We start from the raw sequence: 144,179 nt of genomic DNA, 5'->3' as shown, positions 1-144,179 counted from the left end.
ATATAAATATCTACAACTGCAGACAATTGCAGAATAATGCATTTACAGACTCAAAGTTCTGGGTTCAAAACCCGACAGGGTTACATTTGCGTATTGTTAGTGTTTGAGCATTCCTATTTTCTTTTGTCCATGTTTTCTTTCCCCGCACACATTTCACAGAGTAATCTGGCCGAAGTATCACTTGCACAAGAAGTGTGTACCCACTTCAAACATTACCTGCACCACATCCAGGTTTCCTCCTGTCGGTCATCCAAGAAAAGGCCTATACAATAGACATACTCCGTATCTTTGTCATCCTCATTTTTGTTTCTCCACTCGCCTTTTCCTTTGAGGGGGTAGTGGTATTCTTTGATTTCTGCAGTATGAGCTGACCTTTGTGCGATGAACTTGTAATATCACAAGATGATCCTGCTCAGGACGAACTTGTGACTCCCAGTGTGCTCGGTTGCTCATTCCACGTTGGTATTTAAATATAAATAAAATGTCAAAATATTAGTATTATTCAGCTAGTAGTCAGTTATTTTACACAATGAATAAATGGAAATCATTCTAATAACATTCATACCAAAAGAAATAACGCAAGTTTCCTAATGTGGGGTACCCGATAATATGACCTCTTCACTACTCAATAATAGCAAACTTGCCATGTTGGGTTACTCAGGCTTTCAGCTAAAGTATTAGGCCAAGATCTAAAGTAGCAACTGATACTTTCTTGTTCTTACTGTCATTCAAAAAGAAGTTTGTCGCAAACAAAAATTACCGTTCTATGGGTGTGGGCATAGATGTCAGTATCAACAAATTATCTCTAGAAGTGAATTTCTTTCTACAATTCACTATACTGGTCTCTCAAGCAAGAATGTGGGAATGTACTGGCAGGATGCGTTTTAGCATGTGCTTTTGTAGTTTAAGTCTCAACGCGATTTCAGTACCTCTTGGCTGAGATATTAAAGTACCCTATTATAAGAACCACCTTATATGACACTTTCCTCTATTGCATTTCTGTTAATATGGTTATCTTAGCCAATGGGAGCAAAGTCAGGTCAAATCCAAGAATCTTACATCAAAACAATACCTTACTTTTACCCCGGGTTATTTGTAGGAGTTTTGTATAGCGTGGCTGCCAAATATTGAACAAAGAGTTTTGGAGCAAGCACGCGCCCCTGTTTCTGTCCTCGAATTGGCGGGATGCTGTTTTAATAAAGAACTTCCCCAGACAAGCCATTGTGGAGAGCATGTACTACACCATAGGTGGGCAATGAAAGAGCCCCCCCTCCTTGAGCTAACGGCACGATTGAGGGAAGAGCCGGAAGCAGCTGACTTCTAATAATTTGTGCTGTAAAGACTTAATGGCGATATGCAGAGTCAAGGCCCATGCAAAGCCACAGCAGTGTACCTTGTTGAGTATATTATGTTTATGCAATACAAATGTACAGTTTGTTTGTCATTCATTATTCATGCTCTAATCCTAAACAAGCTTTTATGTTGGCCTACAGTATCTCTCTGAGTACAGGTAGTAGTCAAAGGAGTATTTAGTTATCACATATAGAAATAATAAATTTTGTTTCCTAAGCATAACATAATGTCGAATTCCACCGCTGGCAGCTCTGAAAGTGGTTTTCCATGTCTTTCAGTTTTCACACCAGGCAAATGCTGGGGCTGTATCATAAATATAATCAAGGCCATGGCCGCTACCTTTCCTATCGTAGCCTTTTGCCCATCCTTGTATTGCCAGAACCTTCGATGTGTTAGTGCGACGTTAAGCCACTAGCAAAAGGAAAAAGCCTAAGCTAATGAAAGGAATATTATTAAACTACTTATTTACTTATCACAAAATATCTTATTTCGTTTCCATACAGTTGGCGATTGCGGAATAAGCTTAAGTGGCCACGACTTTATCCGTGGTCCGACAGTTCTGCATTCCGACCGAGCAGAGGACAGGTGATCACAGCTCTACTGTGGCTCTGCATCTCTGCATTCAGGAGACGAAGAGGGGATGGTCCCCACCGTCGGCTGTCCTGAGAATGGTTTTATGTTGTTTTCCATTCTCCTGCACAAAGGTACATGTCGGGACAGTCCCTAGTATAGGCCACAGCCGCTGTCTCCATCACTTCTCCACACATCTCTGTCACCACCACAAATCTCCTGGCCTGAGAGATAGCATGACTGTCTAAGAGGCCCGCCTCGCCCTTGGGAGGAATGAAGACAATTTAGTAGTGGTACTTTCCTTACCATAATCTAACGCACTGAATATATGAAACATAAGCCACAATAAAACTGTTAATATGTGCCACTTCACTAGTTGTAACTGAGAGTTGTGCAAGCAGCTGCTAGGCTGTACCTTCCATCAGAATGCATACTCTGCTCCTTTATATGCCTGAGCTGGAACGCTGCTTATTGAGCCAAACTGTGCCTGCCTCTGTACTACATCAACAAAATCCTGAGGAGAGCTGAAGTGTTTCATCACCACCCATATTCCCTGGTCTTGGAACTAAATCAAATGCTTTTGCCAGGTCTAGAAAACAGAAGGGTGGTGTCTTTTGTTTGCATTTTTCCTGAAGTTGTCTTGCACAAAGTATCATGTCAGCTGTACTTCAGGAGACTTGAAAACCTCCCTAGGATTCAAAAAATCATCTTCTATCACTTTTCCCTACACCTGTGGGGTCGAAGATGCAAACTGTGTCACACGTGGGTTTGGCCGTGTTCTATGGCCACATGTCTTCCTGATGCCAACCCCTATGGAGGGATGTAATCACTAGTGTGTATTTGTGGTTGTTGGTTGTGTAGTGTCGTACAAACCTCCAGTCCCCAAGCCAGAACAATTAATCAAATGTGATTAAAATCTCCCACCCGACCAGGAATCGAATCTGAGACTCTCTGAACCGAAGGCCTCAATGCTGACCATTCAGCTAAGGATTTGAACACTAGGACTCAGAAAATATCCTCTTGGAAATTACATGTTGGCAATTGAGTGAAATTTTCGCAAGAATTGTACCTGCATTGGAATACTAATTACTACAAACAGCATGTACATGTCGCACGGGTTCATCGTAATATTCCAGCTATTTGATCCCTGCTATGAGGTGCTGATAGGAAAGGGAAGTGTGTACACTTAAAGGAAAACAGCAGGGCAGTGTTCAATGCTGTCTGTAGCCAGGTCAATCTTTCTCTGAGACTTGGCATTGTTAGAACTCCAGCGCAGTACTGTTTGTGAGAGGTGAGAAACTCTGTCATTTTTCATTTTGTTGAGCCTTTCATATGTTAGCATTGCTTTTAACCATGACACTCCAGTTGGTTAATATTGTATTCTGACAAGAACACTGACATCATTGTAATGACCTATGTCAAGTTCAGTTTAATATTTATCTGTGTTACAGCATCGTGGGAAAATGGTTTTAAGAAAACTTCGTGTTTCAGTTGAGAATAAGATCGAGTAGGATCTTTGCTATAAGTTGTCCAAAAATTTCACCAGAAGGGGCCTAAAGCATACAAATTGTATCTCTCTTATGGTTGGTTTTACACAAAAATAGCTCATGGCAAATTTTTGCTTTATTTTTCTATTTTTACAGCCTATACTGATGCTTTGGTCTTAATGGCAGATTGTGCTGAAAGCCTGCAGCCTAATATCTTGGAATTTGAAAATGGTGCAACGAGTATAGTATGAAAATTAGTTTTTCCAAGACTAAATTGATGTCAGTAGGTAAGAAATCAAAGAAAATTGAATGTCAGATTGGGGATACAAAGCTGGAACAGGTAGCAAATTTTCAGTATTTAGGATGTTTGTTCTCCTAGGTTGGTAGTATAGTAAGATTGAATCAAGGTGCTTCAAAGCTAATACAGTGAGATTGCAGTTGTGATCAACAGTATTCTGTAAGAAGTTGTACACTTAAACCAGCTTCGGTGATGGGGTCATGTGAGGTGAATGGAGAAGGATAGGTTACCTAGAAGAATAATGGACTCTGTTGTGGGAGGTGAGAGAAATAGAGAGAGACCAACACAACGATGGTTAGATTCAGTTTCTAACGATTTAAAGATAGGAGGTATAAAACTAAACGAGGCCACAGAACTAGTGGCAGTGGTTAGTAAATTCACAGAGGCTTGCAGACTGAATGCTGAAAGGCATAAGAGTCTATGATGAAGATGTGCTGTATGTAGTGAAAAACAAGAGAAATATCAGTGGGAATCATGTGAAAGTTTAAGTGCAAAAGCCCGTAACTAGCTCTATAGACCAGTGGTTTTCAAACTGTGGTATGCGTTCCCCTAGGGCAGAGGTGCTCAGCTGGGCGCCCGTTGAGGCTAGCCTAGTGCGGTCGGGCTGGTGTGACGTAAATGCGGGAAGCTTACATAGCAAGCATACGTCACAGTGAAGTGAGAGAGCGAACACGCTTTGTAGGGAAGTGAGGGAGCACTGACATTCGATTGTGATTATGAAGCTCTCCTCCACTACTCAGCGAAGTGTTGATTGATATACATTATTTGAAATAAAACTCCATAATCGCAACCAAAAACTGACCATTTCAAGACATTCTGGTTTGATTTATACTGTGCTCGATATAAACAGTCAGTTTTATTTTCTTATGTTTATTCATTCAAAGAAAACTGACATGTTATCATTTTTGTGTTACAACCCACAGAGGTACAGGTTTAAGCGTATAAGCTACAATTTACAATTCCTTGGATGGGAATGACAGTATTTCCATTTTACAAAAAAGTAAAATTCCTTGTTATTCATTAAACAAAAAGTAATATAATTACATAATGCAACAGTGATTTTGCACAGTGTTGTAGTGTTGTGTGACTTTCCCTGTTCACTGAATTTCTGAAAATAGTATTTAAAATTAAACAGGCACCTAGTGATCATAGCTAGCCTCTAAATGGTGAGAGGGAGTTTCATCACGAGTGAGGACATAGATTTTTACTATACTGAGATACTATACAACAACAGTGTATATATATCTACCAGATAGATGTACAGTATGTTTTCAAATAAATAAGTTCACTGATTTTATTCCCTGTAAGCATGATTGAACGCTTTGTGAGTTTATCAGATAATTTAAACCAAAACAACCACAAGCTGTAGTTTATCCACTTTAACTCTGTATTATATTAGAACTATTTCTAAAGCACCTGTTAAAAAGTAATAGTGAAAACATTATAAAAACATGAGACTCTTTATTGTATCCAGTCAAAATACATAAACTGTAGTGAACGTAAATAACTTATTTTACAACGTAAATTGAAAATGATGTGGATTTCTGGCTTCTTTCCTACATTATTTTCTGCCTCCATTTTAAACTTGGGTATTGCAGCAATGATCGAGAGTGAGTGGGAGAACTTTGCTCAACTTTCACGGCCTGTGACGTAGCCACATCATTGTGGTTCAATAGCATATGCTCATCGCCTGCCAGCTTGCCCACTTACAGTGACCAAGGATATCCACACTGTGCAGATTATAGAAGAAATTGAAAAACAACTTGCAATGTGGGATGTGTCCTTGGAAGCATTTAAGTTAGTGCTGGAAATATAAAGAGAAGACAATGGGAGGAAGTTGTTGAATTGTTTGGAGGCAACAACACTGCAGACAGTAAAGAAAAACAAAGAGTGTGTATGGCTAATTTTATTTATTTCTTATGCTATATCTCCGGTCAAGAAACCCAAGAATGCGATGTAAAGCAAAGTAATATTCTTTAAATCACTGGAACAATGATTTACTGTTGAACAGCATCCTCCTGATTCAATAACTTATGGTTAGTTTAAAGAACTTAAATTTCATATCCTCCTGATTCAATACAACAATCATTGTTACAATGATTTAAAGAATATCAGTTTAGCTGGCAGTACAGAAATATGAAATTTATATTTTGTGGTAAAGCAAATGGAAAAAAACAACAAGAATAACGGCCGGGAGGATTTAGCCCAACCATGCATCACCTCATAATCTGCAGGCCTTCGGGCTGAGCAGTGATCGCTTGGTAGGCCAAGTTCCGACAGGGCTGTAGTGCCGTGGGGTTTGGTTACGCTATTTCTGACGCATTTATTTTGCCACAGAACACCACTATCACACAGAAAGAAACAGCAAAGTAATCTCCAACAGCAGATGCATTTCTGACTGGTCGTATTCTGAAATTTTGTACGTTAAGATAATCAGTTATTGAATTGGAACTGTTGTGAATCTTCTCAAAAACATCATGTTCCCGTGCATAATTATGTAGAATGGAGCATGCTTTTATCATATTTATACAAAAATCTAAATGAACATTCAAAGTTCTGTTTAAAGTTCTACATTTGTTTGACAATATTCCAAATGTGCATTCAGTGATGTGTACAGCTCAAGACCGTAAGTAACTGAGAGTTTGTTTTCTCTAGCATCCAAACGATTTTCTCCAAAAGGGAAAATTATTTTAGGTGCCTAACAAAAAATCTGCTACAAACTTATTGGGAATAGGTCTAATAATAATAATGTTAATGGTTTCAGCCAGGCTGAGTGGCTCAGATGGTTGAGGCGCTGGCCTTCTGACCGCCAACTTGGCTGGTTTGATCCTAGCTCAGTCCAGTAGTATTTGAAGATGCTCAAATACGTCAGCCTTGTGTCGCTAGATTTACTGGCACGTAAAAGAACTCCTGTGGGACTAAATTCTGGCACCTCAGAGTCTCTGAAAACTGTAGCAGTAGTTAGTGGGATATAAAACCAATAACATTATTATTATTTATATATTATAAGATTATGGATTTTTTTTTTTTTTTGAATCGTTGTGCCCAGCTGTGGAGCGCGTTTGAACTTATTTTGCACAATGTTTCTTCTTCTTTTCTTCCCAATATCTCTTCATTTTTTCACTGTGTTCCTTTCTGCGTGTTTCTGTCCAGCCTGTATTTTTTCTTGTTGGTTTCTCTGCAAATTTATGTTTGTTTACTAAGCTTCTAAATTTCATTCTATCTTGAATGGTTTCGTCTTCAATACCCATTTCTTGTAGACCTTCATGAATTTCTGCTAACCAATTGTTGCGGATTTTCAGGGTTAGAGCTAGATTTAGAATTTTCTTTGTCAGCCTGTTGTTATCCATTCTGTGTAGGTGTCCGTAGAATTTTAGTCGTCTCTTTCTGATGGTATCTGTGATTTTTTCTGTGAATTGAAAAATTTCGTGTGGTTTCTTTTTCATCCAAATTCCATTTTCGAACTTTGGTCCTAGGATTTTTCTGAGAATTTTCCTCTCTTGTTTCTCAATGCTTTTCATTTGTGACCTGCTGCCAATGATCAGTGTTTCAGATGCATAAAGTGCCTCTGGTTTGATGACTGTATTGTAGTGTCGTAATTTTGCATTTTTTGATATACATCTTTTGTTGTATCTGTTCCATGTGATTTTGTAAGCCCTTTGCAGTTTAGCAGTTCTTTCTTTGTTAGCTTCCTGATTTAACCCTGCCGGCTGAATAATTTCACCTAGATACTTGAATTTGTCTACTTGGGAAATTATTCCACAATTGGTGATTAATGGTTGATTGTCGAATCTTGATTTAGTTCCTTCTTTTGAAATGAAATTTGAAGTCCGGTTTTTGCGGCTATTTCATTCAATTTTTCTATGGATTGGATTGCTTCTTGTCTGTTGTTCGAAAGGATCGCAAGGTCATCTGCGAAAGCTAAGCAGTCAAGGTGAATTTTGTCTTTAAGAAGTCTGCCAATGTTTATACCTTTAGTTTCTTTTCTCCATTCACGAATCACTTTTTCCAAAACTAAATTGAATAGTAGTGGGGATAGTCCATCTCCCTGTCGGACGCCAGTTCTGATTTCGAACGGTTCAGAAATTTCTCCCAAGAACTTAACTTTTGATATTGTGTTGGTCAGAGTTTGTTTAATCAATTCCCTCGTTTTCCTGTCGACTTGAAATTCCTCTAGTATGTTGAACAGGGTCTGCCGATCTATGGAATCATACTAGCCTAACTACTTTTACAGTTTTTGGAGACGTCGAGGTGCTGGAATTTAGGCCCACAGGAGATCTTTTACATGCCATTAAATCTACCGACATGAGGTTGATGTATTTGAGCACTTTCAGATATCACCGGACTGAGCCTGGATCACGTTAGACCCCTTTAAACAACAAGCATCATCATGAGCCAGGATTGAACCTGCTAAGTTGGGGTCAGAAGGCCAGCGCCTCAACTATCTGAATCACTCAGCTTGGCAAGGAATAGGTATGTTATCATTGTTGGAAAATGGCTTATCTTCTGACATAACTCAGTACAGTATTTAGAAGTTTGGTGCATAATAATGTTTGAAAACAGAAGAACCAGAATATTTCCCATATTCTTCAACATCAATAAATGTAATTTTATAATCGGAACTAGAAGGGGCTATTAAAACAAAGGAGAGATAGTTCTTATAATTATATTAACAGTTTCATAGTGTGTATATGGTTACATCCAAGATGGCGACTACTGTGTGCGAGTCTGTGATATCCGTAGTAGATAATGGTGTAAGATGCAGTGAAAAATGTGGCAAATGCAGAAGAGTAGTTAAAAATGGGATTCTGTGTCGTAAGTGTGATGAATGGTACCATTTTCGTTGCGCAAATATTGTAAATAAGACTGATATTGAAGAAAGTGAGTGCCTGTGTCCTGAGTGTAAACAAACTGATAGTGAGGCAGAACAACAAGAAAGAGAGACTTCCACGAACCTGCTACGCAGGCGTAGCAGGGGGAGAGGTGATACTTCCACGTGGCGCGTCCCAGGTGGCGGATAGGGGGGTCCTAACCGGCTTGCCGGCGGACTTGAGGGAAATAAAATACCTCTCGCGGACCAAACACACACCCCCTGTGGGTGGGGGAGGCTGACGAATAATACACCCACGGTATCCCCTGCCTGTCGTGCGAGGCGACTAAAAGGGGCGACCAAGGGATGAATGAATTAGAACCATGAAACGACTCTTGATTCGTACCATCATGCGGGGAACACCATGGGTTGCATGTACTTGCGAGTAGTATCACCAACATGGTACGAAGTATGTTTGTGATTCGTTGCAGTAAATAGCCTGGCCTGGTGGATTCCAGTACCCGTGCGTTGTACCCATGTGGGCAACACCGCGGGTCTGGGCGTAGCCTGTGAGTTGTACCACTATATGAGCGACATCGTGGGTCTGCGTTGCCTGTGATTAGTACTCACTATGTGCGGAACACCACGGGGCCCTTGGGACCGGCACCCGTGACTAGTACCCTAGGTGAGGAAACTCATCGGTTTGCGTTGGCTGTGGGTGGCGCCATTGTGTGCGAAACACCATAGGTTTGCGTTACCTGTACGAAGTACAATACTTGTGAGTAGTACCATCTTTTGTGGAACACCGTGAGTCCTCGCTACTTCTGATTAATACCCCAACGTGACACATACCATGGTTCTATTTTACTCGCGACATGTGCCATTCTGCGGGGCCTTAGACGTGGATTTTGCACCCCCTTTAGACACCAAGCATCATTGTGCTTTATGAGTGGTTCCTGGGTCGGTAATAATGTTATTTTCGTTCTCTGTTGAATCCGATCCACTGGTGTTTGTTTTTGTTTGTTTGTTTTGTGTTTTGTTGGGTTCCTGTCCATCCATTCATTCTTCATGACATTTTTTATTTTTATTTTGGTCAGTGGATGCCTTTGTACTTTTTGTTCTTTCATTTCGTACCATTAGGGGCCGATGACCTTCGATGTTAGGCCCCTTAAAACAACAAGCATCATCATCATCATCAAAGAGAGACTTACGAAACTATAATTAAGATATTAGAAGTGCTACAAGAAGACTTATATGCTCTGAAACATGAAAATGAAAGCTTAAAGGACAGAATAAAGAAACTGGAAGATAAAGAAGACATTGGAGAAGAAAGATCGCCGTGGACGGAAGTGACGCATAGCCATTTTAGGCCTAATGTTAAACATATGGGAGAAACTACATACAACTTAAAACCGGGAAAAAACTCTTTGCAGTGCCAAAATAGATTTCAGTTATTGCAGCAAGTTCCAGAAGAAGACACACCAAGTTTTCCAAATAATTTTAAATCCAGTGGAGGTAAGCTACAGAAGAAGAAAACCAACCGAAAGTCAAGATCGCCAAAGATTCATCTCTACGCAGACAGTCAAGGGCGGGGTATGGCAGAAGGCATCAAGGATGAGCTGCAGAATCCAGAGACTGAGGTTTTAGGACTAATAAAACGAGGTGCCAAAACTGAAGACGTCCTTTCAAGTTGTGATCCTGTGTTAGAGAAGGACAATTATGTGGTGATTGTGAGTGGTACAAATGACATTGCTGCTAATGAAGGTGAAGAACTAATTACGACTCTCAGAGGTAAGATTTCCAAACTACCTGACTCAAAAGTAATTGTAGTTAATGTGCCACCCAGGTATGACCTTTTAGAGGACTCATGTGTGAACAAAGCTGTACATGATGTAAATATAAAAATCAAGAGATTATGTAAGAGTTTTAGAAATGTCTATGTAGTAGATACTTTAGGTCTTGGGAGGCAAATGTTCACTAGACATGGGTTACATCTAAATGGTAATGGAAAAGCAACTCTCTGTAGACAAATTGCTACAATTATCAACAGAGATTTGCAAACTAATCTGTACTTAAAAAAACCCATACCACTAAACTGGCACATACAGGGAAACTTGCCAGAAAACCCAGACCCTTAAATCAAGATTTATGTACAAGGATCTGGGCTCCAGGGAAGTTCTCAACTTATGAGTCAAACGTTACCCAATTGCAACAGTCAAGTTTTAGGGAGGAAGGAGGTCTGAGATTGCTCTTGGTAAACTGTCAGAGTGTAGTAAATAAACAATTAAAATTCGGTACATTGATGGAATCTTATGAGACGGATGTGGTGATAGGAGTGGAATCGTGGTTGAGAGAAGGGGTGGGTAATACAGAAGTATTTCCAAAAGGGTATACAGTCTATCGTAGAGACCGAGGAGATAAAAAGGGAGGAGGGGTATTTATTCTGGTGAAGGAAACTTATTGCTCGCATGAATGGTTTACTGATGAAAGGGATGAAATATTAGGGATAAAATTAGTTTGTGATAATATGAAGGAGGTGGGAATTATAGGAACATATAGGCCTGGAAGAGAGGAAAGAGACATGGAAATATTTGAGAAAATAATAGATTATACTCATAAAAACAATAATGATACAGTAATAATTGGGGGAGATCTAAACTTGCCTGAAGTTGAATGGAATGGAGCTGCAAGTGAAGCCCATGAACAGAAACTGGCAAATAAGTTAATTTGGGAGGGAGGATTTACACAAGTAGTACAAGAACCAACTCGTCTCACATGGGCGCCCGCAGGATCTTTTCCAAGGGGGGGCACATTAACAATTTTCTTGAATATAAATACCAATATAACGTCAGCAACATCAAATTGTTTACAGAGATTTGCGAATATAACAGATGCTAGATGACTGTCAGTAAGTTCAGTTTATGAAATAATCTGGTATGATATTAAACAATTGAACATCAACTTTTTTAGAATTCCAGGGGGGGGCAAGCGCCCCCCCTTGCGGGCGCCCATGCGTCTCAATAACTTGCTAGATGTATTCTTGGTTAAACCATGGGAAATTGTTGATAAAACTGAGGTAATTGAAGGAATAAGGCTGTAATAATGGATGTAGGACTCGTACCAAAAATGCTTAATAAGAGGGTCACAAAAGACAAGAAATTATACAGAAAAACTAAAGTTGATGAATTTGGGACTTGCCTTAAATCACAATTCAGTTGTTGGATAAGTGAAGGGAATAAAGTGGATACACTTTGGGCTAAATTTAAAGGAATCATTTGGGAAGGAGAGAAGATATTTGTACCTGTTAAGAAGGGTAAAATGACCTCAGACCCTGTTTATTACACAAGGGAAATAAGAAAATTAAAAAGAAAATGTAGAATAGTAAACAGACAAATCAAAGAAGGTAGGGAGAATAGAGAAACTAGAAAACAGCAAATGAGGGAACTGAATAGAGTGAAAAAGGAAGCAAAAGAGAATTATATGAATGTTATACTTCAAGAGGGTAAGGACCACAAAGGGAAATGGGAAAAGCTGTATTCATATATCGAGAATCAAAAAGGAAAAGGAATCCAAATTCCTACAGTGGTGGGAGAAGGGGGTGAACACTATTTAACAGATACTGGAATAGTAAGGAATTCAGAGATTCAGTAGAAGATTGTCAGGACTTGGAAATCGTAACAGAAGATGGAGAGGGAGAGACACACAGAGATAAAAGAAGCTTCTCATTCACAAATGAAGATATGTTCAGAGAAATCCAACTGCTTCAGCAAGGAAAAGCAGCAGGAAGTGATCAAATTACTGGGGAGGTATTAAAGACAATGGGGTGGTATATAGTGCCTTATTTAAAATTTCTCTTTGACTATGTCATAAATAATAGTGTAATACCAAAGGAATGGAAGGAATCTATAATAATACCAATTTATAAAGGAAAGGGTGATAAAAGGAAACCAGAGAACTACAGACCAATCAGCCTGACCAGTATAGTTTGTAAAATACTGGAGAGTTTAATAGCAAAGTACATCAGAGGGATATGTGATGATAAAAATTGGTTCATAAGGAGCCAGTATGGATTTAGAAAGAAATTTTCTTGCGAGGCACAACTGGTGGGATTTCAGCAGGACATATCAGATAAGTTAGATTCAGGAGGCCAGTTAGATTGCATAACCATAGATCTTTCCAAAGCCTTTGATAGAGTGGAACATGGAATATTATTAAAGAAATTGGAGGGAATAGGATTGGACGTAAGGGTTATACGTTGGATAAGAACATTTCTAAATTCAAGGGTTCAGAAAGTCAAAGTAGGAAATAATATATCACAGGAAGAGAAAGTTTGGAAGGGAATTGCACAGGGTAGTATAATCGGTCCGTTACTTTTCTTAATGTACGCAAATGATTTAGGGAACAATATAACATCGAAAATAAGATTGTATGCAGCTGACATAATTGTTTATAGGGAAATAAATAACATTGAGGATTATTCAGAATTACAAAGGGACCTTGAGAGTATCCAAGAATGGGTTGAAGAAAATAATATGAAGATTAATGGAGGCAAATCAACTGTTACAACATTTACAAACAGGAGCTTTAAAACTGAATTTGAATATACTTTGGATGAGGTAGTTATCCCAAAAGATGGCAAGTGCAAATACTTAGGTGTGAGATTTGAAAGTAATTTGCACTGGAAGGGTCATGTTGATGACATTGTTGGGAAAGCATATAGATCATTACATTTCATAATGAGGCTACTTAAAGGATGCAACAAAGAATTAAAAGAAAAAAGTTACTTAAGTATGGTTCGTCCATTATTGGAATATGCAAACAGTGTTTGGGATTCTCACCAAGAATACCTAATAAAAGAACTAGATGGTGTGCAGAGGAAAGCAGCAAGGTTTGTAACAGGGGATTTCAGGAGAAAGAGTAGTGTATCAGAAATATTAAAGGAACTTGGGTGGGAAACTTTAAGTAAGAGAAGGGAGAAAACTAGACTTATAGGATTATATAGAGCCAATACAGGAGAAGAAGCATGGAGAGATATCCATGAGAGGCTTCAGTTGGAAAATAATTATATTGGTAGAACTGACCACAAGTACAAAATTAGAAGGAATTTTAGCAGAAGCGATTGGGGTAAATTTTCTTTCATTGGGAAGGACGTGAAGGAGTGGAACAGTTTACCAGGGGTAGTGTTTGATCCTTTTCCAAAATCTGTACAGATATTCAAGAAGAGAATAAACAACAACAGAGATAATAAATTAAATGTTAGAGGGCATTCGACCAGTGCAGGATATTGTAAATAAAAATGTGTGTGATTAAATTAATTCCATCCCCTGGTCTAAGGAGTTGGATAGCCAAAGTAGGGGACTGCCTGTAGGGGTGAAGTACAGTGGGGACTTCGAGGGCCCTGGGACCGCTACGGTAGCTTTGAAGGCCCTTCAGGAACTCTGAAAAGTGGTGGCAAAAGGGGCTCTGGTTAAGACGCAGCAGGTCGTTATGCTACTTAGGTTCCAAAATGGGTAAAATATAAATATGTAAATAAATTCAATGTTAATTTTAATCTTATACCAGTTGTATAATATTATTAGAAGTAATTTCACATACCGTACTGTATATGAGATGACTATGTTTGTAAAATATTATAAGTAGAATTTTGTAAACAATATAAATTTATTAAGGATGATGTGTGTGTTTAATAGAAAAAATTATTTGCGTAAATTGTATAATATTGTATTCTAGGAAAATTTTCTTCATCTCGTGTTAATTTAAAATTTAGTGCTTGACAATAATGTATTTTAGTGTACCATTTGCCACCGAGGTAGACACCTCATTTGCAAATAAAGAGATTTTGATACGTTTTCCATCAAGAGCCCAGATTTAGATAGGATAATTGGTGGTTGTGTCAAAATGCTCAGCTATTTCTAAGCACTGCTCTTGTAGGTTTAGGTAAAGAAGTTGCTTTGAAATTTCTCCAGTAATATGGTTCTAGCTTTAACTGGTAATTAATGTTGTATTTAACTTCACTTACCATAAGGTCACCAATAGTTTTTCTTCCATGTTAATTCATTGTCTCATCTTGTATCAATGCTGGTTATGAGAGGTTTTACTATTCCAGGAGCTCATCAAAGGACTTCACTGATATTCTAGTAAAATTGAAAAACATTTCTTCACAACTCCTTAGTTCAGAAAAAAATGTAACAAAACATTCCTTTAAATGGTCTAGAGTTTTACGAATAGATGCACCCGATATCTTCTCTTGTATTTGCAGTTTCTTTGGTAAAGCTGTGATCACTTTAACCTCCATTTCAAGAATAATGTCTGCCGTCGTCCTGGCCGTTGTGTTGGCCTTTCCATTCAACGTACAAAGCCATGACTCTGACCACTGTCATGGTCACCTAGTGTGTAATTAGCCTAAGTCAGGCACACACACATACACACTCTCTCTCTCTCTCTCCAAGATATTTTAAATGTTTTCATGTGAAACATCTTCCAAATTGCGGTTGGAGGTCATCATCATTGAACCCTTCCAGCATGCTGGGTAGGGTGGTTATAAACAAGCATTCTCAGTTGGTCTATCTGTCTTTTTATCTTCCAACTGGTCTGCATGTTACTCCTCTTTTCATATAAGCACATGGTATTCTTTTGCTATTCATGTTTTTAACATGCCCAAACAGTTTAAGTCTGGATGATCTTACTTTTTCCTCCATAGCTTCAATTAATCCTGAGTTTGTTTGGATCTCTTAGTTCTTTATATGATCAAGGTGAGTCTTTTGAAAGACCGTTCTAAGAAGTTTATTTTCACGAGCTTGAAGTTTGCTTATGTTCTTTCATGTTAGTGTGCATGTTTGCTAGTCATATATGTAAGAAAGGGAATTAGTTATGACTTGTGAAGGGTGATTTTTCATTCTTTGAGGAACCTCCTTGTCCCATAGTAAGTTTTGCACATGTCTGTAGATTATATAAAATTAATTTAATTTTATTGGTTTGTATTGATGATTGACTAAAAATGAAACAAGTCTGTAGAAATTAGACAGTTTGGTTACTCTGTTCAGTACTTCTCTGTCTCCGCCGTGACATTACTGGCCATCATCGTACGTACATATCTGAATTGTTTCCTATTTCAACCTATCTGACAAGCAGTTGCAGGTTGCTTTCAGAATTCTCCCTGTTAATTTCCATTGCCACAGTTTCTGTTGTGCTGACTTTCAAAGAGTGATAACAAATGATGAAGAGCTGCAATAGTAGTCCCAGTGTACAAGGGAAAGGGTGATAAAGCGGATAATGACAGGCCAGTCAGCTTGACTTGTGTTGTTTGTAAGCTCTGGGAAAGCATTCTTTCTGATTATATTAGACAAATTTACAAAATTACTAACTGGTTTGATCAAAGGCAGTTTAGGAAAAGTTATTCCACTGAAGCTCAACTTGTAAGATTCCAGCAAGATATCACAGATATTTTAGATTCAGGAGGTCAAATGGACTGTATCACTATTGGCCTATCCAAGGCTTTTGATAGTGTAGATCATGGGAGATTAGTGATGAAAATGAGGGCTAGACAAAAGACTGGTTACATTTCTGATGATGCTTGTTGTTTTAAGGGGCCTAACATCGCAGGTCATCGGCTCCAGGTTACATTTCTAGAAAAAAAATGCAGTAAATTAGAGTAGGTGAAGCGTTATCTGATCCTATTATGATTAAGAGGGGGGGTCTCGCAGGGCACTATTATTGGACCTTTATGTTTTCTTGAGTAAAGAACTGATAGGTAGCAGGTAGGGACCCTCTTCAGAGGCAGCCCTGCCCAGGGAGTGGCGCCCCTGCCTTTGTGAGTCCCAGAGCACACTGACCCGGTGTGTAGCATCTGGTAAGGGTCCCAGCTCAGGGTTACGAGTGAAGACCTCAACGGAATCTACAGTGGAGAAGATGGATTTTGGAATGGTGGAGATTGAGGAAGAGGCAGCCCAATTCTTGGGGAATAGTATGAGTACACCATTCTTCAGCATCTGACTCGTTAGCTGAATGGTCAGCATTCTGGCCTTCAGTTCATAGGGTCCCGGGTTTGATTCCCGGCCGGGTCGAGGATTTTAACCTTAATTGGTTAATTCCAGTGGCCTGGGGGCTGGGTGTTTGTGCTCTCACCAACATCCCTGTAACTCACACACCCTCATCGGAGGGTCTGCCTTACAAGGGTTGCACTCGGCTAGAAATAGTCACACGAAATTGAAAATTAAACCACTCATAAGCAGTGTTTGTTTTCCATGTTAGGGGCGGCTGGACGGGTGTTTGTTCCCCATGTAAGGGGCAGTCTGAATGATTGCTGGCAGCAGATCTAAAATGCGTTTGGGAGTGGCGACACATCGTAACTGTTACCGTGTTCTTCTGGATCCCAGAGGTGAAAGAAGGTGCGGGCATGAATGGGTCTATCTACGACAATCAAAAGATCAATTAATTGCTTTAAAATCAAGGTTTTATTTCTTCTGGCTATTTTTTTTTTCTGTTACGGAGATATCCATGGTAGTTAGAGGTGAAAGAAGGTGCAGGCAGGAATAGGTCTCAACTACAAAATTAAAGTTAATTTAAAACTTTAAGAAAGGTTATATTTTCAAAGCTTAACAATGATGACATAGAATTTGTAAACTTAACAAGTCAACAACAAGCCAAAGTCCGTTACAAAGAAATCACAAGATTTAGGGGGTTATTACAAGATCTGGGCTTCGAGCCCCAAATATAATTTCTGAGCTCTTAGCTCACAATAACAAGGTACCAAAGGGCAGAACACCCTTAATTACATGGAGCATTAGCTCCCAACTTTACATCTCAAGCCTCTCTAAAGCACTTTTACCACAACACTATAAAGAGCTGTCCCGCTCTCGATCTTTCAAGCCTATAAAGGCAATAACGGACTCTTACACAACCTGCCATCAAGGCATAATAAAGAAACAGGGGTATATCGTACCCAATCTACTGGGCCTTCGCAGGAAGGAAAACAAATGGGTTAAGTAAATGGCCCAAAATACAAAATTGTATGGAGGTGATAACTTGCACTCCTACACCAAGTTTTTGTCTACAACCTATGTGGTGCTAGGCCGATCACACAGGGGCTAATCCCAAGCTAGGGAGGTGACACGTATGAGAAAACTTTACCACATTAAAGAAGAGAAGACGGTTATGAAAACGTAGTCGCCTCCTTTTTCAAAAATGAAGGGGAGTTCGAGAGGCTGAAGCACACTCTATCCCCACTTTAAAGATTTGTAATTTATAGATAGACAGAAAAGAATTTACATTTTAAAAAGGTAGGTTACATGCTAAAGGTTTCGAACCCTCCCCGAGAGTTAAACTGCTGAGCTAGCAAGATATTAAGATGTTAACAGGCCATTACCTTGTAGATAAACTGCTGCTTGAAGAAAGAGGCGCTTCCCGCCCCCTGCTACATATTCACACGCTAAGAGAGATGTTACTGAAGTGGCACCGAGACAAGAAAATCAGCAGTTTATATACCCTCGTGGAACATTCGAGACCTTTCAAGAATGAGTAGACACACCCCCTCACCTTTATTGGATAACTTGGAGCAACATATCTATGTCGGAGAAGACATACATGATTGGTTGGAAATAAATTAAAGAAATTTGGGATTGGCTAAATTGAAAACAGGCGGACAGAAAGGAATTATATTGCCAACCCACAAACCACAGAACAAAATATAGTAAAAACAAAACTTATGAATTCGAAATTTCTTCAAGAAAGTTCATTCCTTCGCACCAGAGTGCGTAATTATAGTTTTTAGTAGTGACATCTGGTAGAGAACGTCCACACTTCTTGATCAGTTACCCACCAAACACATCAAAATTCACACAGAGCCATCTTCGGAGAAACTGTTGAGTTAATACAGTTTGTTATAAAGTTCAGGCTTTCTCCTGTAGAGAAGTTTCAACTGGCACAATATTTGAATTCGCGGCGTGGAGGTGTACCTCCCGGTACAGCCCTCCCCCCCCCAAAAAAAAAGTCCTTCCAAGGGGTGACACAGAAGAAAACAAAACATTTGTTTTTTTAAAAAAATGGTCCAAGTTTTGCTGATGAGTTGAAGAATTTAGAAGAGAAAAATATAACTTTGCAATAGTCGAAGGTCTCAGAAGTTGTTTGATATAAGTGGGATTAAATAAAATCCAGTGAAGTCTCCATGTAGCTGAAGAAGAACCTCAGCTGTTGATTAAATTTGACGGCCAGACCAGCCGCCGCTGCTAGTGTCCAGAGGAGGCCGCTCGGACCCCTCAAGTACTCTGAGATACACCTCTCCCGCTACTATGAGAGGGGTAGTGGTGGTGAAGCACGCCGCACACGCGACGATTGTTTACAGACCGCGGCTAGTTTGCAGGAAGTGCGCCGCACATCAGCCTTGGCAGGAAGGAGGACTCCGGCTCGCCGTACACTGGTTGACCTCACTGGAGTGGAGTGGGCCCGTACCCCACCTCAGTGGCGGTACGGCGCCGCACGGCTGCGGGGGCACTGAAACATTAAGATCTCGGCGGCAGAATTTTGTTGGACCATAATGGTTTTAGGGTACAGTCTTTGTGGTGAGGTTGAGGGGCCAGCGGCGTGGAAGTTTTTATTTCATTTTAATTAGCCACTGGTGTGGTTTAGCAGGAGACGGGAGCGTGGTAATGGCCGTATGGAGAGGACAGCAGAGTAACCTCAAGGAAGGTTTCACAATACTTATACAAGCAGATTCAACCACATGTAAAAATATAAGGGGCAGAAGGCCTTAAAAAGAAATTAAAAATATAACCTCCAGGATTCTTCCAAAATTATAAAGACCAAGTTAGCACGGAAATTACACAGGTTTCACCTGCGACAGGTGAACCCTAAATATCCTCTCGGTGGCTGGATTGCTTAGTAACAACGTCACCGGAGTAAGGAAATCTAAAATGATGCACGGCCCATGAAATCTGGGGGCAAGCTTGCTCGCGGGAACAAAATTCTTGACCATAACCTGGTCGCCTACCTTCAAATTGGTGGTCTCCGTCCACGATCATATCTTTCTCTAACCTTTTCATGAGAAACCTTAAAGTTGGCCTTAGCCTTCTTCCAAAGATCTCTAATATTATCTGGATCTATTGCCTCTGGTAGAATATCACTAAGAGACCACAGGTTAGCGAGCGGCGTGTTGGGAACGAACTTGAAAATCAAAGAAGCTGGAGTAAACTTATGAGATTCATGAACCGCCGAATGCAAGGCAAAAGCTAACCAACGCAGGGACGTGTCCCACCTAGAATCATCTTCATGATAGGCAATAAGAGCCGACCTCAGATTACGATTGACCCGTTCAGCTAGAGATGGTTGAGGATAGTAAGCAGAAGTAGTCACATGAGATATGGACAGATCAAAACAGAATTTACGAAAGAGATTGGATGTGAAAGCTTTAGCATTATCTGAAACAATATATTGACACGGACCAAAAGAAGCAAAAATAGAATTTAAACAAGAAATAGTAGACTGAGCGGTAGCCAGCTTAGTCGGAAATAACCAAGAAAATCTAGTGAAGCTATCTACACACACAAGGATGAATATGTTGGCATTCCCCTTTGACTGGGGGAAGGGTCCTACGTAGTCGATGTAAAGACGTTCCATGGGGCGCGACGCTTGATGAGAAGACAAAATCCCTTGCTTAGTGGACATGGTGGGTTTACTAAGCCAACAAGATTTACAAGATTTTACCAATTCACGGATTTCTCCGTCCATACCCTTCCAGATGAACATCTCCCGGATCTTTTCACGGGTTTTGAAGATACCTAAATGCCCCCCTAATGGGGTCTCATGATAGTACTTGAAGATCATGTGCACAAGAACGGCTGGGACCACCATTTTCATCTTATTATCATGCCTCGACGGGCAACATAAAACACTATTCCTCAGTACATAAGGGACGACGTGTTCCCCAGAAGAAAGGGTTTCCATTATCGGAGCCAGCGTCGGATCTTCACGTTGATATTTTTCAATATCCCTAAAAAGCATGGGAGCATCTGTTAGAATGGCATTGACCTCAGGTAGTATGGACTCGGGAGGTGAAGAACTATGAACCAGTTCATGGGTCTCTACATCATTGGAAAACATACGGCTTAGTCCGTCTGCCACAACATTTTCAGTACCTCTGATATGCCTAACATCAAACTGGAAGGCAGAAATCCTGATGGCCCAGCGGGCTATACGACCCGTACGACGCGGTCTAGCTAAGACCCAACTTAAGGCTTGGTTATCTGTCTCCAAGTCGAATTTGACATGTTCTAGATAGAGACGGAACTTTTCTAAAGCAAATAAGACTGCCAAACCTTCAAGCTCATAGATGGAATACTTGGCTTCTTGGGCCGATAGAGTCCTAGATGCATAGGCAATGGGACGCCTCCCTAGTTCAGTCTCTTGAAGAAGGACTGCGGCCACAGCCGACGACGACGCGTCGGTTTGGACGATGAATTTCTTAGAGAAATCAGGCATAGCAAGAACAGGGGCATTACAGAGAGCTAATTTAAGATCTTCAAAAGCGGCTTGTTGAGAAGGTCCCCACTCAAATTTGATGCCTTTCCTACGAAGTCAGTTCAAGGGCGCCGCTCTATTGGCGAAATTTGGAATAAATTTCCTGAAGAAATTCACCATACCAATGAACCTAGCAATACCGTTGATGTCCTTGGGAGGCTTGAAATCACGGATGGCCTGTGTTCTAGAGTGATCGACTGCAACACCATCGGGCGACACAATATGCCCTAGGAATGACATGGAAGGTTTAGCGAAAGCTACTTTGGACAGCTTAACTGTTAACCCTGCCTTCCGAAGGCGATTAAGGACCTCTTTTAGATGATCAAGGTGTTCCTCAAAGGTCTCAGAAAATACGACGACATCATCCAGATAATGATGCAAGTACTCAAATTTGATGTCGGAGAAGACCCTATCTAGCAGTCTTGTAAGCACAGCTGCTCCCGTGGGGAGCCCGAAAGGCACGCGGTTGTATTCGTACAAGTTCCATTCTGTGGCAAAAGCTGTCAGGTGTTTGGATTCCTCTGCTAGCGGTATATGGTTGTAAGCCTGATTGAGGTCCAAGATGGTGAAGAACTTAGCTTTACGAAACCAGGAAAAGCAAGAATGAAGGTCGGGAAGGGGCACAGATTGTAACACCACCTTCCGACTGAGAGCCCTATAATCAATCACAGGCCTTAAGCCACCTTGGGGTTTCGGGACTAGAAAAATAGGCGAAGAATACGCCGACTTAGAGGGCCTAATAATACCATCCTTCAATATCTGATAAATGATTTCCTTCAAAGCTTTCATTTTAGGTGGAGATAGCCTCTAAGGTGGAAAACGAACGGGAATTGAATCCGTAACCTCAATCTTGTATTCGATAAGGTCAGTAACACCAAGAGTCTCAGAGAAAACCTCTGGAAACGACTGACACAACTTACGAATACTCTCTGCCTGCTCCTCAGGGAGATGTCTAAGGTCTAACAACATCTCATCCTGGGTAGGCGAAACAGATGAACACGACACAGAATTACATTTTAATAAGAGAATTTTACAACTTGAAGCAAATTTGAACGTGCACGACTTGCTCAGAAGATCGAACACTAGACCAGTATGGGACATGAAGTCTGCTCCCAATATAATGGGGCAACACAAGTGCTTTGCCACAAACAGTTTAACCTTCCAAGTAAATTTAGAAATACGAATTTTGGCATATAAAGAACCTAAAATTTCTAATGGAGAAGAATTAGCCGAAACATATTGAACCGAAGACGAACAAAACTCAGGAAGTTTACAAACAGATTTCAATTTGGAATACCATACAGCCGAAATAATTGAACAAACACTGCCTGAATCTAAAAGAGCAGTTACGGGCTCATTATTCAATTCAATTTTGAGGAATTCAACAGGTGCGGGGGTATCCTCCGCGATCCTAAGACATTCTTTGGGACATTCAAAAGATAATGTAGAACATTTCAGATTTTTCTCAGAATTTTCATCGGATTTAACCTGGGCTGAGCCTTGAAAAGATGAATCTGCCTACTCAGCCGGAGCCACTAGTCACTTATGGTTGTTGGTGGAATTTGCACCCGAAGTTGAGCAGGAGGGGGTGCTATTAGCATCAGGGCAGTTCTTGGCGATATGTGAGAAAGTGCCACATTTAAAACAGCCTTGTGATGACCCTGCTCCATTCCTGGTCCCACTAGATTTAATTAATGGACACTTGTTTCGAAGATGGTCAGGCGACCCACAAGCATAACATTTACGGGCAGTGACGGGTCGGCGAGATGGAGGCCGAAAACTACTAGAGGATGGAGGGGGTTCTTTCGCGACACGCAAGGTATCGGCATATCTAACTCCTTCGGCTGAGACAGCCATAGCCTCTAACTCTGTAAAAGTTTGCGGACGCGACGCAAAACACAAGTATGATCGGTATGGTGGAGAAATACCTTCCACAATGGCCTGTACAATCTGATCTTCAGGGAATTGAAGGGCAAACACCCTGGTATAGAATTTAATATCTTGGATGAAATCAGCAAGATTTTCATCCAGACGCTGTACACGGTAGTAGTACTTTTGTATTAATGATGACCTTGCCCTAGCCGGTATGAAATTTGCCAATAAATGGGCGTGGAAGTCTTCTATCGATGATTGTTCAGCAATGGCTCTTACTGTTTTGTCTGAGAGGACACCAATGGAATAAGGGTAAATTATCTGAAGGATTTGACACGGAGAAAGAGAAAAAACGAGGGCATGATCTTGGAATTCGACTAAAATCCTTAAGAAAGCAATGACATCAGTTGTGGAGTTAACAGAAAACTTGGAAATACCTCTATGTAACATAGCTAATGGATGGGACAAACTGCTGAAACCAGGTGACATAGTAGGAAGGGGCCTAAGTGGCAGAGAAGCAGATTCCGAAGGTGCATAATTCAACACAAAGGGTGGAATGGATGTGCGACGAACGGACTCAGCTCCTAATGGAACAGAAGTTTGTTGGACTTCTACAGATTTCCTATTTTCTTCTCCTTTAGAAGAGTCTTCCTCGTTAACTACGTTTACCGTAGCTGGTTGGTCAGTTTTGGGAGGGACTGCCCCGGTTAACAAAAGGCTAACCTTACTGGACAAATCAGAAAGATTATCGAGAACAACACTAGCTACCTTCCCTTGAATGTCATTCAACTTTAGAGACAACAGATCGTTAACTCTATTAGAAAAATGAAACAATCGAGCTTGCACCCGTTTAAGTTGATTAGGTGATGGATCATTTTCTTCAAAAAACTAACTACAGATGCTAGCTCAGTAGTATTGTCAGTGATCGTGGAGAGAGAGTCGCCAATCTCTTTTTCACCCAGAGTGGGGATGGAAATAGGCAAAGTCAGGGAATCTTTAAGCTTGTTGGTGTCTGCTGCAACCGTGCCTCCAGATTGCACATTTTTAATTGTTAATTCATAAATCAATTCCTCCTTGCGCAAATAGCCGGGATGGAGGACATCGCGAGGGCCGGGCATGATGACGGAACTTTACAAATTTGGAAAAAATCAAAAGAAAAACCAGCGACTGAGAAAATTGTTAGAGTTCAAAACAAAGTAAGTTTTAGCCGTCAAAAAGGCTAAATTGAAACCCATTCAACCACGCTCTGCTACCACTTGTTACGGAGATATCCGTGGTAGTTAGAGGTGAAAGAAGGTGCGGGCAGGAATAGGTCTCAACTACAAAATTAAAGTTAATTTAAAACTTTAACAAAGGTTATATTTTCAAACCTTAACAATGATGACATAGAATTTGTAAACTTACCAAGTAAACAAGAAGCCAAAATCCGTTACAAAGAAATCACAAGATTTAGGGGGTTATTACAAGATCTGGGCTTCGAGCCCCAAATATAATTTCTGAGCTCTCAGCTCACAATAACAGGGTACCAAAGGGCAGAACACCCTTAATTACATGGAGCATTAGCTCCCAACTTTACATCTCAAGCCTCTCTAAGGCACTTTTACCACAACACTATAAAGAGCTGTCCCGCTCTCGATCTTTCAAGCCTATAAAGGCAATAACGGACTCTTACACAACCTGCCATCAAGGCATAATAAAGAAACAGGGGTATATCGTACCCAATCTACTGGGCCTTCGCAGGAAGGAAAACAAACGGGTTAAGTAAATGGCCCAAAATACAAAATTGAATGGAGGCGATAACTTGCACTCCTACACCAAGTTTTTGTCTAAAACCTATGTGGCGCTAGGCCGATCATACAGGGGCTAATCCCAAGCTAGGGAGGTGACATGTATGAGAAAACTTTACCACATTAAAGAAGAGAAGACGGTCATGAAAACGTAGTCACCTCCTTTTTCAAAAATGAAGGGGAGTTCGAGAGGGTGAAGCACTCTCTATCCCCACTTTACAGATTTGTATTTTATAGATAGACAGAAAAGAATTTACATTTTAAAAAGGTAGGTTACATGCTAAAGGTTTCTAACCCTCCCCGAGAGTTAAACTGCTGAGCTAACAAGAAATGAAGATGTTAACAGGCCATTATCTTGTAGATAAACTGCTGCTTGAAGAAAGAGGCGCTTCCCGCCCCCTGCTGCATATTCACACGCTAAGAGAGATGTTACTGAAGTGGCACCGAGACAAGAAAATCAGCAGTTTATATACCCTCGTGGAACATTCGAGACCTTTCAAGAATGAGTAGACACACCCCTCACCTTTATTGGATAACTTAGAGCAACATATCTATGTCGGAGAAGACATACATGATTGGTTGGAAATAAATTAAAGAAATTTGGGATTGGCTAAATTGAAAACAGGCGGAATGAAAGGATTTATATTGCCAACCCACAAACCACAGAACAAAATATAGTAAAAACAAAACTTATAAATTCGAAATTTCTTCAAGAAAGTTCATTCCTTCGCACCAGAGTGCGTAATCATAGTTTTTAGTAGAGACATCTGGTAGAGAACGTCCACACTTCTTGATCCGTTACCCACCAAACACATCAAAATTCACACAGAGCCATCTTCGGAGAAACTGTTGAGTTAATACAGTTTGTTAAAGTTCAGGCTTTCTCCTGTAGCCCCAGGGGCTCTGAACTTTGGAGCGTGGGTTGGCGACCACGGGGCCCTCAGCTGAGTCTTGGCATTGCTTCCACTTACTTGTGCCAGGCTCCTCACTTTCATCTATCCTATCCGACCTCCCTTGGTCAACTCTTGTTCTTTTCCGACCCCGACGCTATTAGGTTTGCGAGGGCTAGGGAGTCTTTCATTTTCACGCCCTTCGTGGCCCTTGTCTTCCTTTGGCCGATATCTTCATTTTTCGAAGTATTGGATCCCTTCTATTTTTCCCTCTGATTAGTGTTATATAGAGGATGGTTGCCTAGTTGTACTTCCTCTTAAAACAATAATCACCACCACCACCTTTCTCCTGTAGAGAAGTTTCAACTGGCGCAATATTTGAATTCGCGGCGTGGAGGTGTACCGCCCGGTACATTTTCAAATGCCAAATTTTAACAAAACACGTCGCTCAGCGACAGAACAAGATTTCAAGTACAAACTAGCTTGTTAGCGTAGATACAAAGTAGGAGAATTTAGAAAATCAACAAAATTGCCAATTAACAATACGAGCTTAAAGCTCCCATTTTACAAACGTTACTTGGGCTCTATGGCTCCATCCACTCAATAGTCAAGGAGACAGGTCGCCCAGTTTCATTTGCAGAGTATGTACAGACACATCTACGAAAATAGAAAGAGCATCTATGCTCTATGTATTTATCTAGTAGACTGCGCTTCGAACCTTATATCCTACTGTCTTCTCAAGGCAACCCTCAACTTTTACATTTACAACCAGAGCGCCTTTGCTGACTAAAATTTACACTTTCCAGGCCTCTCGAGGCAAAACCTATATTTTACAATGCAAACAGTATTCACTGTCTTAAACGCTGAACAGTCTAACGTATTAACATTGTTGTTTTTGAGAGAGCGTATGGGCTTTGTTATTTCACCCAGTCACCGAGCTCGATAGCTGCAGTCGCTTAAGTGCGGCCAGTATCCAGTATTCGGGAGATAGTAGGTTCGAACCCCACTGTCGGCAGCCCTGAAGATGGTTTTCCGTGGTTTCCCATTTTCACACCAGGCAAATGCTGGGGCTGTACCTTAATTAAGGCCACGGACGCTTCCTTCGCACTCCTAGCCCTTTCCTATCCCATCGTCGCCATAAGACCTATCTGTGTCGGTGCGACGTAAAACAACTAGAAAAAAAAATCACCCAGTCACAAGTTTTGAAATAGTGAGAATACACTGATCATGACATAACCAGCTCAAATATCTTCACTGATAAGTGCACGAGTACAGAATGGAACAACAACGAGAGGCACAAAACTTAAATAATCAGTAGAAAAACAAATGAAGTGCGGAGAAACACAGTGGAAGCAGGAGCGTTTGACCTTCGATAGATCAGAGTTACGGAAGTTTACAAAACAATCTGGGCATCATCCAAATACTGATTGATCACGTGTATTACAGCAGGTGACGGACTAGAAAGCAAACAGGAGACATTGGTTGGAAAGGTGGTGACGGAGACTTACGAGTCGAGAAAGAAAAATCAGGCGAGGAGAGTCGTACACCGGACATTGAAATAATAGATGATTCGCATCAGCGTTCGGTGTTCCACATATACACGCGGAATGGGTGGTGAAGCGAAATATATGTTTATACAGAAGCGTTAGCGCATGATTGAAACGAAGGCGCCACGAACCTGCTTCGCAGGCGTAGCAGGGGGAGAGGTGATACTCCCACGTGGCGCGTCCCAGGTGGCGGATAGGGAGGTACCGGCTTGCCGGCGAACTTGAGGGAAATAAAATACCTCTCGCGGACCAAACACACACCCCCTGTGGGTGGGGGAGGCAGACGAATAATACACCCACGGTATCCCCTGCCTGTCGTGAGAGGCGACTAAAAGGGGCGACCAAGGGATGCTTGGATTAGAACCATGAAACTCCTTTTGATTAGTACCATCACGCGTGGAACACCATCGGTCGCTTTTACTTGCGAGTAGTACCACTCTGTTAGGTACTCCATCTTTTTGTGATTCGTAGCACTTGAGGGGGGTTCAGTGTGGGTTTGCAGTGCCCGTGTGTGCAACACCACAGGTCTGGGCGTTGCCTGTGAGTTGTACCCGTGTGAGCGACACCGCGCGTCTGGGCGTAGCCTGTGAGTTGTACCACTATATGACCGACACCGTGGGTCTGCGTTGCCAGTGATTAGTACCCACTATGTCAGGAACACCACGGGAATGCCGGCGCCCGTGCTTAGTACACCTAGGTGAGGAACCTCATCGGTTTGCGTTGGCTCTGAGTGGCGCCATTGTGTGAGAAACAGCATAGGTCTGCGTTACCTTTACGACGTACAATACTTGTGAGTAGTACCTTAATGCTTGGAACACCGTGAGTTTACGCTACCTTTGATTAGTACCGCAGCTCGAGAAATATCATGGTTCTACTGTACTCGCGACTTGTACCATACTGCGGGGCCGTAGACCTGGTTTTTGGACCCCTTTAGACATCAAGCATAATCGATTCAGGACTCTGCTTTATAAGTGGTCCCTTGGTCAGTAATACTATTATTTATGACCGTTTTTGAGTCGGATCCACTGTTCTTTTGTTTGTTTGTTTGTTTCTTGTTTGTTTTTGTTACTTGTTGGGTTCATGTCCATCCATTCATTTTTCATGACATTTTTATTTATTTTGGTCAGTGGATTTTTTGAATTTTTTGTTGTCATTTCTTTTCGTACCATTAGGGGCCGATGACCTCGATGTTAGGCCCCTTTAAACAACAAGCATCATCATCACGAAACGAAGGCGAATAATGTTAGTAATATGACGGCGAGAATAATTACCCTTCGTATACCAGGGGTCGAATAGCATGCTGGATATTGTAGTAGAATTGTCCTTTATAGAAAGCAGAATGATTCCAATCTTCTTGCCACTGACGAAAGGCTGTATTTATTAGAAGAGGATAAAAATCAGGCAATGGAACAGGGAATTTCCGTCGCAAGCGGCTTGTGTGGCAAAAAAATCAGCTTGTTCATTTCCATAGAACCCTTGTGACTAGGGAACCAGACAAGCATGAGAAAGACACCAGATTGGTGCAGGGTTCGTATTAGGCTTTTGAAATTATATAAATACCAATTGAGAGAGAATTAAAGGACATTTAACGATTGCAACACCACTATATTAGGTACCAAATAGGTTTGTGATTAGTAGAACACAGGAGCACCGTGCGGTCGGCTTTTGCACTACCTGTGATTAGTACCACCATATGAGTGGGACCATGGGATGATAGCTACTATGGTTCTGCCTTGCCTATAATAATAATAATAATTTCGTGTGGCTATTTCTAGCCGGGTGCAGCCCTTGTAAGGCAGACCCTCCGTTGAGAGTGGGCGGCATCAGCCATGTGTATTTAACTGCGTGTTATTGTGGTGGAGGATAGTGTTATGTGTGGTGTGTGAGTTGCAGGGATGTTAGGGACAGCACAAACACCCAGCCCCCGGGCCATTGGAATTAACCAATGAAGGTTAAAATCCCCGACCCGGCCGGGAATCGAACCCGGGCCCCTCTGAACCGAAGGCCAGTACGCTGACCATTCAGCCAACACCACGGGATAGGGGAAGGTCCCTGTGGTTTGTACTCTTATGTGCCGAATACTATAGGGTTGCGTTGCCTGTAAATGGTGCCGCAATGTGAGAAAAACCATAGGTCTGTAATATATGTCGAATTTCATAACCTGTGAGTAGTACCATTAATGTGTGGAATACCGCGAGTCTCTGTTACTTTTGATTAGTACCGCAGCATGACAAATACCATGGTTCTACATTCCTAGCGATAAGTACCGTTATGAGGGGCCGATAACTTGGATTTTGGATCCCCTTTAGACTGCAAGCATCATCGATTCGGTGTTATGCTGTAACAGCAGTCCCTTGGTCAGTAATCATATTGTTTTACGTCTGAATCTGTGAATGTAAGGCATTGCGGGTCGCATCCACTGAATGTTTTAAATTCATCTCCATCTATTCATTCTTTGTCCTCACGTTTTGAGTTCTGGTCAGTGGAGAAATTTGGACTTTTAATTTGTCATTCCATTTCGTCTCATTTCGTACCGATGACCTCGATGTTAGGCTCTTTTATACAGCAAGCATCATCAATCATATCCTGTCACTGATGTACTTTACCATATTCACATACTCTTCCAGCTGTTTTGAAATTATCAGGCCCACTCCAGTTTTTGCCTCTCTGCCACCACTCCAGTGTAGTGTATATACTTTCCTCATTTTCTTTTCTTTCCCATTCCATTTAACTTTGCTCAACCCCATCATTCCTAAACTCTCTTTCCCTATAAAATCCACCACTTCTTCTGCCTTTTCTGTCAGGGTCATAAGGTTGATTATGCCCACCTTCATGATGTTGGTTACTGATCGTCCATTTTTCACAGTTCCCTCAGCGCCCAAGGAACTGCGCGTCGCTTGCAGCAGGGTGTACCCTAACATTTTCCATGGGAAGTTCAGAAGTACCTTATCATATATAGGCTATTATTACGGTAGGGTCGCCACTCCCAAAGACACTATTATCTCTAATATGATACCCTGGAACTTTAAAATGACTTTTTCCACATACTATTTATTTCAATTAGTGACTTAGTGCATTTGAAATAATTTACCGTTTAGTTTACAAATTAATTGTTTCTTAAAATTATCATTGGGGAAAGTAGGTACATATTTCATTTGCTGCAAAGACGTTCTACGAGGGTCCTTAAAAGGAATATCTGTGTTTAATGTTAAGAACATCCGCAATATGACTCCTTGGCTGAATGGTCAGTGTTGAGGCATTCGGTTCTGAGGGTGCCAGGTTTGATTCCCCACCCAGTAAATGGTTTGCAAATGCAGATTCTATCCTATTCTTTAGTAGACTTACTCGTCTGTGTATTTTGTTTTGAAATTCCAACCAGTTTGTACGATGTAGAATTTGGAGCATTCACTGTAGCTGAGTTTGTAAACATCTGAGTAAAGTTACAGCTGTCAGTGTAATGGATATTTTCCTGTGTTGAATTCTCTTTATTGTTCTGAATACTGCATTGTCACTTTATTTTCTGAATTTCTTTTGCAAGTTTTTGAGCATGTTATGATTCTTGGTCTTTATTTTGTGAAGTGTCTGGTATAATCATTGACAACAGCCTGAATTTTAATTCTGTGTAGTTCTTCCATAACGAATAGACTACCTAGTGTGATCACTCCGCTCTCTTAACATTGTCGTTGGTGGCCCCCTCCGGAGTGTGGCGCTGCAGTCGCAACGAACCAGCTGCAACAACACGTGCGCCAAATTGTCGACGATGGTAATAGCGTGAGTGCGTGAAGAATTTTAACGCCTTTAGAGGGAATTTGTTGGTTTTGATATTTTCCGAAAGTTTGTATTAATCAACTAGTTTTCCATTATTTCGAGAAAATATCGTACGGTTTCGTTACTGGTTGTAAATCGTGTATCGGAAGGAAGCCTGATGGCAGATGACTTTTTATACCGCCAAAGAAAATAATATGTTTGTTCAAAGTGGACAATAGTTATTCCCACGGAAAGGTAAGCGATAATTATAGTCAGCAGAATATGTGACCTGCATTTTAGGGCAGATTTAATTTGTAAAGGTGGACAATTTCGTTGTGAACGGTAACGTGGGGTGGAAATTAAAACCAGGAGCGGTGCTTCATGTTTTTCCAAATTTACCGAAATACCTATCCACTGAGGTAAAATCGCGAAAGGTACCCAGCAGGAAAAGGAATGAAGACAGTATCAGGAGGATAAGGAACAAGAATCACGATGTGAGTGAAGCAATGATGACAACAGTGAGCGGTAAGGTTCAAGGTCAGCCTAGTTGCAGGCAAATTTACGGCCAGTCTAGTTCTTTTACCGATGCCCAAAAGCCAATAGTGTCTATCAAAAGGCGATAAAGAACGTAACTTTTAATTTCATGAGAGTTAAATGTATCTTTCCTCGGTCAAAGCTAGGATTAATTTGCTACAGGGGCAGATTAAGAACAAGGAATGTTTTATGTGCGCTGTTTAAAAAGTTGTTTTAAAGTAAGTAAAACACAATATTGCTTTTGTTTTTCGTAATGTTCCATTTTATTTTGTGAGTACTCTTATTAAAGTCCAATGATATTCCTTCGTGGTGACTGAAAATATTATTTACAAATCCCTGACAGTATTATTCATAAGTGTAAACAAATGGGCGCTGTTTTTGGTTATTTGGATATCAGTGTAACCTCCAGTAAAACAGCTGACCATGTAGCTTTGGTGCTTGGCTCCACTAGCGCCGCTCTGCGGGAGCGCGCTTTAACTCGGTGAGTGATCTGATCTCACTAGGTATTCTATTCGTCATGGTTCTTCATTGTAATCTTCAGTAGATAGTGTAACATGATTTGCATTACGGAGTGCTTATATTATGTTGGGTTGTTTTAAGTGTTGTGAATCAAGGCCTGAGTCATACCGGGGCTTGTAGGGTGTTCTTATTCTCTACTTTGTACAGAAGGCTATCAACGAGTGAACAGTTGTAATAAGCAACTGTCAGATTTCTTATGTATGTACTTCTTAATTGATATCTATGAAGAGTGTCTTATTGTGTAGAATTTTTATAATTACAATACTTTCCTCAGTTTGAGGTTGCCACAGTGAACAAAGCATAACAAAACAATTAAATGTGTAACTTCAGCTTACAATGGTAATTTTGTTGATTACATTATTCGTACAATGTCCTTAAATTACAAGAGTTACAGCATTAGCAATGATTTCTGAGCAAGGAAATGGAACCTCATAAAATTAATAAAGAAATAGTTTGCAGTTCTAGAATGTCTAAATTAAACTGCTTCCAAAAATTCATGATGAATTGAGGAATAGTCCCTCAAGCTCCTACCATTAACCTTATCACTTTAATGTCCTTCAATCCAAATTTATCTTTGTAATAAGTTATGGTAGGTTCATAGATCAGCTTCTTTTCCCTATCGACGTCTTCTGGCTGGTCTTTGGAGATTTTGAAATGAACTATGGGGTCTATTATAAATCCCATACCCTATATCGTAATAGGCTATTATATCAATTCTCCTACTGTTGCCATTATCGGCCATTACCTCTTTGGCGACCTTATAACTTTCCTTTCTGAGAGAATTTGCAAACAAAGACCGAATATTGTTATGTCTGGTGTTCTGCAGCATCTCTCCATGAGGGCAAGATCCCAAAACATGAGGAAGGTTTTCTTTCTCTCTTCAGCAATGCTGACAGAGGTTTCCGTCCACGAACCTACTACATTGGCGTAGCAGGGGGAGAAGTGATACCTTTGGCGCGTCCCAGGTGGCGGATAGGGGGGGGGAGGGGTCCTAACCGTCTTGCCGGCGGACGTGAGGGAAATAAAATACCTCTCGCGGACCAAACGTACTACCCCCTGCGGGTGGGGAACGCACATGTAGAATACACCCGGGTAACCCCTGCCTGTCGTAAGAGGCGACTAAAAGGGGCACAAGGGGCTCTCAACTCGGGAGTGTGGATTGGCGACCACGGGGCCCTTAGCCGAGTCTTGGCATTACTTCCACTTACTTGTGCCAGGCTCCTCACTTTCGTCTATTATGTCCGACCTCCCTTGGTCAACTATTGTTCTTTTCCGACCCCGACGGTATTAAGAGCATTCGAGGACTACGGAGTCTTTCATTTTCACGCCCTTCGTGGCCCTTGCCTTTCTTCGTCCGTTACTTCATTTTTCGAAGTGACGGATCCCTTCTTTTTCTCCTTTTTTATCTCTCTCTACCCACTGTGTGTGGGGGACGCAGACGAAAAATAAACCTACGGTATCCCCTGCCTGTCGTGAGAGGCGACTAAAAGGGGCTTCAAAGGGATGATTGTCTTAGAACCATGAAACTACTTTTGATTGGTACCATCACGCGGGGAACACCATGGGTCGCCTTTACTTGCGAGTAGTATCACTATATTAGATACACAATAGGTTTGTGCTTAGTAGCAACAGAGAGGGGTTCACTGTGGGTTTCCAGTACCCATGAGTCGTACCCATGTGAGCAACACCATGTGTCTGGGCGTTGCCTGTGATTAGTACCACTATATGAGCGACACCTTGGGTGTGCGTTGCCTGCGATTAGTATTCACTATGTGAGGAACCTCATCGGTTTGCGTTGGCTATGATTGGCGCCATTGTGTGAGAAACACCATAGGTCTGCGTTACCTGTACGGCGTACAATAGTTGTGAGTAGTACCTTAATGTTTGGAACACCGTGAGTTTACGCTACCTTTAAATTAGTGCCCCAACATGACACTTACCATGGTTATACTTTACTAGCGATAAGTAGCATTCCGAGGGGCCTTTGATCTGGATTTTAGACCCCTTTAGACATCAAGCATCCTCGATTCAGGATTGTGTTTTAGAAGTGGTCCCTTGGTCATTAATACTATTCTTTATGTTAGTTTTTTTGAGTCGGATCCACTGATTGTTTTAAATTCATGTCCATCCATTCGTTCTTCATGACTTTGGTCAGCAGATGATTTTGAACTTCTAATTTGTCATTTCATTTCGTACCCTTTAAACAACAAGCATCATCATCATCATCAGAGGTTTCTGTTCCGGGATCTGCCATGAATAGATGGAACAACGCACACATTACTCACTCCATTCACTGGCTGATAAACCAGTATGATTTCTAACTCGGTTATTTGCAGGTTTATATTTTGCTGTAAGAATAAATTGACAAGAGGGTCCACCTTTTCAATATAGTATATCATGTAAATTATATTACAAAGACTTATGTTAATTTATTCTTATAATTGCACTTCAATACGGACCAAAAATGAAATTTATAGCTTATAGCACCTTTTCTTATGTGAGATGTAAAGTGTCCGTGTTGTGTTGGGAATTTAGAGGTTTTTTGTATCTGGTGTGGAGCTGCAGTTTACAAACTAACGGAAGAAATATAAGAACTCTTCTTCTTCAGGTAGTCTGAAAACAAGTTTTACAAGAAAATTCTAAATTCGGAAGATTTTATCTCAAGCATACACTGCCACTTGATATTTAACTGCAATGCTTGCAGTGCCTCTTCTAACCTCATAGAGTTTTCTTTTCACATTCATTTATTTCAATAACCAATAACAACAGAAATCAGCGAACTGCTAAATAATATAAATCTCCTCTTGCCTAACTTATATCAAAATACAGTATGAAGATAATCGCAATTTATTTATGATAACGTGTGCAGTGATGAGAGTTGTTGGTTAACGGCTTGGATAGGGCAAAAGAGGTAATATTATGATTAAGTGGCTAAGGGAAACCTGTTAGGCATGTTAAATGCAAATCAATTTTAGAGAGGCGATATAGTATTTTATTCCTTAGCGAATTCTCCCCTGAAAACTTTTCTAACGAAGTCTATTTTCAATATTATGGTATCGTACTGGACATTCTGATGTTTCTATGACAAGAATGAAATTGTTCGTGAGAAGTAGTTTTTCGATTTACTTGAATCTAATTATCGGCTGGAGAATTGTATTAGCAGTTCACAATATTGTAATATTAGTACTATAAACCTAAATTATTGCAGCTGGATGAAATAGCGCGCGATGATGTCACTTGTTACACAGCAATTAAAACAACCAGAGCTTAGATCACACAGCCAATTCTGCCAAGTAGTGACCATTTCAATTGACAGACGAATACCCTTTGACCTGCCCGCGACTATATTCCACTACTGCGACGAAGTGACGGTCGAGCCCGTCCATGTCGACTGTGACGGATGAAGGCGCGTTAATTTCGTTTGCATTAATTCTCGGAGGATAAAAATTCAGTATTCAACTAATAATGAAAGGAGAAAGTATAAATTTAGCCAACATTAATGACTTTACTCAGTAATGTTCTTAGATAAATGTAATGTATACAGTAGTGAAATTGACTCGGGAATATGTGGCGTCATGCATCTTTCTAATGGCGGAAGGTATGATGTAATCGCTAAGACGTCATCATATGATGACGCAACCACCAATGGCGCGGCAATGGAATAATGTTCCTCGTGATTAAAGGATACGTGCTGTGTATATTTTGAGTGGCTGTTGAGCAGAAATGCGGATGAGGGTATTACGTAATAAAACAGCGATTTGTGGCTTTGCATGACGTAAACGTGTCCCGTGATTCTAGTTTTTCAACGAATCACGTGCCGCCTTACTCTTTTCTTGGCTTGGCATAGCTTGCCGCCTTTTTGGCAACCGTCGATTCTATTATGAGACCCATCCGTCTTAGCATTGAAAACTGTCTGGAAGATGAAACAGAAGTGATCTGTGTGAGTAGTCCGGTGATGACTGACTCAGAGACAAATGATTAGTCTACAGTATATGCATCAATAACTGAGACGTGTTAAGATACAGAAAGTTGAGCGTCTCTGTTACTCCAGAGTATGTCTATTGTTTCTTCTTACTACAGTCTGCCATTTTATTGATTTATCGTACGACTTTTAGTGGCGGTATTGTGCGAGGACATGATCACCGGGCGAGTTGGCCGTGCGGTTAGGGGGGCGCAGCTGTGAGCTTGCATTCGGGAGATAGTGGGTTCGAATCTCACTGTCGGCAGCCGTGGAGATGGTTTTCCGTAGTTTCCCATTTTCACACCAGGCACATGTTGGGGCTGTACCTTAATTAAGGCCACGGTCGCTTCCTTCCAACTCCTAGGCCTTTCCTATCCCATCGTCGCCATAAGACCTATCTGTGTCGGTGCGACGTAAAAGCCACTAGCAAACTAGAGGACATGATCTGATCGCAGCTGCAGGTCTTTTTGTTTGACGTCCATGAGCAATCTGCGCGTCTGAATGAGGGACGATGGTGATGATGAGGTAAGGAGAGGCTGAAACCCGGTGTCGGCACATAGCCTACTCTTGTCGAATAACACCAAGGGGTCTGCCCAAAGCTGAACATCTCCATCCGACGGAGGAATCACCACCAATAGCGCCATATGCCCTCACTCCGCATGGAAAATGCAGAGAGGTTTGGAATTTAATTCAGACTTTTGGCACCAAATCAAGTGATTAGAAATAAATTGTGTACCTACCCTGCCGGCCAACATTGTGATGTTTTATTTTTCACCAACAAGACTCGAACCGGCTAATCACGATGTCAGACCAATTTGAAAAGATAAATATAAAATGCAAGAGAAAAGCAATACTGATTGAGAACTAATAATTAAACTGTAAGAGTGCTTAAAATGTGGAGGTCAGCTTCTACAAATAGTAATAATTTTGGGCTATACACAACCATTAAAACTATAAACTTTGGAAAATTAAATGTATTCATTCTTTCACCGAACGCGTTGACCGTGCGTTTAGAGTCGCGCAGCCGTGAGCTTGCATTCGAGAAATGGTGGATTCGAATCCCATCGTCGGCAGCCCTGAAGATGGTTTTCCGGCCTGAGCGCCCTTGTTAACAAAACGACATCGGGCACAGCGTCTCACCTGGGTGCGTGAATTGGCGACTTGCAGCTAGCTTAGTCCGATGAGTCACTATTCCAGTTGTTTCGAGCTGATGGTAAGGTTCGAATATGGCGCAGGCCGCATCATGAAGCCATGGACCCCAGTTATCAACAAGGTACCATACAGGCTGGTGGTAGCTGCAAAATAGTGTGGACTGTGTTCACATGGCATGGGCTGAATCCACTGATCCACCTGGATAGGTCGGAGACCAGTGGCTGCTAGATTGAACTGCTTGGTGACCACTTGCCGCCCTCCACGGACTTCACGTACCTCTACAAGGATGATACAGTACATTCCAGCAGGATAATGCACCGTGTCATCAGGTGCAAGTTGTGCAGAATTGGTTCGAGGGGCGTTCTGGAGTAGCCACCTCGTTCTCCTGATATGAACACTGTCGAGCATGTATGGGGCGTGGTGGTGAGGTCCATTCATACCTAAGACCCTATACCTACAAACAGCTGTAGGTAGCTATCCAAATGGCATGGATCAGAAATGCTCCACAGGTGTTTCTTCCACTTGTGGACTCGATGACAATGCTATGACGAGTTGCTGCACCTGGGAAAGCTAGAGGAGGACCTACACGATACTAGACCCTTATCCTAATATTCTTGGCATGTCGACGTATTTGTTATGTTGTATATTATTCCTTTTTAAGTAATAGGTAATCAGTACAATTGGGTATGATTCAGACATCTTCCAATCACATAAGGTTAAAGGAGGGCACATGGGAAGCCCCGTGGTTTCCCATTTTCACACCAGGCAAATAAGTTAAGCTCGAATGTTCTTCCTTCCCAGTCCTAGCCTTTTCTCACTCCATCGTCACGATCTCTCCGAGTCGGTTCGACGTAAAACACGCAGAAAGTGTTTTAGCGGAATTCGGTTATGCCAGTGAATGTTGTACTTTTAAATTGTAATCCCATTTCGTCTCATTTCGTACCATAGGGGCCGATGACCTAGATGTTAGGCCCCTCTAAACAACAAGCATCATCATCATCATCATCGGTTATGTCAATCCCCTAGTGTAGGGTTAGCGTGCCTGTCTTTTACCCGGAGGCTCGAGTTCTTTTCCTGACCAGGTCAGTTTTTTTACCTTGATCTGAGGACTGTTTCGAGGTTCACTCAACTTACGTAATTACAATAGGAGAGCTATCGACGGTGAGATATCGGCCCTCATCTACAATCCCCCTGTGGATGGGGGCGGTAGAATAACACCCACGGTATCCCCTGTCTGTCGTAAGAGGCGACTAAAAGAGCCCGAGGGGCTCTGAAGTTTGGAGCTTGGGTTGTCCACCACGGGGTCCTTAGCTGAGTCCTGGCATTGCTTCCACTTACTTGTGCCAGGCTCCTCACTTTCATCTATCCTATCCGACCTCTCTTGGTCAACTCTTGTTCTTTTCCGACCCCGACGCTATTAGGTTTGTGAGAGCTAGGGAGTCTTTCATTTTCACGCCCTTCGTGGCCTTTGTCTTCTTTTTGCCGATATCTTCATTTTTCGAAGTGTCGGACCCCTTCCATTCTTTCTCTCTGATTAGTGTTATATAGAGGATGGTTGCCCAGTTGTATTTCCTCTTAAAACAATAATCACCACCACCACCACCTCATCTACAAAGCCAAGAATAACGGCTGAGAGGATTTTCCGTACTGACCACACGACACCTCGTAATCTGCAGGTCGGACTGAGCAGTGGCCGCTTGGTAGACCAAGGCCCTTCGGGGCTGTTGCGTCATGGGATTTGGTTTGGTTTTGCAAGGGATTGTTATAATCGGAGCTTATAGTGGTTTTATTAGTTTCCAAGCCCATAGCGGTCCACTTTAACCACCGAACTAGTTGGGTTTCGAGGTATGAGTTAATCATTTTATGTACATCACCGCATCTGGGATTCATTGTGGCGGCGGTTTGATGCGTGTAGCAGTGCTAACGGAGGGTATTTTGAACATTTCGTGTACAAAAGTGTAGGGCTCTCTAAAGACAGAACCTTAAAAAGTGTTTTGTGTGGTGTGTGATACACGCATGCACAGAAATGATACGCCGATATAAACAGAGCATGGCATCTCCCCACCTCCTCGCACTGCTGCAGGTAGACAACCCGCTACAAGACGACTTGTAATTGAAATAGGCACAGTGGTGGATGTATTGCAATACACACACTGTGCCGTCAATACTACCCGTTCACTACCTTCCCCTCCTTTTCGGCACTGGAGTGGCCTTCAACAAAACCCCTTCACTCCCTCCACTCCTTCCACTCCTTTTCAGTGCTGGAGTGGCCTTCAACACTGCCCCTTCACTCCTATTCTTCCTTTCCAGTACTGGAGTGGGATAGTGTTGATTGTTCATGTCGGGACACCATTTCTGTTCATACGTGTGAGGTCTGTTTCTGCTTGTTTCCGATGATTCATGCACCACGTAGATTTGTAGAAAACGAGTTCTAACATGGAAATAAAGCGTTTCCGGACCCATCTCCATATAACATACTTTTTTCTTCGACTTGTGAGGAATGTGCCCTGAAAATTTAGGCGTACCTTTATTTTTACACAGATAACTCATTTCTTCGTATTAGATTAGAAATATCAATGGTAAAAGAAACATTCGTTAAATAATAATATAGAGCAAGAAAGTCTGTCCGTGTATAGATGGGTACATGATTTTTCACACTTAACTGAGGAGAGTTAGGATTTGCCACTACATTATTTTGAACGGAACATACCTATTTTCTGTGTTTCAAGTGTACTACGTAAAATATGGAATACATCTACGTTGGTTATCATTAATGCTTTACAATATTTTCTTGGGTAAGCTTATACAGTACTTTTGCTGTTGGTACTGCTACTCCTCCGCGTGCATCTAACTGCTGAAGTTCCACGGCAAATAAAGCGTTATTTTATTTAGCTTCGTCAATTAAGAGTTAAGTAAAGCGTATTAGACAACACCATACAGACATAAACATAGCCCACACACACGTATATAATATGATCTGCACGTAGTGTACCGAGGCGGCGCGGCGCCAAGGGCAGAATGAACGTTATGAGGCCGCAGTACCCTCGTGGTACGTATGTCACTGTTCACAACAGTAGCGGCATCGGCGAAACGAATCTTCACACAGTGAAATCCCATACACCATTAATGACAGCCAATTCATTCTAACGCAGAGGTACTCCATATTTCACGCAGACACAGTCGCACAGTGGGGCAGATGACCTCAAAACTTGACATTAATTATTAGATAGATAAATTAATCGGATGTCCGCCTTTGTTGTGTAGTGGTTAGTGTGATTAGCTGCCAGCCCCCTCCCCGGAGGCCCGGGTTCGATTCCCGGCTTTGCCATTAAATTTGAAAAGTCGTACGTGGGCTGGAACGGGGTCCACTCGGCTTCGGGAGGTCAACTGACTAGAGGCCGGTTCAATTGCCTCCTCAGCTATCCTATAATTGGTTTTCTGTGGTTTCCCACTTATCCTCAAGGGAAATGTCGGGAAGGTACCTAACTTACGGCCACGGCCGCTTTCTTCCCTCTTCCGCTTATTTCCCTTCCAATCATCCCATTCCCCTAGAAGGGCACTGTTCAGCATAGCAGGTGAGGCAGCCCGAGCGATGTACCGGTCCTCCTCCCCAGTTGTATCCCCCGACCCAAACTCTCTCGCTCCAGGACGCTGCTCTTGAGGCGGTAGAGGTGGGATCCCTCGCTGAGTCCGAGGGAAAAAACAACCTAGGACGGCAAACAGATTAAGAAAGTAGGAATAAATAAAATTAATCGGATTTGAACTAAAATATATTACTTTAGGAATAAATAGGTGGGCCTACAGATGAATGAGATAGATATGTAAAGTTTAATAGCGAACACATTTATTACATTAAATCATCCTAAATAAATAAGTACAATAGTTGTGGCAGAAAACAGAAACAAAATATAATGTATGGTACACAGGAAATCAATGTATGCTTCCCATTATTTTGAAATAGAAGTAGGAAAGCACCGGGCGAGTTGACCGTGCGATTAGGGGCGGGCAGCTGTGAGCTTGCATCCGGGAGATAGTGGGTTCGAATCCCACTGTCGGCAGCCCTGAAGATGGTTTTCTGTATTTTCCTATTTTCACACCAGGCAAATGCTGCGGTTGTACCTTAATTAAGGCCACGGCCACTTCCTTCACACGTTTAGCCCTTACCTATCTCATCGTCGCCATAAGACCTGCCTGTGCCGGTGCGACGTAAATCCACTAGCAAGAAAAAAAGTACGAAAATATTGAAATCAATAATATGTAAAATATTTTTTTCCAACTGTAATAGTGCTCACAGAGTCCGACTGCTTGGCTGAATGGTCAGCGCTGAGGCCTTCGGTTCACAGAGTTCGGTTTCGATTCCGGGCTGGGTCGGGTATTTTAATCGCGTGTGATTAATTCTTCTGGCTCAAGTACAGGTTCTTTGTGTTTGTCCCAACACTCTCCTCTTCATATTCACTCAACACACCACATTACCAACCACAACAGGAATACGCAATAGTAATTACATCCTACACATAGGGTTACCGTCAGGAAGAGCATCCAGTCGTAAAACAGCGTCAAATCCACATGTGCGACACAGTTCGCACCCGCACATGCTTTTCGGTGTGCATTTTAAAATATCACCCGCTTTAAAAAAAATTCACCCCCTTAAGTGGATTTTCCAGAAAAAATGCGTTCATTAATTTTTAAAAGATTTCAAGTACGGCGTACCAATTTTAACGCTGTAACATCTTCCGTTTCTGAGATATATGTATCCTCATATAAATAATTAAACTCCTTCCTCACTTCTTTTCAACCCTCACCCCTTAAGTGGATTTTCTGAAAACAAAAATTTGTGTTCTTTTATTTTAAAGGAGATTCCAAATACCAAATTTTATGTCTGTAACATGTTAGGTTTCTGTGATATAGGCCTATTGTAGATAATCTCGCTGCTGTAAGCATACTGGGGCTGATGTTGCCATGGTTAAGGCAGTTCATTTCTTTATCCGATTCCTAGAGCAGGGGTAGTGTGGTGCCAATATCTTAATAACGGTTGGTTTTAGGGCCTTAAAACATGCTTTCCGGGTCCCTAGGGCTTACCGAGTTTTGTTCTTTGCGTCAAGGGGATTACCATGAGCTTTGTCTCGTACTTGTACGACAAATTCGATATTTCGCCTATATTAGCCTAGTATTTCTATATCTCCCCACGTCGCCCCCCAACTCGAATTGTTTTGAAAATAAAATATAGCCTATAGCACTCAGGGATAATGTTTCTTTCTATTTGTGAAATAATTTTTAGAATCGGTCCAGTAGTTCCTGAGATTAGCCATTACATAAAACAAACTTTACCCCTTTATATATTAGTATAGATTAAGATTGCATACATTTATATAATTACAAAATATTTCAACTATCATTTTTCTAAAGCTTCGCTCCAGCTTGCAAGTCTAAGGTGTAAGATAAAAGACTTCGTCCAGTGGAGCGTTATCAGGAAACGTGCCCATAACGCTGGCAGCATTTCCTCGCTGGATAGCAATTCCTATCCGCTGCCTCAGGAATTCTGTTGAAGAGTAGTCTCCAGTGATTGCTGATAGTTGTTTGTCAATATCTGAAATCAGACTTTTAGCCTCTTGACACGTTTCGACTGCGAATACCACGAAGATGTAGTTGTCCGTTATTGCTCTGTATTTCGCCCTCTTATTGCGCACGGCCAATTCTGCAGCAGTGTGAGGAAAATGAGATGGTGCTAATCTATCCACACACGTGGCATTCTACAGGAGAGATCTGCCTTTGTTCCATGGGACTAAAGTCAGACCATCAGGGCGTTTTCCGTCTGTGCGACTAATTCCACTCGGTTCTAGGACAGAAGGGACATCGATAGATGTAAAAGCTCTTCTGATAATGTCATTAATTGAACAGTGTCTTGAAAACCGACCAGCACTCTTAGGGCAACTTAAAGCATGGCGGCCATAAACGTCGACTTCCGCTCCACATATGCGACTGGCATTTTTGCAACCAAGACGTAAGCCGACTGCGATTTTAAACGACATGTTATCCAAATATGTGCCCACATTGCATAACGGAAAAGCCTTAAGCCATGAGCCTGCTTCCTTTTCCTGAAGAGCAAGATGCCGTGCTCGATCAGTTTCTGTTGGACATGACAAAATCAAAGAATCGAAAATTCGACGAGTGTTTATCATATCCCAACTTCTTTGTGAATCCAGGGATGCTGGACGGCTGAAGTTATTGGTCATGATATTCCAGTGATATCTTGGGTCAGCCAGATGGCATATCTCAACATTATCACCGTAATCAGAGAACAGAGACTTGATAAAGTCAGATTCTCCATGAGCGGAAGCAAGAAAATCGGAAATGGAAATATTACTTAATCTACGAATTCCAAGGCCTCCAAATCTTATTGGTAAACACGCCAGGATCCAGTTATTTTCCTCAACCGGTATATTTAGTAGAGACTCGAGACAACTTTTTATCAAATCATCAGCCTGCGCAAGGAACGGAGGAAATAACCATAGAGGTGTGGTGCGCAGAAAGTAATTAAATTTTGAAATAAGAATACAGTTCTTCAGTAAGAAGTATGCCGTGTGAGAATTGATCACTCAGAGACCATCATACAACCTCATTAATTCTGTTAGCTTTTGCTTCGCAATTTCCTCCACGGCCTCAACTGTAAGTGGCGTTCCAAACAAAGGATAGACGGGAATTTGTTGTAACGTGAATACCGGGAACATTGCCTTGAAATGCAGAAACTGTTGTCTCATCTCTCGCGGAGCAGAAGTAGATTTCACACTTATGCGGATTAACTTCAAAACCGATGTTTTTACACCCAGTTATAATTTTCTTTTGATTCATAAGAACCGTATCTGGATCACCGCCGAAGGTTCCATCATCCAAATAAAATAAGTTAAGAGGACTGCTCAAGTCTGCGATGACAGGCTGGAGTGCAAGAATAAAAAGTAATGGTCCTGTTGGATCACCTTGCTGTGCCCCAGACTGTGACGAAATAATATGAGACCCAAAATACAAGTTAGAAGGGTGTCTATACGCTTGCCACAGGAAAGCATAAAGTTCAGGAATTCTATCTTGTACTGCATCTAACATGGAATCTCTATCAATGGTGTTAAATGCGTTTCTGAAGTCAATTTTTACTAAGATTTTATTCGATGTAGCATTTAAATGTAGGAAAGTTCGTGCAGAATGGATAATGGTTTCACATCCCTTTGGAATACCAAAGCCAAGTTGGTGAGGATAGAAGTACTGGCTAATGGTCCCTTTTACTGCCATGCAAGATAATTTAGCAACCAGCCTTCGAAAGGTGTTCCCAATAGCAATAGGTCGAACGCCTCCGTCAGGTTTCTGAAGAGCAATTAATACGGCTCCATACAAGTTTGGGCACACTTCCAGAACTGAGTTGACCTCTTAAAATGAAATTGCATAATTTTGTGATGGATTGGAGAAGTCTTCTCCCGGTATCTCCAGCTGATTTAGAGGTAAGATCTTTGAGATGTTGAGGACGGATACCGTCAATTCCCGAAGCAGAACCGTTAGGGAACGTCTTCATTCCTTCAAGCACCAATTCCGGTGTCACGCTGAGATAATTATCACTAAGATCAGGGGGATCGGGAAACGACAATGGGCGTGACGGCGGAGAGTGTTTATCTACCAAAGATTCGAAGGTGGTACGAGTGCGTTCTGCTATTCCACTTTATTGTGAAAGAATCCTAACTGCTCCTCGAATATCTCCATCTGCTACTTTGTTTGCTATACAACGAACTTCAGAAGGCGCGGTGATCTTTTTAGCCACAGGTTGTGGTAGTTGGAATTGTCGTATATTTTCCTTTATTTTAGAAACTAGTGAAGTAGCCTTTCCATTAGATTTCTCGGAGACACGAAGAGCAATGTATGCAAAAAGCATTAGATCCTGCCAATATTCCAAAGAGTTCCGAGAAATACATCTATCAATCAACTGTGATAGTCTATCTGCAGTTATAACTCTAACCCCTTTTGGAACGAGTCTTAAAATTCTTATACTGTCTTTACAATTTGATAGTATAGCCTGTAATGACTTATTTGTAGATTCAGCATGAATTGGATCAATAACCTGTATATTAGGTGTTGAGGTAGATTGATCTGGGTGAAGCGAAACATCACGCTGGTGCTTTTGGTGACGGCTCGCATGATGGACATTTGGATGAGCTCTACTAATATGTATGTTGACACCATGTGCGGACTGACAGATATTTTTTTTCATAATGGGCCAGGAACCTACTACGCTGGCGTAGCAGGGGGAGAGGTGATACTCCCACGTGGCGCGTCCCAGGTGGCGGATAGCGGGGTCCTAACCGACTTGCCGGCGTACTTGAGAGAAATAAAATACCTCTCGCGGACCAAACACACTACCCCCTGCGGGTGGGGGACGCACATGTAGAATACACCCGCGGTATCCCCTGCCTGTCGAAAGAGGCGACTACAAGGGGCCCAAGGGGCTCTCAACTTGGGAGTGTGAATTGGCGACCATGGGGCCCTTAGCCGAGTATTGGCATTGCTTCCAATTACTTGTGCCAGGCTCCTCACTTTCGTGCATTCTGTCCGACCACCCTTGGTCAACTCTTGTTCTTTTCCGACCCCGACGGTATTAGAGCGTTCGAGGCCTAGGAAGTCTTTCATTTTCACGCCCTTCGTGGCCCTTGCCTTTCTTCGTCCGTTACTTCATCTTTCGAAGTGACGGATGCCTTCTTTCTTCTTCTTTCTTCTCTCTCTTTACCCCCTGTGTGTGGGGGACGCAGACGAATAATACACCCACGGTATCCCCTGCCTGTAGTGAGAGGCGACTGAAAGGGGCGACCAAGGGATGATTGAATTAGAACCATGAAACTACTTTTGATTCGTACCATCACGCGGGGAACACCATAGATTGCCTGTACTTGCGAGTAGTACCACTATATTAGGTACGAACTAGGTTTGTGATTAGTAGCAGCAAAGAGTAGGATCACCTGTGGGTTTCCAGTACCCGTGCGTCGTACCCATGTGAACAACACCGCGGGTCTGGGCGTTGCGTGTGAGTTGTACCCTTTATGAGCGACACCGTGGGTGTGCGTTGCCTGTGATTAGTACCCACTATGTGAGGAACACCACGGGATTACCGGCACCCATGACTAGTACACCTAGGTGAGGAACCTCATCGGTTTGCGTTGGCTATGAGTGGTGCCATTGTGTGAGAAACACCATAGGTCTGCGTTACCTGTACGAAGTACAATACTTGTAAGTAGTACCATCTTGTGTGGAACACCGTGAGTCTTCGCTACTTTTGATTAGTATCCCAACATGACAAATACCATGGTTCTATTTTACTCGCGAGATGTAACATTCTGAGGGGCCTGAGACCTGGATTTTGGACCCCTTTAGATATCAAGCATCCTCGATTCAGGATTATGCTTTATAAGTGGTCCCTTGGTCAGTAATACTATTATTTAAGATCTTTTTTGAGTCGGATCCATTGTTTTTTTGTTTGTTTGTTTTTGTTTTGTTTTTTGGGTTCATGTCCATCCATTCATTCTTCATGACATTTTTTTTAATTTGGTCAGTGGATGATTTTGAATTTTTTGTTGCCATTTCATTTCGTACCATTAGGGGCCGATGACCTCAATGTTAGGCCCCTTTAAACAACAAGCATCAGTATCATCTTTTCACAATGGGGACATTTAGGATTGGGCATCACAGTATCTGGTTCTTCACCCTGTTTAGGTGTTTGGGACCACGTTGCATGAATTCTGGTCAAATGTATGTTAATACCATTTCTAGTAAAGGTCTTCCCACAGAGTTTACAATCAACCTGGTCAGCTGTCTCACCAGATGACGTAGATGGTTTCTCATTTTACGGACTCATTAACACCAACAGCATTAGGCCTACATATATATTATAGGTTAGGACAAGGATAGGTTGCCGTGGAGATGTAAATTTAATTAGAGTGACCTAATTCTCATGCATAACCAAACTGCCATGGCAATATAAAATAATGTGTATTGAACTTTGCATAGATATATGCGCGATGAAGGCGATCAAGTTGCTAAATAAAATGACTCTAAGGGATGGGTGAGTGGTTTCTATACTCGAATATATCACTTTTAAATCTATGTCACTCCAGCAAATTATTCGATAATGAATACTAGTTAACACACTTCCTATATTTGAGGTCGACACTCGATATTTAGTTCATAACTTTCATTAATTATGAGTAGGCCTAGACGTTATGAAATCAATGTTGCTTGTAATGCACTCAATTCTTGAATTAAATTAAAGGAATTAAAAGAGTGGAGGTTTACGATGTTATAGCATTTCATATCATCAATCAATCAATCAATCAATCAATCAATCAATCAATCAATCAATCAATCAATCAATCAATCAATCAATCAATCAATCAATCAATCAATCAATCAATCAATCAATCCGGCATTTACATTTTTAATAGAATATACATCACTCCGAAACTTACATTATTGTAACGGCGGTTACACTGCATAGATGTTACATAGTGATGTTCAAATGTCAATAGAATCGAACTTGCGATCACTCATAGAAAGTTGCCACTTCACTTATTTACAGATAGAGATAAAGATTTTATTCACGAGAGTGATCATTGCTGGGTGTCACTAAAGAATACAACTTTACATTACACGGAACTGGTGGAATATTGTGTCCTGCTACCATCGAGTGGGGTTACTTGGGACAGTTTTAAAATTCAAATTGTTATAGAACGCTAAACTATAATCATACAAACTTTAATTAATTACAGGGAACAGGTTTGTGACGGCTGTCAATAAACCCTGCGAAAATATTATTTAAAATGCTTTAATTTAATTAAAAACAAAGTGTCCCAAGTTTCCCTATAGGAGGGGATACTTGGGACAGTAATACAAATTACACAGAAACATCATGTTAACCATGATGAATCAAACTTTGGACACCCATGAAGGGGTTTCTCCTTGATTTTAATTATATAGACATCAACATAATCGAATTTAAGTTCAACGTCATAGATTTTATTTTCAAATTGCTATAATTTTCATGTTTTGGTTACACTGCTATTTTGTGGTTTATTATACTAAAACAAATATATTTATTTATTGTTTGCAATGATTACATTCTGATTTTAAACATAAACTTTCCCAAATGTAATATTAAAGTGTCAGTTTATCCATATTAGTCATGATACCAAACATTAATTTGAAATTCTTAAAGCGTGGTTCCTTAACACCAGTTTGGTCCAAAAAGGCTTTCACCAGGCAGCGAATATCAAAAACTGTGAAAGGGAAACCCCACTTACTAGCTACAATAAATCCATCAGTCAGTGATTTCTCATCTTCTGAAGACAATGCACGAGGGAGACCATAACTCATACAATTTTTGTTTGCCCCCTTCCTCTGTAGAGTAGATTTCGGTATACTAAACAACTCTGTCGCCTCCCTGAATGACATACCTCCAAATTTTACACATTTTATGACTTTTTCCGAAGTCTCATGGGTAAAATCATGGTATTTCCTGCTCCCACTCCCTCGTTTCTTCTTTCTAGGCATGGTGATAAATATCTGGAAAATAATTCAAGGTGTCCCAAGTTACCCCACATCTTACATTTGTTCATGAAATCTCACTTATATACTATAGACTATCAGATATCAACTCAATACATTGTTGTTACATTTAATAAATTCTAGGTTATGTGGGACACTAATAAACTGATTTTAGTGATAGTTTAGCTCTCCCACGAACCTGCTACGAAGGCGTAGCAGGGGGAGAGGTGATACTCCCACGTGGCGCGTCCCAGGTGGCGGATAGGGGGGTCCTAACCGGCTTGCCGGCGGACTTGAGGGAAATAAAATACCTCTCGCGGACCAAACACACTACCCCCTGCGGGTGGGGGACGCACATGTAGAATACACCCGCGGTACCCCCTGCCTGTCGTATGAGTCGACTAAAAGGGGTGACCTAGGCGCGGACATGGATTGCGGTTTGGTATAACGTGTTGGACCTCCTGTGGATGGGAGGGGTCGAGTACATTCACAGGTAATCCCTGCCTGTCGTAGAAGGCGACTTAAAGGGTCATGTGGCCATGGTCCCCTCTTTATTTTATTATTATTTTTCCGAGGGTCAGATGTAGACCATTCTAAATTTTGATGTGCGTGCTGCCCGGAGATGGGCCTCTTACGTGTGCGATTACGCCCAAAAGCCCGCAACTGTCCACCCAGGACCATTGCGTGGTGGGAGCGCCATGTACCTTGGCAGTGGTATCCGCCTGACAACACAGGTCCCCGCACAGCCGAATGCCAGAAGGACATATTATTATTAATTATTTTTATTTTTTTTCTCTATATTTAGTGCTCTGTAAACGCTATGGGGTACATGCTATTGCGGGTGACTGGAGGAAGGGAGTCTTAGTGCTCATTGCCTCAGTCATGCCGTATTAGGCATCGTTCAACATCGGACCCCGGGCAGTACCTGCTATGACCAGGTGGGTATTGCCTTGGCTGCTTGGTTCGGCTACAGAGACCCCTGATCGGAGTGGGTGGCATTCGGGGAGGATGCTATCGGGCATGGCTTCCAAACGAAGTCTGCTCTCTCAAGGTGGTCCCCCACCTAAGTCTTTAACTTTTGCTTCCCTGAGAGGTTCAACTCCCTGGGAACATGCGCAGCGTGAAGGAATGGGATCCAGCTTCCCTAGGTTTCTGGTCGCTACCAGAACCGATGGGCACGATTTTAAGCTGGTGAAGTCGATCCTTTTTAGTCGGCACATCGAAGGCGTCTATGGCGAACTGGAGGAACTTAAGAAAATGCGCAATGGTAGTTTGCTTATGAAGACTCGTACAGCACTGCAAGCTGATCAGTTGCTTAAGTGCGAGCACTTTGGCGAAATCCCCGTCAAAGTGGAGGAGCATAAGTCCTTGAACCTGGTTCGCGGAGTCATCTTTCACCGCGACCTTATTTTGAACACTGACGACGAGTTGATGGAAGACATGAAGAACCGTGGCGTGACACACGTCCGGCGCATTACGCGCAAGGTCAACGGTGAAGACGTTGCCACTGGTGCCTTCATTGTCTCTTTCAAGTTGTCAGTGTTACCAGAGAAAGTCAAGGTAACAACTTATCGTTGCGATGTGAGGCCGTACATCCCGCCTCCTATGCGATGCTATCAATGCCAGCGATTCGGACATATGGTATCTCGCTGTTCGAATCAGGCTGTATGTGGTACATGTGGACGAGTAGCTCACGGCGCGGAGGAGTGTACACCTCCATACAAGTGCACTAACTGCTCCGGTTATCATTCTCCTCGGGATCGGAATTGTCCGACATACCTGAGTGAGAAAAAGATCCAGGAGATCAAGACCCTGGATGGTCTTTCCTACCAGGAAGCGCGCCGTAAGTTTCATTCTACGAATACACCTGCCCGTACACTCGACTATAGCATGATAGCTCAGAGTCTTCCAGGTTCGTCATTTACGACCAAGACACCTGTCCAGACCGCTGCGCCCAAGGCGACTGTTGCTGCTCCCAGCAACGTCGCCAATAGTCAAAGCTCGAAGGGGGGGACCACCCCACCTTCGACCAACCAGAAGTCTGTGCAGGCTGGCAGTTGCCAGCCGGCACAGCAAGGGGGGAAGACCAAGTCTCCCCCCCTAGGAGGTCGACGAAAGTCGTGCCCCAGCCGGCGGAGGCGGCATCGTCGACCAGGGCTGGGAAACCATCTCCCAGCCCGTCTAAACCTGAAAAAAAGAAGGGGAAGAAGAGCGCCCGTTCTGAGCGCTCTCGGACTTCCCCTGCGAAGGAGAAATCATGCCCCCCATCTGGGGGGTATGAGTCTGCGCCGGGAGGCACTCCTGCTCCCAAACCTGCGCGCTCTCCTCGTAGGGGACCCCCTCGCGCCCGAAAAGTGTCGAAGTTCTGGGCGGCACCCCTGCCATCTTTTGATGACGGGATGGATGTCGCACTGTCCTCTACATCTACGGATGTAGAATTAGATAGTGTTTAGGCTAACGAGCATTTTTTTGCTCATAACCTAACACTCCTTTTATAGTCCACTCTATGGCACTGTTACAGTGGAATTGTAATGGTTATGACAGGCATCTTGCTGAGTTACGTCAGCTCATTAGTGAGTACGCAGCGAGTATAGTCTGTATAACAGGAGACCAACTTCAGACCTGGTCATCATACGGTCTTGAGAAATTCCAGACTATACTCGACAGAACGGTACTATGCTCACCGGGCGTCCGGTGGTGTTGAGATTTTTGTACGTACTGATACCTACAGCGAAGAGGTTCCATTAAGAACTCCCCTCGAGGCTGTAGCTGTTCGCGTTCCGTTGCCTGTCATAACAACAGTGTGTAATGTTTATTTTCCACCAGGTCACGCTCTTAACATAACTGATGTCACTGATCTTATAGATCAGCTTCCACCTCCCTTCCTCTTGTTGGGCGATTTTAACGCCCATCACCCTATCTGGGGCTCTGAGACGCCTTGCCCCAGGGGGAGAGAGCTGGAAGCATTAGTTACCGAGCTGGATTTATGTATTTTGAACACGGGGGAACCAACTCACTTTAGTGTGCGTTACGGCACATATTCTCGCATAGACGTAAGTCTATGCAGCCGAACGTTGGTTCCACTGTTTCGGTGGCATACACACGATGATCTCTGTGACAGTGACCATTTTCCCATCATTCTTACTTTGATGAACCAAAAATCCGTCGAGGCTCCCCCTCGATGGATTTTGAAACATGCTGATTGGCCAAAGTACACATCATTAGCTGCCTTTAACGATGATATCAGGCAGACCGTCGGCGAGGAAATAACTTATATCACCCGAGTTATTCTTGCTGCTGCTGCGGAGTCCATTCCGTTCTATTCGGGGACTCCTCGCCGAAAGCTCGTTCCTTGGTGGAACGAAGAAATAGCAGCAGCTATCAAAGAACGCCGTCGCACTCACAAACGTTACCGTCGACAGCCTACTGCGGCCAACTTGATTACATTCAAGAAACTCCGCGCTAAGGCGCGAGTTCTTATTCGTCAAAGTAAGAAGGCTTCATGGGAGAGATATGTGTCGTCTATGACGTCACATACTCCATCATCTCAAGTGTGGACTAAGCTTCGACGTATTTCGGGTATCCATGGATCATCTTCTGTACTGGGAATTTCCATTGCAGGCAATATTGTCACTGAATCTCTCCTGATTGCTGACCATCTAGCCAGTCATTTCGCGGATGTCTCTGGCTCCGGGAATTACCATCCTGATTTCCTCGCTCTGAAGCGAGAGGCAGAACGGCATCACCTTAATTTTGCCTCTCAAGCTTCAGAGGACTACAACGTGCCCTTTACGGAGTGGGAACTCCGCAGCGCCCTAGCGCTTTGCAAGGACACGTCTCCTGGACCGGACAACATCCACAACCAGATGTTGAAACACCTTAGTGATGATAGTCTCCTATATATCCTTCGTGTGTTCAACCGAATCTGGACAGAGGGTGATTTTCCATCTCAGTGGCGAGAGGGCATAGTAATTCCTGTCCTCAAGCCTGACAAAGATCCTAAGTATGCAGGAAGTTACAGACCGATTTGTCTTACAAATTCCCTGTGTAAGCTATTTGAGAGGATGGTAAATTGCAGACTCGTGTGGTGTCTGGAGAAACAAGGACTCTTGTCCGAGTACCAATGTGGATTCCGAGCCGCTCGATCCACCACAGACCACTTGGAACGCCTGGAGAGCTCTATCCAGGATGCGTTTCTCCGCAAACAGCACTTGGTAGCTGTCTTCTTTGACTTGGAGAAGGCCTACGACACCACCTGGCGATATGGCATCCTTTCAGTCCTGCATCAATGGAGATTCCGAGGTAACTTGCCGGTATTTATTGCGAATTTTTTGTCCCTCCGTCTATTCCGTGTCCGAGTAGGGAGGACATATTCGCAATACCGCGTTCAAGAAAATGGAGTCCCACAGGGATCGGTTCTTAGTGTCACTCTGTTCGCGATTGCCATAAACGGTATTGTCGCTGCTGCTGGTCCAGCCGTAATACCGTCCCTATATGTGGATGACTTTGCTCTGCACTATAGCTCGTGCAGTATGGCAGTCGCAGAGCGACAGTTACAGCAAGCTATTAGGAGGGTGGAGAAGTGGACCTTAGAACATGGCTTTCGGTTTTCTGCCGCAAAGACGTCCGTTGTCCACTTTTGTCGTCAACGTACTCTTCACCCTCATCCTGAGCTTTGTCTAAGAAATGTCCTTCTTCCAGTTGTTGACACCTACCGATTTCTTGGGCTCCTTTTTGACAGTAAATTATCGTGGGAGCCACACGTGCGGGAGCTAAAAGTGCAATGCACCAAGAGGCTTAACCTCTTGAAGTTTCTTAGCAGCACTAATTGGGGAGCTGACCGCGTGGTGCTCCTGCGATTCTAACGGGCACACATTTTATCCCGGTTAGACTACGGCAGTGCAGCATATGGCTCCGCAAGACCAAGCGTTCTTGCGAAGCTGAACAGTATCCACCACAGCGGAGTTAGGTTGGCGACGGGAGCTTTTCGTACTAGCCCCATCGCTAGCCTGCTCGCTGAGTCTGGTGTGCCGCCTTTACACCTGAGGCGCCAGCAAATGCTTCTTTTGTATGCTGCAAATTTGCGACAGATGCCACTTCATCCGAGCTATCCCTGTGTGTTCAACAATGGCAACCGTTTGTTGTACGCTGCTCATCCTCGTGCGACGCGGCCGGTTGGGATACGTTTGGACAGCAGTTATGAATTGTTTGACGTACCTTCGATTCCTTGCCTTGTCAGACAACCAAGTGGGGTACCTCCGTGGGTTGTACGACGACCTGAAATCATCCTGGATTTACACACTGGTCCGAAAGGAGACACGGACCCTTCGATTTATCGGAGGCTCTACCTGTCCGTTGTTGGCCGCTATCCAGGTTCAGTCGTCGTTTACACGGATGGTTCAAGGACAGATACGAAGGTGGGCTGTGCGTTCGTTGTCGGAAATGATCGGTTTCTTTTTGCTCTCCCGGAAACCTGTAGTGTGTACACAGCGGAGCTTTATGCTATCTGTGGAGCTCTGCGATACGCACTGTACAATGAACGCCGACACTTTCTCGTGTGTACTGACTCCTTGAGCTCGCTCCAGTCTATTGATACCTGTTTCCCTCGGCACCCTCTGGTGCAGCGGATCCAGGACCTGCTGGCCGGGTGTTCGGATGCCGGCACCAGAATTACGTTTGTGTGGCTCCCCAGCCACATGGGCATAGAGGGAAACGAGTTAGCAGATCAGGCTGCCAAGGAGGCAGTCACACTGCCCCCGTTGCCTTTCAAGGTTCCAGCAAGTGATATTCGCTCTCAGCTGAGACATCTGGTTATGTCTCATTGGGAGATGGAGTGGCAGGCCATCCCACTTCCCAATAAGCTGAGAGCAATAAAAGGAACAACGAAGGTATGGAGGACTTCCCTTCGGGCTTCGCGGAGGGAAGCCGTGGTATTATGTCGCCTTCGGATCGGCCACGGTATCTTGACGCACTCCCATCTACTGAAAGGAGAACCCCCTCCGGTGTGTACCTGCGGCGACCATCTTACCGTGGTACACATCCTTACGGAGTGCGTGGACCTGATCGATCTGCGCCGTAGTCTTAACCTTCCGAGTACAATCTCCCTTATCTTGCGCGATGACGAGCAGTCAGCAGACCTCGTCATCCGCTTTATGAGGGATAGCGGTCTGTTTTATCGTGTGTGATGATGTCCTTTTTCCTAGTGTTGTTTATGTCAGTTGCGCTTTTATCTCATTGACTTCATTTTAGTTTGTGTTGCGCATTTTGATGTGTTATTTTAACCTCTAACGTAAATTCTGTGTTAATATCTGTACTACTGGGCAATGCCTTATTCCTTCGATTTCCTGTACTTCCTCTTCTTTTAAGAGAACATAAGGCATTGCGTATTAGATCCACTGATTGTTTTAATCTCACCCTCATTTTTCTTCATCACCACTCTTTTTTAACTCTAGTCAGTGGATACGTTTTAAAATTTTCACTTCATGTCTCATGTCATTCATTTCGTTCCATTAGGGGCCGATGACCTTCGATGTTAGGCCCCTTAAAACAACAAGCATCATCATCATCAGTTTAGCTCTCCTTGGTATACGAAGTTTTTGAAGGTTACTAAAGCAAACAGAAATAATAATAAAACTAAATCACAAATATTATGTACATATCTCAACTTATGAAGCTTGAATAAGGTTAGACAGTGTGCCTGAAACATTCACTTCAGCTGAGAATAACAAAAACACTATTAGCATTATATGCAGGGTAGGTAATTTTAACCAACATAAGTATACCCAAAATTGTCGCAAATTTCCCTCCAGTCCCAAGTATCCTCACTCGACGGTACACATCGGCACTTAAAATCGAGCATCGAAAAGAATAATAATAATAAAAAGTTCAGTCGATACTATATACAGTCTACAGAACCTTCACTCGTGGTGACGGGAAGCTAATGTGTATTCCCTCACAATTATTTTTTCAAGAACCGAGGTAACTTTCACCAGCAATAACAGTAGCACTTTCAAATCACTACATTTATCTTCGAAATCAGCAACACTAAGTCTAATAACAAGGACGTTGCATTCTAATCGTTACTAATACATATCACCGTCAGTTTCCAAAAAAATGCGTTATCAGTCTACAAAAGGTTCATATACAGTACATAACTAATTGCCGCACATGGGGCTTACTCTTCTCGCTCATCGGGCGAATAAGACAAATTTTGTTCGTGTGTACACGATTAAAATATCTCTATTTCTTGTCCCGTTGGCGCTAATAAAATGTAGTTTTCTGTCGAACTGTGTGATGGGCTGAAGTTCTTGTCCAACTTCCGTAATTGAATTCTAGCTCGACTTGGTTGTGCATATTTAGGTTGAGTAGTTATTCGCTACGAAACATCGATTCTCAACTCAACTTCACATCTGTATATATGATGTGTAATCCAAAGTGATATTGTGCAACACACCGTAATATCCATAACAACTCTATGTACGACGAGAACTGTGTATAACCTTCCTTACATTGTAACTATGCTATTGGGCACTCTAGAATTTACGAGAAGTTTTGAAATTAATTCCAGTTAGAATAAATTTCTAACATAACTTTTATTATTCTTTTTGAATAGAGGCAAATGATCGAAAAACATATGTCTCAGTGCTTTGAAAGTGATATTTAATGCGTAGTTATATCGGTAAACGTAAACTGAATGGTGGAGTCAAAAATGACCCATGCTGTTGATACTACACTCTCTCAATTATTTTTGAAATTCCTCTTTATTTGTAATAAATTATCCTTAAATGAATGAGTAGTAACAAGAAAACATGTATTTTGTAATTATTTCTAACCTAGGACTATGGGATTTTTAATTATATGTGAAAATGGAATCACAAACAGCAATGATTATACTGTATGTAAATCATCCGGTTTGTTTCAGTATTATTGAGATGATAATTAAATGTTAATTCGTTCGTTATTTCAAGAAAAGCAGTCATCTCCGTACAGACGTTGCCTACGCTGTAATAGAAGGCCTGGACAAGCCGACACATTTCTGGGCGAACAAAGTAGTTCAGGCAATGGCCGCTTGGATCGCGTTTATGTTCTGTTTTTCTCATATTCTGTCTATATTCTTATATTGAAGATACGTAAAATAACGCGAAATAATACATTTTTATTATCAATATGCCCGGTGTGAATCAGATACAAATATATAAAACAACTAAGAACACACTACACTTCATAGATTTCTTTAATTTTGCACTTGTTTATCACACAAGAACAAAGAATAGGGAAATATGCCTACATAGAAGTACTCACCCGATTTTCCCCTACTTCTATAATTTCAACACTTTTCTGCTCAGAGGCTGGCTCTTGAATTTGTTTAATAAATCACCGTCATTAGTCACTTTCTTTGCATTGTTATCAAGAACAGGCCTGAAAAATGTTGTAAGTATAACGTATGTGATGTGCGCTTGATCACAGTCGCGGCATGGGAACGTCTCTTTAAACTTCGGAGCGGTAAGGAATTTCAGCTTTCAGGCAAGGTTACTTTTTCCGAGATATCCTAACGCCCGCGTTGTAAATATTAATACATTTTTAAGAAGAAGACGGATTTGCGTAGGCACTTTGTCGGGGAGCAGAATTCCCCTTACAGTACTGATTCGACAAAGTGCAAGTTACATATTCTGGAGTTATTATTAGGAGCCCAGAGAGATCCTTTTCTGCTGCCCTCTCGAGAAATAGCAAGCCTCCATTTCTCCCTTAAACTCGGATCTTTAGGAAAAAGATGAAAATTTATATTTATGTATATTTCTTCGCTGTGTCAGATGAGCAGTTGGGCACGCAACAATAAACCATCTTAACCTACAGAATGGAAAGAGAAACTTGACGGTAATTGGCGCCAGGGGCTCTGTTGGTTGGCGACTACGGGGCCCTTAGCTGAGTCCTGACATTTCTTCCACTTAGTTGTGCCAGGCTCCTCACTTTCATCTATCCTATCCAACCTTTCTTGGTCAACTCTAGCCCTTTTCCGATCCAGACGCAATTAGGTTTCCAAGGGCTAGGAAGTCTTTCGTTTTCACGCCCTTCGTGGCCCTTGTCTTCCTTTGGCCAATACTTTCATTTTCCGAAGTGTCGGGTCCCTTCCAGTTTCTCTTTCTGATTAGTGTTATATAGAGGATGGTTGCCTAGTTGTACTTCCTCTTAAAACAATAATCACCACCACCACCTTGACGGTAATTTGGAAGCACATAACAAATGTTAAATGCATCTCAGCAACCATCCATATATTGCAAATCGTGAGACGAAATAAATTAAAAGACTACAAAACTCTTCATATTTCATGTTAAATAAGGCCTTACCTTATAAAATGTTTAATATGTTATTTCTTCTCATAAAACACGTTGCAGTTACACACGTAATCATAGAATTCGCGCCAAACAACAGAACATAAACGCGAACCTAGCGGTGGAAAAGAGAAAAACTATTACCCCTTTTTTGTTGCAAGAAATTGACTTTCTGTCCAGGCCTTCTAGTATCTAGTAGGCTTTGGTACAGGCAATGAAGGTCCGTGAAGGAGCAGAAAGTAAAGGCTTCCACTGCTCATAACCTCCTCGGTACTTAGTGAGGTAGAATGGTTAGCTCTACGCCCGGCTGCTTTTGCTCCCAGTAATTAACCTGGTACTCAGTTATAATGTAGGATGAGTAAACCTCAGGGCCCTGTACATCCATCAATAAACATCAACAGGCAGAAGAAATGATTATACATTTTGTATTATATCTCTTATTTTTAAATAATTAGACCATGTGTGGGTGGGAGACGCAGACGAAGAATACACCTACCGTATATCCTGCCCGTCGTAATAAGCGACTAAAAGGGGCCCCAGAGGCTCTACACTTGGGAGTGTGGGTTGGTGACCACGGGCCCCTAAGCTGAGTTCTGGCATTGCTTCCAATTACTTGTGCCAGGCTCCTCACTTTCAGCTCTTCTGTCCGACCTCCCTTGGCCAACTCCTGTTCTCGCGTCCACTTACTTGTGCCAGGATCCTCACTTACAGCTATTCTTTCCGACCTCCCTTGGTCAACTCTTGTTCTTTTCCGTCCCCGATGGTATTAGAGCAATTGAGACCTAGGGAGTCTTTCATTTTCACGCCCTTCGTGGCTCTTGACTTTCTTTGTCCGGTACTCCATTTTTCGAGGTGTCGGATCCCTCCTTTATCCTCTCTCTGACCCTCTGTGGGTTGGGGACGCATATGAAAAATACACCCACGGTATCCCCTGCCTGCCGTAAGAGGCAATTAAAAGGGGCGACCAAGGGATGATTGAATTAGAACCATGAGAGTACTTGTGATTAGTACCATCACGCGAGAAGGTCGACTTTACTTGCGAGTAGTACCATTATGTGAGGTACACAATAGGTTTGTGATTAGTGGCAACGTGGGTGGATCTCTGTGGGTTTACAGTTCCCGTGACTAGTAACACTGTATTCGGAACACCATGGGCTTACGTTGCCTATGACTAGTACCATTATGTGAGAAACACTACGGGTCTGAGCGTTGCCTGTGATTAGTACCACTATATGTGCGACGCCGTGGGTCTGCGTTGTCTGTGATTAGTCTGCACTATGTGAAGAACACCACGAGTCTCTGTGATTAGTACCACTGTCTGAGGAACAACATGGGGTTGCATTGCCTATGGACGGCGCCATTATGTGAGAAACATCATAGGTCTGCGTTACCTGTGCGTAGTTCATTATTTGTGGGTAGTACCGCAATGTGTGGAACAATGTGTGGAACACCGTGAGTCTACGTTACTTGTGATTAGTACCGCTACATGAGAAATACCATGGTTCTACTTTACTAGCGATTCAGGATTGTGCTTTGGAAGCAGCCTCTTGGTCAGTATATACCACTGTTTTAAGTTAGTTTCAGGGAAGATGGGGCATTGGGGGTCGGATCCACTGATTGTTTTAAGTTAATAATCGTTGTTCATCGCCGTCTTTTTGAATTCTAGTCACTGGATTGATTTTGGAATTATTTATAACTTTCAGTATTGTGAGTTGGATCCGCTGATTATTTTAAATTAATATTCGTCCATTTATTCTTCATCATCAAGTTTTGAATTATGGTCAGTGGATGAATTTAGGAATTTTAAATTGTCATTACATTTCGCCTCATTTCGTATCATTAAGGCCGATGACCTAGATTTTAAGCCCCTTTAAACAAGAAGCATCATCGTCATCATCAAATCATTAGAAATTGAGTCTAATCATCGTCGTCCGTCGTCCTGGTCTCCCTCTACTTCTCTTACCCTCCATGACCGATTCCAGTATTCTCCTAGGTAAAGTGTCTTCCTCTATTCGCCTCTCACGACTACACCACTGAAGCCGGTTTATGCGCACAGCTTCATCAATCGAGTTCATTCCTAATTCAGATTTTATCTCCTCATTCCGAGTACCCTGTTGCCATTGTTCCCACCTGTTTGTGTCTTGGCTTGGTCTTAATTGTGATTGCTTTCTTATTGTATGTGCTCTTCGTAAGGTGGAATGCAAGATCCATTTTCCTGGCTCTCTCACGGTTTGCATCTTTATGGAGTCCGTTGGAAGGTACTTGATTTTAGGAACTTTACTGTATTCTTTCTTTCTTTAGATGTTTATTAGTATTAGTTATTTTTGGTTTTATGAATAACCCACAAGCCAGATAATCCGCACACGAATATTTGTAATTTGACAGTATAAATTGACTAATTTGCTTGCTAGATTTGTAGGGACCCAAAATATTTTTTTGGTCAAATGTAGGTCGAGGTTCAGAGAGTCTGATACATTCTTGTACTAAGTTACTTTAAAGTTGTTCGGTGGATAATTCTTAACGTTTTCTTGATTCTCACACCATGCCAGGTGATGTGTCCACATTCATCACTTTTAATGTTGAGCTAACGTATTATTTTCAAATTGAAACAAAGCCCCATGAAACTTGTGACCATATGGTTTGGCGATCATGTTACGTTCCATTATAGCCTACTGTACCTCTTGTACATATTCAGTGCCTTGCTCGCTTCCATTAACAAACTACGGCTCCTGTTTCTACTGCTCATAAATCATATGTTCCTTTTGACCTGAACGTCTGGGTTCAATGACGCACTGCCATTAGTTTCATCTCATGGTCTTGCATTCAAGATATTTTCTTATGTTATATGCGGAAGAAGTTTTTTCTAGAGGTTTTCGGGACTTCCATTCCATCTTCATTCCAATAATAATAATAATAATAATAATAATAATAATAATAATAATAATAATAATAATAATAATAATAATAATAATAATAATAATAATAATAATAATAATAATAATAATTGTTATTTCATTTTGGGTTGTAGACCTTGTGGTCACCAATCCTATGCAGTCGTCATGTGTATGATATACGGCTAATATCTTACATTATTATGTTTGTTTCTATGGGTATATACAGGATTTGTGTAGTTTTTAAATACTAATTTATGCATATGCCCAATCCGTATCCCGTTTCTCTACGGGATCAGGTACGAAGTGAGATGAATCTTTGTACCGAGTTTGTATAACCGGATGTCCTTCGTAACGTCAGCCTCATTAGTCAGAGGAGTTAATGAGATGAAATGAATAATGTTATGATAGTAGGAAGGGAGAGGGTGAAACCTGGTGCAGGCACATAGCCTACTCCTGTCGAATAGCACCAAGGGATCCGCTCAAAGCTTTACGTCCCCATCCGACGGACGAATCACCATAAACAGTGTCATATGCCCCGCTCTATATGAGCACTGAGGAGAAGTTTGGAACTGAATCCAGACTTTTGGCACGTAATCTACTGATTAGAAATTGTGTAGCAACATTTTTCCTAACATGCCGGCCAACATTCTGATGGTAAATTTTTTCGACCAACGAGACTCGAACCGGCTAACCATGGTGTCAGACCATAGAGACTCGACGCCCAAGCGATCAAGGCCGAGCAAGTGCCTGTGTGGTTTGGGTCACGTAGCTATCAGCTTGCATTCGGGAGATACTGGGTTCGAATTCCAATGTCAGCCGCTCTGAACATGGCTTTCCATGGTTTCCCATTTTAATCCCAGGCAAATGCTGGGTCTGTACCTTAAATAAAGCCACTAACGTATATTTCCCATTTCTAGCCCTTTCCTATCCCATCGTCGCCATAAGACCTATCTGTGTCGGTGCGACGTAAAGCAGATTGTTGTCAAACGACCATGGCCGCCAGGCGGGCTAGTTTTTAAATTATTATTATTATTATTATTATTATTATTATTATTATTATTAATGTTACTGGATTCACGTCCCACCTACTCTTTTTACTGTTTTCGGAGACGCCGCGGTGCTGGAATTTTGTCCTCTAAGAGTTATTTTACCTACCGGTAAATCTACTGCCACGAGGCTGACGTATTAAATTACCTTCAAGTCCCACCGGACTGAGCTAGGATCGAATCCACCAACGTGGACCTCTTGAATAATAATAATAATAATAATAATAATAATAATAATAATAATAATAAAAATAATAATAATAATAATAATAATAATAATAATAATAATAATAATAATAATAATAATATCTGGTCTTCCACCTGAGCTACTCAGTTTGGCACAACAACCTATTAAGGCCTTGACTTGCCAAGACGACGCCTCTCCATAAAGATGGCCTGTAGGTGGTGGAGTCCCATGTGGTCAGCGTGACAAGGTCCTCAAACTATTGCCTGACTTTCGTGACCAGGTCACTTTATCTCGTATCAAACAGCCGTGTAGTTAGTCTCACGAGGCTGAGTGTAGTCCAGTCCAGATTAAAATTCTTAAAATGGTTGGGAATCGAATCAGGTATCTCAATAATAATAATAATAATAATAATAATAATAATAATAATAATAATAATAATAATAATAATAATAATAATAATAATAATAATAATTTAAAAAAAATTCTGTTGCTTTATTCACTGAGCCAGAAGCTGGTATTACGTATCATTGTGTCATGCTCATTGAAATGAACACGCCAACTGCCTCTGTTAGATATACTTTTACAATATTCATGATAGGGACTAGCTGCATAGCTTTCAGGACCTTTATAAAATGCTTTCAATTCAGTTCAGTTTTTTTCATGAGGCACTTATGCGACAATTAAGCCATTAAGTCTGATGCACTCAGAGCAGGCATCCATTGCTGCAGATTTCAAGCTAATATTGAAGGATGTAACAAACACCTTTCAAAACAAATCATATTTAACCGACAGATTAAAGATTTGACAGAGATAAGTCGATGATTGTAACAAAATTGTTCGAACCAATACCAGGAGACACAGTGCACAGTAGATCTGCATCTCACAGAGACTGATCTGCAAATACTTTATAGAAAGAAAAGATTATGTAAGGAACAGATTTAGTGACAAAGAAATGCGCATATTTGTGCAAAATCACAGATTAATAACAGTCAGTTTGCAAATTAATTTGCTATAGCCAACAAGTGGCTTGGTTCTCCTCAGGCAGTAAAGTAAATGGTATCTGTTGCACTTTTGGCCACATAGTGAATGGTGAATGGGTGAATGGTATGACTTTGTTGCACAAATCCTGTGGTGAAATCCATGGACTGCGGACCGCGTTACCACGTGCCTAAGGTCGTAGTTAACCTTTGTACATTTTCTCTTCATAATTGCCTCTGTGCAGTAACCTTCTTCTCTCTGTCAGGTTTATGCTTCTCCGAAGGAGTGGTAGCCGGAAGCTGAGTAGTACTTTGAGATTTTCTATGAAGAAAGTTTTTTTCGCCAGTTCGTTAACTAGCCTTGCTGGTAATACTTCGCTACTTGCCGTTCAGGCAACTCGCTTTTACCGGCTCGATGTCTGCAGACTTGAGGTGGTGCCATATTAAGTGAATTCCGTATGCAACAATGGGAAATATTTTGCAGCGGAACAAGAATACATTTTTCACTTTATTTTTTGCTAGTGACTTAATCGTTCCCTCGAGGAAACTTGCTTTTACCAGCTCCAGGACTTCTTTGTCTGCATATTTGGGGTGGTGCCATATTAAGTAATTTCTGTATGCAACAAAGGGGGCTATTTTGCAGCGGAACAAGTGATTGCTAGTGGTTTAACGCCACTCTAACACATCAAACGTTTTCGGTGACGCAGTGCGGGAAAGGGCTAGGATTGGTAAGGTAGCGTCTATGGCCTTAATTAGGGTACAGCCCCAACATTTGCCTGATGTGAAAATGGGAACCCACTTGAAACCATCTTCATGGCTACCGACGATGGAGTTCAGAACCCACCATCTCCAGAATCCAAGCTCACAGCTACGCAGCTACACAGGGGTGGTTCAGGGTTCAGTTATAGGAACTTTCCTCTTCCTTATGTATATAAATGATATTGTTCATAATTTACCCTGTAGGTCAGTGCTCTATGCAGATGATATTACTATCATAACAAGAAATAGAGACTTAAAATATGTTGAGGTGGAAAGGATAGAAATGCTACACAAATCATCCTCTTGGTTGCAGGCAAATAAACTTATCCTAAATAATAACAAGACAGAAGTGATCTACTTCCATTTAATTAACTCAGGTCTAGACAATAATGATCAAAATTCTGTCAAATTTTTGGGATTGTATCTGGATTGTAAATTAACCTGGAACACACACACGGAAAAGTTATGTACAAAACTGGCTAGAGTGATATTTTTGCTTCGCAGACTTGAAGGATCAGTTAGTAGTAGTCATATAATGCGTGCATACTATGCCTTCTTTCATTCACACTTATCATATGGTACCATGTTATGGGGTAACTCAACAGGGGCTCAAGATGTGTTTAAGTGGCAAAAGAAGGCAATGAGATGTATTAAAGGTAAGGCCACAATGGAGTCTTGTAGACCTATGTTCCAATATCTTGCAATTATGAATCTTCTCTCATTATTCATTTATCATAGTATACTCAATACGAAAGAAAATCTCATCGACCTAACAATTCGCAGAAATGTACACTCATACGGCACAAGATATGGGAACGATTTAGATTTACCGCATGTTAGGCTGAGGAAAACACAAGAGAACTATAGGTACAATGGCATTAAATTACTCAACAAACTACCTGCTCAAGTAAAGGATATACCCCTATGTAACTTCAAAAGAACCCTTAACAATTGGTTGACATCCAATAGCTTCTACTTAGTATCTGAATTTGAAGAAAAAATAACACTGTTTCAAGGGGGGTAATAAAGGCCAACGCCATCCTAACACGTTGGTAAACTAGTAGTTATTTATTACTCTCTTGGACGAATAGTGTTATGTTTATATTAAATTTTGTGTACATAGTTGTATTTATTTTCTGGGCTTAATGCGATACTTGTAATATTTTGTAACTATGCACCTATGACTCTGTCCATTGCAATTGGCAGTTCCCTAACGACAATAGAAATATTCTGTTCTACGCGACACTAATCGCATGGCCAACTCGCTCGGTGAAACAAGAAGAGAGCTGCTGAAGATTAAGAAGTTCTGTCTGTGGATGTTTTGACATTCTCGTATGGCTGCTATTGCTTTCTTTCGGATGTGAATTTTGAAGGAAGTTGTGGTGGTCTGTAATCGTATTCTGAGATAGTTGAAATAGTTAATTACGGAGAGTTTCTCTTTTCCACACACTACTGAATCCCTTTTCTCAACTCTGTTTTAAGGAGTAGATTTATTTGAACTTAGAGGTTAGATTCCAACCTTCGTGTTTGAATTCAATTCTAATTGATACTTCGCCTACAAATGTAATTTAAGACATTTCGCGTATGTGATTATAATAAACGAGTTTAAATGGACTGTGCCCCTGCAATGTATGCAACCGTTCCAACAGAATCAGAGTGCGGGTAACGGAGCCCCTAAAGCTTGTTGAAGACAGGAATCTACCCCATTAGTGTCCGAATAACCACTCCCTACTATTGACCTGCAATATTTTTGTGGACATCATTGGATTTTGAAAGGTATTCGATTAAGAAGATCTAAATTATATTGAAATAAGAGACATTACAAATTGCTGAATTGCGAGGTTTTCTTTAAATTCCTAGATTAACACTATCGTCTTCTGGAAGATTATGGAATTATTCTCCCACCGCACCCTTCCTAAATACTCTTAACTTTGTGAGATCTAAAGAATACTTCATTTGCACGCCTTTAATGGCTTTTCGCTCCATTACGAATTAAAGGTGACGTGGACTAAAGAACATAGGCCTGTGTATTATTTTGAGTAAATATTTTCCTTTCTATTTCAGTTTTAAGTCTTTTTTAAAATTTTTACTCTCATTTTAGAGGAACTTCTTTTGGCATTTATTAGGTTATCAAAATTTTGACCCTACCTGTAGTTATAAGGCATGCGTTTCAGTGATGTGCTATTAACATTGATATTGTGCAGATTTTTTACTTTGTAAAATATAATTTGCAGTTGACTATAAAAAAAGCAAAGTCACCTCCGTACAGGCCACGAAAGCCCTTGGAGGAGTGGAAGGTAAAGGCTTCCACCATTGTTAACTTCGGCACGTGATGGGGTAGAGGGTTAGCTCTACGCCCGGCCGCCTTTGCCCCCAAGAATTAACCTGGTACTCATTTTTGGTGTAGGATGAGTGAACCTCAGGGCCATATGCACCTCCGGAAGTGGAAATCTCGTTTCTTAAATTTTACGACTTCCTGACGGGGATTCGAACCCACGTCCTTCCGGGCGAACCGAGTACACCTTTACCGCCTCGGCCAGGCAGCCCCTAGTTGACTATAAAATAACGAAACATTAATTAAAGACAGAAGCTGAACCAAATCATTATTAAAAACAAAATGACAATTTTGTATTCACTCAAGTGGATATCTTCAGGTTTCTGAAATAACATAAAAATAAAACAGAATCACCTGAATCCCTTTTGAAATATACTTGTACGTACTGTATGCAGATGCGTTTACGAATTGTAACTAGCAGAACATGGCGACGAGTTCACAGTTCATCTTTCTGTACAATAATGCTCTAACAAGAAGGAAGTCTGATGATGTAAGACGACAGTTATTCACTCCTACCACTCAACATGGACTGACTGTTGAATATGATCATTGCCTTGTTTTCAAATTAAATCCCCTCTTCTCTGGGCAGATGGAGCTGTTTCTTTACTGGCGGGAACTTCGGAGACGGTCCCCAACCCCGTCCGCCTGCGCCCCACTGTTCCCGTCGCCCTCCATATCCAATTGGTTGCGCAGTGGCCGTGACGTCACAATGCGGTGGTGATGTCCAGAACCGGATTGACGTCATAGCTAGGTTTGACGTCATATATGCGGTTCTACATCCGTGACGTCACCGCTTCCTCTGCAGGAAGTTATATCTCTCCTTTCCTATTGGATGTGGGAGTGGCACGGTTCAGGTCAGACCCTTCCTGACCTTGACACTGAAATAACAAGTATGGTACGCTGTCTGGATAAGTACTGTACCCACTCAGGGGATCGATAAATGTGCTACACTTGAACGATAAAACATACTTGACCTCCCTTGGGCTTTGATCACCGAAGTCACCCCTCGAGAAACTTGGACGCCTATAGAGGCCAGTATAGGAATATTGATGACTAGAGCGGAATTTTTAAGCAGTAATAGGTAGATTGCAAAGTTACTGAAGTAACAAGTATTGTCTAGACCAGGGATGGCGAACCTATGGCACGTGTGCCCTTTGGCGACACGCGAACACGACTTTTGTTGCACGCCAAACAACATACTAACATATTTTAGTATTTTTAACACGTAATAAATAGGTTAAAAATCTAGCAACAGAACATATTATAACATTACTATTAATGTTATGGCCATATTTTTACAAATTTTATTAAGTTAAAGCAAAAATATATCTTGTTCTTAAAACTGACCTGTTTATGAATGTAATTTTCAGTGATGTTTGCAAAATAAAAGCATGAAACAATCGAATGGATTTATATGTAATACAATCAAATGAGGGGTGGGGTTCATGATGATTTTTAAAGGAAAATAACCGATGGAACACTAGAGAGAGAAACCTTTATTGACCGGAAAAGGTTTGCCATCCCTGCTCTAGACTGCACACCGGCTGTGCTATGAGTTTTGCATAAACAATAGGCGTAAGGCCTATCCCAACCGCTAGAATTTGTTACTCTCGTTACTTTCGGATGCCACTTCCTAATAACGAAATTAATTTGCATTCTAACGTATCCTCTCCAGACCCGACTGTGACTGTGAGATCAGAAAAAATAACTCTTTTGTTTTTTATGTCCCTAGGCTCATTTCAAACAGAAATTCATAAATAAAAAATTCTACGTGAGCGATGACCTTGGAATGAATTGTCACATATATGGACCTCAGGACTGATTTGTGATGAAAGGGGTAAATATTGCCATTAGTGAAAATGTTAATAATCTTTCGTTTTCCAAGCACAAATGCAGTGACTATGAAGAATAGACCTACTTACATCCCATGAAACATTTTGAAACAGTTATTGTGTCACACACGGAAGTTCAGCTCACATTTGCTACAGCAAATACTAGCAAAAATGCAGTGACTGAACAATAGGCCTACTTACTTCTCAGTAAACATTTTGAAACAGTTATTGTTTGACACACAGAAATACAATTCACATTTGCTACAGCAAATCCTACTTTTAGATTTGCAGCCTAAGGTACGACTTTTAGAAGCATTCTTGGCTTCTTTGTACTCGGGAAAATTGTCCATACTGATCGTGACGAACTTCGGGTATGGGCAAAGGCACTGGTTTTCTTGCTTTATTGTTTGGGGGCATATCAGCAGAGTTAATGTCCACTGGCTGAGATGTATGACGCCTTCTGCCTCTCATGTCCTGGGAGATAACTCTGTACTGCACCAAGGCTTTACCCAGATGCATTCTAAAGTAAAGTAGTCCCATGACACGTTTCACTGGCTCATTTTTGAGTTTGCAGCGACGTTGATACATTATCCAACAGTTGGAAATCACAAAATCTACGACATGAATAGGCGCACAGGCAACTTCTTTGAACGAATGAAGCAGCGGTAGAATGAAATGAACCTATCCAAGAGATCTACACCACCCGTTTTTTCATTGTATAGTTTAACGATCTGTGGTTGCGGTATGTAATTTATTTTCTTCTCCTCCTTGGACCACCTTCTGCAGGAGGTGACTGGCTCACTCCCAACGCAAGAGGACAGTAGTAGAACACTTTTATTATCTTTCCACTTAACAACTGAAGAATTATCATCTACTCTCACCTTTCCATCCCATTCACCCCTTTGCAATTCATAGTCACTTTTTAGTTTCTTAGCTACTGGACCTATCCTGTTTACCATAACTGTTCCTGTCTGAAATATCGATTTGCTCAACAGATAGTCAAGACTTTTCATGCTAGTGAAAAATCTGTCAGTGTACACACAGTACATGTTATCTTGAGGAATTGCTTCAGTCAGACGTTTCACAATAGATGCACCAAGACCTAAAAGCTTCATATCAACATATGGAACAGTACCCTTTCCAGTATAGAATTTGAAATCTAATGCTATTCCATCTGGAGCAGCTAATACCAAACATTTCAGTCCCAGTGGATTAGGTTTAGATGGCGAATACTGTCTAAACCCACATTGTCCGGAAACATGGCACCATCAAGGGACACATGTGATGGTCTGGGAAGGCTCCGACATTTCTGTCTCACACAATCAGGAATGGCCTAACCTTCCATAATTTATCACCGCCACCCTGCCTATCTGCTTCATTGTAAAATGCATATGTGCCCACAATTCAAAGAAAGGATCCCTGTTCATACAGTATGAAATTAGAGGAACTTCTAGATCATCTTGCCAATACATTCGAGCTTGTGGATAACCTAAGCAACCCATGATTACATGAGTTCCAGCTAGGTGAATAATCTTTTCAGGTGTGGTGTGGACAGATCGTAATCCTCGGCGTTCAGTGATCATGTCGACATTTGTGCCTGAAAAAGAACATTTGCGGCACGCATTGCTTTTCTTATTTAATCAAAAGGAAAAGGCTGTGGAAAGTTATTGTTTGCTGATAGAAACATATTATTATTGTTATTTGTTTCCATATTTGGTCATCTATGGGTCGCTTAGAACGTAATGCTTCTTAGCCTTTCTCCTTTTCTATTCCTAGAACATCTTTATTCTTTCGCTTCTCATCTTTCTTCCCTCTTCGGAAATGATCCTTTTGAGTATCCTTCTTAGTGATTTCTCTTGAAACGGTTTTCGACTGTTGATTCTTCTTCTGTTGTGGATCACCTCTAGTGTAATTCTAGTGTAATTATAACCCACTTGGAGGTATCTGAGGATCTTTTGGTCAGTCGTTTTTCATGCAGCCTTTTAATCGTGTTTACAAGAGAAGGAATGGCAATCAGTGGATTCAATGTATAAAGAGAGATATGGCAGAGATGAGAATAACGGCAGATATAATTCAGGACAGAACAACTTTTAGGAAATTGAAACAAAATTTCAAGGCTTTCCAGGAGAAATAAAAGAACGAACAGAAGAGAGGAGGAAAACGCAGTGGAATAATGAAGAACTAATGGAAAGCAAGAAATGAAGCAGGAAATAAATCTTCTAAGATAGCTAAAATCGAGAAAACACAGCCATCGTTTTTTCACTGTGTCCGTGATCATTTCAGTGTACTCATTTATCCTTTTCTTTCACGTCTTATCAGTAGTGTCTTGCAGTCCCAGAATTTTCCACAGAATCTTCCTTTCCTTCTTCTTGAGTTCTTGCATCTCCCTTTTTTAAATTTGAAATAAGGCACTCTGAAGCGTACAATCTTTCCGGTTTTAGGTTACTGAGTTATAATGTCGGATTTTGGCTTTGTAGGATATTGCCCGTTTGTTGTACCTGTTCTGTGTTAGCTTGTAGGCCAGATCTAATTTTCTGGCTCCTGACTTGGTTTGCTTCTTATGAAATGAAATGTCGTATGGCTTTTAGTGCCGGGATATCCCAGGACGGGTTCGGCTCGCCAGGTGCAGGTTTTTCATTTGACACCCCTAGGCGACCTGCGCGTCGTGATGAGGATGAAATGATGATGAAGACAACACATACACCCAGTCCCTGTGCCGTAGGAATTAACCAATTAAGGTTAAAATCCCCGACTCGGCCGGGAATCGAACCCGGGACCCTCTGAACCGAAGGCCAGTACGCTGAGCGTTCAGCCAACGAGTCGGACGCCTCTTAATTTTTATTAATGTCTCGTTTTGACCAGCTAAGGACCGCGTCATATCATCTGCTTTCGTCTTCTTTAATATTTGCCCAGTACGTGTTCGATGTTGTTTTCTCTCTTCATTGCACGCCTTTCTTGTCTTTAATTTCGGGTTTTTCTTGGGAACCCCTAAGTGTTGAAATTTCCCCTTAAGAGGGTCCCGCTTCTGAATATTTGTGCGTGATTCCCACTTCTTGCAGGTTTCCCTCTGCCTCGGTGATCCAGGTTATCTTATCTATGCGAAACCCGGTTGGTCTCTCTCCGTGAGCACATCCAGCTCATGTGATTATAAAAGGCAATTCTCCTTTTCCCAATTGAGTCAGTTATCTTTTCCACGTACGTGTATAGTTTGTGGTTTTGTATCTTTCTGAATTCTCTCTTTTCTTTGATGGGACCAAGTACTTATTTTCCTCAAGAACTTTCGTTCCATTGTTGTTATTATTATATTTTTTTCACGACTTCGTGCCCAACTAAGGAGCGCGATTGAACTTATTTATCAGATAAATTTGCTTTCTTCTCTTCTTAACAACTTTTCATCCTCTCGCTGTGGTCTTTCTTCCGTTCTTCCGGCCATGCAGTGTTGGTTCTCATCTTGAATTTTTCAGCAAAATTATGTTTGTTCACCAACGTTCTAAAACTAGGCTGTCACGAATAATTTCACCTGTTATGCTGATGTCTTGAAGGTCTTTTCCATTTTGATCATCCAGTTATTCTTGACTTTTATTGAGGAGTTAAATATCTTTTTAGTAAATAGCCATAAAAAATCAGTCGTCCTTTTCTAATAGTGCTTGATATTTTTTCAGAATGCTGGTGTAAATCATGTGACCTCCTTTTCGTCCACACTCCGTATATGCATACTGGACCAAATAAATTTTCCTTTCTTGTTTTTCTGAAGTTTTAGTTAGTGATCTGCCTCCAACGATGAAGGTTTATAATGCGTATAATGCTTCAGGCTTGGTTACAGTGATTTAATTTAGCATTCCGAGATATTTATTCTTGTTGTACCCGTTATTATTATTATTATTATTATTATTATTATTATTATTATTATTATTATTATTATTATTATTATTTCTTTTCTTGGTTTTGGCTATTTTAGAGCAGCGTAAAATAACCCACTGCATTCATTTCCGTTAGTTTCCTGCTTCATTTCTTAGTTTTTAATAGTTCTATACCAAGTGCCAGCAGTCTCCCTGAGTGGGTGAGCAAGTGTGCATTAGGATGCAGAAGGTAACGGGAAACCACGGCATTCAAGATCCTCAAGGATATCCCTATAAATTTATGTAGTAATGGCTCAGTACGATGCAAAGGTCAGAGCTGGGTACGTGGACCTTCAACCTCCGTTCTTCATTATTTTACTGTGTTTCTTCGTCCTCTCCACGAACCTGCTACGCAAGCGTAGCAGGGGGAGAGGTGATACTCCCACGTGGCGCGTCCCAGGTGGCGGATAGGGGGGTCCTAACCGGCTTGCCGGCGGACTTGAGGGAAATAAAATACCTCTCGCGGACCGAACACCCACCCCCTGTGGGTGGGGGAGGCAGACGAATAATACACCCACGGTATCCCCTGCCTGTCGTGAGAGGCGACTAAAAGGGGCGACCAAGGGATGCTTGGATTAGAACCATGAAACTACTTTTGATTCGTGCCATCACGCGCTTAACACCATCGGTCGCTTTTACTTGCGATTAGTACCACTCTGTTAGTTACTCCATATTTTTGTGATTCGTAGCACTCGAGGGGGGTTCAGTGTGGGTTTCCAGTACCCGTGAGTCGTGGCCGTGTGTGCAGCACCACAGGTCTGGGCGTTGCCTGTGAGTTGTACCCGTGTGAGCGACACCACGCGTCTGGGCGTAGCCTGTGAGTTGTACCACTATACGAGCGACACCGTGGGTCTGCGTTGCCAGTGATTAGTACCCACTATGTGAGGAACACCACGGGAATGCCGGCGCCCGTGCTTAGTACACCTAGGTGAGGAACCTCATCGGTTTGCGTTGGCTCTGAGTGGCGCCATTGTGTGAGAAACACCATAGGTCTGCGTTACCTTTACGACGTACAATACTTGTGAGTAGTTCCTTACTGCTTGGAACACCGTGAGTTTACGCTACCTTTGATTAGTACCGCAGCTCGAGAAATATCATTGTTCTACTTCTCGCGACTTGTACCATACTGAGGGGCCGTAGACCTGGTTTTTGGACCCCTTCAGACATCAAGCATAATCGATTCAGGACTATGCTTTATAAGTGGTCCCTTGGTCAGTAATACTATTATTTATGACCGTTTTTGAGTCGGATCCACTGTTTTTTGTTTGTTTCTTGTTTGTTTTTTTGTTATTTTTTGGGTTCATGTCCATCCATTCATTTTTCATGACATTTTTATTTATTTTGGACAGTGGATTTTTTGAACTTTTTGTTATTTCATTTCCTACCATTAGGGGCCGATGACCTCGATGTTAGGCCCCTTAAAACAACAAGCATCATCATCATCATCTTCGTCCTCTCTTTTGTCCAGATATAGGCCTAATATCGTTCCTTCTTTTATTTCTCCTGAAAAGCCTTTACATTTAGTGTCAATCTCCTGAAAGTTATTCTGTCTTGAATTATATCTGCCATCTCTCTCTTTATACTTTGCATCCACTGATTGTCGTTCTTACTCCTGTAAACATGATTAAAATGTTTTGTGAGTTGGCATTATACATCCATTCTTCTTCTTCGTATTATTATTATTATTATTATTATTATTATTATTATATTTGCGAATAAGCCCATTAGGACTACGCAGAGTACTTTGAGGCGTGCGTTTGTCTTTCTTTGTGCGCACATTTCTTTCATTCTTTTACTGTGGGCTTCATTTCTGTTTTCAGACCAGGTTCTTCCTGATCTTCTTCTTTGGTCTTTCCTCTTGATCAGCTTGCCATTTGAGAATTTTGGATATGAAGATTACTCGGGTTTTTGGACATCTGCTGGTGTAATTCGTGCCTATTGCAGATCAGTTTTGATTTCGTCAATCCATTTCATTGCGTCTATTTTGGCTTTACTCCTGTTCTCATAGAATTCGATTACTTGTTTTGTAAGTCTCTCTGGGTTCAGTCTTTTAATGTGTCCATAGAATCTTAACCTGCGTTTACTAATGTCGCTATGCATATCTGTGTATTGTTTGATTTCCTGTCTGTCTCAGAATCGTGTTTTTCCGTCGGCGAGTTTTGGGCCTAGATTTTTTCTTATGATTTTTCGTTCCTTTTTCTCAAAGTTTTCAGTGTCTGCTTTCCTGTTTAAAAGGAGCGTTTTTGATCCATAAAGTCATTCTAGTTTAATGACTGTATTGTAATGTCTTAGTTTTGTGTGCTTAGAGATACATTTTTGTTGTAGATATTTTGGGTTAGTCGATATGCAGTTTCCATCTTTTGGCATGTAATAAATAATAATAATAATAATAATAATAATAATAATAATAATAATAATAATAATAATAATAATAATAATAATAATAATAATAATAATAATAATTTGGCCCTGGACAAGAGTAACGTGAGGTGATATCATTTTTGCCATAACCTGTCTGTATATGGATAAGGGGAAATTGTGTTGATAACATTTACAAATCCACTTATCTTGATCAGGATCGAACCCACGATCTTAGCGGCTAAGAAGCTAACTATCACCAGCTACTGATGAAGCAACTAGTAATTAAAACAGACTCCTTTTACTGATGTGTGCGGACACCTTGGGAACCATCAGTCTACAGGTCTCCATCAGGTAGCTTCCTGTAAATCCCATCTTCCTGCTGCTGGTCTAGTAGGGCATGTCGCGCCGTAAACACTGGTGTGATCAATATCTGCAACGGTCGGGTCATAGCCGGTCAAGGCCCGTCACGAGGACAGACGAGCCTAGCCGATTGATCGTACTCGCCGTCGCTACAAGAGATTCATTTGCCCGCGCATATCTCCACGTTTTTACCACAGCAGCCAACAGAGTGCTCTGATGAAGTTGAAGGAGGCGCCAAATATATTTCATATCACGTGTTTTCTTCCTGCGTTTACTGAAAATGAAAACCTACAACCTGCTTTCCAGTCATTGACCGGGTCAGGGATGGAATGAATGAACCAGATATAGGCTGTTATTACAATGGGATCGCCACTCCCAAGGTGATATTAATGACTGATAAATGCTATGAAATGATAATGGAGAGTGTTGCTGGAATGAAATATGATAGGGAAAACCGGAGTACCGGGAGAAAAACCTGTCCCGCCTCCGCTTTGTCCCGCACAAATCTCACATGGAGGGACCGGGATTTGAACCACGATATCCAGCGGTGAGAGGCCGACGCGCTGCCGTCTGAGCCACGGAGGCTCCTCCTGCGTTTACTATCCATTGATAAATAAATAAATAAATAAATAAATAAATAAATAAATAAATAAATAAATAAATAAATTCTTAATGGCAGACTGCGCTGAAGGCTCGCAATCTAATATCTTGGAACTTAGAAATAATTACAGTGAATATATGAAAATTATTATTTTCAAGACTTAAGTGATGCCAGTAAGGAAGAATCCTAAGTGGACTGAATGCCAGATCGAGAATACAAAACTGGAACTGGTAGATCATTTCGAGTACCTATTTAATACGTGGATTTTCTCTTTTCTTTCTTTCTTTCTTTTTTTTACATTTGGCTTTACGTCGTACTGACACAGATAGGTCTTATGGCGACGATGGGATAGGAAAGGGCTAGCAGGGAGAAGGAAGCGGCCGTGGCCTTAATTACGTACAGCCCCAGCATTTGCCCGATGTGAAAATCGGAAACCGCGGGAAAACCATCTTCAAGGCTGCCGACAGTGGAGTTTGAACCCTCTGTCTCCCGAATGCAAGCGCACAGCTGCGCGCTATGTGTATTCTCTCAAGATGGTAGTATACAGGGGCGCCGACTGCAGGGATGCTACGGTGCTCGAGCACCCACCAGCATTTTTGTAGGGGTGTTCATCACCCCTACAAACAGGGAGAAGAAAACTAAAGAGATAATAACAACAGATAATGAAAGAAAGAAAACAGGGGAAATCGTTATTTTCCGTTGTTCTTAACACTAGCAATACTAAAGTATTTTTGTCTCGTACTTTACCAGCGGTGGGTCTGAGTAGTACACTAAGAAATGTTTGTTTCCTTTATTCTCAATCACAAGTGAGGTATATGGATATTTTCTTTTATTAATTGGATCTGATTCATCCAGTACTTCATCAAGGTTGATTGATTCCAGATATAGTTAAGTTGCTAAAGATGCTTTAAATATCCCCATGTTCACATGTGAATCAGAACGTTCGTTTCCTTTATCTGCTCTGAGAATATGAAAACTTACCTACGCAAGGGAAATTGACCAACAATACTTTTATGCATGCCCTTCATCAAGAAATCTATATATATATAAAAGCAAGTCGGTGTGGAGCGATCTATATGTAAAGGTATAAAAATGAAAATAAACGTGAATTAATGAGACACTTCCACGCATCTCCGGAAACTTACAACTTGGTACCAGAGAAGCTGATGACCTCAGGATCCCTAGAAAAATTCTCAAAATTCCCTGAGGGGGGCGGGGGCACGGTGAATGGCTTCAAATTTTGGGCTCAACATAAGATTGCAGTCGTGTATATTTATCCAAAGCGATAACCTATAGGTTTCGTGGGGTTAAGGACATTCAGGAAATTCCTCATTTTTACTCCCCTTTCCCCTAAATCAAGATGGCGGCACGATCTGTCAAACGAGCTAGAAATTTGAAATTTGGCGAAATTATAGCTTTTAGCCTGTAACCGACGGGAAAATCCCAAGATGTTCAAATTTTTCATTTTTTACCCTCCCCCAATATCGAAATATGGAGGTAACTTTATTGACGGTGCAGACCATCCTTTCGAAGTAGGTATTTGGTTAGAGCAACCCCACTGATTTTCAAAACCTGGCGCTCCTGGTAGTATAGTAAGTGATACTGAATCAAGGTGTAGAAAAGTTTATGCAGTGAGTTTGCAGTTGCGATCAGCAGTACTCTGTGAGAAAGAAGTTAGTTCCCGGACGGAATTATCTTTGTTGTACGGGAGTGCAAGCTGAGTGGACTCAGGCTATTTTATTCATAAGTTATAAGTAACAGACATGAAAGTAGCGAGAATGATGGCAGCAGGATACTCGGAATGAGGAGATCAAGGCCAAGTTACGAACGAACACGATGGATGACGCTGTACGGATAAACCGGCTTCAGTGGTGGGATCATGTGAGACAAATGGAGGAGAATAATGGAAGTTGCCATAGGGTTTAAGATAAGTAGAGAGAGACCAAGACGATGATGGTTAGACCCACTTTCTAATGATTTAAGGGGTATGGAACTTATCAAGGTCACAGAACTAGTCACATATAGACGGTTGGGGAGGCGTTTAGCAAATTCAGAGAAGCTTGCGGACTGAACGCTGAAAGGCGTAACAGTCTATAATGAATATGTATGCAAATAAATAAATAAATAAATAAATAAATAAATAAATAAATAAATAAATAAATAAATACAGCTTCAGTATAGGCTATCATACCTTCCTGCATTCAGTCTTCAAGCTTCTGTCAATGAACTAAACGGCTCAACAACTCTCTATTTGCTTTGGCCAGGATTCAACTACGGCCGGATAATGACCACCTTAAAATATCCTAGGCACGGCCGGGATATACCACCAGCAAAATAATAATAATAATAATAATAATAATAATAATAATAATAATAATAATAATAATAATCCGACTCCTTGGCTGAATGGTCAGCATCGATGCCTTCGGTTTAGAGGGTCCCGGTTTCGATTCTTGGCCGGGTCGGGGATTTTGATCCCGTCTGATTAATTCTTCTGGCTCGGGGACTGGGTGCTTGTGTTTATCCCAACACTTCCCTCTTCATATTCAGACATCACAGCACACTACCAATCACCACTAGTGATTACATCCCTCCACATAAGGTTGGCGTCAGGAAGGGCATCCCGCCGTAAAACAGGGCTAAATCTACATGTGAGAGACAGTTCGCACCCGCGAACCTACAGTTGTTGGAAAAGCGATATAATAATAACCGAACAAGTGGACGCAGGATTTGGGTCACGTAGTTATCAGCTTGCATTGGGGAAATAGTGGGTTCGAACCCCACTGTCGGAAGCCTTGAAGACGGTTTTGCGTGGTTTCCTATTTTCACTACAGGCAAATAATTAATTAATAATTTAGTTAAGGCCACGGTCACTTCCTTTCCACTCCTAACCCTTTCCTATCCCATCGTCGCCATAAGACCTATCTATTTTGGCGGGACTAAAGCAAATTTAATAATAATAATAATAATAATAATAATAATAATAATAATAATAATAATAATATAGCTACAGTACTCAAATTCAGATTCAGATTAACATATCCAATATTATGGCATGAATGTCTGATGCAGAAAGTAGATTTGTTACCAAATCTGAATAACTCTTTAGTGCTGTATTCCATATAAGCTATTGAATCCATAATCAAACCAGGTCATATTTAACGCCTCTTCCTTTGATGTCACTGAGCAGTGGCTGGTGTGCTATGAAAATACTGCATTTCGAGTGGAAAATGCACCATCATAAGGTCAGTTGCATCCGAAGGGGAACATATGGAAGGTGGCCCGTGAAAGCAGCAACGTATTTTAACTTCAGTGACCACCTTTTGATGTTTTATTAGGTATTTCCTTCAACTGCTATTGAACTCTTTGTGAAAGGTTCACTGACTAACATTTAATGTTCATCGCCCATTATAATGAAATAAACGGGGCCTGCAATGTTGTGGGAGTAAAGCCCCACTCTCCTGTGGCTATGGGGTGGGATACACCCACGATTGCTCCCTTCTCATCACAAGAGGAGAACTACGCAGACGATGTCAACACGATGCGTCCTGCTAACGCTGTGTGTAATAATTAGGGTCCTTTTATGTAATATCAAATTGCATAATATGTACAAAAATGTGGTAAATATCTCTGAAATATGTAATATTCATAAAATATGTAGTAGTATTAATGCATTTAATTTACAAAAATGCTTGTGTATATTTTTTATTGTGAGTTACGGTTAAGATATGAGACAAACATTGTTTTAAATACCCCCATATTTTACGACAGAGTTATTGTTCTTGCTTTAAATAATTTACCAGTACATAGTCTGCTGTTCTCTAATTTTGACAGTAAGTATAGTTACTTATTAAATAATCAATTTTAAAACATGATCAAAATAGGGCCCACTTCAAAAATTTAAAAAGAATGCCATGCATTGTAAATCCTGGAATATATGTTCAACCCTTGCTCCGTTTCTGTACGGGAATGCTCTTCCTGACGTCAACCTCATTAGATGAACGAATGAGATGAAATGAATTACGTGATGAATGTTAGTAGAAAGGGAAAGGGTGAAACCCGGTACGGGCGGATAACCTAATTCTATCGAATAGCACCAAGGGGCCTGGTCAACACTTAACGTCGCCATCCGACGGCCGAATCAGCATCAACAGCGTCATATGCCCTCACTCCATATCAACACTGTGGTGATGTTTGGAATTGAATCCAGGCTTCTGAACGCATTCTAATGATCACAAGGGTCTAAAAAAAAAAAAAGGAATTTTTGGTCAGCTGTTTCGGTTTAGTTGACTGATTCTTACGTTTTGTGGTGCACTGAATCGAGGAATGATAACCGTTTTGTCCTGGAACGTCAGGTTTTCGAACAAACGGGTGGACCGTCATTTCACCATAACCCACACATTTTCGATTGGCGACAAGTCCGATGATCGGGCGAGCCAAGGCAACAGTCTGACATCCTGGGATAACAAGAAGTCGCGCATTGTTCTGCTGAAATATGGCGTCTGGGGTGTCGTGCAAAAAGGGTTTGGCCACGGGTCATATTATATCATTAACGCAGGTCAAACTGGTCACAGTGCCCTGGACACGCACCAACTGTGATATGTGGTTTTACCCAGTAGCACCCCCCATCATGAGGCCTTGAGTTGGCACTGTATGTCTTGTGCGAATGCAGTCAATGTGATGCCTCTCCCCCTGTCGGCGGCGAACCAAAATGCGGCCATCATTTTCAAACAAACAGAACATGGATTCTTACGAAAACACTATTTGCTGCCATTCCTGGCCCCAGTGACGTTGTTCCATACATCATTGCAGTCTAGCATGTTTATGCACATTAGTCAAAGGTAGGCGGAGAAGTGGACGACGCGCAGTTAACTCTGACCGTAATAAACGGCGACGGACTGTCACTCCTAATAGTGTATGATGTGTTACACTATTCCACTGTTGCGCCAGAGCCGAGGAGGACGCAGATCTATCCTGCAGTGCCATTCGGATGAGGTGTCGATCTTCTCGGGGGGTGGTCTGGGTGGTGCGATCAGACCCATCTCGTCGTGTTTTACGGCCTTCTATGAACCATTCTGTGTACACCCGATGCACTGCCGACACACTTCATCCCACATGAGTAGCAATTCCCCGAATGGATGCATTACCTTCTCTCATGAAAAATGATGCGCTCTCTTTTCGAACTCACTCATTTGGCGGTACGGTTCTTGCAAACGTCTGCGAGGCATCCTGCACCTGTACTCAAGTCACACTGATCCATTACCTTCTATTTATAGCGACAACGAGAGCCGCAGGCACATTTTAACAGTCGGTGGTGGTGTCCAGAGATATCGATGTGGATCTTGAACCTGAGGACCAACATGGTTCAAATGATAACATACTGTGTACTAGTGCACATGTCCTGTGAAAATGAACTTATCTCTGGTCATTCAAGGTGTTCTGGTTTTTATGAAAATTAGTGTACTTGAAGCATTCGCTATCTTTGGGAAGTGCCTTAACAAATTGTTTCATTAATCCTAATTTTAAATGTAGAGGTGGTAATAAAATCTTCTCAGGGGATACCAATGTTTCTCTGAGGACATTCTTTTCACCAACAACTAGACATCTTGGTGGCCAGTTATTCTTTTTATGTTTTTGTTTTTTGCTTCCAGTGATTTTCTCGGTCTCTACTGTCCCATAAACGTATAAAACAAGGGCATTTGGTGTAGCCAGCCTGTTGTCCTAGCACCATACACCATACTTTTAAATCCCCACATACCATCCAGTTGTGGTTTTGGTAACCCACGTTCTTGAGTACTAACTCCAAGTTCTCGTAAGACTCCTTCAAGTACGCCGAATAAGCAACAGGAATGGACGCATAACGGCAACCATTGTGTAGTAAAACTGTTTTTATTCTTCTTTTGGAAGAGTCAATGAAAAGCCTCCATTCAGAAGAATCATACTGAATATGGAACTGAGCCAACCGAATAAATTCGACTGCTTAAAATAACGATAATAATAATAATAATAATAATAATAATAATAATAATAATAATAATAATAATAATAATAATAATAATAATAATAATAATATTTATTAATGACACACAAAATGATTAGGGTTTTTTAAGAACAGAGAACTTTGGACAAATTGAACTTATTTTCGCTTTTAATCATGACGTTTAACACAACAACGAGCATATGGTCTCTCCTCAGGTGCTGGGGTTTCGAAACTGTAGGCTGAGAGCATTCATTAAACAATGAGTGAGTGGGTGAATGAATGAATGAATGAATGAATGAATGAATCATCAATCATTCAATAAATCAATGCTGTCTTCCCGGTTGGTGGTCATCCGTGGCCGGTAAGGAAGAGTTTTTTTTATTCATTCATAACGTCTATTGTAATTGGAGGGTAACTGTACAGCCTTGTGTCATAAATAAATAAATAAATAAATAAAATAAATAAATAAATAAATAAATAAATAAATAAATAAATAAAGTTACTTTATATTTTGAGTGCTCCCCTTTGAGCGAAGCCATTAAAAATTAAAAATTAACTATTATACCCAAAACAATTGAATTTTGAAGAAGAGCACTAAACAATGTCAGTTTATTTGAATTATTTACCCCCCTGTGGGGGACTCAGATGAAGAATACACCCACGGTATCCCCTGCCTGTTGTAAGAGGCGACTAAAAGGGGCCCAGGGGCTCTGAGGTTGGGAGAGTCGGTTGGCAACCAGAGGGCCCTTAGCTGAGTCCTGGCATTACTTCCACTTACTTGTGCCAGGCTCCTCACTTTCGTCTATCCTGTCCGACCTTCCTTGGTCAACTCTTGTTCTTTTGCGACCCCAATGGTATTAGACCACGAACCTGCTACGCAGGCGTATCAGGGGGAGAGGTGATACTCCCACGTGGCGCGTCCCAGGTGGCGGATAGGGGGGTCCTAACCGGCTTGCCGGCGGACTTGAGGGAAATAAAATACCTCTCGCGGACCAAACACACACCCCCTGTGGGTGGGGGAGGCTGACGAATAATACACCCACGCTATCCCCTGCCTGTCGTGCGAGGCGACTAAAAGGGGCGACCAAGGGATGAATGAATTAGAACCATGAAACGACTCTTGATTCGTACCATCATGCGGGGAACACCATGGGTTGCATGTACTTGCGAGTAGTATCACCAACATGGTACGAAGTATGTTTGTGATTCGTTGCAGTAAAAAGCCTGGCCTGGTGGATTCCAGTACCTGTGCGTTGTACCCATGTGGGCAACACCGCGGGTCTGGGCGTAGCCTGTGAGTTGTACCACTATATGAGCGACATCGTGGGTCTGCGTTGCCTGTGATTAGTACTCACTATGTGCGGAACACCACGGGGCCCTTGGGACCGGCACCCGTGACTAGTACCCTAGGTGAGGAAACTCATCGGTTTGCGTTGGCTGTGGGTGGCGCCATTGTGTGCGAAACACCATAGGTCTGCGTTACCTGTACGAAGTACAATACTTGTGAGTAGTACCATCTTTTGTGGAACACCGTGAGTCCTCGCTACTTCTGATTAATACCCCAACGTGACCCATACCATGGTTCTATTTTACTCGCGACATGTACCATTCTGTGGGGCCTTAGACGTGGATTTTGCACCCCCTTTAGACACCAAGCATCATTGTGCTTTATGAGTGGTTCCTTGGTCGGTAAAAATGTTATTTTCGATCTCTGTTGAATCCGATCCACTGGTTTTTGTTTTTGTTTGTTTGTTTTGTGTTTTGTTGGGTTCCTGTCCATCCATTCATTCTTCATGACATTTTTTATTTTTATTTTGGTCAGTGGATGCCTTTGTAATTTTTGTTCTTTCATTTCGTACCATTAGGGGCCGATGACCTTCGCTGTTAGGCCCCTTAAAACAACAAGCATCATCATCATCATCACGCTATCCCCTGCCTGTCGTGAGAGGCGACTAAAAGGGGCGACCAAGGGATGATTGAATTAGAACCATGAAACTACTTTTGATTCGTACCATCACGCGGGGAACACCATTGGTTGCCTGTACTTGCGAGTTGTACCACTATGTTCGGAACGAAATGGGTTTGTGTTTAGTAGTAGTCATGAGCTTGGCCTGGGGGTTTCCAGTACCCGTGCGTCGTACCCATGTGAGCACCACCGCGGGTCTGGGCGTAGCCTGTGAGTTGTACCACTATATGAGCGACACCGTGGGTCTGCGTTGCCTTTGATTAGTATCCACTCTGTGAGGAACACCACGGAGCCCGTGGGACCGGCATCCGTGCCTAGTACACCTAGGTGAGGAAACTCATTGGTTTGCGTTGGCTATGAGTGGCGCCATTGTGTGAGAAACACCATAGGTCTGCGTTACCTGTACGAAGTACAATACTTGTGAGTAGTACCGTCTTGTGTGGAACACCGTGAGTTTCGCTACTTTTGATTAGTACCCCAACATGACATATACCATGGTTCTACTTTATTCGTGACATGTACCATTCTGTGGGCCCTTAGACATGGATTTTCCACCCCTTTCGACATCAAGCACCATCGTGCTTTATGAGTGGTCCCTTGGTAAGTAATACTATTATTTACGATCATTTATTGAGTCTAATCCACTGTTTTTGTTTGTTTGTTTTTTGTTGGGTTCATGTCCATTTCATTCTTCATGACATTTTTAATTTTATTTTGGTCAGTGGATGAATTTGGAACTTTTTGTTATTTCATTTCGTACCATTAGGGGGCGATGACCTCGATGTTAGGCCCCTTTAAACAACAAGCATCATCATCATTATCACAATGGTATTAGAGCATTCAAGGCCTAGGGAGTCTTTCTTTTTCACGCCCTTCGTGGCCCTTGCCTTTCTTTGTCTGGTACTTCATTTTTCGAAGTCACGCATCCCTTATTTTTCTCTCTCTGTTTACCACACTATGGGTGGGGGACGCAGATGAAGAATACACCTACGGTATCCCGTGCCTGTCGTAAGATGCTACTAAAAAGGGGCGACTAAGGGATGATTGAATTAGAATCATGAGACTACTTGTGATTAGTACCATCACGCGGAGAACACCTTTACTTGCTACTAGTACCACTATCTTAGGTACACAATAGGATTGTGATTAGTAGCAGCAGTGAATGGTTCGTTATGGGTTTACAGTACCCGTGATTATTACCACGATATGCGGAACACAACAGGCTTACGTTACCTGTGATTAGTACCATTATATGAGAAACACCACGGTCTGGGGGTTGCCTGTGATTAGTACCAATTATGTGAAGAACACCACGGGATAGTTGGGGTCCCTGTGATTAGTACAAGTACGTGAGAAATACCATGGATTTGCGTTGCCTATGAGTGGCGCCATTATGTGAGAAACACCATAAGTCTGTGCGACGTACCCCTTACTTGTGAGTAGTACCATAATGTGTGGGACACCGTGAGTCTACGTTACTTTTGATTAGTACCGCTACGCGAGAAATACCACGGTTCTAATTTATTAGCGGTAAGTACCATTATGAGGGGCCTTTTGGACCCCTTTAGACAACAAGCATCATCTATTCAGGCCACGAACCTGCTGCGCAGGCGTAGCAGGGGGAGAGGTGATACTCCCACGTGGCGCGTCCCAGGTGGCGGATAGGGGGGTCCTAACCGGCTTGCCGGCGGACTTGAGGGAAATAAAATACCTCTCGCGGACCAAACACACACCCCCTGTGGGTGGGGGAGGCTGACGAATAATACACCCACGGTATCCCCTGCCTGTCGTGCGAGGCGACTAAAAGGGGCGACCAAGGGATGAATGAATTAGAACCATGAAACGACTCTTGATTCGTACCATCATGCGGGGAACACCATGGGTTGCATGTACTTGCGAGTAGTCTCACTAACATGGTACGAAGTATGTTTGTGATTCGTTGCAGTAAAAAGCCTGGCCTGGTGGATTCCAGTACCCGTGCGTTGTACCCATGTGGGCAACACCGCGGGTCTGGGCGTAGCCTGTGAGTTGTACCACTATATGAGCGACACCGTGGGTCTGCGTTGTCTGTGATTAGTACTCACTATGTGCGGAACACCCCGGGGCCCTTGGGACCGGCACCCGTGACTAGTACCCTAGGTGAGGAAACTCATCGGTTTGCGTTGGCTGTAAGTGGCGCCATTGTGTGCGAAACACCATAGGTCTGCGTTACCTGTACGAAGTACAGTACTTGTGAGTAGTACCATCTTTTGTGGAACACCGTGAGTCTTCGCTACTTCTGATTAATACCCCAACATGACACATACCATGGTTCTATTTTACTCGCGACATGTACCATTCTGTGGGGCCTTAGACGTGGATTTTGCACCCCCTTTAGACACCAAGCATCATTGTGCTTTATGAGTGGTTCCTTGGTCGGTAATAATGTTATTTTCGTTCTCTATTGAATCCGATCCACTGGTTTTTGATTTTGTTTGTTTGTTTTGTGTTTTGTTGGGTTCCTGTCCATCCATTCATTCTTCATGACATTTATTTTTATTTTTATTTTGGTCAGTGGATGCCTTTGTAATTTTTGTTCTTTCATTTCGTACCATTAGGGGCCGATGACCTTCGATGTTAGGCCCCTTAAAACAACAAGCATCATCATCATCATCATCATCTATTCAGGATTTTCCTTTGGAAGCAGCCCCTTGGTCAGTCTATAATATTGTTTAAAGATAGTTTCTGGGAAGGTGAGTCATTGCTTATCTCATCCACTGATTGTTTTAAGTTGAAAACCATGGTTTATTGTCGTCTTTTTGAATTCTAGTCGGTGGATTGATTTTGGAATTAGTTTTCATCATCATCGTCATCATCTGTTTACCCTCCAGGGTCGGCTTTTCCCTCGGACACAGCGAGGGATCCCACCTCTACCGCCTCAAGGGCAGTGTCCTGGAGCTTCAGACTCTTGGTCGGGGATACAACTGGGGAGAATGACCAGTACCTCGCCCAGGCGGCTTCACCTGCTATGCTGAACAGGGGCCTTGTGGAGGGATGGGAAGATTGGAAAGGATAGGCAAGCAAGAGGGAAGGAAGCGGCCGTGGCCTTATGTTAGGTACCATCCCGGCATTCGCCTGGAGGAGAAGTGGGAAACCACGGAAAACCACTTTCAGGATGGCTGAGGTGGGAATCGAACCCACCTCTACTCAGTTGACATCCCGAGGCTGAGTGGACCCCGTTCCAGCCCTCATACCACTTTTCAAATTTCGTGGCAGAGCCGGAAATCGAACCCGGGCCTCCGGGGGTGGCAGCTGATCACGCTAACCACTACACCACAGAGGCGGAAGGAATTATTTTTAACTTTCAGTATTGTGAGTTGGATCCGCTGATTATTTTAAATTCATATTCATCCATTCATTCATCATCACATATAATTTCTGCGCAGTGGATGCATTTTGGTCTTTTAAATTGTCAATATATTTCGTCTCATTTCGTAGCATTAGAGCCGATGATTTAGATGTTAGGCCCCTTTAAACAACAAACATTTTCATTATTTGAATTAAAGTTTGAAAAATGGCAAAAAGAAAAAAACCTACAAACAAACTGAAATTAATGATGTAGTGAAATCAATCAAAGAAGGAGGATTTAATGGTAGTCCTGTGGTCGATTAGGGGCTGCCTGGCCGAGGCGGTAAAGGCGTGCTCGGTTTGCCCGGAAGGACGTGGGTTCGAATCCCCGTCAGGAAGTCGTAAAATTTAAGATACGAGATTTCCACTTCCGATGGTGCATATGGTCCTGAGGTTCACTCAGCCTACCAAAAAAATGAGTACCTGGGGGCAAAGGCGGCCGGGCGTAGAGCTAACCACTCTACCCCATCACGTGCCGAGGTTACGAATGGTGGAAGCCTTTACCTTCCACCCCTACAAGGGCCTTCATGGCCTGTACGAAGATGACTTTGCTTTGCCTGTGGTCGATTAGCCGCACCTACCAATGAACGAATGTCTAGCTCCAGTTCTGTTGTTGCTGATCTCACAAGGTGGAGCAATGAAGAATCTGCAAGTCAGCTTCTGTGCTGATTTATATTGAATTTTCATATATTATACAACTGTCATATATGTGCGAGCTCCCAAATACTCAACCGGGTGAGTTGGCCGTGCAGTTAGGAGCGCGCAGCTGTGAGCTCGCATCCGGGAGATAGTGGGTTCGAACCCCACTGTCGGCAGCCCTGAAGATTGTTTTCCGTGATTTCCCATTTTAACACCAGGCAAATGCTGGGGTTGTACCTTAATTAAGGCCACGGCCGCTTCCTTCCCGTTCCTTGGCTTTCCTGTCGCATCGTCGCCATAAGACCTATCTATGTCGGTGCGACGTAAAACAAATAGCAAATACTCAAGTCATTTTAAGTCTAAGTTTAAGTCGCTGGATAACACTTTTAAAAATGCGATCCTTTCTTCTTTGGTCCAGATATTCAGCTTAAGAGCCTAAAATCCCAGTAATATACTTCCAAGAGTATTCCCTGAAAATTTCTTCGGAAGTGCAGCTTTGTGTACTAGCCAGTACTACCAACAGGAGAAGAACTGTAACCACCTCTTACACCAACGTAAATGAACGGTTTTTTAATTTATTGAATGCTAATTTTCATAAAATTTCTATGGCTGAGGTTGGCACGGAGTTCAAGATTTGGAATGGATACCATAGTCATTTTTATCATGGTTAAGACCTAACACTGACGTTTGAAGAGTTCATTTTCCATTACACTTTGTATTTCAATTTAAAAATCAACCACATATACTCTGTATAGATGAAGTGATTACATAAAAACAGGAGGTGATATAAAAGAATGAATTAGTTCCCACTCGGGCCTGTAATGGGTATGAAAAGTAACACATTTTGACACAAATATGTCTCACTAGCAAATGTACCCGTGCTTCGCTACGGTATTCTACATTGTATACGATATCGAAGTAAATACTGTGCGTGCAGTAAATGAAATTGTTTTAAAGTTGCATGTCTCTTAGCCTTATCCGAGAAATAGCATGGGGAGGTCCCCATACGTTGTTTCCAATGTAAAGTGTGGGTTGCGGAGTTGTGATGATAACGGCAGACTCACTTGCCTACTGCCATTCACAATCGAGTTGGCAAGTTTACATTATAATTGCAGGCCCCATTGCCTACTGCGCGGTCGCCCCAGGGGCTCTGAACTTTGGAGCGTAAGTTGGCGACCACGGGGCCCTCAGCTGAGTCCTGGCATTGCTTCCACTTACTTGTGCCAGGCTCCTCACTTTCATCTATCCTATCCGACCTCTCTTGGTCAACTCTTGTTCTTTTTCGACCTCGACGCTATTAGGTTTGCGAGGGCTAGGGAGTCTTTCATTTTCACGCCCTTCGTGGCCCTTGTCTTTCTTTGACCGATATCTTCATTTTCGAAGTGTTGGATCCCTTCCATTTTTCCCTCTGATTAGTGTTATATAGAGGATGGTTGCCTAGTTGTACTTCCTCTTAAAACAATAATCACCACCACCACCACCACCACCTACTGCGCGGTCACAATCGATTTGGGGAGTTTTAGTTACAATGGCAGGTCTCTTTCCTATTTATTTTAATGATGGTGTAGACCTTCGTTTCGAGGTATTTCGTGGGATAAACGGGAAGTCCTATTACATAACGGATGGCACAATCTTCGTTGAATTAGGAGTGATCTTCAACTTTGGTCTTATGACTTTTTGTCGTATCTGTATCGCTTATACGTTAGATTCGTATCTATTTCTCGATTTTAAGTAAATTTGGACTTTTTACCTGCATAATTCATACCTTCAGTCACTTACAGGAAATATAGTATCATCAAACTCTACAGTCTACACGAACATTGGTCCACCCAGTACCCATATGTGAGCCAAATGCTATGTCAAATAATTATCCGGAAAGTAATGCAATGTAAGATAATCTTACTCAAATTTCAACCTATTCAACGTTTCTGACTCAATCTGACCCATGAATAGATGAGATGCGAGCAAATATCATAGGATCAGCCATTTACATCGCTAAATTATGCGCCTTACGGTACAATCCTTTGTCGATATGACGTACCGTTTAGCAGCAGTTAATCAGTAAATGAAGGTCTGCAATATTGTAAACATGCATATACAACGCAACAACGTGTTTCCTCAAAATGTTAAATGTACAGTAATTTCCTTGCATGGAAATTTGATAGTAACATTTTCACGTTCAGTAATGATGATGATAATAATAATAATAATAATAATAATAATAATAATAATAATAATAATAATAATAATATTTCAACAATAGTCCCTGGGAAAACTTCATGCAGTTGCAACTAAAGGTGAATTCCTAATCTCAGATGAGAAAACCCGATACATGGAAGGATTTCCTAGATACTTAGACAAACAACCTCTGGTAACTCATTTTGGCAAAATCCCTCGGATAAATAATTTCGAATACATTGGGGAAATCATCCAACCATTCATACTAAATCGTGAAGCAAACAGAGAATTTCTAAACTAAAAAATGCCTATGGAATCATATGAAAATGGTACAACAAAAAAGAAATATCTCGGAATGCTTAAAACACTGAAAATGAAAATGAAAACCTACAACCTGTTTTCCAGTCATTGACCGGGTCAGGGATGGAATGAATGAAGCAGATATAGGCTATTAGTACGATGGGGTCGCCACTCCCAAAGTGATTTATTAATGATTGATAGATGCCATGAAATGGAGAGTGTTGCTGGAATGAAAGATGACAAGGAAAACCGGGGTACCTGGAGAAAAACCTGTCCCACCTCCGCTTTGTCCAGCACAAATATTACATGGAGTGACCGGGATTTGAACCACGCTATCCGGCGGTGAGGGGCCGACGCGCTGCCGTCTGAGCCACGGAGGCTCGCTTTAAACACTATAACAGTGTCATTAAGCTTGAAGCATTATAAAATCCTTAGGAAAATCTTCGGCCTAGTATGCATATAAGAAGTTTGGATGAAAAGCAGGTCTCCTGAATTATACCAGCATTCTAATAAAATATCAGACCAAGTGATTTGGGCGTGTGGTTAGGGGCGTGCACCTGTGAGCTTGCATTCGGGAGACAGTGGGTTCCACGAACCTGCTACGCAGGCGTAGCAGGGGGAGAGGTGATACTCCCACGTGGCGCGTCCCAGGTGGCGGATAGGGGGGTCCTAACCGGCTTGCCGGCGGACTTGAGGGAAATAAAATACCTCTCGCGGACCAAACACACTACCCCCTGTGGGTGGGGGAGGCTGACGAATAATACACCCACGGTATCCCCTGCCTGTCGTGCGAGGCGACTAAAAGGGGCGACCAAGGGATGAATGAATTAGAACCATGCAACTACTTTTGATTCGTACCATCATGCGGGGAACATCATGGGTTGCATGTACTTGCGAGTAGTATCACTAATATGGTACTAAATATGTTTGTGATTCGTTGCAGTAAAAAGCCTGGCCTGGTGGATTCCAGTACCCGTGCGTTGTACCCATGTGGGCAACACCGCGGGTCTGGGCGTAGCCTGTGAGTTGTACCACTATATGAGCGACACCGTGGGTCTGCGTTGCCTGTGATTAGTACTCACTATGTGCGGAACACCACGGGGCCCTTGGGACCGGCACCCGTGACTACTACCCTAGGTGAGGAAACTCATCGGTTTGCGTTGGCTGTAAGTGACGCCATTTTGTGCGAAACACCATAGGTCTGCGTTACCTGTACGAAGTGCAATACTTGTGAGTAGTACTATCTTTTGTGGAACACCGTGAGTCTTCGCTACTTCTGATTAATACCCCAACATGACACATACCATGGTTCTATTTTACTCGCGACATGTACCATTCTGTGGGGCCTTAGACGTGGATTTTGCACCCCGTTTAGACACCAAGCATCATTGTGCTTTATAAGTGGTACCTTGGCCGGTAATACTGTTATTTTCGTTCTCTATTGAATCCGATCCACTGGTTTTTATTTTTGTTTGTTTTGTGTTTTGTTGGGTTCCTGTCCATCCATTCATTCTTCATGACATTTTTTATTTTTATTTTGGTCAGTGGATACCTTTGTAATTTTTGTTCTTTCATTTCGTACCATTAGGGGCCGATGACGTTCGCTGTTAGGCCTCTTAAAACAACAAGCATCATCATCATCATCGAGACAGTGGGTTCGAAGCCCACTGTCGGCAGCCCCGAAGATGGTTTTCCATGGCTTCCCATTTTCACACCAGACTGGGACTGTACCTTGATCAAGGCGACGGCCGCTTCCTTTCCACTTCTAGCCCTTTGCTATTCCATCGTCGCCATAAGACCTGTCTGTGTCGGTGCGTCGTAAAGCAATTTATAGAAAAAGGAAAGAAGGAGAAAAAGAAAAAAAAGACTGAAATTTTATGGCCATATTTAAAGAATGGACAATGAAAGATATATTTAATTATGCCTCCTCACTGAAAGTCAAGAATAACTGGAAAATCGAAATTGAAAAAGACTTTCAAGAAACCAGCATAACAGACGAAATTATATGAGACTGGCCTTCCTTTAGAATGCTGGTAAACAAACAATTTTCCTTAAATCATGTATCCTTAGCTACCGAGTTATGGACCTTGCGAATTGGTAGAGTTTAGGGTGGCTTGTGTACTCATTTCAACATTCGAACATTTCTCTTTTTTTTTTTCTTTTCTTTTTTTTTGCTAGTGGCTTAAGGTCACATTAACAATTGAAGCTTTTCGACGTCGCAAGGATGGGAAAGAGCTAGAGCTGGAAATGTTAGCGGCCATGGTCTAATTAATGTTGCCTGGTGTGCAGATGGGAAACCCCGGAAAACCACCTTCAGTGATACCCAGCTATTCGAAACCACTATAATAATCTTCCATTCTCACAAAGTTCCCGTTCTATCCTAGCCTATAGATCTTTATTAAAGAGACCACGTCGGGATCTTCTAAAGCAAAATTGAACATTTTCCATCAGCTTTTCCCTATTCTTATTTAGCGGGTCACTGTTCCTAACACCGAGCAAGTGGCTGTGCGGTTTGGGTCGCGTACCTATAAACTTGCATGCGGGAGATAGTGGCTTCGAACCGCACGGTCGGTAACCCTGAAGATGTTTTTCCGTGGTTTCCCATTTTCAAACCAGGAAAATGCTGGGGCTGTGTTTTAATGTATGTCACGGACGCTATCTTTCCAATCCTAGCCTTTTACCATCATGGCGGTCCGAAAACCTTCGATGTGCCATTGCGACGTTAAAATAAAAAGGAACCTCTTCTTCATGTGGACGTTGAAGTGCTTGTTCAGCAGAAGCTTCTTTTTATACAGGAAAGCTGTCTTGGCCACTGTTATTCTTCTCTTGATTTCGTTGAGATATCTGTTGTTTTTCTCAACATTGGTACCGAGATAGCAAAACTCAGCTACAGTCGCTCTCTGTCTTTTCTTATGTGAGTCCACCCTCCACCTCCCTTCTTGTATATAGTCAAAATTAGCAGCTTGTCCCTCCAATCAAGCGCATCGCTTTAAACAATAACTTCCAATCAACCATATATCCCACGAACCTACTACGCTGTCGTAGCAGGGGGAGAGGTGATACTCCCACGTGGCGCGTCCCAGGTGGCGGATAGGGGGTTCCTAACCGGCTTGCCGGCGGACTTGAGGGAAATAAAATACCTCTCGCGGACCAAACACACTACCCCCTGTGGGTGGGGGAGGCAGACGAAGAATTCACCCACGGTATCCCCTGCCTGTCGTAAGAGGTGACTGAAAGGGGCGACCAAGGGATGTTTAAATTGGAACCATGAAACTGCTTTTGATTCGTGCCATCACGCGGGGAACACCATGGGTTGCCTGTACTTGCGAGTTGTGCGACTATATTTGGTACGAAATGGGTTTGTGATTAGTAGCAGCAGAGCGTTGGTTCCCCTGTGGGTTTCCAGTACCCGTGCGCGTACCCATGTGAGCAACATCGCGGGTCTGGGCGTAGCCTGTGAGTTGTACCACTATATGCGCGACAGCGTGGGCCTGCGTTGCCTGTGATTATTATCCACTATGTGAGGAACACCACGGGGCCCGTGGGACCGGCACCCGTGACTAGTACACCTAGGTGAGGAAACTCATCGGTTTGCGTTGGGTATGCGTGGCGCCATTGTGTGAGAAACACCATAGGTCTGCGTTCCCTGTACGAAGTGCAATACTTGTGAGTAGTACCATCTTGTGTGGAACAGCGTGAGTCTTCGCTACTTTTGATTAGTACCCCAACATGACAAATACCATGGTTCTACTTTACTCGCGACATGTACCATTCTGTGGGGCCTTAGACGTGGATTTTGCACCCCTTTAGACATCAACACCATTGTGCTTTATGAGTGGTCCCTTGGTCAGTAATACTCTTGTTTACGATTTTTTAAAGTCTGATCCACGGTTTTTTTGTTTTGTTTGTTTGTTTTTTGTTTTTTGTTGGGTTCGTGTCCATCCATTCATTCTTCATGACATTTTTTATTTTATTTTGGTCAGTGGATGAATTTGGAACTTTTTGTTATTTCATTTCGTTCCATTAGGGGCCAATGACCTTCGATGTTAGGCCCCTTAAAACAACAACCATCATCATCAAGCAACCATATGCAATGCTTTTTCTAGGTCAATATATGCTATATATGTATTTCTGCTTACTTCTAATGTTTTTTTTTTTTCTTTCCAAAATTTGACGTAATGTCACTATTGCTTCTCTCATTCCTTTCCCTTATATATAAATAGCGGATTTACTTTCCACACTCTGAAGTTATACTTAAAATGGTTTATGGTAACAGTGGCCATGGAAAAAATACCCGCATACGCTCTAAGGCTGTTTATATCGCCCTCTGTGCGTCACTTTTGACGCAATAGGACCTCCGATGAAATTATTTGTAAATACTTCAATTCACAGTTATGTAGTGACCTCTAAATTCCACTTTCATATTTAAGTCCAAATACGGGGGTATAACCAAAAACAAGGTCTCCTATTTAAAAAAAATACAGAGCTCTGTTCGTGTGGCTGTTGGTCACAATATTGTGAAGAGTGTTTCTCGCGCTCGCGTATAAACGTGCGCACGCCGCGCTAGGGCACTCAGCCTTGGCTTGGCAGCCGTTGAGAATGGAGCTCCCGTTGGACGTTAACGCCAAGTGCGAAGTGTGCGCAGTTATTCGGTTTTGAACGCAAAAAAGGTACTGAACCGATTGAAATCCATCGCCATTTGACGGAAGTGTATGGTGAGTCGTGCATGGATGACGAAACCTGTGCGTTCCACTTTACACCTGAGACCAAGCAAGAATCACGCCAGTGCGGCATCCCTCTTCGCCAAAGCCGCAAAAATTCAAGCAAACACAGTCTGCCAGTAAAGTCATGAGAACTGTGTTTCGGGATCGAAAAGGGGTACTGTTAGTCGACTGGAAAGCGATTCAGCACCGACAATGAGGTGAAAGACGAGGTTCACAACCTCCTGAACAGCATGGCGGGCGAGCTGGCATGAAATGGGCATACTAAAACTGTCACAGCGTCTACAAAAATGCATCGACCGAAATGGTGATTATGTAGAAAAATAGCTAAATGTTCAAGCTGTAAAATGATGTAAACCATTATAGAAATAAACGGGTCTATGTATTTATAAAAAGTAGGAGACCTTATTTTTGGGATTACCTTCGTATCTTGCTCGATATTTTTTTTCAGATATCAGTAAGTTTTCTTTATCCCTGTTTGTCCAAGTCCGTGTCCGTGATGGTGATTATTGGTGAAGGAGTACAACTTGACATCCATGTCTCAGACCCATAAACTAGAACCAGTGAAATTTATTAGTTATTTACGCAACTGTTACGGAAAGTGATCCTTTACGTTACGAGTGAGACTTCAAAACGAGACACGTAAACTTTTCACTTTAGTAACTGTTTTGTACAATCTTTTGTTTTACGCTATGGGGAATTTATTTATATTCAATTACATATTAATTATGCATAATTTTGACACGCAAATCATCAATATTTGATTCATTCAGTACAGTAACGTTTTATTGTTTTGTTGTGAGTTTGTTAGTAAAAGTCCCACTCGTTGGCTGAACGGTCAGCGTACTGGCTTTCGGTTCAGAGGGTCCCGGGTTCGATTTCCGGCCAGGTCCGGGATTTTAACCTTAATTGATTAATTTCAATGGCACGGGGGCTGGGTGTGTGTGTTGTCTTCATCATCATTTCATCCTCATCATGGCGCGCAGGTCGCCTACGGATGTCAAATAGAAAGACCTGCACCTGGCGAGCCGAACCCGTCCTGGGATATCCCGGCACTAAAAGCCATACGACATTTCATTTTAATAGTAAAAAGATATGAGGTATATACATGGAGTTATGTGGTAATAAAATATCAAAATTGATGTTAATTGAAACAGTGAACATTCCACTAAGCTACCAGAGTCGTAAATATTGTCATCCAATCTTGGATTAATGAAGGTAATGATATACTGTGATATATACGATATTGATCTGTTGGAAATGGATTCATCTATACATTAGTCAACATGATGATGGTGACAGATTACTTGAACTGGGAATGCAGAGACGCCATATTTTGTGTAGATGAACGCGGAACCACAGTGCTGCAATCAGACGGAGAAATAATTCAACAAGTTTAACTTTAGTATTCTCTGATTCATAATCTGTCTGACTATCCGTGTTTACATTACTGCGAAGCGGAGTTCAACCAATCAGAGACAGTGCGCAAAGTAATTACTGTAAACAAAGTTTTATTTTTTGTACTCTTTTGAGTACGGAAAGAAGGCAATTACATCATAGTATAAAATAAAATAATTTACATCATCATTACCATCATCTTTCGAAGTAATGGGCCAAGTGTCCCGTTACAGTCTTGCATTTTCTCTTCATCGCTTCATCGGACGTCCTATAGATATTTCCTGTCGGTAGCATAGGATCTCCTTTTGTAGTCTTCCAGATTCCATCCTTTGACCGCGACGTTTCCTATTTTCTTGGTGATTTGGTAATCACAGATGTAGTTGATTATTGCTTTCACATTTAATTTCTTAAGCACATCTAAACTTTTTTATGATCCCATTTTGTATAGCCTGCTGTTTGGCGGATGAACACCATTTCACCTGCTGTAATTTTGGAAATGTCCTGAATTCTTAACGTCCACGGCTAGATGCCGTAGTAAAGGAATAATGTAAATAAAGTGTTATAAAGGCGTAAGCGAGTCTGCTTTTGAACAAGGGATAGCTTCATGCCTTGATTTATAATTCCTGTTGTTCTGGTACATTTGGTTAATTTTTGCAGATAAATCCATCTCTCCTTGCTAAGAGAAACTGTATCCAAGATAAGTGAATTCATTGACTTTTTCTAAAATTGTATTAATTAAACAGATTTTGCTCGGGATAGGGCCCTACTTCTTAAAGGTCATTGTTTTGGTCTTTTCAGGGGAAATGATCATGTTGAATTTTGAAAAGATTTCTGAGAGAAAATATTCAACCCAACGGACTGGATAAAGAGGCAAACAAGGCAAGAGCCGGAAAATTAGATCTGGCCTACAAGCTAACACAGAACAGGTATAACAAACGTGCAATATCCTACAAATCCAAAATCCGACATTATAATTCAGCAATAATACCGGAAGGATTGCACTTTTCAGAATATGTTATTTTAAATTAAAAAGGAGAGCTGGAAGAGCTTGAGAAGGAGGAAAGAAAGATTCTAAGGAACTTTCTGGGACCATAGAAGACTACTGATGGGATTTGGAAGAAAAGGAGAAAAGAGAAGCTCTCCACATACACTGAAAAACTGACGGATAGAATGCGGGAACAAAGGCTAAAATTCTACGGACACCTAGTAAGAATGGATGAAAAACGACTGACCAGAAAAATCTTCGGATACTTCATGGTATAGAAGTATAGAAGTCAAGAGGGATGCGGAAGACGTTGGAATTATACTAGAGATGATGCACAATAGAAGTTTAAAATTCTTTGAAGAGAAACCGCTAAAAAGCAGATCAAAATGGATCGTTTCTGAAGAGGAGAAAAAGATGAGAAGCTAAAAAAGGGAATTATCTCAAATTTTGTCGAATATTTTATGGTCTCTTTTTCATAAACCAAAGATCTTCATTCGTGATTATATGCAATTTTAAGATAGTTGCACATTAAAACAGTGTACCGAATTTCTTTTGTCTGTCATTAATGGTTACAGAGATAGTAAAAGTAATATTCTAAAAAAAACAAAAAAAAAACAAACAAAAAAAAACACTTTTACAGGATAGCAATTTAAAGTGAAAAATATCCAATATCTCATTAACCAGTAATGATAGAACAATGAAATTTGGTACACTGTTTTAATGTTCAATTATTTTATAAACTGACCATAATCATGAATGTAGCTGTTTATGCTCGAAAAATAAGACATAAAATATTCGAGAAAATATGAAAAAATGGAATAGCAATATTTGAAATACCCCTACAAAAATTCTATTTTACCATATATGATGATTTTAGTATACTTTGTACCTAGTTGGTATCGGTAGTAGATGTAAAAATGAGTAGTTTCCGAGGTTACCTTTCTGACAGCTTGGAGTGAATTTGTAGCTTTGGAACAACATTGCAAGGAATAAACCGTTATAAAAAATTAGCCATGAAGTAGCCAGTAACTAATAAGCTAATAACAATCTACAATGTTAATTCATTGCACATTATAATTTTTGTCCACCTAGAATAAGTATTTCTGTCCAAATTATGATGGCAAATATAGTGATTTTCTACTACTTTACTGTGGTCTTCACAGACTGTTGTATGCGGCACATAGTTGGCCAAATTCGGAAAAAATAAAATTAGGAAACATTACTTTTATTAGCTTAAGCGGCATACGATGATTCCTGAAATCTCTGACAACCTAGCTTCCAAAGACTAATACAATCTTGTGTCTGATACCGAGAGCGAACTAAAAGCTGCAGCACGAGACTGGCTCCTAGAGATGCGAGATAGGACTTTATTTATATCAGCGGCGGCGTCCAACGTGGTGTCGAGAAGTGATGGTTATCAGACTGTTTACCGCCATAATAAATAGCAGGAGTGTTGTTTTGGCGATCTAGATCGTAAAGAAAGAAAAGTGAAATGCATTTTACTGTGGAGCACTGCACGAAAATATCTGCGACCTTCACGCATGTAAAGTGTTTAATTACTACTCGCTTGTTTGCTGGCTGCTATATATCGATTAGGCTTGTAATTTTCAGTTTGCAAGGCATAACATCGCCTACGTCATCAAATTATTACGTATTAAAATAATTAATTAATTTCGCGTGGCTCTTTCTAGCCGGGTGCAGCCCTTGTAAGGCAGACCCTCCGATGTGGGTTGGAGGCATCTGCCATGTGTAGGTAACTGCGTGTTATTGTGGTGGAAGATTTATGTGTGGTGTGTGAGTTGCAGGAATGTTGGGGACAGCACAAACTTCTAATCCCCGGACCAAGGGAATTAACACTTTAAGGTTAAAATCTGCGACCCGGCTAGGAATCGAACCCGGGACCCTCTGGACCAAAGGCCAGCACGCTAACAATTTAGTCATGGAGCCGGACGCGTCTCAAAATGAAACCACTGATGACAACGGAAGTAGGATGTCAGAAAATTGTATTATTGATGATGATGCTGATGATGCTTGTTTAAAGGGGCCTGACATCGAAGGTCATCGGCCCCTAAAATGTATTATTATTATTATTATTATTATTATTATTATTATTATTATTATTATTATTATTATTATTATTATTATTATTATTACCGTGTTTTGGTGGATCAGCAGAGGTGAAAGAAGGTGCGAGCTGGAATGGGTCTAACTACAAGTTCGAAAGATGAATTAAAATTTAAATAAAGGTTATATTTTCAATAGACAACAAGATTTAACAAATTTTCACTAGGTGAAATAACAATGGAGAAAATCAGGTACAATTTTAACTTTACAAACGAAAGCACAGTTTAAGGAGTCCTTACAAATCCTGGGTTTCGAGCCCCAATTCCACCATCCTTGAGCTCTCAGCTCACAATCACAAAATACCAAAGGGCAGAAAACCCCTAATTCCATGGAGCACTTGCTCCCACCTAGTAATGTCAAGCCTCCTAGAGGCACCTTTCAAAATACCAGAAAGAGCTGACCCGCTCTCAATCTTTCAAGCTTATTAAAGGCAATACCAGACTTTACAGTGACTTGCCATCGAGGCACAACATACAAGAATTAAACAGGGGTATCTCGTACCCACCCTAAAGGGCCTTGAAGGAAAAATAAAAGGTTAATTAAATGGCCCAAAATACGAATAGGAATGGAGGCATTGCTTGCGCTCCTACATGAGGTAAGGTAAGGGTTATTCTGCCCGAAGGCAGGTCCGAACCTCCGCAGAGGTGTTCCTGAGCCGGAGTTTACGTGCGGTAGGGTGGCCAGTTCCTTTCCGCTCCTCCATTCCCTTACCCCCCACTAACAGCGCGTGGCAACCCATCCAACTCCTGACCACGCCCAATGTTGCTTAACTTCGGAGATCTCACGGGATCCGGTGTTTCAACATGGCTACGGCCGTTGGCCTCCTACATGAAAACTTATATAAAACCTAAGGGGCACTAGGCTGCAGACACAGGGGCTATTCCCAAGCTAGGGAGGTGACTCGTATAAGAAAATATTAAGACATTAAGAGTAGAAAATCGATTGTGAAAACGTAGTCACCTCAACTCAAGATGAAGGGAAACTCGAGGGGTAAAGCACTCTCTATCCCCGATTTACATTTAAAGATATATGAAGTTTTACAAAGTAGGAGAAAGATTTACATATTCTAAGTTAAAGGTTACATATTAAAGGTTTCGGACCTGCCCCGCGGGTTAAACTGCTGAGCTAGCAAGGAGAAAAGAAAGATGTTAAACGGCCATTACCTTGTTGAAGAGCTGCTGCCCGATGGAAGGGGCGCTACCCGCCCCCTGCTATGCTTCTATACACTAAGCAAGATGTTGTTGATGTGGCTGGGAGACAAGAAAATCAGCAGTTTTTATACCCTCGTGGAAGATTCGAGACCTTTCATGAATGATTAAGACACACCCACAGACGTTTATTGGTCGTCTAAAAGTTACACAGAGACCGGGCGAGTTGGCCGTGCGTGTAGAGGCGCGCGGCTGTGAGCTTGCATCCGGGAGATAGTAGGTTCGAATCCCACTATCGGCAGCCCTGAAGATGGTTTTCCGTGGTTTCCCATTTTCACACCAGGCAAATGCTGGGGCTGTACCTTAATTAAGGCCACGGCCGCTTCCTTCCAACTCCTGGGCCTTTCCTATCCCATCGTCGCCATAAGACCTATCTGTGTCGGTGCGACGTAAAGCCCCTAGCAAAAAAAAAAAAGTTACAGATCAAAAATTGAGGAAGAAGGACCCGACTGGTCCAAAATTAATTAAAGAAATTCGGGATTGGCTAAGTTCAAAACTGTCGGAAAGAAAAATTAATATTGCCAACCCACAGATGAAAGAACAAAATTTAGTAAAGACCAAAACTTCTGAACACAAAATTTCTTCAAAAAAGTTCCTTCACTTCGCACCAGGGTGCGTGATCATAGTTTTTTTTTCGGCAGTGACATCTATAAGAGAATATCCAGACTTCTTGATCAATGAAAAACAAAACAAATCGAAATACACACAGTGACATCTTCTGAGAAACAGTTGAGTTGATTCGGTTTTTAAAGTTGAGAGTTTCTCCAGTAGAGGAGTACTATAAGGCGGAAAATTCAAATGTGCGGCGAATAGGTGTACCAACCGGTACAATTATTATTATTATTATTATTATTATTATTATTATTATTATTATTATTATTATTATTATTATTATTATTATTGAAAATATAAAATCCTCAGCCTGTTTACAGTCATTTGACCGGCTCATGGATGGAATGAATAAAGTCCTCAACTAGCGGCGAGGATAGGGATTGTGCCCGCTACCGAAGGCTTCGCACTCCTCTGGGGCAGTGATTAATGACTGGTAGATGAAATAAAATGATATTGAAGTGTGTTGCTGGAATGAATGATGACAGGGAAAATCGGAGTACCCGGAGAAAAACCTGTCCCGCCTCCGCTTTGTCCAGCAAAAATCTCACATGGACTGAACCCAGCGGCGAGAGGCCGCCTGAGGTATTATTATTATTATTATTATTATTATTATTATTATTGATGAGGCCTGCTAAGGACCACGTGCCAATTTCAATTCAGTTCTTCATAATTTGTTGTTTTCTCTTCCTTTCCTTCCAATATTCTTTCATCCTTTCACTATGTTAGGCCCCTTTAAACAACAAACATCAATCAATCAAATTCACGAATTGTTTTATCTATGGTTTCTCTATCAACCGAGTCAAAGGCCTTTTTTAAATCTACTAAAATCACAACAATGTCTTTTGTTTTCAATATCCTATGGCGAATTATGGATTTTAAGTTAAATATTTGTTCTGAACAAGATCTACCTTATCGAAATCCAGTTTGATACTCACCCAGTTGCTTGTCAAGTGATGTTTCTACTCTATTCAGCAATATTTTTGAGAATACCTTGTATGCAATTTGCAGAAGAGAGATGCCTCTATAGTTATCAACCTTTTGTTTGTCCCCTTTTTTATTCATTGGGTGTATTAGAGCCACTTTCCATTCTTCTGGAATCCTCTCTGTTCTCCAAATATCTTCAAAGATTAACTGCAGCTCTTCAATGATTTTTGACTGAGACCATTTCAGAAGTTCAGCTGTTATAGAGTCTTTTCCGCTAGCTTTATTATTTTTTTCAAATTGTTAATTACTTCTTTAATTTCTTCAGCAGTGGGTGGTATATCTTCTTCCAGATTTTCAGTTGTTTGAGAGAATTCGAACTTATGGTCGGGTTCAAGGCAGTTTAAAAGTTGATCAAAGTGCTTCACAAGTATTTCACAATTCTCAGCATTGCTTAAGCCAAGTCTACCATCTTCATCTTTGAAGCATATGCTAGGCGCTTGATACCCCTTGAACTGACTCTTAAAAGTCTGGTCCCACTGTCGGCAGCCCTGAAAATGATTTTCCGTGGTTTCCCATTTTCACACTTGGCAAATGCTGGGGCTGTACCTTAATTAAGGCCACGGCCGCTTCCTTCCAACTCCTAGACCTATCCTATCCCATCGTCGCCATAAGACCTATCTGTGTCGGTGCGACGTAAAGCCCCTAGCAAAAAAAAAGTCTGGTAGAAGTTTCGAGAGTTATTTTTAACAAAACTGTCTCGCAGGTCAATAAGTTGTGATTTTTTCGAAAGTTCTGTTAACTCCCCTTACTATTCTAGCAGTGTCTTTCCTTTGCTGTTTCCACGAACCTACTACGGTGGCGTAGTAGGGGGAGAGGTGATACTCCCACGTGGCGCGTCCCAGGTGGCGGATAGGGGGGTCCTAACCGGTTTGCCGGCGGACTTGAAGGAAATAAAATACCTCTCGCGGACCAAACACACTACCCCCTGCGGGTGGGGGACGCACATGTAGAATACACCCGCGGTATCCCCTGCCTGTCGTAAGAGGCGACAAAAAGGGGCGACCTTGGCGTGGACATGGATTGCGGTTTGAAATAATGTGATGGACCTCCTGTGGATGGGAGAGGCTGAATACATCCATAGGTAATCCCTGCCTGTCGTAGAAGGCGACTTAAAGGGTCATGTGGCCATGGTCCCCTCTTTATTTTTTATTATTTTTCCGAGGGTCAGATGTAGACCATTCAAAATTTGATGTGCGTGCTGCCCGGCGATGGAGCTCCTATGTGTGCGACTACGCTCGAAAGCCCGTGCCAGCAACCACCCAGGACGCAGCGGGTGGGAGTATCATGTACCCGGGCAGTGGTATCCGCCTGACAACGCAGGTCCCCGCACAGCCGAATGCCAGAAGGACATATTGTTATTAATTATTTTTATTTATTTTTTCTATTGTTAGTGCTCTGTACACGCTATGGGGTACATGCTATTGCGGGTGACCGGAGGAAGGGAGTCCTAGTGCTCATTGCCTCGGTCATCCCGTATTAGGCATCGTTCAACATCGGACCCCGGGCAATACCTGCTACGACCAGGTGGGTATTGCCTTGGCTGCTTGGTTCGGCTACAGAGACCCCTGATCGGAGTGGGTGGCATTCGGGGAGGATGCTATCGGGCATGGCTTCCAAACGAAGTCGGCTCTCACAAGGTGGTCGCCCACCTAAGTCTTTAACTTTTGCTTCCCTGAGAGGTTCAACTCCCTGGGAACATGCGCAGCGTGAAGGAATGGGATCCAGCTTCCCTAGGTTTCTGGTTGCTACCAGAACCGATGGGCAGGATTTTAAGCTGGTGAAGTCGATCCTGTTTAGTAGACACATCGAAGGCGTCTATGGCGAACTGGAGGAACTTAAGAAAATGCGCAACGGTAGTTTGCTTCTAAAGACTCGTACAGCACTGCAAGCTGATCAGTTGCTTAAGTGCGAGCACTTTGGCGAAATCCCCGTCAAAGTGGAGGAGCATAAGTCCTTGAACCTGGTTCGCGGAGTCATCTTTCACCGCGACCTTATTTTGAACACTGACGACGAGTTGATGGAAGACATGAAGAACCGTGGCGTGACACACGTCCGGCGCATTACGCGCAAGGTCAACGGTGAAGACGTTGCCACTGGTGCCTTCATTGTCTCTTTCAAGTTGTCAGTGTTACCAGAGAAAGTCAAGGTAACAACTTATCGTTGCGATGTGAGGCCGTACATCCCGCCTCCTATGCGATGCTATCAATGCCAGCGATTCGGACATATGGTATCTCGCTGTTCGAATCAGGCTGTATGTGGTACATGTGGACGAGTAGCTCACGGCGCGGAGGAGTGCACAACTCCATACAAGTGCACTAACTGCTCCGGTTTTCATTCTCCTCGGGATCGGAATTGTCCGACATACCTGAGTGAGAAGAAGATCCAGGAGATCAAGACCTTGGATGGTCTTTCCTACCAGGAAGCGCGCCGTAAGTTTCATTCTATGAATACACCTGCCCGTACACTCGACTATAGCTTGATAGCTCAGAGTCTTCCAGGTTCGTCATTTACGACCAAGACACCTGTCCAGACCGCTGCGCCCAAGGCGACTGTTGCTGCTCCCAGCAACGTCGCACATAGTCAAAGCTCGAAGGGGGGGACCACCCCACCTTCGACCAACCAGAAGTCTGTGCCGGCTGGGAACTGCCAGCCGGCACAGCAAGGGGGGAAGACTAAGTCTCCCCCCCCTAGGAGGTCGACGAAAGTCGTGCCCCAGCCGGCGGAGGCGGCATCGTCGACCAGGGCTGGGAAACCATCTCCCAGCCCGTCTAAACTCGAAAAAAAGAAGGGGAAGAAGAGCGCCCGTCCTGAGCGCTCTCGGACTTCCCCTGCGAAGGAGAAGTCATGCCCCCCATCTGGGGGATATGAGTCTGCGCCAGGAGGCACTCCTGCTCCAAAACCGGCGCGCTCTCCTCGTAGGGGACCCCCTCGCGCCCGAAAAGCGTCGAAGTTCTGGGCGACACCCCTGCCATCTTTCGATGACGGAATGGATGTCGCACTGTCCTCTACATCTACGGATGTAGAACTAGATAGTGTTTAGGCTTACGAGCATTTTTTCGCTCATAACCTAACACTCCTTTTATAGTCCACACTATGGCACTGTTACAGTGGAATTGTAACGGTTATGACAGGCATCTTGCTGAGTTACGTCAGCTTATTAGTGAGTACGCAGCGAGTATAGTCTGTCTTCAGGAGACCAATTTCAGACCTGGTCATCATACGGTCTTGAGGCATTTCAAACTATACTCGACAGAACGATACTATGCTCACCGGGCTTCCGGAGGCGTTGGCATTTTTGTACGTTCTGATAGCTACAGCGAAGAGGTTCCATTACGAACCCCTCTAGAGGCTGTAGCTGTTCGCGTCTCGCTGCCTGTCATAGCAACAGTGTGTAATGTTTATCTTCCACCCGCCCAGCATCTGAACATCAATGATGTCGCTGATCTTATAGATCAGCTTCCACCACCCTTCCTCTTATTGGGCGATTTTAACGCCCATCACCCCATATGGGGCTCTGAGACGCCTTGTCCCCGAGGAAGAGAGTTGGAAACACTTATAACAGATCTGGATTTATGTATTTTGAACACAGGGGAACCAACTCACTTTAGTGTACGTTACGGCACATACTCTCGCATAGACGTAAGTCTATGCAGCCGAACGTTGGTTCCACTGTTTCGGTGGAATGCACACGATGATCTCTGTGACAGTGACCATTTTCCCATTATTCTTACTTTGTTGAAACATAAACCCGTCGAGGCTCCCCCTCGATGGATTCTTAAACATGCTGATTGGCCAAAGTACACATCACTAGCTGTCTTTCACGATGATGTCAGGCGGACCGTCGGCGAAGAAATAACTTACGTCACCCAAGTTATTCTTGCTGCTGCTGAGGAGTCCATTCCGTTTTTCTCGGGGGCTCCTCGCCGAAAACTCGTTCCTTGGTGGAACGATGAAATAGCAGCAGCCATCAAAGAACGCCGTCGCGCTCATAAACGTTACCGTCGACAGCCTACTGTGGCCAACTTGGTAACATTTAAGAAACTCCGCGCTAAGGCGCGAGTTCTTATTCGACAAAGTAAGAAGGCTTCATGGGAGAGATATGTGTCGTCCATGACGTCACATACTCCATCATCTCAAGTGTGGACGAAACTTCGACGAATTTCGGGTATTCAAGGATCATCTGCTGTACCGGGAATTTCCATTGCAGGCAGTGTCGCCACTGATCCCCTCGCGATTGCTAATCATCTCGCTAGTCATTTCGCGGATGTCTCTGGCTCCGGGAATTACAATCCTGATTTCCTCCCTCTGAAGCGTGAGGCAGAACGTCATCACCTTAGTTTTGCCACCCATGATTCAGAGGACTACAACGTGCCCTTTACGGAGTGGGAACTCCGCAGCGCCTTAGCGCTTTGCAAGGACACGTCTCCTGGACCGGACAACATCCATAACCAGATGTTGAAACACCTTAGTGATGATAGTTTACTATATCTCCTTCGTGTGTTCAACCGAATCTGGACAGAGGGTGATTTTCCGTCTCAGTGGCGAGAGGGCATAGTCATCCCTGTCCTCAAGCCTGACAAAGATCCTAAGTATGCAGGAAGTTACAGACCGATTTGTCTTACAAATTGCCTGTGTAAGCTATTTGAGAGGATGGTAAATCGCAGACTCGTGTGGTGTCTGGAGAAACAAGGACTCTTGTCCGAGTACCAATGTGGATTTCGAGCCGCTCGATCCACTACAGACCACTTGGTACGCCTGGAGAGCTCTATCCAGGATGCGTTTCTCCGCAAACAGCACTTGGTAGCTGTCTTCTTTGACTTGGAGAAGGCCTACGACACCACCTGGCGATATGGCATCCTTTCAGTCCTGCATCAATGGAGATTCCGAGGTAACTTGCCGGTATTTATTGCGAATTTTTTGTCCCTCCGTCTATTCCGTGTCCGAGTAGGGAGGACATATTCGCAATACCACGTTCAAGAAAACGGAGTCCCACAGGGATCGGTTCTTAGTGTCACTCTGTTCGCGATTGCCATAAACGGTATTGTCGCTGCTGCTGGTCCAGCCGTAATACCGTCCCTATATGTGGATGATTTTGCTCTGCACTATAGCTCGTGCAGTATGGCAGTCGCAGAGCGACAGTTACAGCAAGCTATTAGGAGGGTGGAGAAGTGGACCTTAGAACATGGCTTTCGGTTTTCTGCCGCAAAGACCTCCGTTGTCCACTTTTGTCGTCAACGTACTCTTCACCCTCATCCTGAGCTTTATCTAGGAAATGTCGTTCTTCCAGTTGTTGACACCTACCGATTTCTTGGGCTCCTTTTTGACAGTAAATTATCGTGGGAGCCACACGTGCGGGAGCTAAAAGTGCAATGCACCAAGAGGCTTAACCTCTTGAAGTTTCTTAGCAGCACTAATTGGGGAGCTGACCGCGTGGTGCTCCTGCGATTCTAACGGGCACACATTTTATCCCGGTTAGACTACGGCAGTGCAGCATATGGCTCCGCAAGACCAAGCGTTCTTGCGAAGCTGAACAGTATCCACCACAGCGGGGTTAGGTTGGCGACGGGAGCTTTTCGTACTAGCCCCATCGCTAGCCTGCTCGCTGAGTCTGGTGTGCTGCCTCTACACCTGAGGCGCCAGCAACTACTACTTACATATGCTGCAAATTTGCGACAGATGCCACTTCATCCGAGCTATCCCTGCGTGTTCAACAATGGCAACTGCTTGTTGTACGTTGCTCATCCACGTGCGACGCGGCCGGTTGGGATACGCTTGGATAGCAGTTATGAATTGTTTGACGTACCTTCGATTCCTTGCCTTGTCAGACAACCAAGTGGGGTACCTCCGTGGGTTGTGCGACGACCTGAAATCATCCTGGACTTGCACACTGGCCCGAAAGGAGACACGGACCCTTCGATTTATCGGAGGATCTACCTGTCCGTTCTTGGCCGCTATCCAGGTTCAGTCGTCGTTTACACGGATGGTTCACGGACAGATACGAAGGTGGGCTGTGCGTTCGTTGTCGACAATGATCGGTTTCTTTTTGCTCTCCCGGATACCTGTAGTGTGTACACGGCAGAGCTCTATGCTATCTGTGAGGCTCTGCGGTACGCATTAGACAATGAGCGCCGACACTTTCTTGTGTGTACTGACTCCTTGAGTTCGCTTCAGTCTATTGATACCTGTTTCCCTCGACACCCTCTGGTGCAGCGGATCCAAGACCTGCTGGCCGGGTGTTCGGATGCCGGCACCAGAATTACGTTTGTGTGGCTCCCCAGCCACATGGGCATAGAGGGAAACGAGTTAGCAGATCAGGCTGCCAAGGAGGCAGTTACACTGCCCCCGTTGCCTTTCAAGGTTCCAGCAAGTGATATTCGCTCTCAGCTGAGACATCTGGTTATGTCTCATTGGGAGATGGAGTGGCAGGCCATCCCACTTCCCAATAAGCTGAGAGCGATAAAAGGAACAACGAAGGTATGGAGGACTTCCCTGCGGGCTTCGCGGAGGGAAGCCGTGGTATTATGTCGCCTTCGGATCGGCCACGGTATCTTGACGCACTCCCATCTACTGAAAGGAGAACCCCCTCCGGTGTGTACCTGCGGCGACCATCTTACCGTGGTACACATCCTTACGGAGTGCGTGGACCTGGTCGATCTGCGCCGCAGTATTAACCTTCCGAGTACTATCTCCCTTATCTTGCGCGATGACGAGCAGTCAGCAGACCTCGTCATCCGCTTTATGAGGGATAGCGGTCTGTTTTATCGTGTGTGATGTTGTCCTTTGTCCTAGTGTTGTTTATGTCAGTTGCGCTTTTATTTCATTGACTTCATTTTATTTTGTGTTGCGCATTTTAATGTGTTATTTGAACGTCTAACGTAAATTATGTGTTAATATCTGTATTACTGGGCAATGCCTTATTCCTTCAATTTCCTGTCCTTTCTCTTATTTTAATAGAACATAAGGCATTGCGTATTAGATCCACTGACTGTTTTAATCTCACCCTCATTTTTCTTCATCACCATTCTTTTTAACTCTAGTCAGTGGATACTTTTTAAAATTTTAACTTCATGTCTCATGTCATTCATTTCGTTCCATTAGGGGCCGATGACCTTCGATGTTAGGCCCCTTAAAACAACAAGCATCATCATCATCACCTTTGCTGTTTGAATTGGTCCTAGTGCTCAGTCTTTCCAGAGGATTTAAACTTTTTCCATTGTTTTATTTTCTCTTGTAATTCATCTTCACATATTTGATTCCACCAAGGTTTCTTTTAGGTTTGATTAGCCCAAATGTTTTCTGGGCTGCATTGGTTATCTCTGTAGATAAGTCTTGCCACTTCCCGTCATGAGATACTTTCATTTCTTCCTGAAATGTTTCCAATGTTTCTTGTGTATTTTGCAGTCTATTTGTGTTATATTTGTTTACTCTTTCCCTTCTTCTGTGATTTCTATTGGGTAAAAATTTTAGTTTGATTTTAGACAAGTCGGTCTAGAAAGCCAAGAATAACGGCCGAGAGGATTCTTTTTGCTGACCACACAACCCCTCGTAATCTGCAGGCCTTCGGGCTGAGCAGCGATCGTTTGGTAGGCCAAGGCCCTTCAAGGGTTGTAGTGCCATGGGGTTTGGTTTTTGGTTTGGTTTTAGACAAGTAGTGATCGGAATCAAATTCTCTGCTTCTTACTACCTCGACATTCATAATTTCTTTCATGTTTCTTGCTACATGATCCAGTTGAAATTCACCTAGTAATGGATTTGGAGAAATCCATGTGTTAGCTTTCCTTGGCAATTTCTTGAAGAAAGTTGACATTAACTTCAGCTGAAAATGTTTTCAGATGGTAATTAATCTCATTCCATTGATGTTTGTTCTTTGGTGTGCGGCATATTCTCCCACTATTGGTCTATAAATTTTCTCTCTTCGTACTTGGGCATTGAGCTCGCCAAGTAATATCACCACATTTGATTTTGGAATTTTAGATAATTCATCATCCAGGATTGTCCAGAATTCCTCTACTTTATTTGGGTTCTTTTTGTTGTCTTCATTTATTGGTGCATGACAGTTAATGAAAGTAAATATTTTTATTTTTGTAGTTCATTGTTAAAAGAGATATCCGTTCTGAGCGGGATTTGAATTCAGTTACATTGTCTAATAATCTTTTATGGACATAAAAGGCTGTTCCCAAGAGTGGCATTTCTTTCATAATTTTAATCGCAGGTTTACCTTAAAAGATTCGAGAATCTTTTGTTTCTGTCACATTCTGACCCAAAAATCTCGTCTCTTGTACTACTAAGATTTGAATTTCCTTTTTATCTAGAAGTAGTTCTAATTCCTTTTGTTTACCAACCTTCAACAAAGAATTTACATTCAAAGTGCCTACAAAAAACTTCTGTTTAAACTTAAGTCTGGACGGATTCCAAGTATGTTCCGACTCATCCTTATTGCAGAGGTTCGGACTCCCCAGAACCCTAGATCCCGATGCATTGCATAACGCAATGGTGGATTTTTTCTTCCGAGCTGCCACCTGGGGTATTATTATTATTATTATTATTATTATTATTATTATTATTATTATTATTATTATTATTATTATTATTATTATTATTGTTGTTGTTATTGTTGTTGTTATACTATTCCTACATACAGGGATTTAGAACCTGTAACCATTTAATTCGCGATGCAGCTGGGGACGAGGCATCAGCCTAACCGCCGACGACTACGAACTGGGTCTGTTAGAAATGGGTGAAAAACATGTAAATGATAGGCAAGATTAAGGCAATTAGGCCCTCTCTTCCATCTAACCAGAAGGTATAATATTCACATTACAGAATAAAAAAGAATTAGATTACAAATTAGACATCTTACAGCTTTAAACAAAACGGCCACGAACCTGCTACGCAGGCGTAGCAGGGGGAGAGGTGATACTCCCACGTGGCGCGTCCCAGGTGGCGGATAGGGGGGTCCTAACCGGCTTGCCGGCGGACTTGAGGGAAATAAAATACCTCTCGCGGACCAAACACACACCCCCTGTGGGTGGGGGAGGCTGACGAATAATACACCCACGGTATCCCCTGCCTGTCGTGCGAGGCGACTAAAAGGGGCGACCAAGGGATGAATGAATTAGAACCATGAAACTACTCTTGATTCGTACCATCATGCGGGGAACACCATGGGTTGCATGTACTTGCGAGTAGTATCACTAATATGGTACGAAATATGTTTGTGATTCGTTGCAGTAAAAAGCCTGGCCTGGTGGATTCCAGTACCCGTGCGTTGTACCCATTTGGGCAACACCGCGGGTCTGGGCGTAGCCTGTGAGTTGTACCACTATATGAGCGACACCGTGGGTCTGCGTTGCCTGTGATTAGTACTCACTATGTGCGGAACATCACGGGGCCCTTGGGACCGGCACCCGTGACTAGTACCCTAGGTGCGGAAACTCATCGGTTTGCGTTGGCTGTAAGTGACGCCATTGTGTGCGAAACACCATAGGTCTGCGTTACCTGTACGAAGTACAATACTTGTGAGTAGTACCATCTTTTGTGGAACACCGTGAGTCTTCGCTACTTCTGATTAATACCCCAACATGACATATACCATGGTTCTATTTTACTCGCGACATGTACCATTCTGTGGGGCCTTAGACGTGGATTTTGCACCCCCTTTAGACACCAAGCATCATTGTGCTTTATAAGTGGTACCTTGGTCGGTAATACTGTTATTTTCGTTCTCTATTGAATCCGATCCACTGGTTTTTGTTTTTGTTTGTTTTGTGTTTTGTTGGGTTCCCGTCCATCCATTCATTCTTCATGACATTTTTTATTTTTATTTTGGTCAGTGGATGCCTTTGTAATTTTTGTTATTTCATTTCGTACCATTAGGGGCCGATGACCTTCGCTGTTAGGCCCCTTAAAACAACAAGCATCATCATCATCATAAACAAAACGGTACCATGATATAAGCATAATAAAATATATGTTAACTGGTATTAATGAATACGGAGGGATAATCTGTGTATATTTAAGTCATCTTAGATGGTGGATAATAAATGCTGAAAGAAATGGGTAGGTTAGTGGTGGTGATTTTTGTTTTAAGAAGTAGTGCAACTGGACAATCATCCGCTATTAACGCTTATCAGAGGGAAAACCAGGGTGGGGTCCGATACTTCGAAAAATGAAGTTATCGGCCGAAGAAAGACAAGGGCCACGAAGGGCGTGAAAATGAAAAACTTACCAGGCTTACTAGGGTCAGAAAAGAACAAGTGGTGACGAAGGGAGGTCTGATAGGATAGATGAAAGTGAGGAACCTGGCACAACTAAATGGAAGCAATGTAAGGACTCAGCTAAGAGTCCCGTGGTCGCCAACCCACGCTCACAAATTAAGAGTCGTTAGAGGCAATGGGTAGGTTGAAAATGGCACTGATTTCCTCGATCTTAGATAGTGAAAGGAAAGGTGTCGTTATCGACGATGATTAGACATATCATTTAATTATTTCAAGATAAGTTTTTACAACTTGTTTTACGTCGGACCGACACAGACAGGTCTTATGGTGACGATGGGATAGGAAAGAGGTAGGAGTGTGAATGAATCGGCCGTGGTCTTAATTAAGGCACAGCACCATAATTTGCCTGGTGTGAAAATGGGAAACCACGGAAAATCATCTTCGAGCTGCCGATTGTGGGGTTCGAACCAACTACCTCCCGAATACAAGCTCACAACTGCGCGTCCCTAATTGCACGGCCAACTCGCTCGGTTTCAATGTAAGTTTCGAGAAACGATATAAGCTGGAAAGTGAGGAACTTCCGTTCAGAAACACGTGACACAAATATGACTAAGGTATGAGAATTCGTGGTTAAATGCGATTCTCAACGTCAAAAGAGGCTCTCGTGGTCATAACTCTGTTAGTGTGACAATTATAAAATAGAGAAATGCGGCATTTCTTTTATAATTGTGTATGTCCTACACTTTTTCTTGTTTTCAAATCGCCGGGCTGAGTGGCAGGTTCGTTCCTGGCCAAGTCCGGTGTTATTCGGAGGTGCTCAAATACTCAGCCTCGTGTCGGTAGATTTGCTGGCACGTAAAAGAACTCCTGCGGGACTAAATTCCGACACCTCGGCGTCTCCGAAAACCGTAAAAGAGTAGTTAGTGGGACGTAAAAGAAATAACATTATTATTAAGTTTTCAAATCTTTGTTAGGCCAGTTACGGTCACAACACACTGGCTTAATGCAATTCAAGGAAGTGCAACACAAGTGCAAAACTTACCACAGCTATCTATAAAAGAAGCATTTTATGCCAGACAAGTTGGGTTTTACCCTTCTGCATTACAGATGTTCAGAATGCTCATTCCAATTTTTATGCATGGACAGAAGTTGAGGCTGGAAGATGACCAAATAAAGTAGGCTCGGCATTGCTGCACTGTCTCAGGACCATGGAAGTACCAAGTGAAACTAAAATTTAAAAAAAAAAAAACTTCTTGTTGATCGATGCTCTGGTCAGAACAAAGTACACACACTGTTCATGCTTTGTCACTATGGATGTATATGGTAAGGTAAGGGTTATTCTGCCCGAAGGCAGGTCCGAACCTCCGCAGAGGTGTTCCTGAGCCGGAGTTTACGTGCGGTAGGGTGGCCAGTTCCTTTCCGCTCCTCCATTCCCTTACCCCCCACTAACAGCGCGTGGCAACCCATCCAACTCCTGACCACGCCCAATGTTGCTTAACTTCGGAGATCTCACGGGATCCGGTGTTTCAACACGGCTACGGCCGTTGGCTGATGTATATGGATGAACCAGAAACTATAAATGGAGTTCGTTTAATATTTTCAGTCCGTGGAAACTCATTTGGAAGTTCGAGGAACTTAAAAAAAAGTACTATAGTGACTCCTCACAGATACAGAGAAATCTACAAGGATGTTGAAGAGGTGCAAACATTGCAGAAGATTGGAAATTGTATGGTGTTAAGGGCCAGTTACAAATCCCAGTTACATATCCTACAAATAGTAACAGGCATCAGAGAAATGAAAGGAATACCTTTAAGAAAGACAAATCAAAACGACATAGAGTGGTCAAGGTAATGATGGAATCTTTTCACAGAATGGATGATCCATCCACATTGTGGAGGAGGATAATGAAACCATGTTGTTCCTTCGTAGAAAGTCGACTGCACGAGTTACCACTCCAGCATTCTATTTCACAAGAAATGAAAAATGATGTGCTGAAGTTTCTGCAAAGTTTCACGTGAGAAAATTGGAAAGAAAAAGAAGCATTCGATTTGGGAAGGTACAAACTACAAACCACTACTGCTTGCTAATGGGGATAATAAGGTTGTAGAGGAAGATTGTGAGGTCGGTGGTATTGGACTCAATCTGTAAAATGTTATTAATTTTTTAAGACATAGGCATGTTTAAGTTGCGAATGCTGATATTTTTCGCAGATAATTTGTACAACGAGATTATTATATTGTAAGTTGTTTTAATTATTATTTGTATCCTGTTTCTTATATTGTTTTATTTAAACTTAGTCAATTTTTTCTTCAAGACTTTGTTTGTCCACAGTTTATTTTCAAAACTTTGTAAGTGAAGAACATTTTCATTTGTGACACATTAAGTAATGGAAGGGAATTTTTGAATTATTACCATTGCTCACTGAGTGCTTAATAAAGTTACTGGTAAGATCAACAAATTCTTGCCGTAGATTGCTTATGAGTTAACATTTTTCAGTTTTCTCCATCTCATATTTCAGGGACAAACGTGTTTTTGAATGTAATCTCCTCATATATCAGTGCATACATAATTTAAGTAAGTTTTTTTTTTTGCTGTCCGTTAATTCTTTCGCTTGATTTATTTCTTCAACGGATTTCGGTTCTGAATAAAAAACGTAGATACGAACAGCTAATAAAATTATACTTCGTATGTTATGCTATGTTTAGTATTTTGGAACATGAATGTATTTATTTCACCCTTTAAAGCCTAAACTTGACTAGAGATGGCTCTACCGATGCTGAAATCTGTTGCTACTTCGTTGCAATCGATTATGATTTTACTGTTGTCCAAGAGATGGCAGGAATGTAGCCTTCTGTGCGCTGCACAAACTTGACGGCAAGCTGGTTTGACATTGACAGAAACAGAGTGGCCTGGACGAGAGCGTGGCGTTGGATAGAGCTACAATCAAGTTTGTAATTTAAATAATCAATCTAAAACCACAAAATCCGTGACGTGGTAAAGCAGGCCAATACGGGAGAGTAAGAAGTATATTATAATTCATAAACCTTTTGTATCATGAAATGGGAAAGTAAGAGAAAATACGACACTACTTCCAGTTGTTTTCTGGAATTATTTAATGTTTGAATTCGCCTCAAGACCACAGTGCATGCAATGCTGCTGACATTTTGCTCCCAATCAGTTCCAGTCATGAATTATTGACATCTTGCTGCGAGCTGCTGATAAGCTTTGAATTATTCCCTGCTATCGTGATGTTTGACTGACATGTGGTTTCCTTTGTGTGGGCAAGAATAATGGAAGAACTCGGTGAAAATCAATTAAAGCGTCTATTTTTTCCTCTCTAAATATTTCATTCCAAGCCTGTCGTCAAAATATATTTTCATGAACCGATTAATATTTTACATTCACGCAACAATTACGGCAGTTCAGTTGAGATGCTTAACTTTGGAGGGGTACTGCTTGGAGGGGGTCCATGACAGCTGATTTGCCACGAGGTAATTTGTTGGCTACACGCACAGTGTAAAGCACACGAAATCTTTTCTTTTAATTTCCGTTTTCAATAACAGGGGAGCTTTTCATTATGAAAAGATCACAGTATTGAACAATATCGTAGTTACCTTTAATTTATATGCCAAAAAATTATAAATTACATTAGCTTAGACATCATTTTCGGCCCCGCGGTGTAGGGGTAACGTGCCTGCCTCTTACCTGGAGGCCTCGGGTTAGATTCCCGGTCAGGGCATGGATTTTTACCTGGATCTAAGGGCTAGTTCGAGGTCCACTCAGCCGACGTGATTACAATTGAGGGACTATATGACGGTGAGACTCCGATCTAGAAAGCCAAGAGTACCGGCCGAGAGCATTCGTCGTACTGATCACATGGCACCTCGTAATCTGCAGGCATTCGGGCTGAGCAGCGGTCGCTTAGTAGGCCAAGGACCTTCGGGGCTGTTGCGCCATGGCGTTTGATTTGGTTTTTCTAGACATCATTTTATTTATGGTGAGGCTGCCCAGCCGAGATGGTAAAACTATGCTCGGTTCACCCAGAAATACGTGGGTTCGATTCCTTGTCAGGAATTCAACAAAGATAGAAAGAAGATCTTCAGTTCTTGAAAGGTACCTGGCCCTAATAATAAAAATGAGTACCGATGTTGAGGATAATGCAAACGTTCCACTGCCACTTCTCCAAGGCCCTTCATCGCTGTCTGGAAATCACTTTGCTTTGCTTCATTGGTGTCGAACCAATTCATACCAGTCACCACCAATATGCATTTAGGGCAGTCGCTCAGGTGGCAGATTCCCTATCAGTTGTTCACCTAATATTTTCTTAAATATTTTCAAAGAATTTCGAAATTTATCAAGCATCTCCCTTGGTAAATTATTCCAATCCCTAACTCATCTCCCTATAAATGATTATTTGCCCCAATTTGTCCTCTTGAATTCCAGCTTTGTCTTCATATTGTGATCTTTCTTACTTTTAAAAGATCCACCCTAACTTATTCGTCTACTAATGTCATTCCTCGTCATTCCACTGACATCTCAGAACATACCATTGAGTCGAGCATCTCATCTCCTCTCTCCTAAGTCCTCCCAGCCCAAACTTTACAACATTTTCGTAACACTACTCTTACGTCTGAAATCACCCAGACCATAAATGCCCTCATAACCACACGAAGAGATCTGCAACCTGTACTTACAATCCCCATGGTTTCCCATTTTGACATCAGACAAATGCTGGGCTGTACCCTAATTAAAACCACGGTAGCTTCCTGCCCACTCCTTGCCCTTTCCTATCCCATCGTTACCATAAGACCTTTCTTTGCGAGTGTGACGTAAAACAGATAAAAAAAACAGCACCAGTTATAATCCCGTTTATGTGGTTACCACATTGAAGATCTCTCCTTAATAATAATATTATTTTGTTTACATTTTGCTTTGCGTTGCATCGACACAGGGAAGTTTTACAGCGACGACTGGATAGGAAAGGGCTAGGTGTGAAAAGTGAACGACCGTGGCCTCAATAATTATCAGTCAAATCAATCAGCAGTCATCAACCACGTATTTTCGGGTCAACCGAGCATACGTTTACTACCTCGGCTAGGCAGTCCCGCCACCAAGAAAGACGATGTCTAAGCTAATGTAATTTAAAGTTTTTCGCCTTATAAATGAAAGATAGCTACGATATTGTCCAATATTATGATCTTTTCATAATAAAAATTGTTTCGTTTTATTGAAAGCGGAAATTACAAGAAAAATACGACCCTTCCTGGATAGAGCTACACCTACAATCACAATGAAGGTCCAGCCCCAGAATTTGTCTTGTGTGAAGATGGGAAACCACAGAAAACCTACTTCAGGGCTGCCGACAATGGGGTTCGAACCCACTCTGTCCCGAATGCAAGCCGATAGTTACGTGACCCAAACCACGCAGTTTTATGTCCCTTTGACTTCTTTTACGGGAAAGATTGTCTCGCACAATTGCCTTTGACTATAAATACATTGACACAATGGTGACGTATTTGATCATCTCCACTCAGGAAACCATCCGGTTATCATCTGAGCCACTCAGCCCAGCTATTATAGAATGCCACTGCTACATATGCCAACGGCCGTAGCCGTGTTGAAACACCGAATCTCGTTATATCTTCGAAGTTAAGGGACATTGGGCGTGGTCACGATTTGGATGGGTTGCCACGCGCTATCGGTGGCGAGTAAGGGAATGGAGGAGCGGAAAGGAACTGGTCACGCTACCGTACGTAAACTCCGGCTCAGCCAGACCTCTGCGGAGGTTCGGACCTGCCTTCGGGCAGAATACACCCTTGCCTTACCTTTACTGCTACATATCTCTCCTAAGGTCACACATATAGTAACTTTTTTAACAGAATTATACTGAAGTTTGAGACAACCAGCACGAAATTCAGTCACTTGACTCGCACAAATGTTAGGTTAGTGAATGAAACCTTGGACTCTTTGCCAATAACAGTGATTTGCAAGATGTTGTAAAACGTAGATATAAAAAGGAACTGATTGATTAAAGGAGCTGCTATGAATTCCTTTAATATCTCTCTTGTCCTCGGACACTCCCGGCACTAAAAGCCATACGCCATTTCATTTCACATCTCTCTTAAAAGATGTAAAGTTCACACTATACTTGTTGAAACAGATGCTGTCTTCATTACGATGTAGGCCCAGGTGCGAACTTCTCGCCTCAGACAGAGCTCAACTAAAGAATTAACATAATTACAGCTTCGCCCACCATCTCATTATACACAAAGGCTACACTTTAGGAAAAATATTAACAGTAACCTCTTTCTTGCCGTTATCTTGTGACTAAACTAATCGTAGATTAAGAATTAAATATCAGATAGGCTAACCTCTAGTTAGCTTCAACCTCCCATAATCGTGATTATAGTTTACTACCAATAGCTATGATGAATTTTAGTAAACGCTCTCCTCTTCTTATTATCTAACCATCAGAATAATGTTGCTTGAAACTGGTTATGTACATTTGAACACTTGTGGTGTCAAAAATTGATTGGCACCTAAATACAGGGTGGGCAAAATAAAACTTTTTTTTGCTATTTGCTTTACGTTGCACCGACACAGATAGGTCTTATGGCGACGATGGGATAGGAAAGACCTAGGAATGGGAAGTAAGTGGCCGTGGCCTTCAGTAAGGCACAGCTCCAGCATTTGCCTGGTGTGAAAATCGGAAACCACGGAAAACCATCTTCAAGCCTGCCGACAGTGGGGTTCGAACCCACTATCTCCCGGATGCAAGCTCAACGCTGCGCGCCCCTACCCGCACGGCCAACTCGCCCGGTAAAATAAAACTTGCCCGAAAAGTATTTATAAGGCTAACGCAAAATTGACCCTCGTTAATGAACTGTCCATCACAGGAAATACTGTAAACCATGATTTCGATGCACCAATCGTTCCACGAACCTGCTACGCAGGCGTAGCAGGGGCAGAGGTGATACTCCCACGTGGCGCGTCCCAGGTGGCGGATAGGGGGGTCCTAACCGGCTTGTCGGCGGACTTGAGGGAAATAAAATATCTCTCGCGGACCAAACACACCCCCCCCCTGTGGGTGGGGGAGGCTGACGAATAATACACCCACGGTATCCCCTGCCTGTCGTGCGAGGCGACTAAAAGGGGCGAATGAATTAGAACCATGAAACTACTCTTGATTCGTACCATCATGCGGGAAACACCATGTGTTGCCTGTACTTGCGCGTAGTATCACTAACATGGTACGAAATATGTTTGTGATTCGTTGCAGTAAAAAGCCTGGCCGGGTGGATTCCAGTACCCGTGCGTTGTACCCATGTGGGCAACACCGCGGGTCTGGGCGTAGCCTGTGAGTTGTACCACTATATGAGCGACACCGTGGGTCTGCGTTGCCTGTGATTAGTACTCACTATGTGAGGAACACCACGGGGCCCTTGGGACCGGCACCCGTGACTAGTACCCTAGGTGAGGAAACTCATCGGTTTGCGTTGGCTGTAAGTGGCGCCATTGTGTGCGAAACACCATAGGTCTGCGTTACCTGTACGAAGTACAGTACTTGTGAGTAGTACCATCTTTTGTGGGACACCGTGAGTCTTCGCTACTTCTGATTAATAGCCCAACATGACACATACCATGGTTCTATTTTACTCGCGACATGTACCATTCTGTGTGGCCTTAGACGTGGATTTTGCACCCCCTTTAGACATCAAGCATCATTGTGCTTTATAAGTGGTTCCTTGGTCGGTAATAATGTTATTTTCGTTCTCTATTGAGTCCGATCCACTGGTTTTTGTTTGTTTTGTGTTTTGTTGGGTTCCTGTCCATCCATTCATTCTTCATGACATTTTTTATTTTTATTTTGGTCAGTGGATGCCTTTGTAATTTTTGTTCTTTCATTTCGTACCATTAGGGGCCGATGACCTTCGATGTTAGGCCCCTTAAAACAACAAGCATCATCATCATCATCATCAGCACCAATCGTTTGCTGTCACATGTCTGCACTTGCGCATCTCCCGCATGCTCTGTCCCGAGTACGTCGCTGTATCATTACGTGTGAGTAATTGTGAGGAGCAGACGCATTTAGTGACTGGTTGAATGTAACTCAAAATGGTGCTCACGATAATAGAGCGCGTGTTCATTGTCGAGTGGTAAGGGAAGCACGATTCGTTGAAAACCTGTGCGGAACTGTTTGCGCAAGAATTTAAGGCTGGAAGTGGTTTGTCAAAACCTCCAGCAAAGTCTACAATGCAGAAATTATTGGTATAAAGGCGCGAAACGGGCTCTGTAGCGAATAAAAATCGTAACTCTCCGTAAGGAGCTCCAACACCAGAAAACATTGCTCGAGTGAAGGAAAGCATGGAACGAAGCCCGACGAAATTCGAACGCCGTTTATCTGTGCAAGTGGGAATTAAAAGATCGTCGTGTCCAAACCTTATCAAAAAGCACCTGCATCTGTATCATTACAAATTTACTGTTGCGCATGCGTTAAAGCGTCCAGATCAACCCTCGCGTATTGAGTTCTGCCGGTGGTTTCTGAGTGAAGTGGAGTCAGGATTTGTGGATCCTCAGTTTTTCATTTCTTCAGATGAGGCCTGGTTCAGACTTTCAGCCTATGAGAACTCACAGAACATCAGAGAATCCCCATCAGTACGTCGCAAAAGCCGTTGCATAATCTCGAGATTCATGTGTGGTGCGCTGCATCGACGTCAGCGGTGGCCATTTCCAGCATCTTCTGTGATGTTCATAAACAAGGGTCAGTCCCGCGGCAGTCCTAAAGTAAATACTGTTCGATCCCGAATCAGTCCAATGGTGCTCAAATATGTTAGCCTCGTGTCAGTTGATTTATCGACACGTAAAAGGACCAATGTGGGCAAAATTTCTGTCTCTTCACCGTCTTCAAATGCCATAAATATAGTTAGTGGGATTTAAAAACAATATTATAATAATACACAGTTCAAAAAATTAGGGGAACATATTTTGTAACGTCTTGTATGTTAACGTTAATTTAGTAGATGGAGTTCCAGTGGTCGTACCTTGAGACCTTAGCTATTCAGGGTATATCAGATCGAAGTTATACTCCATCTGTAGGCGTAGCCATGCGTTAAATTGCCAGGTGACCCCTCAAAACAAAGTGAATAGCGGTGCGTCCGTGTGTCGTTGTCAGGTACACAGACTACTGCGGTCATTTGAGCACGTTGTACGTAAATCAGCTCATCCCATGAGACATCTTAACGAGGTTCAAGTCGCAAGGGCCGTCACTTTGATCCAGGAAGGATGGACTTTTCGTCGTGTTGCTGTGGATCTCAATGTCTCTCTGTCACTTATTCAACGCTCGTGGAATCGCTACAATGAGACAGGCCAGTTCAGAAGGAGGGTTAGACAATGTCGTGGACGCATAACAACTCCACAGATGACCAATATCTGACCAGCTGTGCGTTGAGGCGTCGTTCAGCAACTGTGAGAGAACTGCAACAAGTCCTCAGGAGAGTCACTGGAGTCGCGGTGTCTGACCAACAGTAAGGAATAGGTTAAGAGAAATGTGCTTACGACCCAGACGTCCTGTTCGAGTGCCCCGTTTAACGCAGCTACATCGCTCAGCTCGCCTTCTGTTTGCCCGTACCCACGCCAACTGGCAACTTCACCAATGAAGACGTGTCCAGATTTCCCCTGACACAGCGTGATGGACGTCAACGAGTATGGAGAGACTTCGTGTGTGGGCAGTAGGCCTACATGCAAAATGTTGTCCCGGAAGGCGACCGATTCGGACAAGGTTCTGTGATGATGTGTGGTGGTATCAGTATTGATGGCCGTACGGACCTTGTCGTCCTCCGTGGTAATCCTACCGCTGCGGGGTGCATCGAGCAGATACTGTTACAGCATGTGTTGGTTGCTGTATACGGTTTTGGCCCTGAATTAGTACTCATGCAGGGCTCATATAGCGCGCATCACCAGCGAGAACTGGACATTCAAGAGATGGAATGGTCAGCAGTGAGTCCCGACCTTAATCCCATCGGGCATGTGTGGGATAGGCTTGACAGAAGTGTTCGTGGGCGTCCTGTTCCACCACAGACTCTCCAAGACCTCGAACTGGCTCTCATTGAAGAATGGGACCTGATACCGCAACGTGACCTCCGTCGACTTATACGGAGCATGCCACGTAGGTGCCAAGCTGTGATAAATGCTCGTGGAGGACATACACCATACTGAAGCACTCCAACTGTGATAAAAATCCACCCCGGAGGACTGTTATCATTTTGTTTTCGCCCCCATTTGTGTTCTGAAAATGATCGCGAATCCATCGATGTTCTTTTGTGTACTTCAACGGTAAAGAAAAAGTTTAGTTGGTAATATACCTGGTTGTGAGGCACTGTTTTGTGGAGCATGGCCTACGTTGAAGAACATGTTCCCCTAATTTTTTGAACTGTGTAATTCTTCTTCTTCTTCTTCTTCTTCTTATTTGCTAGTTGGTTTACGTCGCACCGACACATATAGGTCTTTTGGCGACGATGGGACAGGGAAGGGCTAGGAGTGGGAAGGAAGTGGCCGTGGCCTTAATTAAGGTTCAGCCCCAGCATTTGCCTGGTGTGAAAATGAGAAACCACGGAAACCCATCTTCAGGGCTGCCGACAGTGGGGTTCGAACCTACTATCTCCCGAATACTGGATACTGGCCGCACTTAAGCGACTGCAGCTATCGAGCTCGGTGTTATTATTATTATTATTATTATTATTATTATTATTATTATTATTATCATCATCATCATTATTAACCATTCATTCATTCAACTTCGCTAATCGGCCAACTAGGGACCACGATAAGCCTCACTTTACATTCTGGCATTTGTTCATTTTTCGCTTGATCCACATCGTCTTCTTTAGCTCACTGTGTTTAGCACGACGTTCTTCTGTCCATTTAGCACCAGTTGTCCGTTTTTCGTCCCGGAAAGTCTCAAAAGTCTTGATGGCTGCTCTGAAAAGATTTCGGTCTTGTAACATACAATGTTTTGAACCTGTGACCATTTAATTCGGGGCCCTTGGCTGAGTCCTGGCAAAGCACTTATTGTGCCAGGATCGCCACTGTTATCTATCCTATCCGACCTTCCTTGGTCAATTCTTGATTCTTTTCCGACCCCGACGGTATTAGTTGTCGAGGTTCATTCGTTTTCACGCCCTTCTTGACCCTTGGCTTTCATTTTTAGGCCGGTACCTTCATTTTTCGAAGTGTCGGACCCCTCCCATTTTCCCCCTCTGATTAATGTTAATAGACGATGGTTACCCAATTGTACTTTAAAGCAATAACCGCCACCATCACCACATCGTATTCGCCAACTCACCCTCGCTCCCAAGTTAAGAGCCCTGGGGCCCCTCTTAGTCTCCTCTTACGACAGACAGTATATACCGTGGATGTTGTTCTACCACCCTCGCCCACATGGGAAGAAATAGACGGACCTTCTCCTAGAAAATGGAAACAATACCAGATTCACTTGTTTGCCAAGTAAGCCGTACAAGTTATGAAATCCTGAAAAGAAATCAGTCTGAAACCTTCCCTGATATAGCGAACACTTAATATGTATTTGTAAGTGGTTTCAAAGTGGGACCAAAGCGATGCAGTAAACAATAAAGAACTTGATTTACAATCCTCCTACGTGTAAGTGTTCGCGGTGAGTAACGCTTCGCAATATAGGCCTAGTTGAGAAGTTTCGGAGATGTTACCTGTCACTGAGACCACTGACCACTCTTTCCCTCTGATACACTCCATACTCGCTCCAGTGAAACGTTGGGATATTAACTTATTTCTTTTTGCGACTTTCCACTCCTGTCGTGGCGCACAGCAATAGCCCGTTCAGGTATGTACATAAAATATCTTGACCATGATTAAAGCATCCACTTGGTAGATTGTGCATATGACTTTAAACAGTGTGGACAAAAAGGTAAGATATTGAACATTCTCGAATGCCCTTGCAAAATATCCAGTGTTAATATTTTATCTTTTGAGTAACTTCCGTACCTATAAATTCCAGATGGCACTGTCTGAATGCGCGGCGAACACATGAACTATGTTCTCAACAGTTGGGAATGTACTGTAGGTCTGGCCAACAGATGGCAGGAGAATGACTTCAGTTTACAAAGGACCGTAAAATCGATAGTTTCCCTCCCGGAACCAGTATCGTTAGTTCATCTGCTGCTTTAGGCTAAAAAAGAACGAACATTATAATTTACGGAGTAATCGTCGTGCACGTAAGGGTTCGGGGTCAATATTATATATAGTATATTCTATTTTGAGAAAAGGTACTTGATATATTTAATTTATACTTTCCCGGAACTGGTCTTTCGTCTTCTATACTTCTACTTTTATCTCACTCTGACGACAAAAATTAGGACAACATTGTTGTTATACATTTTTGAGTTCAGGGGCTTGGAAATTTTCTATTTCGTATACTTACTAGATGTATGAGTTTACGTTAAATTGTGCATGCTGGTTTATGTAATAATAATAATAATAATAATAATAATAATAACACCGCTCCGCATCTCAATTTCCCCCCGGTATTTTTATTTTGTAATAATTTTCGGGTGCTGAAAGGGAATATGTTATCAATTTTTCACCTTCACATCAGATTTTCCGGGAAATAACGACATCACTTTTTTATTATACATACCTTTTTGTTGTACATCAAAGTATTAAATTGTTATTAATTAACCACAAGAAGTCACAGACGAAATAGACTTCTTCTGTGCACAGAAAAAAAAACAACAACACTGTATTACTGCGAATTCTTGATAAGAATTCGAATTGAATATTAGTGAAAAAGTGACGTGATAGAAATAAACGAACTGAATTTTGAATTCTTCATGAAAATACGTTTAGGAACCGTTAATCATTATCAGATATAGTAATATATATAGAGGGATGTAATAATAATAATAATAATAATAATAATAATAATAATAATAATAATAATAATACTTAGGGGAAATCATCCAACTATCCGTATTAAATAGTGAAGCAAACAAAGAGAGAATTTCTAGATTGCAAAAAGCCTATAGAATCACATGGAACAGGTACAACAAAAAATCAATATCTCGGAATGCTTAAACCATTATAATACTGTAATTAATCCTGAAGCCGAGTATATATCACCAGAGATCTTGTACATTTTTAATTTTAATTTCGAGTGACTATTTCTAGCCTAGTGCAGCCCTTGTAAGGCAGATCCTCCGACGAGGATGAGAGACATTTGCCGTGTTTAGAAGGGTGCGAAATCAGAAATACAGTACATGGTGGCGGTGGTGGTCGTGGGGAGAAGGTTCATAGGGTTTTAAATACTAGTGTTTATTTCAAACAGTAACCGACGAAGGAGGGGGTATATAATTCCCCAGTAAGTAAATTAAACCTCTCCCAGATCTGGTTGTTTGAATTTTGTTCTTATAAAAAGAATGATAAACATTGGAAATTTATACATTTTTTAAGTGAACCATTGGCTACCTATCTGAAACACACAGGAAGTACAGGAGTGGTGGAAGGTCGAGCTGTTTATGTCGATGACAAGGGAGGAAGGCTTCAAGTAATTTAAATTTGTGCCTGGGTTTCAGATGGACTTGCTGGAGTGAAACATGTACAATAGGCTGTAGGTGTGGAGTTGCCACTGCCACTCACTGCTACTTTGTTTTATTGCTCAAGGTCTGGCAGTCATTCTATTATTTCTATTTTATGTGTATTATTGCTGAACTTTTTATGAAAATATGCACAGTAAAACACATTAATTTCAATAATATATGTGTTCTACATTTTCCTAAATATTTTATGATGAAAGAATTCTCCCCCCTCCCTTCGGGCCATGAACCTGCTACGCAGGCGCGGCAGGGGGAGAGGTGATACTCCCACGTGGCGAGTCCCAGGTGGCGGATAGGGGGGTCCTAACCGGCTTGCCGGCGGACTTGAGGGAAATAAAATACCTCTCGCGGACCAAACACACTACCCCCTGCGGGTGGGGGACGCACATGTAGAATACACCCGCGGTATCCCCTGCCTGTCGTAAGAGGCGACTAAAAGGGGCGACCAAGAGCTGACTGAATTAGAACCATGAAACTAATTTTGAATCGTACCATCACGCGGGGAACACCATAGGTTGCCTGTACTTGCGAGTAGTACCACTAAATTCGGTACGAAATAGGTTTGTGATTAGTAGCAGTAAAAGCCTGGCCTGGTGGATTCCAGTACCCGTGCGTCGTACCCATGTGTGCAACACCGCGGGTCTGGGCGTAGCCTGTGAGTTGTACCACTATATGAGCAGCACCGTGGGTCTGCGTTGCCTGTGATTAGTACCCACTATGTGAGGAACACCACGGGAATACCGGCGCCCGTGTTTAGTACACCTAGGTGGGGAACCTTCTCGGTTTGCGTTGGCTATGAGTTGCGCCATTGTGTGAGACACACCATAGGTCTGCGTTACTTGTACGTATTGCAATACTTGTGAGTAGTACCATCTTTTGTGGAACACCGTGAGTCTTCGCTACTTCTGATTAATACCCCAACATGACACATACCATGGTTCTATTTTACTCGCGACGTGTACCATTCTGTGGGGCCTTAGACGTGGATTTTGCACCCCCTTTAGACACCAAGCATCATTGTGCTTTATAAGTGGTTCCTTGGTCGGTAATAATGTTATTTTCTATCTGTATTGAGTCAGATCCACTGGTTTTTTTGTTTTGTTGGGTTCCTGTCGATCCATTCATGACATATTTTATTTTTATTTTGGTCAGTGGATGCCTTTCAAATTTTTGTTCTTTCATTTCGTACCATTAGGGGCCGATGGCCTTCGATGTTAGGCCCCTAAAACATCAGGCATCATCATCATCATCATCATCATCATCCTCCCTTCGGGGAATTTTAGTAGCTAGAAACCTCTGAGATAAATTCGTCTCCGGGTGGGTGTGGGGGTGGGGTCCGGGGACTCTCCTTTCCCCCCACGCGATTTTGCACCCTAGTGTTTAGGAAATTGCGTGCTTGGTGTATGGTGCGTGAGATGTAGGTATGTTTGGGAAAATACAAGTAGCCTACCCAGCCCCCAAGCCCCCAGAGTGAAAAGTCAGGTTGTAATTACCACCAAGGAAAATTCTCCTCTCGGTTTTGATTACTGCATTGATGGGGCGATAGTACATCATGGGGATCACTGTAAGTACCTAGGTATTAATATAAGGAGTGATCTTCGTTGGGGGTAATCACATTACCGAGGTTGTAAAGAAATGTTTCTGATCTTGTCATGTGGTTATGAAGATATTTAGGGTTTGTACTAAGGATGTTAAGGGGCTGCCTGGCCTAGGCGGTAAAGGCGTACTCGGTTTACCCGGAAGGACGTGGGATCGAATCCCCGTCAGGAAGTCGTAAAATTTAAGAAAGGAGATTTCCACTTCCGGAGGTGCATATGGCCCTGAGGTTCACTCAGCCTACACCAAAAATGAGTACCAGGTTAATTCCTGGAGGAAAAGCGGCCGGGCGTAGAGCTAACCACTCTACTCCCATCAAGTGCATTTGCCTTCCACCACTCCCAGGGCCTTCATGGCTTGTACGGAGTCGACTTTGCTTTTTACTAAGGATGTTAACGAGAGGGCGTGTAAGTCTCTGATAAGATCCCAGTTAGAGTGCGATTCCATACGAGAACTACTTGATACGAGAACTGGAAATGATATAAAGGAAAGCAGCACGATTTGTTCTGGATGATATCCGACAAAGGAGTTCTGTTACGAAAATGTTACAAACTTTGGGCTTTGAAGACTTGGGAGTAACGAGACCAGATTCTCGACTAAGTGGTATGTTTCGAGCTGTCAGTGGAGAGATGGCGTGGAAAGACATTAGTAGAAGGATAAGCTTGAGCGGAGCTTTTGAAAGTAGGACAGATCATAATATGAAGATAAAGTTGCAGTTCAAGAAGATAAATTGGGGGAAATATTCTCTTATAGGACAAGGAGTAGGGGATTCGAATAATGTTTCAAGGGAAATGCTCGATAAATTTCAAAGTTCTGTGAAAACGTTTGAAAAAGGTTTAGGTAACAACTAATAGGGAATCGGCCACCTGTGCGACAGCCCTAAATGCAAATCATTGATGATTGCAATGCTCGTAAGTTGTGTAAGAAGAATATAAAATATTCGTAGACTTTCTGTCTATAGCCCTAGCGAAATGTATCTCTGCATCTAGGGTTCTATTTTTGTGTTTTCAAGGCCAAACTGTCTTCTAGCCGAGTTAGTATTAGTCTATGGACCATTATAACTTGCTGGTAGTTGTGCAGACTGGCTATAAACATGTCGTTTGTTGCGTGTGCGTGACAGCTGGACGTGGTTTGCATGCTCACACATAATTTGGCGGGATCTTTTCAATAATACCTGTGGCGCTCCATGTGTCCAGGCCATCAGTCAGCACATTATTTCATCACGAGTCACGCCGGTCAATCTTGGTGCGTTATAATCGATATACGGTGTAAACAACAGAAAGTAATATCATTGGACGCTCTTTCCTTTTATTTGTTTCACGGATATCAGTTACTGAAATTCGTGAATGGAACAATCTGCCACAAGACGTCAGAGGAATATCAGTCTCCAAGAAATATAAACGTTCATGCTCAAAATATCTGATACTTACTTACTTACTTACTTACTTACTTACTTACTTACTTACTTACTTACTTACTTACTTACTTACTTACTTACTTACTTACTTCTCGGCGCTACAGCCCTTGTAGGGCCTTGACCTCTCTGACGATTGTAGCCCAATCTTCACGATCTTCTGCACGCCTCCTCCATCTTCTTATTCCCATCTTTCTTAAATCCTCCTCCACATCATCCAGCCATCTTTTCCGGGGTCTTCCTTTCCATCTTCTACCACCTGGATTTCCCTTATAGATCTTCTTGACAGCCCTATTATCTGGCATTCTCTCCACGTGTCCCAACCACCTTAATCTGTTGCTTTTTATTTCGGTTACGATACTTGGATGTCCATAGAGTTCTTCCAATTCCTTGTTTTTCCTTATTCTCCACAATTCCCCTTCCTTCACTGAACCAAAAATCTTTCTCAGTATTTTTCTCTCCCATCTGTTCAACAGTTCTTCATCTACTTTGGTCATTGTCCATGCTTCAGAGCCATAAGTTACCACTGGTCGTAATACTGTTCGATAGACTACCAAGGCTGCGTGATCTAATCACTTTCAATAAAGCTAAGTAAGCCCTATTGCCCGCAGCAATCCTCGCTTTTATTTCCTCTTTCATGTCATTATCTTTTGTCACCAGCACTTCTAAATACTTAAACTTTTCACATCTCTCGTAGTTAATCCCATTTAATTTTTTTTTTTGCTATGGGATTTACGTCGCACCGACAAAGATAGGTCTTATGGCGACGATGGGATAGGAAAGGCCTAGGAGTTGGAAGGAAGCGGCCGTGGCCTTAATTAAGGTACAGCCCCAGCATTTGCCTGGCGTGAAAATGGGAAACCACGGAAAACCATTTTCAGGGCTGCCGATAGTGGGATTTGAACCTACTATCTCCCGGATGCAAGCTCACAGCCGCGCGCCTCTACGCGCACGGCCAACTCGCCCGGTCCATTTAATTTTATGCACTTGTCTTCCCTTACTATGGTCCTCCTAGATGCAAACAGGTAATGCGTTTTGGCATTATTCACTCTTAGGCCCATTTCACCTCCTTCCTTTTCTAATCTATCCAGTCCTTTCTCTAGGTCTTTCAATCTTCTAGACAGCATATCAACATCATCAGCATAAGCCAGATTCTGTGCAACACGGTTGAACAGCGTACCGCCTGGATTACTGACCTACACCTTTCTCATCACACGCTCCAAAACCACATTGAAGAGCAGGGTAGATAACACATCCCCTTGTCGCAAACCTTGGTTTACTTCAAACTCTTTAGTAAGATTTCCTTCTATTTTAACCATGCATTTAGTACCTGTTAGGGTCATTTGTACCAGTCTTTTCTATTTAGTTGGGAACTCCATGTCATTCATTGTTTGATACAGTTTCCTTCTCTTCACACTATCATAAGCCTGCCGAAAATCCGCAAACAGCTGATGCACATCCACATTATATTCATAGCATTTCTCCATTATTTACCTGACAGTGAAGATGTGATCTGTTGTTGATCTACCCTGTCGATAGCCATTTTGGTAGTCTCCTAGTATCTGCTCAACCAGTGGAGTGAGTCTCATAGACAAAACCTTGGCTAAGACCTTATAAACCACACTAAGCAAAGATATACCTCTATAATTTTCACAATTTGCTTTATCTTTCTTCTTACGAATTGGGCAAATAATTGCTAAGCTCCAATGCTCTGGCATTTGTTCTGTTCCCCAAACTTCCACAATTAGTTGGTGAACAAGTTGCATCAACTGTTCACCACCGTATTTAATCATCTCAGCTGAAATGTTATCACTTCCTGGAGCCTTATTATTCTTCAAGTACTTAATTGCCGTCCTCACTTCTTCTACAGATGGTACAGGCTAAATCTAGGCTAGGATCCTGCCAAGGCAGCCCATCTTCTTCTTTCAATCTCATCGTCTCTGCAGCCACATTCAACAGTTCACTAAAGTATTCCGCCCATCGGTCAAGAATCCGGTCTCTTCCCCCAATCATGTTTCCTTCTTTATCTGTACAGAATACAACATGTGGTTGAAAACCTTTCTGTACGTCCTTTATTTTCCCATAGAACTTCCGTTCTTCTTGCATATCATATTGTTCCTCCAAATCTGTAATCCATTTCCTCTCTGCCTCTCTCTTCTTTCTCCTACAAATTCTGTCAGCCTCTTTCCTCTTCTTCCTAAATTATTCTACATATGTTCTTGTTTTCCTGCTAAACATTTTCTTCCTTGCTTCATTTCTCTCCTCAACTGCTCTTCTGCAATCATCATCAAACCATCCTTGCCTTTTAGTCTTTACGTCCGCTCCTAGTACTTAATCCGCAGTTTCCTGCAATGCATCCCTCAATAAAATCCACTTTCCTTCGATGTTTTCCACTGCCCAGCTTTGTTGTTTAGCCTCCAGTTTCATCCTGCATTCATATAGTTGCGCAGTTTCTTTATCTTTCGATTTTGAGACCGTATATCTCCTTGGAGATTTCCCTTTCTTAGCAGATCTGTAAGTTGCAATACGTTGCCTGTATTTTACCCGTACTAAGTAATGGTCCGAATCACAATCAGCTCCCCTACAACTGTCAACTTGTAGTATGTCAGATGCATGTCTCCTATCGATTACTACATGGTCTATTTGATTAAAGGTGACACCATCTGGTGAACACCAAGTGGATTTCCGTGTATTCTTTCTCTGAAACCATGTACTCTTCACCACCATCGAGTTTCCCATGGCAGAATCAATTAGCCTCTGTCCATTATCACTTGACTCATCATGCAAACTTTCCTTCCCAACTGTCTCCGTATAGGTTTTCTCTTTACCCACTTTAGCGTTGAAATCTCCAAGTATGATTTTTACATCTTGTCTTGGGATGCATTCTGTTTCTTGTTCCAATTGTCCATAGAACATATCTTTCTCTTCATCCTCAGCCTCTTCTGTAGGTGCATACACACACACAAGCGTGATATTGAAAAAATGGGCCTTCATCCTTAGAGTGCATATTCTTTCCTTTACAGGTTTAAAATTCAAAACTGCTGAATTATATCTGTCATCCACTAGGAAGCCTATTATACCTCTGGCTCCGCCACTATGCAGAACTGTATATCTACCACTTCTAAAAACACCATTTCCTTTCCATCTGACTTCCTGAATTGCTGCTATTCCAATATTATATTTCTCCATTTCTTGTTTCAGATTGTTTAGGGCTCCTGGTTTATTCACGGTTCGTACATTCCAGGTTGCTACATACATATCATATTTCCGTTTGCATATTCCAGTTCTTCGCGTGGGTCGATTACCATTATCATCAGTCCGGCTATTCTTGTCTGTGAGTTTCGTAACGAGTTGTTTTTCCGATATAGAGTTGTTAGCCCCATGATCAACCCCCAACCTGAAGGACCAGGGTATCCCTCTTAGTCTGGCCTACCACCTTTGACCTGTCCGGCTTGGGTGGCCCTACCAGGAGCTTATGCTCCCTCCGGCATAGCTCTCAGGATCACTTAGGCACGCAAGCTCCCACATCGCGACAAGATGAAGATACCAGCGTGGGAGTCAAAATATCTGATGAAAGACACAAATAGCAAGGCAGCAAAACGTAAACACTTTCCTACTTCCTCGACCTCTTTTGTTTTAACTCCTCTTCCCCCTGTATACTTTATCCTTTCCCTGCAGCTTTCTCAGCTTGGGTGGATACAGTACAAGAGTAACTTTTATTTCACAGTTCATTATATTTTGTTTCGTAAATCTCTTTTTATTTCTAAAAATTATGTGTTTATGTATATCCTCAAAACTGGGCTCCTTTTCTGCAATATTGAAATGATTTTCCCACATGTCCATTTGTATTATCGTAGTTTGCTGGACTTTTTAACACAATGTACGGGTCTATGTCCGCCTATTTGACTCATTTTTCTGCTTCTTGTTCCTGATGATGACGTTTTTTAATATTTTAAAATGAGTTTGTATTTTTCTCGTTTTATTGTGTATTCTTTAATGTCCACTGTTTCTCCGCTGTGTCTCGCTTTTTGGAGGGCTTGCAGTGTTATACGTCTTCGTTCATAGCATTCCCTGTCAAACCATGGCTTCGCATTTTTTTTATAGGGGACGGCGACTGACCCAATGCTGCCTTCTATAGTTTTCACAGCCATATCGAGGTTGTTGGTTTTAAGGTGGTGCATCTCTTCCTCCGCACCCTTTCGTAAGTTCTCCATCCTGTTTTCAGTGATTGGGTGTCTGTTGCTATTCTGTGTTTCTTTTACTGTCGATTTAATTTCAGTGCATGTTTTAATGGGAATCTGCTTCCTGAGCGGTGTAATGCCGACGACCGGAGTCCATATAGAGCTTAGTGATCTTCCCTTGATGAACTCTAGATATATAGCACTTGCACCGTTGTGCGCAAAATATGTTAAAAGCCCTGTGCTGCTCAGCAGTTTGAAATCCTCTTCTGTCATTAGATTAAAAATTAACTCGCTTTTATGGTCTGGCTTGTCTAGTCTGGAATTTAGATCCCCAGCAATTATGACATTTTCTTCAAATTCGATTAGAGAGATTGCTCGGGTAACTGACTCGAATGCATCTTCCGTTGATGATTATGGCTGTATATGAAGTCATACGATTGGAATGTTTTTTGTGAAGACAGTAACCATGTTTTTCCTCTGCATGCCTTTTCGTTACTTTGCCGATTTTGTTGTTATAAAGACAAGAAACACCCCTTCAGGGCCTGCCTTCCTGTTTTTGGGTTGCTAGAGCGTGCACTCAGTAGTAGCCCGGAACGTCCATGAGTTCAGTTAGAAAGGTTTCTGTTGGGATAACTATATCATCTGTGAAAAGTACTTGTCTAGTAGAGATCCTGGCTACGCTTTTCAATCCTTGGATATTCCATAGTAGGACGGTCAGCTTTTGGTTGGTAGGTACCCATTTTATGATCCTCTATTGAGCGAGACCCCATGATGTTGTCAGGGGCAAAATCGATATCTTCGCACTTTGGCCAGAAGGACGGTTCGTAAGCTTTTTCCTTTTCCTGAAAGTCTATTTCAATCAGGAAAGATTTATTGCGACACAGTGTTGTGAACTCTTCGCATGTTATGCAACCTTGGATTTCCGTCTTTCATATGTCTTGTTATATATTCTGTGGTTGTTGTTTCATGCAGTTTCCCCGCGTATGGCCAAACATTTCGTGATCAGTCTTTGAGGTTGCTTCATGATTGAGCCTTTGAACCTAAGATTGTTGGTGCTTTCCTCCTTACGGCTTCTGTCCGATTATACTCAATGTAATTTAATCTTCTTGCCCGTTCGAGTCCTCTTGTAAGTGAAGAATGAGCAGGGATTGCACGGCCTGAATCTCTTCTACTTTATTCTCCTTCAGGAGCCTTTGAACCGAGAGCTTTTGGTGCTTCCTTACTTGCTTACGTCCATTCATTCTCCCTCTTGGCCACTCTCTCTGGCTACCGTAGGGGAGGGGATTACGAAGATTTCAGCATTAATTTCGTTTCTGTCGTCTTTTGCTTGCTGAACGTTTTCTCTTTGGATTTTAGGGTGCATTCCTGCGGAAGTTTTCCCCTTAAATTCTTGTGAATCACACTGATGAGATTTAGTTGTGTTTAGCGTTTTTTCGTGTTTTTCCAGGAGATTGACTTGTTCAGTATCTGTTTCCCGGGGCGTGGGAGTTTGTTATTATTGCTACCATGGGTTTCTCCTATGGTGTCGGGCAATCTTGCTCCTTGCGTTTGCCCCTTTCAATTTAAAATAATCTTTTATCCTTCCATCAATCTTCGAATCAAGCTGCGAGTTAAAATATTTAAGAGGTAACTCTATCTTTTGGTCAATGTCAGGTATTGTTTCGATTTGAGTCTCAATTTCCTCTTACGTCTTATTTATTTGTTTCAGACTGTCTTTCAGATTCTTAGCGTCCGTATTTATGAGTGCCTTGCACTGAGGGAACATCCGTAGCAGAGTGCACGATTTTCGTTTTAAAATGTCAAATTCGCCACTGGATATCCCAGCACAGTCCTTATGGAACCATGAGTTGCGTTGCATGGTACATCACATCCTACAACGATCTCTGTCTCTCTCAAGTCTTTCTTGCAAACTCCACAGTGTGTGTCGTTTTCACTACTGCTGCTCTTTGCTGACATGGTCAGCTGGCAGAAGGTACTTTTGGTGACGTTTTACGCGCTCCCGTTATTTCATGGCAAAATAAATATTTCTTCACTGTACTAATCTGGGTTAATTTTCTTATCACTTGTGACACATGTATTTCACCATCTGAATGATTTGAAATTAGTTTTGCTGAGCACGCATACGAATAATTATATTGTAGGATGGGTTCCTCACTTGTCACACGTGCGAGTAGGCTTTTACTACACCTATTTCAAGTTTCATTTAGAGCGGTCGCATGGTTGCTCGATGATCGTAAACTTTGACTTCAAACTCCTGAATATCGGTATGTGTTTTGTTACGATTCCTGACAGAAAATTGTATTTCTGCATGTTTTAAGTCGCACACTTCTAGCAAGAACCTCCTCTTTTAGAGCATTTTGAGTTTTAAGAAATATGAAATAGGTACTTTTTAACACGTTAATAATATTACCTGCGTTGATAACTCTCAACAGGCAGACACATTTACGTAAGTATTCTTTGCTGTTACTCAAAAAGTAACTTTTCTCCGACGATTTCAAACTGCTGAGAAGTTATATACAAAACTCCAAGGTAGCTACGTAACTACAAGTTATACCGGCGCTTGCAGACACAATAACAAGGAGGTGTAGGACGTATAGATTGTATAACACTGTATCACAGTATCACTGTGTGGGCTAACCGACAATAAGGTACAGGTTGTGGAGACGGTGTAAATTGATGGAAATCGCAATAATCTGTATAATTATAACCTACCAAAACTTCTGGCACAAGTGGGCTGCACTTATTCTCTTTGATAACCACAGCTGGTCTGTAGCTGACAACTACTGTTCAATTACAATAAAACTTTATCAGGTTCAGATGACTCAAACGGCAGGTAGTAGTTACCTGGTCTCTTCGATATTTTGGGATGCCGTGGGCAAGTCAGTTTTCACAAGTCAATGTTGTGTCTGGAAGACTCTTGCCGAGTTGTTATAGTGCCATATAAACAGGAACCCGATAAACACGCCATGGGCCCAAATCGGACTCGATTTCTCTGCCACAGACGCTATGTTGGAGCGAGCAGAAATGGACAGAAGCCAGCTACGAGCAGTGACAGGTATTTACAAGGATGGCTGTCCATGGCTTCCATCATAAGCTATGTCCGACTCGTTGGCTGAATGGTGAGCGTACTGGCCTTCGGTTCAGAGGGTCGCGGGTTCGATTCCCGGCCGGGTCGGGGATTTTAACCTTCATTGGTTAATTCCAATGGCCCGGGGGCTGGGTGTTTGTGCTGTTCCCAACATCACTGCAACTCACACACCACACATAACTCTATCCACCACAATAATACGCAATTACCTACACATAGCAGATGCCGCCCACCCTCATCGGAGGGCCTGCCTTACAAGGGCTGCACTCGGCTAGAAATAGCCACACGAAATTAGTATTATATCATAAGCTATGTGCGACTAAGGGATTCCATGAGATGAACGATGAGTGTGTGTGTGTGTGTGCTCTCTATGTGAGAAAGTGTGAACGCTACCACATACTTGAGTGCAAAAAAAGAACAAGATCAATCAACGAATACAGTAAAGACAAGTAACTGTTCATATCTTTGCAAAATTGTGCGCATTTCACTTATTATTTCCTGCAATATTGTTCTGTTTCCCCTTGACTTTTATAACTGTTAATGTACAAGTAGTTAGTGTTAGCTATAGTTCAGTAGTTCCACATAGTTTAAGGTAGATTACTTTATAAGGATTTGTAATTAGTTATTTATCATTCCAATTATTTTACTGGTTAAGTGAAAGACAGGGAGAGCTGTCCCTAACTTTGGCAGGATAAATTATCATCTATCTATTTATTTATCTATCTATCTATCTATCTATCTATCTATCTATCTATCTATCTATCTATCTATCTATCTATCTACATTTTCCTTCCAAATTCTTTAAGATAATCTGCAATAATGTATAATAGTCTATTAAAACACCATCTATCTATCTATCTATCTATCTATCTATCTATCTATCTATCTATCTATCTATCTATCTATCTATCTATCTATCTAAATTTTCCTTCCAAATTCTTTAAGATAATCTGCAATAATGTATAATAGTCTATTAAAACACCTTGTGGACTATATCTCTGAGACAATTAAGGAAATTAAAGTAAAAAAGAAAAATTTACCGGACACTTGAATATCGTATAGGTGAAATCTGAGTATTTCGATGGGCATAAAATGAAACTATTAATTGAGTTTTGTTTCATTTTCAGGTAGTTTATAAATTTTATTACTAAAAGTTAGCTTCGACAGACTGAGGAACTTCACAGTTAAAAATTAACTGATTGGAAACGGAAAAGGGATGGTTTCAGATATTTGAGAAAAAAATTGACATGGAAAAACTTCTCAAACCTTCTCTAAGCGAGTGTTCCACCGTTTGGAATGAATTCCAAACATACGAGTCCCTTGTTATCGAAATACACTTCCAATGAAACTTTAATCCTTTCTCCTGGTAGCCTACCATAGGCTATGCTCCATCAAGGTATGTCAGAGAAGAAAGGCGAGAAAACCAAATTTCGGTTACTTTTGACTCTGTGGTATAAAATGCCCATTCTAGAAGAACTTTACCTAATAATATGATTTTTAACTTATTAAGCTGACGTAGAATAATAATAATAATATGAAAGTGAATTTTCTGTTTGAAAATTTTATTTTATTATTAACTACGTTTTATTCTATTGACTCTGTTTTAGTCTACCTTTCTGTATTTTAATGTGGTTTTTAACTTTTAATTTGCTTGAAATATGTGAGTTTACTTCATAGGCAATGCCTTATGTCCATTTTTTTTACATTTTAATCTATTTTTTAAATCACTTTTATAAGAAAATGAGGCATTACAAATTATTTCCACGGATTATTCTAAATTCATATTCATCTTTCATGATTTTTAAAATTCTAGTCAGTGGGTAAATTTCATTTCATCTCGTACTATTAGCGGCCGATGATCTAGATGTTAGGTCCCTTTAAATAGCAAGCATAATCAATAATGATCGTCGAAGCAGGACGTCCTCATGAAGTGATTTCCAAAATACCTATATTCTGTTACTTATGGGTAAACCATGCAACATAATGCCTGACAGAAGCTTTATGCAGTTCAGATGTTCAGCAGTATGTTTGTCCAACCCTTGTCCCATTTCTCTACGGGGTCGGGTATGAGGAGTTAATGAGATGAAATTAATTGATATATGATAGTAAGGAGAGGGTGAAATCCGGTGCCGGCACATAGTCTACTCCTGTCGAATAGCACCAAGGGATTTGTTCAAGGCTTAACGCGTCCATCCGACGGACGAATCACCATCAACAGCGTCATATGCCCTCACTCCATATGAGCATTGCGAAGAGGTTTGGAATTTAATCCAGGCTTTTGGCACGCAATCTATACCACTACCTCCCCTACCCTGCCGGCCAACATTTTGATGGTGACATTTTTTCGACCAACGGGACTCGAACCGGCTAACCACGTTGTCAGACCGTTTAGACTTAAGCGCCTTAACGATCACGGCCACCAGGCGTGCTTGTTCAGATGTTTAGCAGTAACAGGGTAGAATGCTAAATAATTTGGTTATTATGAAGAATCGTCTAGCCCGTTCTTCCATAATGTACCGAGAGTAACATAAATTCTAGCTGTTCTCATGAGCTGTCCCCCTAATGTTTTGTGCCATTTCACCGTTCTATATTTGCATCAGTAGGAACAAAAATGGAGTTCAAGCCATTAAAAGGTCAATGTGAAAGCAACTAACATCGGTACGAACCGAAATGATAATCCTTTCAACCGGTAGTCACCGAAAGAACCATACTTAGAAGGCTGTGAAAAAAGAATGACAGAAGCGGATTATTTAAACCAATTATTAAGAAAAAAGATACTTCCATTAGAACATTCTTCACAATTCAGCACTACGGCAAGCAAGACGGAGTCGAGCAAAGAAAGAAGCCAGCTTATCAGATTTTAAGATCACATATTGACGGAGGATAAAATCCGCGGCAGCCCGCTCAACGTCAACTTTAGAGATTAAATAACTGCGCGAAATTTAAAGACCAGCAAAAGGAGTTAGCAAGTCTGGTACAACAAATACGTCACGGCTGAACTTAGAAGTTTTATATTTGTCTGATACTGCATATCGTAGACAGCAGAGTCCAACCAGCTGTCAAGTGCATTTCTAATAAACACGGAGAAATCACATTAGCTCTGCAAGCGAGAGAGTTTTTACCAATAATAGCACAATTAGAACTACTATATTGAGACTAATCGTCCCAGAGCACATTTATTCTGATATCATAGACATTACGAAACGAAGATAAATTGCAAGATGACAACACTAACTAATACATTGTATTATTCTGTTCCAAACGTACCAGAGACCACTATGATGTTGTAAAAGCCCAAGGCAAAGACTACTCCGACTATGGTGGCGCTTTACGAGGTTGATGACCCAGGAGGATTGAAAGTCAGCTGAGAAGACGAGATGGACCCGATTACCTAAAGCAGAACCATGGAGCGAGGCCTACCATTCCCGATGGCCAACAGCGAGATGGCAAACAGGGTCCAATAAGCAAAGTTAAGTCCCCTATGAGTCGTTTTTCGTAAGTAGAAACCTTTATTTTTGGCTATGTGTTGATATGTTTTGTGACATTGTGCGTGCGTATAATATATCGAAGTGTAATTACAGGGATGTAGGTATTCATCTGATGTTACTGTTAATCCCATATGTAGGCGTAATATACCAGTGAAAGCCGTTCGCAACATTATCGATGTGGTGTGAGAGAAGGTAATAGATATTTTTAATCGTTATCAGTGAAGTGTTAAAGTGTAAGATGAGTGTCAATATACATGTCTGATGGCTTTATCGGAATGGCAAGTTAAGAGATCGTATTTAGGGAATGTTTTCGACGAAATATAGTAGCACAGCTTAGTATTATGATACGCTTTTCTTTGACACTATGACGGTGCGAATAATGTTTTTATATGTGAAGGGTATGGCACATATGCATCGTATTTAATGTGATGGGTGCTTGTAATGCATTGATATGGATATTACGTGATATTTGGAATGGTAAATGGTGAATGAAGTAATAATATAAGCGGATGTTAAGTTGTGATGGTGATATTTATTTTTATATGAGAGGTTGGTCATAGTAGTCTTCTATGAGATGATATTACGTGCAAATTATGCATTCTAAGATATATTGAAACGTACTGCTTTCAATTGCTGTTTTTATTCCCAGATACATTCAAAGTAGGTTAGGATACGATCTCAATGCCATCAATACAGTGTTGTTTTGAGTATGTAGGATCATCAAATGAGCCAGGAGTATTTAGGCCTTCACTGAGTTATTTATGACCATTTTCAAGTACTCTCACACATGGTAACCAAATTCCTGATTTTTTGTGAGCATGTTGACACATCACTGGTGACTTAGTCATTCATGTACGGATTTTTAGATGAAGGTAGAGTCTTCTAACATGCCAGTTTTCCACTTGTGGTATAATTTGTTAAAAATTTAATAAAATACACTTGGCAATGCTACATTCAGCCAGATACGCACTTAAATTGAATTTTTAACCATGGACTAAGGTAATAATTATGAGAATTAACCACATATGCCATATGATAGTATTAATTTGAAATCAATCACGACTTAGAGCGGACCTGAGTTTGCTTATATGGAGGTCGGATCCTATGAAACATGAAAACGAAGGGAACTTTCAAGCATATTATTTAACTGAAGTCCTTAGAAAACAGATATTGCTTTCCCATATGATTTTCTACTGTGTATGGACACAGATATTAGGTTTAGCACAAAGTGACATTCGTTTCACCAGTCATATTTGAGTTAAAGGTTAAACGACAGAACTTTAAATGACTTTGAGGAGCAATTCAGCTCAGAGAGAAGAGATTCCAAATCTTAAGGAATTATTTATTTGGCAATTTTCACTGCGTTCTACATTCTGTTTAAAGACTATAATCTGAAATGATGTATATAGTAATGAATGTAATTTTCTTTTCATTTTTAACCAATTGGATGCATCTAATTCTTACAACTCTATTTAGTATGTTTTATTTGATTAATATGTTTTAATTTTTCAATTGATTCTTCGAACATTATTTATATATGACTTAGATTTTCAACAGGCCAAGGTATTAATGAATCGATAATTATGGCCTAGATTTCAGCTACTTATTACAAGTTTTCCAAACTTATTTTTTTTATCTCAACTTAACTGTAACTGATTGAGATATTTATAACATTACGAAGCTACCTACGTTGTGTGAGACATTTTCAACGATATATTAGATAACATTTCCTTAGTATTTGGACTGAATAGTCAATAAAAGTTGAATAGTGAAACTTCATAATTCTTTTAATGCCTACTTAGTATAAGAACTAGGTGTAAGACTGTAATAACTCATTTTTAATTGCGAATTCGTTGGCGACACATGCGAATCAGTTGAAATATTGTATTGACCTGATATTTGCGATTAATTTTGGCGACATGCAAGTGTGGTATCCGACTGATAGCGTGTTGGAGACGTCCTTCTGCGTAGGTTGAGATTTACCATAGGCCATCGGCGTACTTTCTCAAGCGGAACCCACAACCCAGCAACATTAATCAGATAGAATCATTTATCAAGAGCTAGTCTGGATCTCATGTATCCTCACCTGGACGCGGGAATGGTGCAGTTTATGCAACACTCATAGCATAACCGATGTGCTGGCTGGAGTATACATGTTACTCGCTTCAGTAAGTTTGCATCCTAATATAAATTTCTCTAAAAAGCTGGGATCTAATAATAAAGTCGAATCTGATTCCCAAAAGATCCATAAAAATAGATTAAAAAAAAAAGTTGGAGAGGAACGGATTTGGGTGGAGGGGAGAGATCGATAGATAGAGATAGACAGAGACAGAGAGAGAGAGAGAGAAAGTTTCTGAATTGTGTCTTAGTATACGTACGTAAACATAAGCACTTCTTGATATAATATGGTACATGTATTCAGTAACAAAACACAAGTATCGACATTTAGGGAAATACAAATTTTATATAAAACTATTGGAAATAAATAATTCTCATACAAACATATCTTACTGAATGTATTTTATGAGCCTTTTAACTAGAAGAACGCAATGTATCCGGTTCATCTGATTGCATTTCTTTCTTCTTCTTCTTCTTCTTCTTCTTCTTCTTTAATCTTGACCGACTATGCACCACGTTAATTCATCTGATTCTGTGATTTGATCCTCGTCCAGTTCTCCTTCATCCGTTCACTCTGCAATCTCCTTCTTTCTTCTGTCCACGGTGCTTGGGTACAGGATCTAACTTTTTTTTGAAATCTCTTGGTGGTTTTGATACTCAGCTTGTAAGCATCCCTGTTCTTGATTATAGTTCCTTGTAGTCCCATCTCCTCCAGGTCCTTCTTCACCTCCTGATGCCAGCGCACCGTAATTTTCCTACGTGGGTTCATTATGTAAATATGTCCGAAGAATATGGCTCTTCTCTACCGGATGGTATCTGAGATTTTTCCATCTTGAGGTATAATTCTTGGTTTCCTTTCTTTCTGTATTATCCGTCGTCTGTTCTTTGGAGTCCCAGTATCTTCCTCAGAATATTTCTCTCCACCAGTTCGAACTTCTTCATCAACCCTGTTTTATTGGGTTAAAAATCAGCTGCATATAAAGCCTCCGGGCGGATGACTGTCTGGCAGTATCTGAGTTCTGCATTGATCGAGATTATCTTCTTGTCGTAAGTGTTCCAATGCCTGTTTGTTTATTATTACGTAACACAATTCATTTCATTGGTAATGTGTGTTAATCGTTACAACTTTTTTCTCAGAACTCATTGTGGTTTGTATGTTCAGCGGCGAAGTGCAAGTGTTACCGCTAGTTTTTTTACCTGCCTCTGTGGATCAGTGGTAGAGTGTTGGCCTCCGGATCCCAAGACAGAGAGTTCAAACCCGGCAGAGGTAGTCGGATTTTTGAAGGGCGGATAAGAGTCCATTCGACACTTCATGTCGTACGATGTCGGCGTGTAAAAGATCTCTGATAATACACTTGGTGTTTATCCGACAAAATTAATTAAATCTCAGCCATAGACGCCCAAGAAAGTTTCGGCTTACTCGGTATGCCATCTAGCGGGCATAGAGTAAAACGGAACGTCGAAATTGACGAGCAGACAGCCAGATGGCGTCAAATTGAAATGTCTGCACACGGTAGCTGAGGCTATACGATTATTATTATTATTATTATTATTATTATTATTATTATTACCGCTAGTTTTAGGTAAATGTTAGTTTTTCAATGAGTTATTAAAATCATAAAATACTCCTTCCGTCCAGAGGCAGTTAAAATTTGGGGACAGGATTCCGCTGGAAGACATTTTTCAAGCTTACGAAATTCTTGTTTTATATACTTGATCTCCCAAGTGGGGACATAACAGTATGACTAGAATTGCAAAACATTGACAGGTTGTACAGCATGGCTACCTGAAGATGCCGACAGCTCTTTATTTAGCTTCAGCTGGTGACACAGCATCGTAAACTTTATTCTGTGAAGCTCGCCGGTATTAGCTTTCCCCCCAGTTAAAATCCTGCTGCTGTCTGCTGGCCATACTATAAATTACTACTTTCCGACAGGCATGCAACGTGCGCCTCAATGGGAATTCGTGAAAGTTGGGCCAAGGTAAATGGCCCTGCTTCAGAAGAATATGGTTTGTGTTTATTGTAATGACTTGACATCCCATTTCTGTCATTGGCATGTATCGTGTGAATACAGGGTGCGCACACATATTTGGAGCGGTTTCAAAAAATTCCTGTTTATAATTTGTTATAACATTACAAAATTATATAGACAGACAGAAAGACTCACAAAGTTTGTTAGTGCTCGATATGTGCTCCGTGAGTGACTCGAGTGACTCTACACACATCAACTCTATAGTCAAGTTCGTCTCATATCCGACGTAACATGTCGCTGTCAATTTGACCAAAGGCATTGATGATGCGGGCCTGCAGTTCTGTTAGATCAGCCGGTGATGGCGGCGTAAAAACGGCGTCTTTCACACAACCCCATGCGAAGTCACAAGGGGTGAGGTCAGGAGAGCTTGGAGGCCATGCCATGAGGGCATGATTTACATTCCAGATACGACCGATCCATCTTTCTGGAAGTCTGCTGTTCATAAAGTCACGAACATCAACATGGAAATGAGGTGGAGCACCATCCTGTTGGTAGATGAAGTTCATGCTATCGGTCTCCAGCTGTGGCATGAGCCAGTTCTCCAGCATATCCAGGTAGATGTGCCCTGTAATGGATTTTTCAGTGAAGAAGAAGGGACCGTAAACTTTAAATTTCGGGATGGTACAGAAACATTGAGCTTGGGAGAGTCACGAACGTGCTGCACACAGGTACGCGGATTTTCAGTCCCCCAAATTCGTACATTTTGCCTGTTAACTTTACCACTCAGAAAAAAATCTGACTCATCACTGAAGACA

The sequence above is a fragment of the Anabrus simplex genome, chromosome 4 (genome assembly GCF_040414725.1).
Source record: "Anabrus simplex isolate iqAnaSimp1 chromosome 4, ASM4041472v1, whole genome shotgun sequence".
Taxonomy (NCBI): domain Eukaryota; kingdom Metazoa; phylum Arthropoda; class Insecta; order Orthoptera; family Tettigoniidae; genus Anabrus; species Anabrus simplex.
Note: the sequence above shows the minus strand (reverse complement) of the source record.